The sequence below is a fragment of the Rhododendron vialii genome, chromosome 8a (genome assembly GCF_030253575.1).
Source record: "Rhododendron vialii isolate Sample 1 chromosome 8a, ASM3025357v1".
Lineage (NCBI taxonomy): Eukaryota > Viridiplantae > Streptophyta > Magnoliopsida > Ericales > Ericaceae > Rhododendron > Rhododendron vialii.
This window is the reverse complement of record NC_080564.1, coordinates 27,571,602-27,715,780: the sequence shown is the minus strand read 5'-3', so window position 1 is coordinate 27,715,780 and position 144,179 is coordinate 27,571,602. Positions and strand designations below refer to the sequence as shown.

Sequence of the window (144,179 nt, the reverse complement as noted above, 5' to 3'; positions counted from 1 at the left end):
ACATCATATGAGGATAGAGCATTTTTTGACACGGATACCGTATAAGGGTTGTGAAATCCAAGTAGGGAGGAGAAAGGAGAAGAAAAATAAATGTGATGGCTAAGGTTTCAGGAAAGGCTAGATCAAGTCATTAATGTTTGATCTTTGCACAAAAAATTGAATTAATAAATCAAGTCATTATCGATTGATATTCAATTGAATAGATCTTTTACATAGACCATAAGAAATAAACAAAATGAACTAGATAGATCATTAATGTCAGATTCCAAAATGAGTTTCACACAATCATACCATACGTACACCATCGTTACATAATGGCCTGTTGGTAGTACCCATAGAACTCGGGTAGATGGGGAGTATTTATACGATGAAAATGATATAGGTACCGATAGCTTTGTAGGGAAAACGTACCAACCGGCCGTGTTGGGCCGTCTTCGGCCACCAGACGGCCGATCCGAGCGGTCCAATAATTCTAAAAAAAAAACCGAGGGGCTTGCGTGGGAATCAATGGCATCCGATGTGTATAAGATTCTTGATCTAAACACCATATTTTTCGTATATAGATCAAGCAAGAAAAATATGGTGTTTAGATCAAGTACCTTACACACATCGGATGCCGTTAATTCTCACGTGAGCCCCCTCAGTTTTTTTTTTTAGAATTTTTGAAAGGCTTGGATCGGCCGTCCGGTGGCCGGAAACGGCCCGGCGCGGCCGGTCAGTACTTTTTTCCTACAAAGCCGTACTCTTTATACGAGTAGTACTCTTATCATTTTTTTTTTCTCTCAAACGTAAATTTAGTACTCTTATCATTTTTGTCAATTGTTCAACACTTTCCTTTCTCTGCAGCCTATATAGAGCATTATAAGCGATGGTACAATTACATTTATTACTACGACCATCTCTTGGATTCACTGTATTAGTACAGTACGGTTTACCCTCTGGCCATCTCTCTCTCTCTCTCTCTCTCTCTCTCTCTCTCTCTCACTCTCTCTCCCCTTCCTGCTGCTGCTGCTGTATGAACATGCAAGAAAAAGCATCATGATTCATGATGATGCGTCTGCGGGGCAATTAAATGGTAGAAGCCAAAAAGCTTGAAAATCTGTGGAGAGAAATGTTCAGACCAGGACCAAGCTAGCTGCATGTGATTAGACCAGTACTAATCCGAGCATGTACGGTAGGACTAATTCTAAAATATTACTCCTACTGGCTACTAGTATATGAACAGAACTACGGGCACCGGCAATGCACAGATCATTGGCATGTGGGTTCTATTTTTGGTGTACCATGCAAATAATCCGAGCTTGTATTAATTCAGAAATAAACACACGTACAGAGAGGACTTCGAGGCAATAGTGCCAATTCAAGGGAGACTCAATGTAGCTTCAAGGGTTGGTCCGGTTAGTTGGTAAGTTTGTTTTGTAATGTTGACTAGGGTTCGATTTTTTTGAGTCAGACCAGAAGAAATAAAATTCTTGTAAATCCCCTAATTCCGGCATAGATGACCTATTTTTGATCAGATCAAAAAATAAATTGGTCAAGGTGCACGTAAACCGATTCCAACACCTTATGCTTTGTTTGGTTTATGATTTGAGTAATGTTTTTGAAAAATGAGTGGAGAGAAAAATGAAAGTAATAATTTGAAAGAGAGGAAAAAAGTGGATAGAGATAGAGTGAGAAAAGAGAGTTAATTATTGAAAATTTAGAGAGAGAAATGAGAGTAATAATTAAATTGAGAAATATTTTTTGAATAGAATTGTGAAGTGAACAAGACATTAACCGTACGTGGAAACGAGAGAGAGAGAGAGAGAGAGAGAGAGAGAGAGTCCGTGCAATTGCATGTACATGCAGTGGCAATCAATATTTTTACCCACAAGACGTTAGAATATTTGCTGGTCTTCTTCCCCTGTTATGTGATGTCCCTTTCCATAACAAGTGTCCAAAAGTATACCTTAATGAGAGACAAATTTTTCAAAATGTTAGGAAGTCATCACAATTGTTCCACATCCATTTAGAACCCCAAATTCGCCAATTTGTCCGCACAACCATTTCCTTCGCGATAGCTATGCATCACCTCTGTTACTCCTAATTTTCGCAAGAGGTATCTGCAATCGTTCAACAGTGTACTAAGTTGATGGGTATCTTCACATGGTTTAGCAATTAAATTGACCATAACCATCGAAATCCGTCTCAATTTCAACATTCGATAGACTTAATCTATCCACCAGTTGAAGGCCGTTTCGTAATCCCCACAGCTCAGCCACCATACTAGTTGCAGCTCCAATGTTGTGACAATAACTAGCCACCCAGTTACCATATATGGTGGTCTCTAATAAGAATAAGGCCTCGCGAGGTAGCTTTAGTAGAATTCATTTTGGAAGCTCCATCCGAATTCAACTTAAAACCGTTAACCTTAGGAGGCCTCCACGCAGTATTTACTCCATACAACTGTGTGTGGGGGGGGGGGACCTAAACTCTACATGTGGCCTTGCTAGGCTAAATAATTCATTCTGGATTCTTTTTTGTCTTTATTCAAAGAAAAATTACAAAAAAAAAAAAAAATCACATTTGTTAGTTTTTCATCAATTTTTTGAAAACTATTGCTTTATCGTGACGGAAGAAATCTAAAAAGTAAAAAATTAAGATCAAAACTCAATTATTTTTAATAAAGATGAAAAAAAATGGCTTATTGGCCTAGTTTTATCTTTATTCAAAAGAATTGAATTTCGGTCATATTTTTTTGATTTTTAGATTTCTCTCGTCCTAACGAAGCAATAATCCACAAAAATTAACAAATGGAAAAAAATTCAAATAAGAACAAAAAAATAATCCATGGTGGCTTTTTTAGCCAAACAAGGAATGCATGTCTAGAATACCTACTCGGCTGCTTTCATATGCATCTGAACGCATGATATGCATTTCCTGAATTCATTTTAAATTCATCACACATTTGCAACACTTTCCTATACCGTAGCAATCCCCTTTGCAAAAACAAATCTTGATGTTCATCACAAAATTCGTAACATGAAGGCAAAAAGTCATAGTATAGCAATGTACGTTATGAATTCAAGGTTGATGTTAATCTTGTCGCCCACAAACGCTAATCTTGTGGCGTAATGGAGTTCCGCAGTAATGAGGTAGAGAGAGATAGAAGGTAGGTGGGTCGGTGACTCAGTGGGTTTCACTGTGTAAAAATGTGGCATAATAATGGAGTTCTTGGTTTTGCAGTTCATGGAGTGTCTGAAAAATGAGTTTTGATTCAGTGGTGCATATAAATAGGCTGCTGATTTTGCCACTCACTTTTTTGTTAACGCTACTCCCCCGCAAATGTATTTTTGGTGTAAAAATACACTTGCAGTGGAGTGGTGTTAACAAAAAAGGGAGTGGCAAAATCATTTCCCTATAAATAATGAGAGTTTTGATTCAGTGCATATACACTCAAAAAAACCTCCTATTTTGTTGCGTACAAAAGTAAACTTTCAACAAAGAAAATAGATAATAAAACACTTTAAAAAACAAAATTTTATTTTTAAAATTATTAAATTAATTATTTTATTAGTGAACTAAATTATTATTGCTTAATTGTGATAGAGTAATTAATTTAATTGAATTTTGAAATTATATATTTAATCTAATGAATAATCTAATTTGATGAAAATGGATAATAAAACATTTTAAAAAAAATGAAATTTTATCCCCCTCCATAAATATAATCCTCTCAAAACTTATCCCACATCCAATCAAGCCCTAAGTAACATATTTTCATCACTAGGCCAATCCTTTGGATTGTTTTAGCTCGCATATATTTGGTTCAGTTTATCTGTCCATCCAAGTAGAATGTATTCCATGACTAATTGACTATGATCAATACTTTTGTCCTAAGATCCGTACGTATCACCTCGGTGTAACTTGACTCGAGTTTTAATAAAAAGGTAAAAACAAAATCGAACGAAAAAAGAGATAATTTAGGTACTCAGTCATTCTTTTGGTTTTTAGATTGGCATATCCAATTTGGTTGAGCATTTATCAACCCATCGACAATGATTTATTGAAGCTAGCCTAAGTAAGCCTAATTAATAAGGTTCGAGACATTACGAAGTTCGCCTAGGTCGTGAACTGCTAGCTTGGCTCTAAAGTGGTTATATGCTCCTATGCATTAACCAGCAAAGCTGGTGTGCGCGCACGTCACACAAACTCTTGCGTGTCTTGCGTTATGGTGGGTTGTGTGGTTGCAATACTTTGACGGCTCAGGGCAACGCGGAACAGTGTATCTCTATATATCCTTTTTCAACCAGAAAAATAAAAAATGAGAAAATAGAGACTTAATTTAGGGCAATTTATAAGCTGCTAAGTCTTGTCATATGATTCTACATTAGACAAGTCTATGTATGGACGTGTATGCGAATGTGAAAGCGTCTTTCAAAAATATACCAACCTACTAAAATTCGCGAGAGTGATGATTGAAAGCACGAGCGCAGAACAAGAATTGAGAGCGTGAGCGGAGGATTAAGGTTGGAACCCTCGGTCTTTGTCCAAAATTCACCAAACATCATTAATTTGAAACCAAAAAAATAAAAATAAAATTCAAAGGAGGAGGACTTTTTGAGCATATAAATAAAAACGAGGCAAATGTGTAGACTACAAGGAGATTGGATCTGGTGGGCCTATGACCACGCCGGCCCAGTTTACACTATGGGAATTTCTTCTTCAAGCCTTATCACAAAATCAACTCTTCTTTAGAAAATGGAGCCTCTCTTATTTATGGGATCACTTTGCTAGGAATTGTAATTTCCATAAATATATATTTCCACACATTTTCCTGCTTCATATATGCAGCATGGCAAACAGATAATCAGATTGTCTCCCACTGTTAGACAATTGGATCATTGGCTCCACAAAATTTACATTTATAGTTCGTGAGTAGATTATAATGCATGATTTCGAGTTGGTTTTGAAGCTAGAACATTAAACACGAAGAAAAGGTTCCACATCGTGAATAAACGTGGAACAAACAAATGTATATCTTGTGGCATTGACACCAATTGCACCAAATCATCGATCAATACCTCGATCTAGGGAAACAAGAGTCACCGGTGCAACATAATCTTAGATTGTTTCTGAATCATGGATGTGACCAAGGATGTTTGGAGGAAAAGGAAAAAGGGAACATAAAATACTCCTAATTAAGACCCTGTTCTGCTAAGGATCTTATTCCTTAAATATTTATTTTTCGCTTTACGAGGCAAGTCATTCTATCACAATAAATCACATCTAATTCAAAAAATAAGAACTTGTTTTTCAAATAACTAAGTACAATACTTATTTCCCTTAGCGGAACGGGGCCTACATGATCTAACAGTTCCCAATTAATCTTTTCCTTGTGCCTTTCCTTGCCAAAATACCTACTCAAATCCATCACTCAAAAATAACGTAAGGTTTTTTGTATAGCAAGAAACTCCCTAAGTTCACATCTGGCTTAGTTCTGAAATAATATTCAAACAAAGATATGCTCAAGAAGATAATGAGCAAAAGATGCCTATCAACGTTCCAAACTTAGTTGAGTTGGTTTGCTCATGTGTCTCTCCAGTGGTGGCCAGCGTTCGAGCCCAATGGGAAGTATGTTTGGGGTTCAAGGCTATGGATAGCCTCCGAATCTCCGTTGACAAACATGCTAACCCCCTGCTTATGTAAAAACTATGGGAAAAGAAAAAAAAAAAAACTATGATTGCCCAAAACTTGGGACCAAAGTTTTCACTTGCATATTGGAATGCAACTGAGTAGGACATTAAACTCTTGTGGACAAAGCTCAAGCACTAGATGTTGAAGCCCAAGAGATTGGCCCAGTGGTCAAGGTCGATGACAAAAGATTTACTTCATCTATATGGAGTTTTGCTCTTTTAATTGGGCTTCTCGCAAGTGAGCCCTCGAAATTAGTGGAGTTACGCCTAAGCTAGTTTGGACGCCCGATCGAGTTATCACAAAAAAAGCTCACCTACTAGAAGTTAACACAGACCAACCTTTTGTGTGACTCTCACCATAGGCATTTATGATTTAACCATAGTAGTACTATACTTGGAGGAAAATCAAATTCCCCAGCCCAAAGTACACCTTTAATTAAGATGGCAATAATTTCAGAGGGGTGAAAGGTTTATACTTTAAGGTGAGGAGTGACCCACTGCCCTTTGGTAGTGAAAAAGATGTGTATGGGACCATGGTCAGATCTGGGGATGGAAGGACAAGTACATCTGAGCTGAATTAATTACAGTGGACTCGTTAGCTCTTTTGGTTCTTCAAACACAGGTTAGGAACTCAAAACCTAGCTAGATACTCCTATATTGTTTCTTCAGTAAAGTGGGCATGGCTTGGCGCAATCCGCATCCAACGCTTACAGCTAGAGTTGATAAAGAAGAGAGTTTGAGATGCTGTAAACCGTTCAATTCAAATGCACTAAAATCTTGAGATCTTCAAATTTCTTCACTTCTACTTCTTCATGGACAAAAAGGTCATATGATAATGTTACGAATTGCTAAAACATGCCTAGAGACAAATTGCGCTCGCAATAATAAATACTAATTAACATGGAACCAATATATGTGTTTGTGACAATAAAGCATCCACCATAACATTAGCAATATTCTTGATTAAAGCCCGTATCGGTACAGTGCAGCATATTCTTGAATTCTGTATGACAAGATTAAGTTCACATCATGCTTAGTTTTGGCATCAAAACTGCAACAGGGTTATGCTCAAGAAGATTAAGCAAAATTTCTTTGCCGATCAAACTCTGATTGCCCAAACTTTCATTCAAAGTTTTTCTCGTGCATATTGAAACGCTTACGCGCGTTTCATGGATCCTTCAAAGTTCATAAAGTACCTGTGTCAAACTCTTGACAATTGGGCAGTGGCGGTTTCAGAAATTTGTAGCAAGGTGTTCAGATATTACTTTAACTCTAATAGTTCGATTAACCAACAATATTATATGCATAAAACTCTATATACGAGTGTAAAACACATGTAGTACTCCATTCCAAACAATGATATACTATCATGCGAAGTGAGAACTAAAAACCATAAATCTTTGTTCGAAAATTTCAAAAAAAAATAAAAGGTTCTCGTTGGACTCTCTTTTGGGAATGGGGGAATGAGATTTTATGGTCTTCTGGACAAGCTAACAAGCGTATAATCAATTAATTCCCTTTTGAGAGAACTTGTGGCGAATATGTTTGAGACGAACCTTTTTGAAGACACGGTCTTCTTTAAAATGATGTGACAAGATTTTCTATGGGAGTCCAAAATCCGAAGGAAAATTGTTCAAGTTAACTAGTTTTGCAGCGTAGTTGAATTATTACTGTATTCTTTATTTGGTTTGTCATGTCCATAATTCTGTAAGCTAAAACAACAAAACAATTATGTAGTTAATGTCATGGATACAAAATTAGTACATTTATACCCTCGGAAAAGGACATGCATGGAGATTACACCAATATATTGTTCTCTTTCACTCATTTTTTCAAATTCTTGCATTATGAGTGTGAGGTTTGTTCGAGCTAATATCGTGTTCAGTGGCCATTGCTCTGGTCTCCATTTTTCTTGAACGATAAGTAATGTTATTTTTCATCCTCTGTTTTCTTTTTTGTTGTGTTCTGTTAGTTTATGGTAAATTTTGTTATGGGCTATAATTGGGTTGTGGACTGGGCATACAATTATTTTTGGGTTGGGTGTCAACTATTTATGAGTTTGGTGTTAAAACTATTAGGATTGGATGTTCAAAAAATAGTTAAATCAAAAAAGTACTACTTAAATTTTAATTTATTTTTTTGTTTTTGAAGGGCGTTCAAGTGACCGTCATTAGGTGGCTGTAGAGCTGCCGCCTCTGCAACTGGACAGCGGGATAGAATCCGTGTCCGCCAAGTAAATTTCTCACGAGCTGTGTAGAACTCTTATAATATGCATGAAAAGGTCTAAGACAATTATTAACACCATTATTAAGATAGAAAATAGTAATAACATAATAAGGATTTAAAATACTTCCGCATGTCGAATCTTGAAATGAAATTAGATGAATCCAATACTTATAGGCAGTTAGCTTCTTATAAGGGCGCCCTTATTTTAGTTAAGTAGCGGACGTCCCCTTTTCACCCCTTTTCCGACCAAATTTCGATGATCCGAGCTGCTTAATGTGTTCAAAACGTGATGTTAAGGATACTCGAGAGAAATCAGCAAAAAAAAGACCGGGAAGGGCTTCATCCGAGTAGTTTTTATTTGAACAGTTCGATAAAAAACAAATAAAAACTGCTCGGACGAAGCCCTTCCCGGTCTTTTTTTTTTTTTGCTGATTTCTCGCACGTGACCTTAAAATCATATTCTAAACACATTGAGCGGCTCGAATCATCGCAAATTGTTCGGAAAAGGGGCGTCCTCACTTTAATACGGTAAGGGCGCCCTTATAAGAAGTTTTATGCTTATATAGGACCGCCCCCACACCCAAAATTTATACCTGAGTCCATGTAACAAGGTGGGATGGTTTCCAATAGGGGGAGATTTGTATAATCAAGAATCTGTAAGGTAGGTACACATAATTGGTACATCAACTCTTGTGGGCCTCTTTTTCTTTAAAAAAAAAAAAACCCTCTTTGTGGGGAAAGCCCACCTCTATTGATAGTAAACAGTACAACTGGATACAATCATGTTGTGTACTTGGTGGCCACACTGAAAACCATACCATGGGAAATAGGAGATACTACCAAGCATTTCCGTGTAGACCGGTGTAGAGCGGCCCATCCGCCGCTCATATACTTAGTTTAGAGAGAGCTGCCGAGCAGCATACCTGGGTCCATACCCTAGGTCCATACCTTGGGCACCCATATGCATTTGTCTATTCTTAACTTTAAGGGCAATCAAACTCCTAAGTGCAAAGTACCATCAAGATGGCATTGCAGTAAGGCTGAAAGCTGTCCAGTTACCTTAAGTGAGGAGTGACCTACTGCCTTTCTTTGTTAAAGTAAAAGACAAGCATGGGGACCCTAATCAGATCTGGGGAATGGAAGGACAAGTACCTTTGAGCTGGAATTGGAGTGACCCATATGCTTAGGGGGGAAAAAAGGGTGGACCCCTAAGCTTTTTTGTTCTTAAATCTATCTGCAAAACTCTACTACCCCATAAACAATACCAAACTACTGGGATTCCCATAATTGCTCACCCAAGAAGAAAAGAATAGAACAGTCTCTGTTCATTTGTGTATTTTATTTGACATGGATTCATCTACTTCTGGGTTTGTAAATCGATCGATAAATACACCTGTACCGACAAAACATAAAAAGATTGGGCATGAACTTAATAGATTGCATAATGAAATGAAATAACAAGGAAAAACCGAGGATACAATCCAGTGCCTTCTGAACTAAAAATCAGCAACCATAAGAATAACTTTTTTCCAACTGATGGGTTCACTATGTAAAGAAGGGGTAAGCGATTAGTCTGACCGGGGTTAGGTGTTCAGAGCCTAGGCTCTTAAATGGACATGGTCCATGGAAAACTGCCATAGGACAATTATTTCTTGGAACATATGAAAATAATTAACCACGCACAAAAAAGGGGTACCGGTGAATACTGTCTCAATGTCCGCCCACCAAATTGACTATTATTAGATGACTGGCAAATAAGACCTACCAGCAACCTATAGTATTTGTCTACCAGTTTGGGGCGAAACCTGTCTTGCAGGGACTGGGATGTGGGTTTGTGTCAAAGGATTTCATCTCAAGAACACGACACACTAAAATATACTACATGTCTTCAATGTTCTAAAAGTCAGCCGCCTGGGCACTACACGGCCAACTAGTCGGTGCCTACGAGCTAGGCAGCCCTTTTCCGCCCGCACCTAGCCGCCTAGTGATTTCTTTATTTACTAGGATCAATGATGTTCATAATGCGGCTTACATCATTTTATGCATATATCTAATGTGGAGTGTCTTGACACTTCATCTATATATAGTATTTGGAAGAGTGCATGTAACATAAGATATAACTAAGACTAGTTGTCTAATCTTCATATAAAAAGAAAAAGAACAAAACAAAGAATTATGCTGTAGTGGTTTGGCAAATTTACATTTCTGCACATCAACAAAACCTGATTGCAATAAGCATTCATGTGCATTAGAAAATACTCAAGTCATTTACTAGCGGCAAATAGTAATCATGAACATTTTTCGGCAATCTTACTGTTAGTTTCTCATGTACTAAATCTTTATTCTACTTGGTTTTCCTTGGCAACATCCTACCAAAAACTCATCGATCATTGAATTATTGAACACAAATATACAGATATTTAACACCAAGAAATTTGTACAGCCATTTGAAAAATGCAATACAAAACAAATCAATGTGTTACAAGCATAATCCCACCCAGTTATTTCATTTTGCTCCCCATTACAAGGATCTAATGGACACACCAACAACCTATACTTCTTTCTTTTCAATTTGTTCTTTGCTTAAATAAAATTATCATATAGTACATTATCATACCTTAATGCCATCCTTGTTTACAGTATGAGGGTTGGCATCAAGGAGGTTCTCAAGTGATGTGGCTTTCCGGCTGCGGACCCTGCCTGCATCTTTTAATAACTCGGCCAACCTCTTCTTTTCATCATCTACATCAGGATTTGCTGTTCCAAGCTTTTCCTCTCTCATCCCAACCACATGTTCCAGTATCTCAATTGCATCATCCAACCTATATAAGAAACCAAAAGAAAAAAAAAGTTGAATGATACAGACTAAACAACTGGATAGAAAAATGAATTCATCATTTAGGCTAATAATTGGGTGCATAAGAAAGCTAACGTATATTATAAGTTAAATCTTAAGCCCATTAACTTCTAAGCTATCAGCGACCAGAAAATTCTCTACCTCGAACTGACCTTCCCAGCACCCTAGTGTTTTTCCTTTTTCTAAGATGATGAAATTTGTCAAGATATTGTTTTCGTGATTCGGCGGGCAAATTTAACCCCTTAAATAAGCTTTAGGTATTGCTTGATTCCAAAGGTGAAAAAACAAAGAAAAATGTTTAAAAACGAGCTATTAGCCATTTAGTCCAAAGGTGACATGAAAGAAAGAGAATAAAAAGAAATTCCAAGCCTCAAATAGTAAGTCCATATACTACTTGGCCAGTGAATCACAAGCCTATACAAATTGATAAAGCACTACGTTTCCAAGGTCATTCCACAAAAAGTAAAACAGATTCCACCTAAGGACGTAAAGGAAAATGACAATAGTAGATAAGCTGCAAAAAAAAGTTAAAGATGCATACCTCCCAACGGCATCATATGTGCCCGCAAGATTGCTATATACCCCAAGCGTGTCAGGGTGATAGGGTCCACATTCCGATTCCAGTATACTCCTAGCTTCTTCAAACAATTCCGCAGCCTCATTTATCTCATACCGCTGCACACAAGCAAGCCCCATCTGGTTAAGAGCAATCCCAAAGAAGGCAGATTTCTTCTCGCCACTCGCCCGAAGCTTCGACACAGCATCCTTAAAATAGGAATATGACTCAGAGTAGTTTCCCAACATGTAGTACATGACTCCCATCTGTGCCTCGATTCCAGCAATCGTGCTTTGCTGACCAGGCGCATCATTATATATCTTCAAAGCCTTTTGCAACAACTTGAGTGCCTGGTCAATCTCATTCATCGACTCATATATAGCAGAAACATCGGTTAGACCACTGGCAATCTCTTCTGGAGGAATCCCAGGAACGGGTTTTTCGTAAATATGAAGGGCGTTCTCACAATAGGATTTTGACTCTCTCAATTTGCCAGTTCTATTATACAAGTCAGCCAGACGGACAAAAACAGAAGCAACTGCCGGGTGATTTTCCCCTTTGGAAGACTTGAAAATTGTTAGTGCCTTCTGATATGCGAAAACCGCCTCATCATACCTAGTTAAGGATAAATATGTGTCTCCAATGCTGCAATCCACTGATGCCACCTCCGTTTCCTGCCCATTTGCCACCATGGCCATACTAGCCAAAACAAGATGCTCAAGAGCCGCCTCATGATCTCCTTTCGTTTCGCATATCAGACCCATGAGCCGCCTATCTGCCGCCTCTTCAAGTGAAGCGGGTGAACCATTCTCTTTATGGATGTTAAGTGCCATTTGACAGTATTTCTTTGCCTCATCGAATTGCAATGCTTGAACTTGAGCTTCAGCCAAATATCGACAAGTCTCACCCACTCTTGGATCAGTTTCACCCAAGATTTGCCTCTGTATTTCCAAACCTGTCATGTAGGATTCTATAGAGTTCTGAAGTCGGCCTAGCATTGCGTATGTATCGCCCAACTGCATATGACCAGCAAATTTAGCAAGGGCATGGTCTTGACCTTCCGCAAGAACTGGAATCTCAATTGAGTGCTCAAGAACTGGAATCGCCTCAGTATAGCGGCCTAAGTTACAGTATATTGCAGAAGTGACATGTAATGACATGACCAAATCTAAACTGGGCTTCCCATTTGCACATATCTCAAAGGACTTTGCCGCTCGAAGGGCTAATTCGAGGGCTTTTTGGGGATTATCCCCAGAAGAAATCAAATCCCTTGCCTGTTTAAGCAGAAATGGTCCAAGATCTGGGTTATCTAACCCGGATTCAGATGAGTCCTCAGTCCCATTCTGCAATTTCACCGCTCCCGCTGGCAAATTCCTTGGTTTCTTAGTCGAGATTCCTCCTGCTTTTGGTTTTCTCGAGTTCTTATCCGCAGGAGGCTTCTGTTGAGGACTTTTGCTCTTGAGATTTGATTTGGAGGAGGATTCTGATTCCAACTCCAACTGAGAAGCTTTCTTTGATTTTACTGAAGAAGGGGATTTCTTACCAGTAGACAAACTTATTTCCTTCTTAGAACCTGAATCGCTATGGCACTCATCTCCCCTCTTCTCCATATCTACTTCCTCTTCCATTATTTCCACTTCCCTCATCTCTCCACCGACGAGATGGCGCAACTCCGAATCAATTCTCGACTCTTCGCCTTCGGATCCGAAGCTAGCCCTAGAGGGTGACTGATCAGAACTCTGCATCTCACATACATTATCATAAAGCTGCTCAATTGATGGTTCCACCACTGCTCCATCAACAGGGGCTTCAAGTGGGGGACCTTGTGGCATTGGCACATTTTTAGGGGAGTTGTTTTCAACTGAATTCTCCTTCAATGGAGAAGAACTTCCATTTTCATTCACAACCCCATCTTCAACAATTTCATCCACGACAACTCCAGGCATTGCTCACAAGACCGGTATCGCGAAATTACTTAAAATTCACAATAAACTATCTGCAATGGTTGTTCCGAATACAAAAGTTAAGAGTTCCAATTACAAAAGTTACAGTTCCACTTTCATACCTTGCAACCTGAAAACCTACACCCCTCAATAATTCAATGGAAACCAGTTCAGATCCAAAGTAGAACGATATTTTGACATTAAATTTCAATAAATCAAAACCCAACAGAATCAATGAGACAATAGTTGTGGTATATTTCTAAGTCAGTAAATACCCAATTCTTTCCTAAAATAGATCTTTTCCTATTAACACTCATTGACTGAGCAATAATTGATCAAGAATTCAGACACCCTAACTATGAAACCAAAAGCACAAACCAAAGAAGCCAAACAAACCACAAACGGACATACAAATCAAGGGAAGGGAAAATAAAACAGAAACATAAGTCTACAGTCGACTTCACGAACTGATCCAATCATACGAGAAGGCTAAAAAAGGCACAGAGAACTGACAAGGAAAGAAACAGAAGAGCAGAAATGAGAAAAAAGACATACCTCAGAGACAACCCATTAAAGATGACACCAAAGTATGAGGGATTTTGTGTTCCTCTGGGTGTTATATACCACCAGATATGTAGAGAGAGAAATTATCTAACCTGGGTGTGTGTATATATTTTATACATATTACTATATACTCCATATAAAACAGGTTTGATGGGGCAGAGGATGAGAGGAAGGATAATAGTTGGGAAATTCAGAAAAGGGTTAGGGCAAAATGGGGTTGGAGTGGTATATATGGAGTAAAAGAAAGTTAAGGGGTGGGATTTGCAGAGGTGGAATGTCAGAGGAAAGAAGACGGCGACTCCTAGCCAAATTTATTACTGCAAGCGTCATTTTGTTTTCTGTTCCTTTGTCCTCTTTCTTGAAGTTGCCACGTGGCAGGTTAGGGTGACGGATTTGCCCTCAATGGCCTATTCGGTGGGCGAAGAGGGGAGGGGATAAATTAATCAGTAGATTCAGTACTGCTATGAGGATCGAAAACATACTGACAGCCGTGCCGGGCCGTCTCCGGCCACTGAACGGTCGATTTAAATTGTTCAAAAATTCTAAAAAGAAAAACCCGAGGGGGCCAACACGAGAATCAACGGCATTCGATGTGTTTAGGGTAAATAGGTTGTTTAGATCAAGCATCCTAAACACATCGAATGCCGTTGATTCTCGCGGAGCCCCCCTCGGTTTTTTTTTATAGAATTTTTGGATGACTTGGATCGGTTGTCCGGTGACAGGAGACGGCCCGGCGTGGCTGTCGGTAGGTTTCCCTACGGAAACCGTCGGTATCTATATCATTTTTGTAAATTAATCCGAGCCCACTCTTATCTGGTACATATTTGGTTCTCCCCTTTGCACACGGACTGCTCATCGAGGGATAAGCTAAGATTCCTTTAAGGGCCTGTTTGGATGCAGGATAAGAATTGAGGTATTACTTATGAAAAGGGATAAGATAGTAAAAGATATTATGTAAGTAGAATAGGCTCCCATTGATGTGACGGGAGATTAAATAGTACTTGATTTGGATGAGGAATAAAATAGGGGGATAAAGTTGTTTTGTAGTTGAAATTGGAAAAGATAAGGGTATTATGTAATAACACTCCAGAACCTCCCCATAAATAATCCCCGCGGGGATATTAAAGAGTGCAAGAGAATCTGGGACTTAGCTAATACCCCGTCAAAATGTGTTCTCAAACCATAACTTAACCATGGGCCCACGGTCTAGGGGGTATTACTAATACCCCTTCGGTAGCCCCATCCAAACAGGCCTTAAGGGTCCTAGCGAAATTCATCCCACCCATCACTAGTTTATCTAGGTTGGTGTAAGTATTGATGTGTCCCCGAATGATTTCCAAACCATTTTTCTGTTCTCATTATACGGGCAATTAATTAAGGATATGATGCTATGGTGTCCCCGGTCATTTTGAAGATACCGTAATTTTTGGCATAATTTTACCATTAGGAGCATAACTAAAATCAATTACAAGTATAATAGAACCCAAACAAGATATAACCAAGAAATATTCAAAAAACCAATCAAGGCGTAACTAAACCCAACCAAGGCATAACAAATAAGTCATGCCTTGCTATGGTTTTGGTTATGCTTTGCTATGGTTCTGTTATGCTTGTAATGAGTTTTGGTTATACTCATAATGATTTTGTTATGTCAAAAATTACGGTGTCCCCAAAATGATCGGGGACACCGAAATCATTCCCTTATTATCCACTCATTCTAGTCCATCCAAATCAATTACCAAACAAATTCAATCTTGATTAATCCCTTTTTAGTGGGCCGAATTCGACGAGGCAACGGGCCTGACGTCAGGGACAACCCGTTGTACTGGACTCATATGAGTCGGACGCTCGACCCAATCATCCCCTGAAGCCCATTTAGCCCTTGTTCGGTTGTGGGTATGAAAAATTTATAGATTTGATTTTTGGGTAATGAGTGAGTAGAGAAAATAGAGTAATAATTGGGGATAGAGGTAATGAGTAGAGAAAGAAATTAGATTAATGATTGGATATAGTGGTAATGAATAGAGAGAAGAAAGTAATGATTGAATATATAGGTAATGAGTGGATTTAGATTTTGAAATTTTTTTTCAAACCCATAAGTGAATCCAACATGGAAGTCCACGGGCCAGATGGACGTGTGGCGCCTTGGTGCCACGTACTAGACACGTATGTTCGGCAGGGCCGGCCAGGGGTAAGCCCCGCAAGCCAGCCGGCTCGGGCAACCCCCGGCAAGGGGCAACAAAAAAAAAAAATGTATGTATGCAAAAAAAAAAAAAAGAAATCCAGCAAAAAATATATTTATGGGCATCATCCAAAAAATTTTATACAAATTTTTTTAAAAAAGTAAATATGTATAGTTTCCACCTACTTTAAAAAATTATAATACTTGAGAAAATTAAGAGGGTAAAAGAGAGGTTTTTACATACCTGGGGTAAATAATAGATAAAAAAAATTAGGAGGGCAAATTATTAAGAGAGAAAATTAGGAGGGCTATCAGATAAGAAGAAAAAAAGAAAAGGGACGCTATAGCCAAAACGAGAAGGGACGGATGATGTAATTCAAACTAAATAGACAATATAATCTTGTTTTTGTCCCTTTTATTTGTTTGTTGCTTGTATGTCTTTTTTTTTTTTATACTTAACACTATTGGGCAACGAGTCCTGTTATTCGCAATAAAAATTTGCAGACAACCACATAAGGAAAAACTCGTTTGGACCCATTCGAGGTCCCACAAAAATTTAGAAAAATATCCATAAATTTTTTAATATTATTTTATGGGACCCTGTAAAAAATAAGCTCCAACGGACATCAGTAAGTGTTACTTTTGAATTTATATGGGCGAATTGAACAGTTTCGCCCCAACGAATCCAAAAGTAATACTTACCGATCGATATTCCTTGGAGCTGATTTTTTACAGGGTCCCATAAAATAATATTCAAAATTTTTTGGATATTTTTCTAGATTTTTGTGAGACTCGGAATGAGCCCAAATGCATTTTTCCTTGCATGGTTCCCTGCAAATCTTTATTGCGATTAGAATTTTAGAGTGAGCAACCAAGCGGAAGGTCAAGCTTGGGCAACCCAAATGTCGGGACCGGCACTGATGTTCGGCCATGTGTGCAACAAACGTGATACATGACGTTGCCTACCAAAAACTGTTACGATGATGTCACAGAGCTCGTGTCTTGCACGGAATTACTTTGAGAGCAAATACACTCACTCTATAAAACCTAAAGGGTAAGCCTTAGGGATACGTTGTTTCTAGAATATATGAGATTTGATATACTTTCTCCTTTCTCTTTTAGCATCTAACTTAGGCATCAAAGTGTCCTTCAATTGATTATGGCTAGATGATACTAACTGTTCCCTATTTTGGAGGTATTACGAGGGAAGGAATAAGCTACTAGAACGAGGGGTTCCCTGTTTTGCTTAATTCAAGTGAAGTTAAGAACAAACAATACAATCTCCGATCTTTTATATTTATGCGCAACCTGCTCTACAAAACAAGCTTATTTGTTGATCGCTTATTTTGAGTAAAGTTTTTTTTTTTTTTTTTATAATAGTGAACTAAAGAATTAGTGAAATCATTAGGATCTCCTTTTCTCATTTGCTTGTTTTCAAGAGCCAATGTTCAGATTTTAGTGACAAAAAAAGAAGAAAAAAAAACTCCACCGGCCAACAAACATATTTGGGTCATTATTAATTTTGAGCGACTGCACATAATATAAATAAGAAATCGAATCAAACAGTTTCTTAGGTTGAGACCAGGTCGTAAAGTATAGACTTTTCAAATCGGTATTTACTTAAAATTTCCTAAATAATACACTAATCTAAACCTAAACCATTGGCACGATGCTGACTTTCTTACAACTGTAATGGAGTAATGAACAAGTATCAATTTATTCCTTGATTAAATAGGAAATTAAAATAAATAAGAGAAAGATTTTGGTGGGATGTAGAAAACCAAATACATCCCAAAGTAACTGTCAAGAATATTACCGTGAATAATGCTTGTATCACACAAACTACTATTATATGAGTCGCGCGAGCAAATGAGACGTCGATGACGTATGTAAACTATGCGAATTTTATACAAACTACTACTATATGATCAATCAGAAATCCTATTGGTACCGACGGTACCCATAGGGAAAATGTACCGACGGCCACCGGACGGCCGTCTCCGGTCACCGGACGGCCGATCCGAGCCGTCCAAAAATTTTAAAAAATAAAACCGAGTGGCCTCACGCGAGAATCAATGGCATCCGAGGTGTGTAGGGTACTTGATCCGAGCACCCATTTTTCGTGTATATTTGTATATACGTGTATATACACGAAAAAGGGGTACTCGGATCAAGTACTCTACACACCTCGGATGCCATTGATTCTCGCGTAAGCCCACTCGATTTTATTTTTTAAAATTTTTGGACGGCTCGGATCGGCCGTCCGGTGACCGGAGACGGCCGTCCGGTGGCCGTCGGTGCATTTTCCCTATGGGTACCGTCGGTACCCATAGCAGTACTCTCTATGATCAATGGAGCTATTCAACATTGTAGCTGTTCAATTTTGCGGCTTTTTATCTTTTTTTTTTTCCTTTTCATTGAATGACAATTTGTATATGATTTTATCAATACAATTTGCGCTTTTTTTAATTAAAAAAAAAGGAACATGGTGAATAGACCCAGGAATCCTAAAGCAGTTTTGAGGCTTGGCCTCCCCATCTCTCTTTTGATCTGGTTCGGCAAGGCAGCAGCGGTGATAAGTGGTTGGTGGTGGCGATGTCCGAGGGTTATGGGCTTGAATAAAGGGGTTTGGAGTGGTTGGGATTTTTTCTGTTTGTCTGGTTTTTTGGTTTCTGTTCTTTCTGGTTTTGACCAAAGTTCCTTCAGCGGGTCTCCCCCGTCCGGATTTGTTTCCGGTCTGGGTTTTCCACAGATTCGATGGGAGTGGTGGTGGTTGAATAAGCCGCTGGTTTTCACTTCGGTGTGGTTGCGGTGTGGAGGATAACGGTCGAGGCATATATGGCCCTGGAGTCTTGTGTTGTCAGCCTTGGGGAGATGAAGACACAAAAGAGGTTTGCAGCAGACGGCGCTGTATGTCCCGTGTGAGCAGAGGTTTTGCCATAGCGTTCTTCTCGGTTCCTGTGCCCGGAGCCTGCTCATGCCAGCGGGGGCTTGTCGGAGATATTTATCTCCACCGCTTGTGATCGAGACCCGACAGGGCTTCTGTAGGCAGCGTTTTGACGATTTTCTCTTGGTCGAAGCTTGGCCGGTGTGCTAGTGCATTAGTCCATGTGTGTATTTTTGTTTTGTTTGCTTTCGCTCCTGTTTTCTTCGGTTTAGTTTCTGTCGGTCTTTGATTTGGTTGTTTGAACCAGGCCGAGGCTGGTGGATGGATGGATAGGTTGCTAGCTCCTCGTGAACGACTCTTAGAGACGGTGAGAAGAGAGCTACGGCTCATGCTTAGGACCTTTACTCTAGTGCCTCTTTGTCTCCTATATTACGTGTTTATCCTCTGAAAAGGGCTGGTTTAGTTTTCATATCGCTGTAATTGGAAGAAATCTCTGTAATTTGCCTTAATGGTCTTTAATGAAATAGGCTTCGGATCAAAAAATAAAAAGGACAACGGTTAAAAAAAAAGTGGAATGTCTGGAAAGGACAGCTCTCTCTCTCCCCATCCATCGGGCTACTTCTTTATAAATGCAGTATATAATTCTCTCTCTCTCTCTCTCTCTCTCTCTCTCTCTCTCCATCGGGCTACTTCTTTATAAATGCAGTATATAGTTCCTCCTCCTTCTCGTGAAGCTTCTTCAACAGCCACTGAGCCACATGCCATTTGCGTGCTATGCTGTAATGTATGAACAGTCCATTTATTGACATAGCATTGATTTACAGGGATAGCTCTAGGCCAGACATGCATTGCATTGCCCTATTTCTTCTTTGCACCAAATTAAAGAAATTGAAAAAATTATAATGGAAATACTTTATATTTTGATCTGAAAATTAGGTTGCTGATTTTGCCACTCTCTTTTTGTTAACGTCATTCCCCTGTAAGTGTATTTTTTGTACAAAAATACACTTGCAGATGAGTGACGTTAACAAAAAAATGAGTGTCAAATTCATTTCCCGAAAATTATTCAATTTTTTCGTAAGAAACACTAATATAGTGGGTATGAGATAAGCCAGCGGGAGTAGTTTATTTTATTTTTATAACCGGATCTTCAGGCCGGCTTGCGCTCATCTCGATTAATTCTGAGACCCTTAAATTAGTAACCGAGCAAACCTCTAGTTGTTCCAAGATTTAAAATGTTTGGCCTTCTTTGGAATAGAACATGTGATATCATGGAAAAGAACTTATTGATTTCGACTGATTTAGGATTTTCTGTTGTGATCGACATGATTTTTGAAAGAATTAATGTTATCGATGAGATCTAAAGTATGCACAAGCTTGAGAAGAGTCGGTGGTGGAGCCAGAGTTTTAGATCGAGAGGGCCCGACTTAAGGAAGCATTTTCATTCAGAAATATTCTCAACATATTGTACAGCTTTTGTAGTACAGTATTGTGTATGATTTTTGGTCGACAATTGCAACGCTTATTTGTGATTATTTTCGCTTATGAAAAAAATTGAAAATTTTTTACATGACAATGTAGAATAATTTCAATTTTTTACTACAATAAATCAAAATTATTTATTTTTTAGAAACTTGTAAACTAATTACAAAAATAGTAATTATACTCCTATTATACACTATAGTAAATTAGAAAATTGGGGGTGTGGCCGGGGCCCTCGGACCCTACATACCTCTGCCCATGAGAAGAGTTCAGAAGACTATCCAATCCCACGATCAAAAAATATATATAAAAGACTATCCAATCCCAAATCCTTTTCTGTAACTTTAAGTTTTTTATCCAAATTTTAAGTTTTTCATTCAAAATTTAGAATTTAAATTCTGAATGAAAATTTAAAAGATTAGATCAATCACTTAAGTTTATCTGATTGAGAGCCGAATTTTTGCAAGGTCACTTGTAAAAATATTTTACAATGAAGAAACGGTTCAGGTCGTTTACGTGGGATCCGTAGTGGGCCCTACACAATGATCTGTGCACAATCCGTGCGCATTTGATGTGTACGCATGGTCACACTGTTTTTTTTTTTTAATCAACAAGTCCTCTTCTGTAAAAAAAAAAAGGATGACACTTATATGAAGTGGAGTATAGTAGTTTTCAGAAACTTCTACCATTAAAGTTAAGTTATGGAAATGCTAAGCACACACATATATGCCACTAACGGCAATTTTCTAATTAAGCATTATTAAGGTACTGTAGTTTTCACGAGGAAGGACGAATTGGGTAAATACTATCATCAACAGGGCCAATTAATTAGTATAAAGTTAAGGGCACAGAACCCTAGTCAATACTCCTAAATTATGTCAGTGGGGATATTTTGGAGATTAATAAGTTAAAGTTGGATGACTTTCGATTGGTTTTTTATTGGGGTGAGTGAGTTTTGTTCTGCTCAATGTTGGACTCATTTTTGGTATCCAATGAATTTTGTACTCATTGCTGATTAAATTAAGTAATCAGGAAATTAACAAAAAAAAAAATTACAAAGCAAAAAAAAAAAAAAAAACCCAAATAAAAATGATCCTCCCTAGCGGTCGCATGGGAAATAGAATAAAGAAAAACAAAAATATTCCAATGATAATAGGTCACTTTTTGTTATTTGGCCTTCATTTGGCCACCTCATCTTCACGCATTTTTGTAAAACTCAGATATTCGGACCAACTTTCATATACCTTGACTAATTTTGGAAGCACAATCACATAGCCGCCCACTAGCTGAAAATCCAGTTAAAGCCATAATATATAACCCAAAAGGGTCCTCATCCATGTTTATATTGCCCTTCGGGCCTGTTTGGAAGCAGCAATGTAAAGGGGGATTGTGATATCCCCCTCCAGCCCTCCTAATACGTGGGCTCATGCATATGGCGTGGTTTGGAAGTCCAAAACTAGGGTGGATATCTTTACACGGCCTTCTCCATAACACCCCCCCCCCCCCCCCCCTAGGGATGGCAATTTGAACCGAACCGATAGGTACCCGAACTGATAACCGAAATTATCCCCGAACCATAACCGAAATTTTCCCCGTGGGTACGAGCATGGTTTGCACACAGGATAAACGAACGGGTTTCGGTTCGGTTGTGGTTCAGCTGATACCCGAACCCATACCCGAACCGAACCCGAACCCGAACCCGAACCCGAACTAGTAAATTACAAAATTACCCTTGCCTATATATATACACATACATGAGTTACTGAGCTAGGGTTTTCAGTCCTATTTTCATTTCTCATATAGCAGCCAGAGAGGCTCTCTCTCTGGTCTCTCTCTCTCTCTCTCTCTCTCTCTCTCTCTCTCGCACACACACATCAGTGAATATGAGAAGAATCAGAAGATCTTTCTCTGGTCTCTCTTTCTCTCACACCTCATCCCTCTCTGTCGCCTCCAATTACTAGAAGAATCAGTCCGATCGACCGATTTGAAGCTTGACAGTCCGATCATCTCTTGCCGTCTATCATCCTTAACCCTCTCACCGTCGCTCATCATGCCGTCAGTCATCATCACTCCTCTCGCAGGCGATGGCGATCTCCTCAACCAACCTCTCCTCGACGAAAGCAAAACCCAAGATCTCACCCAGTTGCAGTGGTTCTTCCAATTGTTGTCTGCTTCTGTCTCTACTAATTAAGTATGTACAAGTTTTAGATTATGGGTTCCTTATATCAGTTGAGAATGACGGATTTGTGGCAAAAATCTTTTGGTTTGTTCTAGATCGTGGTAGTTTTATGTGTTGATTTGCTTCGGGGTTTTATTTCTATTGATTTTTATGGAGTCCAAATTTGATCGAACCCTAGATCTGTATTTCTCTTGTTGTCTGCAAGACTGCAACTGCTAGTGTTTTTATTTCGGTTCGGTTCGGGGTGGGTACAACTTGGGTATACAGATTTTTTCATCCAATTCGGTTACCCAATCGGTTCGGGGATTACCCGAACCCCGATTAGTTCGGTTATGGTTCCTTCTTCCTCTCCCCGTTTGGGTATCGGGGCGGATATGGGTAGGTATTTAGTTTTGGGGATCGGGTACGAAAATCCCCATATCCGCCCCGAATGCCCCGAATGCCATCCCTACCACCACCCCCCCCCCCCCCCCAATACCCCCTAAGGGGGGCTTAAACATGGCTACGGTGGGAGGTGGCTATGTGGAATCCCCCCTTATAATCCCCCCTCTCTCTTCTATTTAACTACAAAACAACATTATCTCTCCATTTTATACCTCATCCAAACCAAGTATTATTTAATCCTCCCATCACATTAATGTGGATTCACCATTCTTACATAATATCTCATATTATCCAATCCCCCCCTTCTTACATAATACCTCCAAACCTAATACGTCATCTAAATGAGCCCTTCAGGCCATATACTCATATTAGGCTCAGTAAGTTATACTCTTTCAAACTCCAAGGTTTGATTTTGAGCGTCAGCATAAAAACCCCTTAAGACCATTAGATATTTGCCTGATTATTAACTCCGATATCCCTGAATTGACTAATGTGTAAGTAAACTAACCCAAATACCCAATTACAAAAATAGAAAACTTGTTCTCGCTTCCAAAAGTAGATTATGATCCGTACATACATGTATATATGCACGTATTCCACACGAAAATTCAAGTGAACGAGATTTGAACCAAGGAGCTCTAGCCACTAAGATTCTTAGTATTTTTTAAAAACTTATTTCTTGTTTTACGAGACATGTTATTCTTTTACAATATATCACTTTTAATTTAAAAAACAAGTTGTAACAAGGCTGCATATTGTTGTGCTCAGAAAACCCTTTCCAATGACATGTCCGGTCTGTGGATGTCAGTTTTACCCCCATGGGGTTTGCATCTCTCTGATGTTTAGCTCTGCCTATCAGAGGAATAAAATTCTTCTCACCTTTTGTCGAAAAAAAAAAAAACATCCTAAATCATACTTACCTCACTGGTAATTCCAGAATTTAAGGCGTGAATATTGGGGCTCAACAAGTGTACTTGAAGCCATTAAAAGAAACTTTTTTGGGGAGTAATTTTTGTTAAGAGAAACAAAAATGCTACTTGCACAACTGTTGTGTTGGTTGTGTATGTAATTTTAACCGTCCAGATGTATTTGGACGGTCTAGATTTTATAAAAACTCTTCAAAGGAAAAGATTAATTTTTATGAGAAAGAGTTTGAGCGAATCCTGACCATTTATTACAATAATGGACGGCTAGAAATTGATTGTGTGTTGTGTTTTACACAACCGTTGTGTGTATAGTACTTTTGTAAAAGAAACTTGTACACATCTCGATCACAAGGAGACAACCAACCGTTGCCAGAGTATTGGTTAGGTAATGTCTCCATTATTTTTTTATCCGCTGCTTACATATTTTTGGTGGGCATATTGATTTTCTCTTTTATGCTTTCCCCACTTGTGGGGCAATATTGTCCTTCAAATCAAATCATTGAAATCAAGAGTCTCCGAGGTTATTATTTTTGGTTCAAAATGGTAATAATAACTTCATCGATAGAAAACAAAAGTATAGAGATAATCTATATTATAAAACAGAACGGATTTCTATAAAAATGTCCAGGCATACAAACATATATATATCTACAGCCGTTCGATCGAACTTAATAATAAGGTTATAGCCGTTGAATCAAAAGAATAAAGCTCTCTCTCTCTCTCTCTCCATAAATTACTCTCATTAAGACATTGTATTCAAAACCACCTATTAAGACATTATTCAAATGAAAACCAAAATCATATATAACTTTTCTACAAAACAGAAATCAAAGTCAACATTATTTTTCCTATTCGAAAACTCTATGGATACCGACCCGAGCACACGGACCATGGCCACCGACGGTACACGGGGCTCACTCCGAGCCCTGCACGGATAATCTGACCCATTCAATAATTTAAAAAAACGAGTGAGCCCATGAAAAATTAGCCCCGACGGTACACGGGGCTCACTCTGAGCCCTGCATGGATGATCTGACCCGTTCAATAATTTAAAAAAACAACAACGAATGAGCCCATGAAAAATTAGCCCCATCTAATATGTGTAAGTGCTTGATCAAATCTTCCCATTTTTTAAAAACAGGAAAAAAATGGAAGATTGGATGAAAAATGAGAAGATTGGATCGAGCACTTATATATATATATTTGATGGAGCTGATTTTTCACAAACCCACTTAGTTTTTATTTTAAAATTATTGAACGGCTCGGATCATCCATGTGGGTCTGGAGTGGACCCCGCAAATGGTCGGTATGTACGATGTGTGCTTGGGTCAGTATCCGTAGCATCCTCCTTTCTTATTTCTAGGCTATCAAACTTATATCATGAAAATCACCGAAAATAGAAATTTCTATACATTGTTCATATGATTTTCACATTCTTCTTCTTTACTCTCTCTCTCTCTCTCTCTCTCTCTCTCTCTCCTGAGAAGTTCAATACCACCAAAATCTACTTCACCAAAACCACCTATGTGAGTTATTCCATTATTTTTTGTATATTAAATTGCAATCTATTTCCTTTTCATTAAAATTATGATATTTATCAATGGATATGTTGCGTTATTGTTTATAGCGTAGTTGAATTTGTTGGACACGGGTTGGTATATTGTACGCTAGTTCAGTATTAATTTACGTGTTGTGATAGTTTGAGCTGTATATTGCACGGGAGTTCAGTATTTATTTCCATGGGCTGATTGTTCGAGCAGGCACGGGCATACGTTAGTTATCTATAAGAAGCAACTGTCCTTAATCAAAGGATTATCCCATAAAGGAGGGTAACAGGTACAGACACCCTGATCCCTACTACGTCTCATAGCCACGGAATGGGCCATCCCACTGGCACTCATACCCACACACAAAAACTCACACCATCAAACATACAATTGAGGCAAGTCAAACCACCGATTTGATTCGTCATCGGGGCAGTACCACCCCCCATGGTTCTTCAAATGACCATCACCACCCTCATTGTCGAAACTTGAAATGGCATCCGATGATGAAGGAGAAGCCGAGAGAAATGAGCAAGAGAGAGAAACACTAAGAAACTCTCAAATTTGAGATCAAGTGAGAAAACCTTCACTATAAAGGAGAAATTATTGAATGTGAGAAAAGTGACGATAACTTGAGCGGAAGGGTTTACCTATCAAGGGTAAAGTCCTCCCCTCCCGTCACCACATTAGGGTGGTGAAAACCCTAGGAGGAGAAAGGGAAAGGAATAGAGAAGGCGGCTCGATCACAAATGATATTGTTGAGGTGATATGCCACTTCTATTTTTGGCCATGACAACCATAGAATTTTGAGTCTCCGGGGTTGGCTGATGCTATTTTCGAAAAGAATTTGTTAATTGGAGTAGTGTTTTTTTGGACAAACAAGCTCATCCCATTAAAACAACAAAGTTACATGCATCTCAAAGCAGCCTAAGCTTTATCATGGGTTACCTGTCCGGCGCATAAAATTAGGCCTTCAAAAAAATGCATTTGTTTCGTTAAAAAAAATTAATTTTTTTTTTCACAAATCAATAGATAGCAATAAGTTTTATTAGATTGTGAAAAAAAATTAATTTTTTAATAAAAAATATGAATGTTTCGTAAAGCCTAATTTTGCGCGCCGAACACCTACTTAGAGACGGAGGGAGTAACATTTACATCATCAAAGGAAGAACTTAAAAACCAAAAGTCCAAAATAACTGCTTGCAAAGCAGCATCGACTCCTTGAGGATTACATAAACCCTTGAGAGTTTTCGGTGGATGATTTTGATCCAAAAACTGTGTTGATAGTCACTTCAGGAACAGGAACAGAGTCATAGCTAGTAACTAACATCGGGAAAGGTATTTATCTGTCATGCAGTCCAAACTTTGAACATCACGCGAACATCTTATTGTTGGATGGGTTTGGGCTAGCTAGAGAGGCAATTTTAATGGCTTCTCTATACATTGATACCGCAATTGTTACAACTGTTTATGGAACTACCATGTGGGCAAAATATACTGGCTATATCGAATAATATCGACATTACTCTGAATTTTTACAACTGATCCCTATCTTGCTTTTTCTTACAAATTGAACATAGGCCAAAGTTGTGGATCCAAACACCCCGACATCCAGACCTATCGAAATTCTCTCCGCCACCAACAATTTCCGTCCGGATTCTGCCTGATCATTCATTGAGGACCTTTAAACTGATAACAGAGAGTGATGATTGAGAGCAATCAGGCAATGGTGATGAGGTTGTACCCAGAAATGAGAGTGCTGAGCGCCAAGGCAGCAAAAGCAAGCAAGGACATCGCTACGGACAGGGTAGCCATATATGTGAACTTGTCTTTGCCCCAGTTTGATACCCAATCGTCTATCCTGGTGGCTGCTGATGATGATGCCGATATAAGAAGATATGCCAGAATCTGCAACAAAGGTCAACCACTGAATCAAAATGTCATGTTTGGGGTGGCAATTACATGGAAAACAACATTCTAAAAACTATTAGTAGGTGAAATTATCTAATGCGCTACAGAATCCCAAAGGGAAGTAAATGGAACTACCAATTTAAAAATAAACCAAACCAACAACTCAAATAAACTATCCAACCTCCATGCCAAGCAATTTTAATCAACAATATAAGTAAAGAGCAATAAAGCTAAAGAACGCAAATGCCACGATATAGTGATATACGTGGAAACTACTTAGGGTCAACACACCGTAAGTATAAAGCATGGCCTAATCTACTCAAATTCCCATAAATCAAAAGGTTTAACAAAAAGACTACAAGTTAGGAATTACCAACTTTTACCCCAAGTCACACCTATTTCTGCTTCTTGACTAGCACCCTGTGCCCTGTCTTGACTCCATGGATTCCTTGAGCAATGCCAAAACCACCTCGATCTCCGGCCTAGAACAGCTCCGGTATCATCCGGCCATGTAGATTCATAGGCGTGAATGTATAGATTTAGAAAAGTGAAGATTTTTATGGAAACAAATCAACCTAGAGAGAATACATGGATTATTAGAGTATTTCTCTAGATTGAACTAAGATGATTGAACACAAGATTCAATACATCCAAATGCAAATGAGGCACAAGTGTAAAAGAGGTAATGCTTTCTCTCTCCAAAAGTGGGCTCATGTACTCTTGTAACCTAAAATGTAGAAAAATATGTTTTTATATCACCGAGGAAGGAAATATGCTCGAGTGCACTACTAGGCGCGTACAAGGGCCTTAGTATAGTAAGGCGCTACAAAGGCACTAGCTCTCTGAATCTAGAAAAAGGCTAGACAAACAAAACCTGCTGGAAAGGGCAAGCGCCCCACTAAGGCCCTATTAAGGCCCCAACTCTCTGAATCTAGGAAAAAGTCTAGACAACAAAGAGAATATGCCTTAGAAAATTTATCTTTTGCAAAACAAGGCAAGCCAAAAGAGCCTAATGCATTCATTAAAATTCTTCAAATATTTAGACATTAAAAAGCTTATGATGCATGGAAAAATGTTAACTAAATGCATATGACATGCATACACCAATCGAATTCCAAGCAATTTGCATGGCAAGGCTTTCTCGTCAACTCTTGAACCACCAGGCGGAGTATCTACACTAGACAAATATAAAAACCTCCCAAACCCAAATATAAAAAAGAATAATACAGACTCCAATGGTTTGTCATATCTGGAAAAAGAATCCAATTACTTTCCCGAGTTCAACTTAGTTAACGACGTGCCATGGCCTCATGGGTCATTCAAGTAAATTATACATTTATTTGGAACTAAACTAGACTACTAAATACTATACTTCATGAGCAAATGTCCGACAGACCCCAAGTAAGTGTCTGACGTGGGTACGTTATGCATTTTGAAGAGTCAATGTAACATCTATCCCAACTTGTATTAAAAACCAAAAATTGAAGCATCAGACATGGCAATAAACAACAGGGCTCACTTAAGCACTAGCAAAGCTACTTATGACAAACTAAAATTTTCTCACATGTTAGGGAGGTGTGGATAATCGACATAGAAAGTGGTAGACCAATGAATACGTACTGATTACAAAAAACTTGCCTGATCCATGGCAAAATTGAAGTGATAACGGAGGTGGTGAAAGATAACATGATTCCCAGTTATCAAATTGTAGGTTAGATTGCTTGCTTGAAACCCTGAATATGCAAAGCCAATTAAAGTCATGGCTACGCAATACCTGTACATGAATAAGGTCCATCATTGCATTAGTAAGAAACAAACAAAGCATCAGCTTAAAGCAAAAAGTTCTGATTAAAAAAAAAAGAAGTTGGAAAAAAAATTAAAAGAAAATGTTTATGATCTGCATGGAACGAGAAAAATCGTGGTTGCATTCAAAATAGCTCGAGCTCATGTCATTTGTAGTTTGAGTACTTAATTTGCCTGCCTTCAACAAATAAATTATGATATAGAATTCAGGCGAAGAGCTCTTAAAATCAGTTCACAAGGGGCAAAAGAAATGCCACAAGTGGCTTTCCCTTCTATTCAGAATCATCAAACTCCTGTGTGTGGGTATACATGCATATACACAAAAATATATGTAGCGGAGCAATCGATTATTGAAGCTTAATTTGAAAACTCATCAAGCTCCGACCCCAAGATATTATTACAGCAAGGGATGAACAAATATCCAGAGCTTTGATTCAGAATTCTCTTGATTCATCCCCTTGTGCATGCAGGCCCCAATTGCCACAACTGTAGTGGTTGTAGCTATAGGTATTTCGAGAATATACCTTAACCAGTTAACGCGCGATGGATTTAATGAATGGATTTGCTAGGATATATAGGCTATAACACAATCACCGTTTCAGTAAATGAAGTGGAGAAGCTATGCAAGGCAGGGTTTGGTTTTTCTGGGGTGATAGTGGAAAAGTTGGCCCTCATAAATCACCCTTACTGCTGCTCTACAAAATAGTACATGAGATTTTCATCCCTTTTACTCTAAATCATTCGTAGACATTCTTTTCGGAGGAATCTAATTCAGGCCCCAATCTCCCTAACGTCTAGACGAAAATCAAATTCAGACTTAAATTCCAAGTCCCACGTCTTCTATTTAGCTTTTTGTCATAATTTTTGGAATAATTATTTGTATCGACAAGAAAAATAAAAGAATATCTAAAAATGTCGTAATTTTTGGAATTAATTATTTGTAATAAAAATAAAAGAATATCTAAAAATGTAGACCTTTGTTGAAAAAAATTCATATATATGACGATATTATAGGGGAAAAAAAAGTTAGTTGAAGAGGTGATAGTAATATTCAAACCTGAATTCCGTGTATCTATAGTAGGAGTCTCCAGCCCATCCTCGAGACTTATCAGACATCATGACACAGAACGAAACCAAGCACAGAATCACCTCGCAAACCCTAAACCCTAACTCCGCCCTTTTCACCATCACCTCCCTCCTCCTCCTCCTCCTCAACCTCCGCCCTAACACCGCCGCCTCCTTACCGCCGCCAAAGCCTCCCTCCTTCGTCAACCCCGGGGGCGGCGGCAAATTCGGTACCGACGGCGTCTTTACGTTTTCCCGTTCGTCGTCCGATTGGAGGGCGGAGCGGAACGATTCGATGCGTGAATCGAGGTCCGACATTTGATCCTTCGCTGTTTTCTCGCCGTTTCCATGCTTTTTTCTCTTCGGCTGTATCTCTGTTTATATGAGTGATGAGTGTTTGGGAGGGAAGAAAAGGGCAAGGGAAAAGAGGGGGAGAGAACTTTTTCAAAAAGTGTACCAACATAATTTTATAACATATCTTCGGATGCAAATACGCCCACGACAGTTCGATGAGCTGTGTTACTTGTACAGACTGCTGTGCACGAATCATTTCTGCAGTTCGATGCACGTAGATCCATTTGCATTGACGCAATTGTTTTGTTTTGTGTTTTTTTTTTTGACAATATAAGAGATATCCCCACGTCTAAATGGGATGAGGCTAAGGCTCCGTTCCGGAACCGAAAATAAATACTTATTTTTTAAGAAAGTAATTTCAAGTTTAAAATTATAGACTTATTGAAATTCAAAAATATACAATATGGATTTTATTTGGAAGATCTCGATAAGATCTTTTATACGATACAAAAAAAATTAAAAAATTATTTTTCATTTACTTTATTTTTGAGTTTGAAAATATGAAATAAGCTGCTTAGTTGTTAAGAAAGTTTCTAGAACGGAGCCTAATGCACCTAGAGTCAGTCACAAAAAACCAACACTCACAGAAAACAGTGAAAAGCTGGGGGGATCATTGGACTCTCCTATAAGGATATTCACATGGATTTTCACCTTCTAACTGGTTGGCCTACCCCCCCAAGAATTGAACTCGCACCTCTAGGGTGGGAGCAAACCCCTTGACCTATGAAACAACACTAGTTGGGTGTTCGGAGTTGTGTTTTAAAGGTGTGTTGATAGAATTGTTTTTTTTTTTGTTTTATTTGGGTTTAGGTTTTCGCAGTCACTTTGTTGGAATTTGATTTGAGAGTTGGAAAAAAAGGAAGGGGGGAAAAGTTGTGATTTTGGAGAAGAGAGTGGATGGATGCTTTTCACTCGAGCAATTTTTTTATTTCTAATAAGATCACTCGAGCAACTTTTTATTTCTAAAGAAGTTTCCGAAAAGCTTCGACTTTTGGCTTTTGATTTGGGATTATGGAATAGAAAGTGATAAGTTGGGGAGGGGTTTGGGGTTGGGAGGATAGGATCATAGGACCAATAGCCTTTGTAGTGCGTGTGCTCAATCAAAATTAGTGCGCTCATCGTAATCTGAATTGTTTAGTTGTAGAGGTTTCTAAACACTACATGTATACCAAAAATCAAGTTAATCGGGTATTAAAGCATTGTGCAGCTTGTTTGGGAGAATAGTTTGGTACAACATCTCCAACGGAGTAATTCTTAAAGTGGATTAGATAGTTTGGTATGTTGAATATATTTCTAATTATACTAATTGTAAGATAAATAAATATAGTATGTCATTTTAAAGTGGGGAAATGAAATTAAGAAGGTTCTTATTTTTTGAATGGTTTTTCATATATTTGCAATAAAAAAAAAAACTGTCTCCAGTTTTAAAATTCGAATGAAGTGTGGTTGGAGGAGGGAGATTCATCAAAACGGAGATTCAAAGAACAAAAATGAAGATTTGAAACTTGATTAGAGATGCTCGTAATAGAGGGAGAAATAAAGTTCTGATTTCTTAGAGAGTGAAGAGGAAGCGGAGAGAGAAAGTGTGAAGTAATTTTTAACAAAAATAAAAAAAGAAGTCTTTATCGTTCGATTAATGAGGCAGCTTGTTATTGGCGGGGAGAGCTTCATTTATGGGATTTCCACCAGCTCACGTAGAATCTAATCTCTTCGATTAGTTCAATTTTTTTTTTTTTGGGAAAATTTTGATAGACCATGCCTCTGCGGCTCGTCCGTGTACCAAAAATAAAATAAAAAATCTCAATCGTCTGTCTCTGTGATTAATGGTCCAAATTTTAGTGTAAGATTTTCAATGTCATGTTTGTCGAAAACTTAATGCACCCTATTCCGCTGATTTTTGAAGCCACATGATTATGTGTTGAAATTCTTGCACTTGAAAAAAAATCTTTCATGAGAATCTGCTTGGAAATACACGGATTAAAAATAGAACATGATTTCGGTAAAAATTACCAAGGTCCATTAGCCACTATATATCAAGTCACATAAGTCACGTGCGTATGAATTAGCAGGAGCGCGAGTGTGAAAACGTTTTTGAATCACATCTGAAACTGCTAGAATATATGAGAGTGAGAGCAGAGGTACGAGATATTTTGAAGAATTATACGACTAAAGACACAACAATACGTGATTGTAGGAGCGCTGATTTGACAATTTTCTGAACAAAAAACCCATCTAGTGAAGGAAAAGTAAGCACTATGTTGTCTTGTCTGTTGAGCAATAATTTTGCTTTTAGGTTTCTTTGAATGTAAGCTTTCTCTTGCTTTAATACATGAACTTTACATATTCTATATATTCACCTACATCTCCAAATCAGCTTCGTCGTACATGGAACTGATAGCACCAACCAAACGATGGGCTATGACGTGCGTTTTCGCCGTCAATTATCGTACTGCGCTCGTATTTTCAATCTTTGCTCGTGGATTTTAGTAGTTTGGGATGTATTTCACAGACGCTTTTGTGCTCGCGCTTTCGCTCACACACGCGCACGCGAATTATGTAACTGAGGCCATGACTCATTGCCAACAACATACATCATACATGTCTTTCTACTTGCTTTCTACCTTTCTTCAAAAGCTCGTCTTATATACAGTAAGGCACTGTATCATTGGACAATGCAAAATGACATATCATTTATTGCCTAAAGATACAGTGTCACATCAGCATGTTGTGCATATTATTGTATAAAGTGTTATATTATTAGCATATCTCCTTCCAAAAAAAATTTGAACTTGACACGTTGCCAACATGATACATATGTTCCGACCTTTCTCCAAAAGCTTTGCTTGTCTATGTATAACCCATTGGTGAATTTCTACGGCTTCGAAATGCTCTTGGATAGTTATTCAATTGTTATGACAAAGCTACCCTGAAACTTCTAGTTCGGAGACGCTGCTGTGAGCCGAAACATTGGACTTTTTGTCAAAAACACTAAAAGGCCGCTGAATCGCCCTTGAGCCGTGTTTGGGCGCCGCGACTAGAGCAACACAAAAAAACACCTTGCACCGTTTTTGCCTTAATCTGCCCAATTGTACATCTTTTGTCATGATTAAGAGCATCTCCAACAGCCTCGGCATCTCCTCCCTTTGAAAGTTTTGCTGAGCTAACCTCCCAAAATCAGCTCCCAGCAGTCTTGCGGCGATTCTCGGCAGTTCCCAATTCGCTACAGTGACTCACCTCCCCAGCGAGTCATTGTAGCACTCGCCTCTCTCTCTCTCTCTCTACCTTGAGCCACCAGATCCAATAGTATCCACCGGTTGTGGAATTGATTTTGGTTTTCAATTTGAGAGAATGATTTTGGTTCAGTTTGAGATTAGATTTGTGGGTTCAGTCTGATTGTAAAGCCACCGTATTTGATTTTGGTGGCAATAATTTTAGTTTGACGGTGAAAGGCACCATGTCCGGGTGTGTTCAATTCGAGATTATGGGCAAAGGAAGAAACCGAGTCGGCAATTTTGGAGTAGCAACAGAGAAGAAAGTGTTCCTTTGTCTTGAACCGTGTGTGCGTGTGAGAGAGGGGGGGCGGGGGAACTGATTGTCGTCGAACGGAGATTTGGTCCGTTGGAATTGAAGTTTTGATCGGCATCGAGCAGAGCTTTGGCCAGAATCGATGTAAATCGTCATATGCCATGGTTGGAGAATCAGTGATGTGGGAATTTGCTTAGGAATCGCTTGAGTCTGTTGGAGATGCTCTTAAGGAGTCTTTAATTCAGCAACATTACCTAAGTAAAACCTCCAAAAATATTGGAGTTGATCCCCTGCAACCTCTTCTATTTCTTTCTTCAGTTTCTTCTTATTATATATTCAGCTTTGAACATCCCTAAAAGAACACTATTTTGTGGAAGGCATATAGAGGGAAAGTGAACAACAAATGAAAAAAAGAGAACCAACTAGAAGGACGCGTATGCTAGCTACAATATATGGTGAAACCACGGTCTCTGCTGACGATAAACAAGAAACATTTTCTCTTCATGAAGTTGCTATGAGCAAAGGGGAGTTAGATCAAACTAGTTACACGGGGCGACTCAGTTTGGTAGTTTCAATCTGTTGAATAGTACTAGGAAACTCTTCCCAGGTTCAAGATAAAGGAAACCGATATCTGCTCCTTCGACATATGGTCCCTACAATTTGGGAAAAGAAGTTAATCCTAAAACTTGGGCCAGAATCGAAAGGAAGGTTTTGCGTTTTTCAAAGCGTTCGCAATTCATTACCTTGCCACTGAGTTGGAGGAGTTCACCCTCAACCCACTTCGAATTTCGGAACCCATATTCTGCTACCATTCCTTGACCCTTATAGCTTGCAACCTGGAACAGAAGTCCACTTATTCAAAAAAAAAAAAAAAAAGCAGCAGCCTGGAACAGAAGGCCAACAAGAATATACCATTAAGTCAGCGAACTAAAGTTCAAGATCTGAGACTTAGAAACTCTACTATCATATGGAAGCACTTTTTCTACATGTCAGGACAGTGGAACATGAGTCCAAGGTAACCAAACGTACTCTCAGAAAACTATTAGCACAATTGCTGTAAATCCAGCACGGATATGAGCACAATATCTTTCCCATATCCTGATGCTTCTGCAAATGCCATGATGCATCTTTTCAATTGTATCATGATATCAAAGTTCTTCAAATTCAATCATTTATCATCTCCTATTTGCTGTGGTATTTTCTCGAACCAAGTTACTCATTTCCAAACCGTTACGGAATCCCAGCCCCCTTTTGTGCGACCACAGAAAATCACATGCACACATATAAATATCTGACGTATGCATGTTAGTTCATAGAAGGGATGCTACAAGTGTCAAGCTAGCAAACATTGACATGCGCAGCATGTCTGTTGTTGCATCGTGTGCATGTAGCGCACAAGTATAGGGTATGTGGTATTTTGAGGAGGCTACGATGGGCTATTATTTAGTACATAAGACGAAAGGAATGGTGACACAACATTTCAGCAAATGAACCAGCATATGTTATTGATGTTCAACAAATATTGGTAGACAAGCTATTCGATAATCCTTGATAAGATTTTGCCCGAGAAGATAAAGTATTTTAGAGCTTTGTCAGGGGAATTTGGCAAGAGAGGACACGAGGCATGATTCAGGAAAACTGGAAGTATGTCGACCACTCAATAATTCAAAATCATAGGAAGAACGTCCGCACACATCCGAGAGAGAGAGAGAAATGCAAACATAATTACCACTCCTAATTCATCCGGATACAACCGACGGTTGGGGATACGATTCTCTTTTACAATTTTGGCACGGAAGATAACCTGAACAAGTAGTTACATTGGTTAGCATACTAATAACGCCTTAAATAAAATACCTTGCTTAAGCAATTTACAGGTCGACCCGATCAAACCTAGATTTAAATTGGATAGAGTAGGAAAAAAACAAAATCAATTACACTTGTTAAGCTACTAATAAGTCGTAAACATAGAGCTAAAAGCAGCAAGACTGCAACCTAACAAAAGTTAGGCCGTTTGAACACATGAATGCATAATAAAGTGGGAGAGCATATACTATACAACCCGACAGAACAATAAATGACAGTTACCTGGCCAGCAGGAACATTTAGATCTCCTGTTAGCTTTACTGCCTCAACATACTCAAAAAACTCAATATCTGATGGCTTGTCAGCATCATCTTTCCTATTCCAACTACCATATTTACGTCTCAACTGAACTACTTCAGCACCAGAAGGACCGAAGGCACCAATATAAAGACCTACACTTCAACCAGCATATTTTGTGTATGAAAATAATAGTACCGCTTGAATTCATCACAGGCATGCGTGCACACAATGTGTGTGGAGAGAGAAAGAGAAGCTTACCATCAAAAGGATCGAAATGACCTTCAGCAAGAATAATTCGCCTAAAAGATGTATACTCAGATAACCTGAACCGCTTCTGATCCAGAGAAATAGCATGTTTGACGATTTCATGCACATCTTTAGACAACTGCGATGAACACAATAATCGATCAATATACTAAAGCCAAAAGCAACCTTACTTCCTGATGTGGCCATCAAAAAGCAACCAGGGATTACACAAAACAAAAGTAAAAAAAAAAGGGAGGGGCGGGGGGGTTGAGGGGGTGTTCCATTAAAGAAAAGGGACAGATTTATCTTCCACACTTTCCACAGTTGGAATTTGTTTTTACTAACTTTATGAAGCACAGACATCTTGGTATATCCTACTGGATACAATTCCGAAATTCCCTTCTAGCGAGGAACCATGATGATTTGGAAACAAAATTTTTGGAAAGACTGGTTAAATATTTAATCCAACATAAGCAGTGATGAAGAAACGGCATCCAGGAAGTTTTTCTCCTACAGAGAGAGAGAGAGAGAGAGAGAGAGAGAGAGAGAGAGAGAGAATTATGACCAAAGTTCACTTTTCCCATGGAATGTGTATAAAGTACCTAATGTAAAATTGAGAGTCCAAGTCTATTGTGTTTGGTGCTTGAAAAAAACTCGAATTAGTTCATTTACACATAAAACCGATTTAATTAGTTTCATCCAAAGTGAAACAATTTAAACTCACCTTTGAAGGTATCTCACCAGTAGGTCCAGAACCCCAAAATGCCTTGGCAACATCAGCAGGCATGAGTTCTGAAACAACTTTAGCTTCTATAGCTGATATACTTTCTTTGCTATCATGATCTTGACTTCTTGCAGGAATATGAAGCACGAAAGAATCTCTCTCCAGGTCTAAAATTTCAGCTGGCTGGCGGACATACTCATACTTAGTAGAACTATCCTCTTCATTATGTAAAACCCCTCCAATAAATACCTTCATAGCCATATTCGTTGCATCTTCTTTCGCTTGATTACCCTCTCCCATATCATCCACCTTACTCGTTTCACTATCAGAATCTTCACCATGCATTGCATTTTGATCACCTTCATGACTGAACTGCTTCACATCGTCCTCTATAACTTCTTCAGCGACATTAGTATTGCTCAATTCAAATTTCAATTGTGGAATTTTCTCTTTTAGAAAATTCAGCACACTTGTTAACCCTTCCTCAGTTTCTCCCTCAACCTTTATATTTCTACCCTCACTTTTCTCTTCTTTAGCTTCATCCCCATTTACATCAACAACAGACTCATCCTCAATCTCTGAAGTAGATGGCCCTTTTGTGGATGGCGAATTTGAGGTGTTCTTTGAACTTCCTTTGACTCGTTGCAAGAATACTACCTGACAATAAAAACACAATACCAGGCGTTCACGTGAAACTGCATGTGAGAGAGAGAGAGAGAGAGAGAGAGAGAGAGAGAGAGAGAGAGAGAGAGAGCCTGACATATCTAAGCGCAATAACCACTATTTTTAAGATATACTGACAGAAGTCTGGCTAGATCTCGTTTTTTGACAAACAATATGGCTAGATCATAGACTAGAATTTTGTGTCCTTTTCTATTTTTTGATTTGACTATATTTCATCGCTAAAACCCAAGACCATGTGCTTATTCGAAGGGGTGGTTATTTCAGTCAAAACTCAGTGTGCTTTCTTACTAGTAGGACCAAGTGAAAGTTTTGTTCTTCTTCTCACATAGTTCCCCTTTGTGTTATCTAAATACGCATAATGGATCATCTTTACAATCTTCTGTACTTTAGTCAATGACGCCTGTTATCATAGCAACTCTTTGCGAGTAGGTGTAGGTCCCCCAACCGGCATTTTTAACAAATTCCAGCAAACAATATCACTGATGTCCTCCCCATGCTCAATAACAATCTACTCACAGACAAGTACAACTCTGCTTCATATGAATTGCTGCCTGTAATGCATGAAAAGGGGATGCCAGCCAGGACAAGATCGGATACTAAGAATAGGATATTATCACCATGTTTGCTGCAAGTTAAGTGCTGCGGCTTAGGTTTTTGTGTCTCAAAAGTTGTGCCAATCTGTTTGACTTTGGCATACCTTCTGCTTTCGGCTTAAGGGGCAAAAACAACTTTTAATAAAATGAAAAGGGCTGATTTTTTAGAAGCTCCATTTGGACAGACTTATACATGCAAGTTATGCAACACACGCCCACGCTATGAACTATTAATTTCCTTCATGTAATTTCCTTTATTGGGCAAGGAAAGAAAACAAAGGCTTTGTGAATCACCTGCGAGGAATACGTCCCATCATCATTTTTTACCACAAACATTTCAAACACAGGAGTCCCAGGGGAAGCGGTGACCAACTGTCTGTAATAAACAACACACATTATTGTTTCCAACAAATCAGAGACTTGTCAAACGCAGGGCTTTACTTTTATTTTTTACTAGTTTATATTACCTCGGGCTATAAATCCTGCCAACATATCTGCCAACACCAGGAGTTATATGGATTAACTTGCCAAAGGGATCATCGGAATCCTTTGAACAACCTGCCCACCAACCGACCTGCATACAGGTGGGGACAAACAAAATTACAAAATGCCAAGAGAAAACCTGAAAAATTCTGTGCGTATTCAACTTATTAGAAACTATCCTCTTCCATCATCATGAGAAGTAAAGATTAGAAAAAGTTCAAGAAGATAGCGAACAGTAAACAATAACAATCACACAATGAGGAAAAAGCAGAGAGGCTGCCCAAGGAAATTTTAAAAAATGGATTTTAGTAATAGCTTGTAACGCCTAAAGAGTTACCAGCCCATGTCCTGCACATCTGGACAATTGTGAAGCATCATGATAACGCTCTTCGGCTATTGCATTCTGCAAAAGGAAACAGAAACATCAGATAAAGAGCCGAACTTTTTCTTTTTCCACTCGTCATTATACTTATGAGGAAAAAAAACTTGTCCAACCTTCATCTGAGACATTATGTCAGCAACACTGTCTTTTGATGTCGCCTCTGAAATTGCTTTCTTCAACTTTGCAGCTTCCTGGAAGTCTTCCCTCTCAACTGCATCTTCTAGTTGAAACTTTAAAGCACAGAAACCAATGCAAAATGTTTGATAAGAAAAATGACTAGTACTTTCCACGTTAACCTCCATGGCAGATAATTGTTCAATTTTCCCACCTTAGTTGCATAACCTCCTATAGGGTGGCGAATCCACCTCAGAATCTCGCTCCCAAGTTAGACTATCCTATGAATCTCACTTCCGTTGAGAAAGGAGCATGTTCCAAACTAGGACAGAACCTCCTAGGCAGGACACTAGAAAAATATTAACTTAAATTTGCTCAAGTACTAAAAAATAAGCATAATGTTTACTTACATTCAATGAAACTATACATATAGTTGCCACAAATTATGAATCACAATATATACACGTACAACATAATTGCATATATAAAATATTCCTAAACTTCCCTTGGTGCTCCCAAGCGAGGAGCTCCACCGCTCCCCAGCCAGCCATTCCCTGCTCCACTATAGACAACCATACAATGTGTATGGAGTGGGGGATTCCCTTTGTATGTGTTTAAACATGTCTAGCATAGCCTTTCCTGTTTTCTAGTGGTAGCAGGGGGTTAATCTTCCATTTTGCTCCTTGTATCATTTCTGTTTTCTGTTTTGATTCAGCTCGGTTGTGTTTTCCTAGTTGGCTTTTATTTCTTGTTGTATAGCTTGGAATTCCAATGTTATCCCCTTGATTCTTTGGGCTTGGTATTTTATAAAATCATCTTGTTCCAAAAAAAAGCCAAGATGAATTGATCCATGGTTATAGTGCAGATCGTGTCATGTGACCTCTATCCTATGTAGCACAGACACCGATACGGATATGGGACACGGAAATTCTAAGAAAATGGGGACATGGACACGGCGGGGGACACGGCAAAAATAAATAAATAACTATATAAATGTATCATAAATGTATCATAAATGTATGCAATAACAACTAATATATAGTGATATATACACTTCTTTTTTATATGTAATATATATACACTGGTATGTACTACTGTTATACCAGTACATACACACACATACATATATACTAGCGTCTTGCCCGTTCGATGCACATGAACGGAAAAAAAAATCAGTGAGAAGCAATGTTGTAAAAATTGCTAGGCGCTAGTCAGGCGGTAAATAGGCGCCTAGCGCCTAGGCACCGACTAGTTGGCCGCCTAGCTCCTAGGCAGCCAACTTTTAGAACACTGATGAGAAGTTTTTCCTTGTCCAGTCAATCAGTTGGTCGACATGTTTGGCTCTTGGAATTTTCCCTTTTTTCATGCAAAAAAAAGTAGGAAAATTCCACACCAACACATAAGAAAACAAAGATAGAAAGAAAGACAACATGTTTCATGCAAAATAAAGAATATATTTGTTATGCTATTGATTGAACTTAATTTCCTTTTCAAGCAAAATAAGTTATATATTTTACATTTCATAAAGAGTGTAGAATAATGAATAAAAAGATAATAAATGAGAAAATTCCATATAGGAGAGAGAGTCAAGGAGAGAGCTTCATTTTATTTTAGGCAACTAGTATAGATGTAAGATATACACATACACTTAGCGACAGAGATATATACATTGAATATATACCAGTACATACATACATACATACATATATACACACACACACACACACACACAGCGAGAGAGATACAAAGCGAGAGTTAGAATGACTCATCGAGAGAGAGATGAGAGAGACTGCTTCAAGGATGGTGAGGTTCGGTTATAGGTGCTGAAAAGCACCCATTTAACCTGTTTAACTCACGCTTTGTATGCCCAATTTCATTGTTATTTGACACACTTTGTGGTAGTATCGGTGTTAGCAGGCCTTCAGAGACCAATGGGAGCAAAAACACGCAAGTTGGAGGTTGTTTAAGGCAAAGGGTAGCTCGATGTGTGATTTGAGAGCAAAACCAAGCTTGCAGGATCGCTAGTCCGGTCGTGGTCCGGACCAGACAACCCAGAAAACCAAACTTTACCTTGCAGCATTGCTGGTCCGGATCTATGTTAGGAACGAGAACGGGAACGTGGTACGCACATGTCCGAATTTTTGGAACAACATGAGTAGGCTTCTATAGCTTACATTCTAAGAATCATCCAATAAAATGAAGTATTGTTTGTCTAACAATTCCTGAAAAACAAATTTCTATAAGCGTTAATGAGCAACTTTTCTTATATTTTGTCTTGCTAAAGCACTAATATCTCTTTTCTTCGTAGGAGAAATTTTGAGATCCCTTTGGATCGCTAAATTCATCGTATTGGAACACAGGTGTACCACATTCGGAACAATAGTTCCTAAACATAATTCGCTAGGGTAAAAGCGTTTCTCATAACATAGGTCTGGACAAGCGGCCCGGGAAGTGCAGACTTACAGCAACTCTGGTCCGAACAAGCCAAGCTCTGGTCCAGACGAGCAGGGCCGACAATCTCCATTTTTTAGCAATTTATTGGAATTTCTAGGTATTAGAATATAAATAGGAGTTTTAAACATTGTTAGTGGTTCCGACTTTTGTTTTAGAGGCAAGAGAAGAGAGAGAAACTCAATGGCCGGCTAAACACCATTCAAGGGGGAAGATGAAGCCACGATTCAAGTAACTTTGTTTATGTGTAGGAGTAGATTTATTTATTCGAATCGATTGAGTAACTAAGAACTCTTTTCGCCAATCAAAAAAAAAACAAAAAACTAAGAACTCTTTTCATTATGATTGAATGGAATGATTTTAATACTTTCAATATATAGACTATTTGTGTGTTAGCTCCTAAATACATAGTTTATCAATGGTTTTCTATGCTTGTGCTTGGGTAACAGAGATGGATTATGCTCGTAAGACGGATCGTGCTATTGGACAATCTGTGAAAGAAACAGGTTGTACTAGTAATTCTATGCTATGGGATAATCCATGCCCGTTAACAACTCAATATTCTCTTGACGATTATCGAAAGCATTTGCAAGCCCTAGCGATAATCCTTTATGATTTGAATAGTAAACCTAGCCTATACATAGACTAGTTACGTGGTCGGGGTGGATACAAAACCCTAGATCCTTCTCTCACTAGTTTTCAAACAACTTAATTATTTGTTTTCTTAATTCTAGTAGTTTCTCAAAACAATCAAAACAAACCACTCTCTTTACCTTCCGAATTGATCTAGAAATTAATCTAATTCAAAGTAACTTAGCCTCACTATCCATGTGGATCGATACTTGGACTTGGCCACTATTCTCATAGTAGTTTTCATACATTAATTTTTGATACGGTATGACACAATCATTCGGCTTTAAGGATGGTGGGGTTCCGTTCAATTGATGTCAACCTAGATTTTTAGGGTTTCCTGCTTTGATTGAGAGATAGATACTCCTTCGATCAATTTGTGTCTAATCAACCATTTAGGATTGTTTATATATGTTTGATTACACTAAAACCCATGTTTACCCCCCAAAAATGAAAAGACATTACACTTCTTCCCCTACCGTGTCCCCTACCGTGTCCCCCGTGTGGCCCCGTCCAAAAGTTAATCTAATATAAGGGACACACCATGTGATGTGTCACATATGTGGATATGGCGACCTCTAGGAGAGACAGTGCTTCATAGGTAGTTTTCAAGAAATCTTAGACCGTACCCATTTCCAATTCCCTTGTATGCCTAAACAAAACATAATGAACTAAATCAGCATTTTCTTCCAACACAAACACTGAAATCAACAACCAATACTGGATTTTCTCATTTTCCTATCTTTTCGTTACCTTTCTCCATACCAGGTATGAAAATCCAAAAAGCGCTTTACATTCCACTACCTATGTTTGCTAATGCTTACATTTCGTTCATTTATGAAATATTGTAACCAGCGTAATTTTTTAACTTTTTTAGAAGAGAGAGAGAGAGAGAGAGAGAGAGAGAGAGAGAGAGAGAGAGAGAGAGAGAACCTTGAGAAGAGAGGCGAAGCTTTCGGCCTGTTCGATTTCCGAGAAATGGCGGGTCCACCGATTCCAATCCCAATCCGAAGAAGCGAAATGGAAACTGGCACTGCAGCGGCGAGAAAGCTTTGAACTTGTACGGCGCCTGGAAAACTGCTTTCGAACCGCGCCCGAACCGAACCTCGTCTCGGCCGATTTCATCAAAATGCAATAAAAAGGAGGAGAAGTAGAAGAAGACGACAGGGGTGTGAATTGGGGCGCGGGGGCCGAACATCTCGCGCCCCACAGATTAGCTACCGCCATCTCTCTCTCTCTCTTCTAAGATGGAGTTGAAGCTCGGGTACGTGGATTATGGTGTAGACTTTTCCCACTGAATGGAATCGTAGTTCGTTCGCATGAGTGGGGGGAGGATAGTGTCTCTCGTTTGAACGCCAAGACCGTCGTATCCCCGTTCGATTTTGAGTTTGTGAGATTTTTTTAGGTTTTGTTTGGGAGTTGGTGAACAGAAAGGAAAATTTTAAAAAATTCTCCTCCCTTGTTTGGATTCCTATGGAAAGGTGAGGAAAAATCCTACTCTCCTATTTTCTCTTCAACTTTCCCTCTATTTTCTCTGGTAATTATTTTTCATTCCTTTCTCTCTCTTTTTCACAATTTTCAAACAGAGTCTTTAAGAGTAATAAATGGAGAAAAATAAATAGAAAAAATTTATTGAAGATCATGCCCCAGAGATTTTGAGATTCCAAAACGAACGAAGCTCGTTCTACGAGTATATTCAGTATGCATAGCAATTTTTGGCAAATTACACTTTTAGCTATTGTACTTAACTTTTTTGGGGTTTTTTTTTGGGAGGGGAGAGGGGGGTTGTCCTTATCAAAAAAAATTGCTTTTATTAGTTTTACGTCAAACTTTTATAAATTATTGATTCGTTTCGACGAGAGGAACCGGAAAAAGTGAATTTTTTTTTTATTATACTTTTGCCCTCATATTTTCAAATGGCTAATAGGCAGAGGGGTGTGAGTGATATGATCACAAAGTTAAGGGGGGTGAGAGTGATGTGTTTTAAACATGAGCGATACAACGTTATAGTTTAGGAGGTGTCTCCAAAATTAAGCCTACGCAATACGGTACATGCCATCACCGTCCAATAATAAGTCAATAAAATCCTCCGCAGTGAGGATCACTCATATGGTTTCTCATATGACACAAAATAAGACTTACCATGATTCTATTATTCGCGCCTTTTTTTTTTTCCGTAAGTGTCGATATTTTTATCATCCATGACAAAAAATAGTCAGCTCAAATATTGCCCACAAATTTTTACACCAAAACCAGTATATCGGCTGATTCGTCCTACAACAGCTTTGCAAATCACAACCTCCATTACACTTTCAAGCAGACTGATGTTCTGTGAGTGGATAAAAACTGGCCATTTGTCTTTCTGTTTCAGCACAAACCAGTCGACAAGCCTAGACGCGCAAATGCAAACAGAATACCCGAACCCACCGAAGTCATTATAACCAGATACAACGACTAACAAAACGGCTAATTGCATACAGAGCCTGGTTTCTCCAGAACTATTATATATGGTAATCTTGTTTAGGTTTCCATCTCTTTTGACTCCTCAAAGTTACTGGGTCCTTTTCATCTCTCTTTATAACTGCTAATCTTGTCCTGAATTGCCGCAGATAGACCTCCATTCTTCGGCAATTTCCAAAGCCACAGCGAAATCTTGATATAGGATCAAGTATGTGAAGTCCAAAGATCACGTATCTATTTCTGAACTTTTGTAGCTCAGAATCAGTAATAACGTACAGTCATGGTATTAAAAGAAAATCGAATTGCCCTTTGGGAGTTTTTGCAGATCAAAAAAAAAAATCGAACTTATATTGACAAATAGGTACGATTTCAGCTTATGTACAATACCCGAATCCCAATCACGTTTGTGTAAAACAGTGCAACTCCTTTTTCAATTACAGCTCGGAGGATTTAAACACTTGTATAAACCAGATGCAGGCTGCTTGTAAGTAGGTATACTACTTGGATCAACAAATCTGACCTCACCAGGACCAAAAGAGAGATCCCTATGCCTGTGAAATCAAGGATTTGCTGTTAGCTGCTTCAAACTGATGTTAACAAAAGCATAATATTCTATTGGTACTCTCCAATTACCTTCGGAGATCGAGTCCAAGTAAACCAGCTTGTAGGATTGTTAAGTTGTCAGAATCTGGCGAGACAATAACGACAGTGTCCTCGGAGTACTGGGTTTCAAGAATTGACATGAGTTGTATAACACGAACAAACACATCTGCCACGCTCTCGTTTGGTGTTCCGTCATCGATAGGGGGTGGCTTAATGTTCTGAGAAAGACTATCTGATGCATATACCTGAGACGTTTTCAATAAACCAAATATTTAATTCCAATGTTGTGTCGCTGCGCAACGATTGAATATTCGTCATAGAATGGTAATCTTACGACTATTCTTTGTCTATTTTGGCACACGATTTGAAGACTCTTTGATATACCGCTCAATATCAAGTACGGAAAAAGTGTGCCGCAGTAAACTTTTAAAGAACCAATATACATTACTGAGACAACTAATAGGAAAATATCTATCAATTTACAGGTTTATCCTTCTAAAGATTACACAGACTTAAAGAACGAAGAAGGTCTTTTAAGTTATTTGTGTGTGTGAATGAAGATAGAATCCTTACTTCAGAGACAGATTCTAAGCTCTTTCCTTCATAAGCTCCCAGACCGCGAGCATCCAAAAAGCTGTACTCAGGGACTATACAACTGCAACCAAAAGACGTTGGGAGTAATTACAACAAACACAAGCAATTAAATTGCAAAAGAAGGATGATTAGTTTCATTCAGCATAATACAACTGAGAATGACGAAACAGTATGGACATTCCCGTCGAGACAGAAATACAAAAAGCGTCATCTAATTGGAAAAACATTCGAACAGGAGCAGTGATGATATGCAGTAAAGGGCGCATAGAAATCACTTTGGATGAACACGATGAATGCTTTTCGCCAAATCTACTTTATTTGTTATACTATTATCAGGGAAGAAGTGATCCATCATTTTTCAGAAACTAGGATTTAGCTCTTTTCAGCATTTTGTCTCACAGAAGTTGCCTATACACTTATCAACTGTACTTATGGCACTTTCCCTACCATATACTGTAGCATTAGCCTAAAAGAAGCCCCTCTTCCCTTCCCTTCCCTTCCTTCCCCACCCCTTTAAAATTAAACCACTGCTGATAACAGTGACAAACAAGACAGCAAGGAAAGCTACAGATCTAGACTTTTCTTCTAGTTAGCTCTTTTGTCTACTGATTTACTTGGCATCTAGTCAATATCATCTCTATTTACTTCGCTATTATTAGTTTACCAGCTTACGACAAATAGTTAGCGGGGTACTTAAAAATTGATCCTTTCTCATCTAGTCACTTGTGTTCTCATCCTGGTCATTTTTGGGGTTAAGTTCTCATCCCTAAATTAAAAAAAAAAACAAAAACCCCCAACTTTTCCCTTATTGCGCTATATTACCTTTTTTTTAAACCCTATATATAGATAGAGAATTTTGGGACTAAAATATAATCTTGAAAGTCCCCCACTGAAATTTTGGATATATACTGGAAAGAAGCCCTCATTCTACGCTTATTGCACTTATCATTACAAACCATGTCAAAAGCCTAGCTTAAATCAAATCATTCTGTCGGGCATCCGTCGGCCATCACCGCCGCAAATCCGTCCCCATCCCCGCCGCGCATCCCTGTAGACATCATCCGCATCCCCGTCACCGTCCCTCACATCCCCGTCTCTGTATGCTGCATCCATGTCACCATCCTCCGCATCTCCGTCGCCCTCCTCCATCCCACCGTCCACCGGAAAAACATTAAAGGGCTACAAACAATTGTGCTGGTATGAAAACAGAGTTGTCATTGTTGGTATGAACAAAATTGCAATGATATTATTCAGATATGAACTGCTATAGGAGTTCATGTGTTGGATTTTGGCAATTTGGGTTTTAAATGCATTCATTGGTCAGTATGCTTTGAAAGAAATTGAATTCTAATTACGACAATTTTGACTTTTATTTTCTTCATGTTAGGAGAGATATACCATAGTTGTTTACGAAATCTACCATGAATATATTGATGCAACTTTTCGTAGGAATGGATTTTGTAATTTACCATGACTTATATGATTTGGTCGTAGGTCCCATAATTAACCATATTTCTGTATTGGTTTTAAAGTATATCTCATTCGTAGGTATGGATTGCATAATTTACCATCACTAATATGATAAATTCATCTTAGGTCCCATAATTAGCCGGCATGGCCCATGAACTTCTTAGCGATGAACGAAATTCATGGAGCTTGGATAAGCATTTGTAGGACCAAACTATTTCAGTCTAAACTTCCTCCCCACTTGATTATGACCCCCCGATTGATAAACATCCACTCAAATAGATGCTAGCACCACTTCCAATTGGCAATCGTAGCAACACACAAGATCATGCAAGAACAATAAACAGGTAACTCTCGCACTCACACTTCATTACTTAACCAAATCTGTCTATTTATTGAGTTAATGTTGTTGAGTGCTTATTGCTGCTACTTGGCTTCTCTAGACGCAAAGGGATATACACGCTTGCCAATTCAATAAAGCTAGCAAGCGAGAAATTCAGATTGTAGTGTACAAATTGCCAAGCAGTACGGGTGAATTGAGTGAGATAGACAATACAAATGCATCAATTAGTTTTTCATAGTGCCATAACTAATAAACTTCTTGCAATCTTCACAATCAATAATCTAAAATATCCAAGACTATACTCTAAGTCGCTGCCACTTAGGCAGTGTTTGGTTCACTAGAATGATTTTGAGAAGGAATGGCCTGGTTATTCCTCGGCCTCCCAATGGAAGGGTCCTTCACTTCCATTTGTAATGCTCATTCTGTTCTTTCAAGCAAACCAAACAGTGCACTAAGCATTGCAAGATAATTACCAGTCCATTCCAGCTTCACTCCAAAGAACCAAAAACTGCCTTAATCAAATGAAGCTACACACTTCAACTCCAAAAGCTCCATAACTCAATTATTTCTTGGGACAAAAAACCCAGAATTCCTTCTCCCCTTGTACATCAATAGATTTGTGTTAGTATGCAAAAAGGGTACCTGCGATTGACACCATTCACAGCAGCAATAACCTCAGCAGCCTGATAAGCTCTCTGGGTAATAGAAGGCCAAATCCAACAATTCTGGTCACAAGCCCCCATTGCCTTCAACTCCAAAGCCGCTTTCACAGTCTGCTTCTTCCCTTTCTCCGATAATCCGTTATCCATCGACGTTTTCGCAACTGGGTTGGTGTTAATTATCCCCATGCTCTCAAATTCAGACTCCCCTGCCCTAACCAAAAAGTACCTAGAACCCAACCAAAACAATCATCACACAATCCACATCTGATGATATAATAACCACAACACTTATAAACATGAATTATGTATGCAGAAATAATCCAGGTGATATCAGCTCTCATGCGTCAGTCTGTGGCGGCTTATGAGCACATCGACTAATCCTGGGACTGTAATTAAAGCCGGAGTTTAGCAAACTCCTAAGTAAGAACCAGGTCTTGACTACCAGTCAATTCTTTGGGATTAGTGAACGGTGGGATTGGGTGCCCGGGATTAATCGAGCTGTGGGTAAAATAGCCCGGACACTTAGTTATAAAAAAATGAATGTGATATTTTGTGTACGTACCGATTGCTGAGCCGAGGAGGGGGCATTTGGAAGAGGCCGCGAGCTTCGGTGATGGGTGTGGACAAGAAGGGGGCGGTGAGGGAGATGGCGAGTGAAGCAAGGAAGTGGCGGCGGTGGATGGGCGTGAAGGAATATTTGTGAACATTTTGGGGGGTTGTGGCCGCGGGTGATTGGAAAGAGAATTGGGGTGGAGAAATTGGTGTGTGGGAGGCCAATGTTCTTGACATTGGTCAACTCTTTTGGTGCCAGGAGATTGGAGAGTTCACTGGAGTTACGTATGAGGGTTGTGGCCGGGGTTGTGTTCTAAGAGCAAATCTACCCCTTCCCTTTCAAATGAGGGGAGCCAAGTCCCTGCAGCGAGGGGTGAGCACTGCAAATTGCAGCCATACAAAAACGTTGCCGTTTGCTCATGAGCCATTACACAGTTACACCCTTGTCAACTTGCAATGCACAAGGAGGTGGTTTTTTTGAATTCCAATGCTTTTAACTCATTCTATTTATTTAACCAGGTGACTCATGTGTTGACCTCTTTATTCATTATTATTTTTTTATTCTGAAAAGTTCACCTCTGAAAATATATAATGGCAAATATATATGCTAAATTCTGATTTTCCAAAAAATTTATACATAGATGTCCTATTAGGGATGAAATCGGTTCGGTTGGTTTTTTTCTCATTACATAGTTGACTACATACGATATAATTAGTTAGAGACACTATAGTTATTTTGTAAGTTCGCATGAAAAAGAAAAAATACTAATTTATCAACAAGACAATTATGAGTGATACTGTATTTATTATCATTTTTTCTTATGAGAATTTTTTTACCATTGTAATTAATGTGTTTTCGTTAATATAAGTTTTTGGATCCACACATCTAATAGGACAAATGTATTTATGCATAGAGATAAGTTATTAATGCACTGCTCAATATTCATCGCTCAACATCTCACTGTCTGTCTCGGTAATGGTGGGGAGAGCGGTGAATATTGAGCGGTGGGCTTAGACTTTTGGTTATTAATGTTTGTTTTCATGAACAAAATGTCTAGCAACACGAATTTTTTACACAACTCCGAACACAACTGCCTCTGAAATTGTTGAATAGATGTGGCCCCATGTGCATTCAAGGATTTTGGATACAGCTGTGTTCAAAGTTGTGTAAAAAATCTATGCATGTAGCATTCCTCTTTCGTATGTTTTCTTTAGGCACCTGATAATGCCACGACTAATTAGTTTAGTGCCACGAACCTTTTCTGTAGTCTCCCAATTATACCCTTAACTCCCCACTCTCTCTCTCTCTCTCTCTCTCTCTCTCTCTCTCTCTCTCTCTCTCTCTACCCCACTTCAATCTCTTCCCCCAACTCGACTTGTCTGCATATTTTCTCTCAATCCACACCCCTTCCTCTCTTTTCTTCACATCTGCTCCTCTTTTTATTCTCACCTAAATTTGCCCCATTCGTGGACAACCCATCAAGAAGAACGCTACTACAGTTCTCGGATAGACACTCGGTCATACGACTCATACCGTCGGTTGCACACAACCAGGTTGACGCCCTTTTCTGTTGTTGATGACTTAATTGTCGTTCATCTTTGAATTAACTGATGCATCATATCCATCATGTACTATTTCTATCCTGATCTAAACAAATGAAGGGGAAGATTTGCAACTTGTCAACGTCAAATGGACACACACACGCACTCACAAAATGTATTAGTGCTTTGTCTTAATTTGCTCTGTTTGCATGTGTAATTGTGAGTTTCAGAGAGAAGAATCGAAGGAGATTCAGTGGCATTGGAAGAGGGAGTGAAGGAAGGAGATGATCAGATGGATATATGAGATGCCGGGTTTTTTTCCCAGTTAATGGTGATGATAATTGAAAGCAAAGGGAAGAAGCGAGAGACAGAGGACATTTGGATTGCTCTGGATCTAATAACTAAAAAGTCAGGGAAGAAAAGAAGTAAGTAGCTTGACTTGCTTTGTTGTTGATGGGTAGAGAAGTCAATCAGATTAAAACATCGTGGCACTAAAAGATCCAGTCATGGCATTATCGGTACCCTTTCTTTATCAGATCCAATTAATGCATGTGTTCCTTTTTAAGACAAAAAATATTCAAGATACAAGGGGCCAAGGAGGTAACTGTGTAAGGGCTGATGAGCAAACAAGCTGCAATTTGCAGTGCCCATCCCTTGCTGCAGGGACTCGGCTCAAAGTAGGCCTGTCAATAGACTAGATTCGATCCGGATCCGATTCGAAAAATCCGATCCTGTTTCGAATCCGATAATGTCAATCCGAAATCCGAATCTGGTAATTCAAATACGGATCGGATCGGATTGGATTAAATTCGTTATCAATCCGAATCCGAACTTTATTTTTTTTTAAATTTTTTTTAAAAAACAGTAAATTTTTGATTTTGAAAAAAAAAAGTTTAAGAAGTTGCATTTTTATTTTTACTTTTTATTTTAATTTTTTTAAATTTTTTTTCTGAAAAATATATATATTTAAAATTTTTTTTTTTTTGCTAAAATTTTTGAAGTAAAAAAAGTTTTCGGATCGGATTCGGATCCGGATTACCACTATCGGATTTGGGTCTTATTGGATTCAGATCTGTCGGATCCAGCCCATTGACAGGCCTAGCTCAAAGGAGACCCATTCCACTAACAACTTTCAGAACTTTTACGGTTTTTTTTTGTTTTTGTTTTTATTCAAAAAAAATTAGTATTTATTAGTTTTGTAACAATTTTTTAGATTGTTGAATTGTGTCAACGAGAGAATGGAAAGTTGACTTTTATTTTGCTAAAAAATGTTATTTCTCCAGATATTTAGGTAAAAGTAAAAAATTTTACTTTTCCGGTTCGTCTCAAGAATCAATAATTCATAAAAAATTAGCGCCAGACTAGGAACACGTGAAAAAAAAATTGAATAAGGACAAGAAGTGCTAAAAATAAAGTGTTTAGCAGAACGGGGTCTTAGTCCTCCTGCGAAGCCGGTGTGATCCACTAGCCTTGGTGGGGAGTAATTACTATGGCTCTTAAGTTCTTTCCAAGACTCGCCTCGAGTCTGAAGTCTTATAGTCACATAACTCACATCTAGAAGAGGGTTGTTATGCCTAGATACTTCCTCCTCCACCCTTTGGCTTAGCATGGAATAAAAAAAAACCACCTCTGCCATTAAGGAGTGTTTTAAGTCTTTTGGAAATTTTTTTGTCCTTATTTTATATTTTTCTTATTTTCATTAATTTTTGATATAAATTTTTTGAATTATTAGTTCGTCTAGAAGAGAATTCAAAAGTAAAAAATATATATGAACTAAACTTAAAATTGTTCGAATAAAGAAAAAAATAATTCAGAAAATTATGTGTTTTTAGATTATTTTGTCTTCAGTGAATTTTTTAAAACATTTTAATCAGTAATTCACAAAATATTAACAAAAAATTTTGAATAAAGAAAAAAAAGGGGATAAAGTTCACTGACCTCCCCTGAAGTTTTTTATAAATGCAGAGACCTCCCGTGAGGTTTCTGAAATTACATTGTCCTCCTTTGCGTTTGAAACTATTATACAGATTCTCCCCTTTGTTAACTAACTTGTGTTTGGGCAAATAGTTTTGTTAGCCCAATTTTTTATATTAACTAACTTGTGTTTGGGAAAATAGTTTTGTTAGCCCAATTTTTTATAATTTGTTTGGTGGGTTTGGGTAGAAGTTTCTACACTTACTCTGTTTGGAACCTAAAGAAAAGAAAGGAAAGGAAAAGAAAATAAAGTAGGAGGAAAATAGGAAGGGAAATTTACTATTCACAAAACTTAAAATTATTATTTTCTTCTCTCTTTCTTTTTCCACCAAACAATAAGAGGAAAAAAAAAATTAGTTTTCCTTTCTTTTCCTCTTCTTTCCTCAAGTTCCAAACACAACCTTATTTTTTGGAGTACATGTCTAGCACATAACTTTGGTACCACTGGGCTTTATCTTTTGGTTTTCCTGGAAAAGAAAATCGACAAAGCTCACTGTGTGGGTGTGTATTTGTATTCTGAGTGGTGCTACTGGTACAGATATTAACCAGCGCGTACAAATGATTTTTTGGCCTCTTTTTGGTCTAAAAAAATGATCGGAATCGCTCATTTTGTTTAGAATACTTTGTTTATAACCCTTGCAAGCTCAATCCGATATCGGTAAGGACATTTACAAAATATCCAACTTTGTCACAAAATTTATGCATGAATTCTAAAGCAAAGTTGAATGTTTTTTAAACATCCTTACCAGTACCGTATTGAGCTTATTTTTTGCAAGGACCATAAACAAATTATTTTAAACAAAATGAGCGGCTCTGATCATTTTTTTTTTCACCCAAAATATGCCCAAAAAGGCGTTTGTACACACTGATACAGATCTATGTCTCTACCAGTATCATTTCTGTTGTATTCTCAGTGAAAAGGTCGGAGCAAGTGCTATCTCCAATTCCAAAAGCTTTAATCTTGGCAGCTTATTTCGGTTAATTTCGGACAGCCTTTGTTCTCAGTTTTGGGCTTCCATTTACAGCTACTTTCAAAGGTTTTGGTTCGTCCATTTTCGGTAAGGTCTTTCCTCTTTGTTGTTGAAATTTGTTGGATACGTTTAAGTGTGTTTGTGAGATCTTTGAATTTCTTGTAAACTTTGTAAAACCTTTATCGATAGTAGAATCAAACTCCAATCCCGTGAATGTACCTCAAATTTGGAGCAACCTCGTAAATTGCTTGTGTCGCTTGTGCCTCGCTTGCTTGTGATTTTGCTTATTTTGGAATTTATTTTTATATTATTTCCTTTGTGTTTTACTTGTGAAAAATTCCGTCTTTTTTTTCCCAACAAGTCTGAACCTCACTCCCTCTCTCTCGATTGACAAATCCAGAGGTATTTTGCAATCTAAATCACAGTTTTTTTTTTTTAAATCGAACACGATTTCTAAACTAATTTCGACATAGATAGTTCAAATCTGGAAATTTGGAAACCTAATTTTGACACGGATAGTTCATGTTCCTTACTACATACGATTGATTTCGAAACCTAATTTCGGCATAGATACGAACTCGGTACAGAAATTTCCGCTGACTTGACGCCTCAGTTTACGTACGATTGATGTCTATTTTTCTTTTAAACCCTAATTTCAACAATCTCTCTGAATTTCTTTTAATCACTACAAGAAATCGTGTTGTTTGCGACCAACAAGAAGGTTGCAAAAAGACATCCTTTTGGTCGCAAATTGATACAGCGACCAAAAAGTGTGGTCATCAAGCTGGTCGCAACAAGCTAGTCGTATTAGGTATTTCTTGACCAAACTACGATGTGGTCGCAGTATGTTCCACAGTAGGCGACCAATTGGATCCGGTCACAATAAGGTTTTAATTTTGTGACCAACTGCTGGTCACAAAAAGAGGGAAAATCTGGTCGCCAAATACAAGCTCTGGTCGTGAAAAGTGTCCATTAGACTTCAGAAAAACATGTTTTGGAGACTCAAAAGCGGGTCGCGGAATATATTTTCTGTTGTCGCAAAAATGATCCTTGGACTTCACATCTACCAGTTTTGACAACTAGAGAGTTTGGTCGCAAAAACACTTTTTTTTTTTTAAACAATGGATTGCATTGGTCACAAAATTAATTATGCCGCAAATTTTTTTTTAACAATGTATTGTGTTGATCATAAAATTAATTCTGCTATAAATATCTTTTGTCACTACAACTAGCTTGTATTTCAAAAACATCAAGAACTAACTACGTAGTCACAAGATACACCATTAACAATAAAATTCTTGACAACATTAATAACCACATAATATATATGTTTCTCAAAAGCAACAGTCATCAACCATCCCTAAAAACTACAAATTCCACAACGTACTTGTTTTCCAATATGTGTTTAGTAACACCACATCCAAAACTATAAATACTAGGTAAAGTCTAACAAAAAGTGGACTTCATACTCCAAGCTGTAACTAAGTCCAAGTTAGTTCTGAACAACTGCAAAAAGTGACTCCATGCTCCATTCTGCCAAAAAGTGATATCATAGTTCATCTGCAAAGTTCAAAACATGGTTAGAGTACAAAATGGTTAAAGTCAATTGGAGTTGCAAGGTAATAAAAGTAGCGAGCCACTTTTGAAGGAACCCAAATGCAGTAATAGTCCAATGTCATAATATTATCCACGAAATGCCATAAGTTCAATGTCATAATCTATGAAGCACGGATACTCTATTTTGGCCTCCGTATCATGTATCGTATCCGTATCGGATACCGATACTCTCCGGATATGTATCCGATATGCTTTTTAAAGTATCATACTTTTAGAATTATTTTTTGGTATCCCGATACGTTTCGGATACGCTTCGGATACTCTCGGATACGCTTCGGATACGTACTCAATTCAGACGAGCCAATAGAATTGGAAATACAAAGATAAAAGCAAGAAGCCAATACACAGATGCCTTCACCCATCTTTGATAGACCTCACCCATCTTTTTCCCACCATCAAACATACCAATTAAGTATAACATACGGATTGAGACAAATTTTTTGCAAGAAAAGGGATTATCTTTATCCTCATAGTGCAAACAGACCATTTTCTTTGAGTTTTTTGGGCTCCTTTTCTCCAAGTCTAATATGCATATCAAAACTATTCATTTGTACAACTCTTTGCTACCCTCAACCATGCCGAAAATCATGTTCCATAACACTTTCTTTAAAAAAAGTATTTATTTCACATTTTTAAACTTAAAAATAATGTAAATGATTTTTTTTTATTTTTTTGTACCACTCAAAAGATCTTAATGAAATTTATCAAACCAGATCTATATTGTTAGAAAAATTATTTGCATAAATAAATTATTTTTTAGTTCAAAATTATCTTCTTAAAAAATAAAGTATTTAAAATGGGTTCTGAAACACACTCTAAGTCACAAAACAAAAAAATAATTAAGCCTCAAAAAGTTATGCTATAGCATTTAGTGACTCACAATTGGTCACTAAATAATAAAGATTTTGTGACCAGAGCACCCTAGTCGCTTAAACATTTAATACAGAGATATAATGTAACCAGCTTCTTCTTGGTCGCAAAATAGTCACATGCTGATCACAATACTTATTCATTCAACTCTTTTACGTGACAAAATTCATTCTGGTCGTTAAATGAATTAGAGTTTGGTCGCTAAAAGTTTTCCCGCCAGCGGTAAAGTTTCGCGCCAAAGAATAGGAGACTGGCATTTACCGACCAACACATTGGGTCGCTTGCGGGATCAACTTTCCTCTTTTTGCGACCAAGGAAGCTCTTGGTCGCAAGTGCCATATCAAAAGAGACCCAAATTTTGTTAGTCGCTAAAAGTTGGTCGCAAAGAACACAATTTGTTGTAGTGTTTAATCCCTAAGTTCAGAACCTCGTTACTTCATCTGCAATTGAAGCTCACCCATAGTTTTAAATATCGGCCGATACGAACCGTATCGGCCGATTCGTACCGGTATTTGAGAGTTCCGGTTCGGATATAGGCCGGTATAACGGGGAGATTGAAATTCGCAGGTGAACCGGCCGATTCCCGATACGTATCGGTATGTAACCAATTTGTGGACCGGTTCGGCCAAAAAAAAAAAAAAACAGAGCTCCGCAACTCCTTCCACTTTTCATAGCTTTTTCCCTAAAATTTTGGATCTCACCAGCATTCATATAGTGGGAGCTCTTCATATGGTAGTAATCCTACGGTCAGAGAACCATCAACACATGGGTATTCACAACAACAATCCGATAGTAGCGGAACCACCAATAATTTTGAGCACTGTAATTTCACCAACAACTTCTACGGATATCTATTTGGAGCTGTTGGGCAAAATAGTCATGGTGATGATCAATTTAATGAGAAATATGTAGATCCTCCGGTACCTCCACGCCATTCATTTTGGCATTGAAGTTGTATTAGCAAAATTATGTATGACTTAAAAGCTATGAGCTTGAAACTAGTTGTGGCTAGCGATTATGTAATGTAAAACCTCTATGGTGTGTTTATTTTAATGTCTTCATCTTATTTTTGCTATTTATGTCAATTATATCGAAACTCATAATGTTGCATTTTTCTCATATTTGTAAAATCTTATTGACTTGCGGGTTTTGATAAATTATCGGATATTTCACATGAAGAGAATGGGCTATTACATGTCTTAAATTAATTAAAATATGATTATTTAAGCCAATGTCGGGGGCAAAAGCCGCAAAAGTATATTTTTCAAGTTTTATACATGTTGCTGATGATTTTTAAAAATTCACGACCGTGACACCCGATTCCCGCGACGTATCACTGATATGTTCCGATACCGATATACCGCGACCAATACCGCGACGGCGACTGATATCGAGATTTAAAACTATGAGCTCACCCCAAAGCATTTGCTTCTCGTTTGTCAAGAATTTCAAGTTTGAAGCGCTATAGGTTCGTTGAGTCAGAACTTCTCTATCTGATCACCATGGGATTAGAGATGTACAAGATTCTTCGAGCACTTCCTGCAGGTTAGTTCGAGCTTTCCATCGTTCAAATGTTTGACTTGCTCAAAGAATGAGATCGTATGTAATTTTTGTGCTAATGGCGGCTACTTCCAATTCTTACATGTGTGATTTGCTCAATGTTTGATTTGTTTGTTTATTTTTGTGCAATTTGAAGTCAAGTTGTTTGATATTGTGATGCTTGGTTTTTCGTGTGCAAACAAAAAAAAAAAGTTGACATACACAAATAGGTAAAGGGTGGATAAGTTTCCTAGGTTGCATCTAGCATACATTCGAGAAGTGAAGGATTTTGTAAAGTATGTATGTGGTATCAGTCTAAGTCGAATGAAATCATGTGTCCCTGTAAGAAGTGCAGGAATGTCAAATTAGTAAAAAGGAGGTACTAGGTTAACATTTAATGATGGATAGGTTTCTACCTAGTTACGTCTGTTGGATCTTTCATGGCTAATTTGTAGCATCTCATGTAGCTCATACTGAGGATAAAGGGCAGAGTGACTCCTATGAGGGTGATGAAATGCATGAATTGCTTTATGATGCCTTTGGAATTCTGCCACTGGTTCCTCCTACAGATGCCAAGATGGCATGACAGGTTCTAGTAGTAACTATGGTTCAGATGAGAAAACAAAAAAATTCTTTAGTTTTTGGAAGGAAGCTAAAAGAGAGTTGTATCCAGGGTGTTCAAAATTTTCAACCTTGTCATTCATTGTTCTGCTTCTCCATATGAAGACCCTTTCAACAGCGAATTGCCCCTTTTAGGTGATGAAATATGCATCAAATTTAACAACTCAACAAGGGTATCAACAGTGGAGATTACATTGGTTGTGAAGGTGTAGACTTATGTGGAGTAGGCCCTCCCCAGTTCCCCAATTGAGACTCCAATTGAGACTCCAAATGATCCATCCTTGTTTGCTAGCTTGTGCTTGAATTCTAGCCGCGCATAGCCTCCATTTGTGTCTCCATCATCTCCGTCATTTGTGTTTCGAATTGCGCCCGATACAACTCAAATTGCTCTTATAGTTGTGTGGTCATCAAAAAGCACCCCATATGTGGGGCCTTTTTCAGCAATGAGGACAGATTTTTATCGGAAGGTAATACTAAGACATTCTAATTCTTTTATTTTCTTAAGAAAATCCATTTATTTTGTTGTTGTTTTATGTTGATAGATTATATGCTCTTTTTTTTGGTTTAGGGGGTGTATATGGGCCCATCTGGTTATAAAGTGAAAAAAATCCTGCCAACCATGGTGCGTTGATTGTTGGTTTTGGGTTAACTTATTAAGAAGGGAGGTGACCTGTATTACTAGATCCAGAATTCTTACGGGCCTAGATTGGGTTATAATGGTTGGGAGGATCCATTCTTGCTTGTTCACCCATTTTGCATATCCCCTTGATCCCCATGTGAAAGAATATCCCACAACAGCCAACACCAACAAGAGGAAGGGAAGATGTAGGGTAAAAAAATATTTTTTTTGTAAATTTGAAAAGATTTTGTAGGGAGAGAGAGGAAAAAAAAGTGTAGGGGGGGTGTGTGTGACATTGTTGCTTTTGTTTTCATTTTTTGAACTATCCAATCATTATGGGGATCAGAGGGATACACAAAATGGGTGAACAAGCAAAAATGAATCCTCCCATATCCCCCTTATTACTACTTAATCCAGGCCCGTAAGAGTTCTGAATCTTGTAATAGAGGTCACCTCCTTTCTTCATAAATCCATAACCAACAATCAACGCACCATGGTTGGCCGGATTGTTTACATCACTCTTGACCTTTCTCTTTATAACCAGACAGGCCCATGTACACCCCCCTAAACCAAAAAAAATTCATATAATCTATCAACATAAAACAACAAAAAATAAATGGATTTTCTTAAAAAATAAAAGAATTTGAATGTTTTAGTATTACCTTCTTATAAAAGTCAATGTTATCATTCTGCTTTTTGATGACCTCACAACTACAAGAGCAGTTTTAGTTGCATCATTATGAGACACAAATGGAGGCTATGTGTACACAAATGGCAGCTACTATTCAAGCATAAAAGTTAGCAAACAAGGATGAAGCATTTGGAGTCTCATTTGGGGACATTAGAGGGCCTGCTGCACATAGCAATCTTAGTAGGTTACTTTCTTTTCAATTTGATCAATAGGTAATTTATTATGACCTCTATTCACTTAGGAGTCAAACTTTTTTTTCATTTTTTTAAAAAAAATGCTAGATTCAAGATGCTTCTTGTACCCATCAGATATAGCTTGGGGTCACCACCCAATGTCATGACTGCAACAAAACTCGCACGAATTTGCCTCCTCGCCGAGTTGCCAAAAGGTGAGTGAACAGTTATGCATTTAGGTGAACGCTCCGATTTCCATGAGGGATCCCGGATTTTTGTGTTTGTGCCGGACTCCCATCTTAGCTGTTGGATCTAATCCAATGGCCCACGTTTTAAAATGCATCTCGCGGATCCTAGGGCGGCCGGGCACGGGTAAAGTAGTTCCCGGGTCACACAAACGGGTTTTACTCTTTCCCTCGTTGACTCCAGAAACATAGAAGAGAGAGAAGAAGAAGAAGAGGCAATTTCGAATTGAAGAAAGAGAAACGAAGACCAGAGATGAACAACGAAGGGGTGGACAAGAAGGTATCTTTCTCTCTCTAGATCGTTCTCTATCTCCCCATGTAAGGCAAGAAGGTATCTTTCTCTATTGTTCTCTAATCAAGAGAGATAGATTGATAGATACCTTCTTGTCTAGCCCTTCTTCTCCAGCCTTCGTTTCTCTTTCTTCGATTCGAAATCGCCTCTTCTTCTTTCTCTCTCTCTCTCTCTCTTCTGTGTTTCTGGGGTCGACGAGTGAGAAGGGAAAGAGAAAAACTGTTGGGAAAAATTTCGGCACAACATATAATTCTAGAGAATAATTTCATTAACAACGATACAATTACAAGATTGAATCAAGTTACAAAATACAATAACAGTAGACAGAATATAAAGACGAGATACAAACTGAATTTTCAGAAAATCAAACCTAGTCCTGTGTGATACCACAGTCTCCTTAAGAAAGATTCGCTGCCTACCGTTGGTGTTGTAGGATCTTGTTCGGCGTCTTCCTCCCAAGGTTGGCTCAGCTATACCGCAAGCCGTCGGAATACCACCGTCGACCGCCTTGGCGAACTCACTATTGCCTATCTCTCTCTCACATAAAAACGAATTTCGGAGCTGTTGAAGTTGTGAATTTGCTGGTGCAGAATGAAAAGAGGACTGCCCCTTTTATACTGCTCAGGAGCCTTTGAAATCAGCCAGAAATTGAATATGGGAATTAAATTCTCAGCCTTGAACAGGGGAGAATCAATACACGAAACTGCCTGTTGGTCCAAATAGCAACCCAAGAGGGGGGGTGAATTGGGTTTCTCACTGACTATTCGCAAATTAAAAAACTAATTGCTAGGTGAAACAAAAACAACGATGTAGCACAATATTTGAGTCGACTCAACTAGTAAGTACACCAGCAAGCTTAATAGATTGAACTAGCTCAAAGATTAGAAACACAACAGATGCATATAACAACTCAACAGATTCTATGATTGCAATATAAGCACGAAATCAACAAATTATGCAAGCTTTTCTACCCCAAGTGTGATTTCAGAATTATACCAATTTTCTTATGCGATAATGATAAGCAAAACTGAAAGTAAAAGAGTAAGGGATAGAGAAAATTAACACGAGGATTTTATAGTGGTTCGGTCCGCAACTTCACGGCCTACTCCACTCCCCAAGTGTCCTACTCAGGAATTGCTGCACTATCTCCAATAGTCGTTACAAACCTCTAGCTTCGCGGGTGCTAAAAAACCTTACAACGAGTGATTACTCCAAATCCACTTCCAACTAGCTAAGATTCCGGCGCTAGTCACACCTAAACCCAAATGATTTTTCTACCAAAAAATCACTCAGAAAAAATAGTCTCAATCTCAGACGAGGGTGTGAAAAACCCTTTTACAATATGGTTCAAAGATAACACTCAACCTAGTGTAGAATAATCAAGATGAAGAACAAAGTTAACTGATAGAATTTCAAGTAATAGCTCACTGGGATTTTTGCTCAAGAGATCTGTGTTTTTTCGACCTTGCTCCTGCTTTTCTTTTTAACGTGGAAAACCCAATTGAACGTTGGAATTTCTTCTCCTAGCCGTTGCAAGAAATCAGCCACAATCTTACCTTATTTGCTCCTTAATTCAATCTTTGTATTCCCAGCAGATTTCTTCTTTCCTTGCAAAGCTTTTCCAACCGTTAAAAATTAGGAGGAGATCGATTTTCCTTCATCTCTCTCCTTCTTCAATTTACTTGTCTATTGGAGATAGCAATTTGATGGAGAATATCCCTTCAATTTGAATCCTTGATTGATCCGAAAAAAACCTTTGATTCTTCATCCGCCGAAAATCTCTTCCCTTTGATAGTTTCCATTGCCGTTCTTATTTTTATCGAAGAAGCCTAGGTCAGGAAAGTTATTCACTGTATCAATCTCACAGCTTGTACAACTTATACAAAAGGGAATTGCTCATAAGTCCCTATAAAAATAAGTAATGGCAGAATTAGTTCGATTAAAACATATTATTCCAATTAAGCCCAATAGGCTAATTTAATCCCAATTAGGATGTGTTTGTTATCATCAAAATCTAATTAAACCATGGGCCTAACACTGCCGAAATGAATGGCAGGTGCAAATGCCAGCATTAACCTCTATTCATGGGCATTATTCTGCCAAGAAAAAACTGCTGGAAAATTATCATTCATTAATTCTGAAAATTTTCCAACAAAAACTTGTTTGAGTGACCTGGGAACTCTTTTACCCATGCCCGGCCGCCCTAGAATCCGCATGCATTTTAAAACATGGGCCATTGGATTAGATCCAACTGACGAATCTGAAGCACATTTCATTAACAATAACAACTTTTCTGATGAGTTACCAATCAATACCCTTGTTCAACCGTTGAATTTGATGCATATTTCATCAGCCCAAAGGGGGAATCCCACATGAGCTGATGTGTATTGCCAATCACTTAGGAACTTAATTCTTTATTTCAATTTCTCGAGTGTTACAATCCCAGCTAGTTTGAGCAATTGCACCAATTTAGGTGAATAAAAAAGCTTCCTAAACTGGCAATTCTTATTTGTGTGTAGGTTCATCCATCAAAGACAGAGCCAGAGCAAAATGAAGCATCATATATAAACTAGCGACATGCTACTTTTTTTTTTTTTTTTTTGTAAATTGGTCTAGGAGACATTTGAGTTTGAGAGGAATTGTAATAACAGAGATTTAGGTGGGTCATGCTTGGATGGTATTTGGGCTTTTGCTAGTTACCGAATACTCTTATAGAGTCGCTGCTCTCCACCATTCTCTGTCTCAACCTCTCTCTAAGCTTCTACACCTGCTGACTTCATTGCTACTTGGCCTCGTTTCTCCATTGTGGTGGTTGATTGCGGATTTTTCCGTTGGGGTCTCTAGTTTTGTGCCTAACGGCTAGATTGATCTCTACGGCTTGCGGGGGCGAGGCTGGCACTTCTCCACCGGTTATTTCTCCTTGGTTTGATTGGTCCTTGGCCTGGCGGTTGTTGGTCCTCTATTGGTGGTGGTGGTGGATCTTGGCTTGCCGTTTTATAGTGGTGGTTGGCGGTGCTGCGGCGGTTTTGTGCAGAGGTTGCGGTTGTGGGTGGCGGGTGGCGGCTATGTAGTTGGTGTTAGGGTTAGGCTATTTTTTGGGCTTCATTTGTTGGGCTTGTCCTATTTTATTTGGGCTTTCAGGCCTTTTAGGAGTTTTGGACTGCATCCCAATTACTTTAATAGTTTTATTTGGGCTTTAAGGCCTTTTAGGTGTTGGGCTTGTTCTTTGGAGTGTCTTCTAAGTTGGTATCTTGCCAATCTAGGGATTCAGGAGTTTCGGATTGGACATTTTGTTGCCTCTCCTTGCTCCTGTTAATATTTGTAACATCTTCGAAGATTAAATAAAAAAAATTCACCGTTAAAAAAAAAAAACCTTTACCCGTGCGTAGCCGCCCTAGGATCCGCGAGTTGCATTAATTTAAAGCGTGGGCCGTTGGATTAGATCCAACGGCTAAGATGGGAGTCTCGCACAAAAACAAAAATCCAGGATCCCTGGTGAGAACCGGAGTGTTTAGGTGAATATGGAAGCTTGCTAAACTGACGAATCTGAAGCACATTTCATTAGCAATAACAACTTTTCTGGGAGAACCAATCAATACCCTTGTTCTGCTGTTGAATTTGATGCATATTTCATCAGCTCAAAGGGGTAATCCCACAGGAGCTGATGTATTGCCAATACTTAAGAACTTAATTCCTGATTTCAATTTCTTGAGTGTTACAATCCCAGCTAGTTTGAGCAATTGCACCAATTTAGGTAAATATAAAAGCTTCCTAAACTAGCAATTCTTATTTGTGTGTAGGTTCATCCATCAAAGACAAAGAGCAAGAGCAAAAAGAAGCATCATATATAAACCGGCGACACGCTACCTTTACTTGCTCTTGTTAATCTTTATAATTGTAGGGGGCCGAAATATCCGAAGGTTCATAAGGTTCAGAAAGGGGGATAAAGATCCACGTTATTTGACCCGCCGTCCAGCTGTCTCAGTTCATTTGTAAATGGGGATGAGCTTCGGCCCGTTGCATCAACTAGTCATCCGAAGGATAGACGGACTCCGTGGTTCTTGCCGAACGTTGTGTGCCTTATCCGAACGTAAAAATATTTGAGTTCGCTCGGTAATCTATCCCTAACGCTCGGTGTGCCCACTTGTTCGGCTGTGTTGTTCTGCGGAGAGAACACCGGGTGCTCGGAGCCTCATCTTGTGTCAGAAGTGGGCTCCACCGAATACAGGCAATTACGGAACCTTCCAGAAATATCTTTTGATAAATAAGCTGTCCTTTCTGATATTCGAAGTGACATCTCTGAACGATGTGACCTTTCTGATATCGACCCATGTGCCTTTGTAAAACTAGGGAAATGGTATACATTAAATGGCCCTGCTGCAGGACGCCATCCGAACATTAAGCGACACGTGGAAAGTAGGGCCAACTTGCTCAGCACTCTACCCCTTTCGCCTATAAGTAGAAGAGCAACACCACTAAGAAATGGGCTCTGAACTCTTGAACAACTGCACTCTCTTCCCTCTACTAGCATATTTTCTCACTAAAACTTCTTCTCTTCTCCACTTATTGACAAGTTCGTCGGAGCTTCCTCCGGGAGGAACATCCCCCTCCGGTTCTGCAGGTACACCAAGACCGGTGTCATCACTCACGGCTCCACACACGAAGACAGCTATACAGGAGGGATCACAAAGAAATCCTCCCCCACAATTGGCGACTCTGCTGGGGAGAATACAACTTTTGGGGTGTTCTTTGTGTTCTTCGTGTTCTTAACCAGTTGAGGGCCTGATACGATCTTCATCTCGAATTCTGTTTGTTCCTCGCGTTTAAACGGAACAAATGGCTCAACACCTCTCACCTCCGGGTCCAGAGAACTTTACCCTTGGGTTGGAGGGCTACGGGTTTATCAACCTCGAGCCCTGTCAAACGGCTAGGACGGTTCCCCACGTGGCCCGCCAACTTTCTTTTCCACCCACCGAGTTGGATATAGCCTTGGCCGAATAGAAGCGTCAAGCGGCGGTTATTGCCATGCTACAACAACGGCTGGAGGAGCGGGACGGCGGGATGACCACAACTTCTGTACTCGGGCATCCAGCCGAGCCCAGTCGACCGAAGAAACCTCGCAAAAGAAGCAGACCGTCTTGTCCAGCCCAAACGGCCGAACCCGCCGTTTCCGAGTGACGAACTGTCTTTGAGCATCTTGACCAGGGAGTTCCAAGACCTCGGCTGACGAGCGTTATTCGTACTGAGAATTCACGATCCTCGGCTACAGGCTCCACTGCTGGCACCAATAAGGGGGGCGTGTCAGCCCGAGCACAATTCCGTTCCGAACGACAAATGAGTCCAAGAAGTGGGAAGAGGCCCATGGATTTAAACTATCCACCTCGGCGCACATGCATCGGCAGCAACCGGGAATATTCGGTACGATCCCGACACGTATCTGAATGCCATGACGGGCGGCGTTCGGTTAACTCTGGCAGTCGCCACCAAACAGACAGCAAAGGAAACCGTTCGAAACACAATAATTCGATTATCTTGTACGATCAGTTCACGGGTTTGCCGACCGTGTACCAACCCGTCGACCCAGATTTTCAGCCTCGGCATGCTCACTTGGCGGGCTCGAGAGGAGCGGTGTGTGCACCTTCGGTTTTAGCCACTCGGCTACCGAAGGAGAAAGAAAAGCATCACTGGAACCATCGACGTGAACGAAGAAAGACTCTAGAGCCGCGTGCTGAGGTTCCTCTCCTTATTATTCCGCAAACTCCAGTTCAAGAGGATAATTCGAAGCTCGGGAAGGCAAAGGCTTCCCCCTTCGTGGATGCTATCCAACAGGAGCGGCCACCGGACAGGTTCGTTATGCCGAAGCTGAAACGTTACGAGGCTAAAGAGGACGCAGTCGCGTTTGTTTGTCGCTTTAGACAAACTATGAGCCTCCACAACTTTTCTGACGCCCTTATGTGCAAGATCTTCCCACTCACTCTCAGCGAGCCGATCATGTTATGGTACAACCAGTTGAAACCCAAATCTATCACTTGCTTCAACGAGCTGGAGTTGGAGTTTAGTAAACGCTTTGTAACCAGCAACATTCAACCGAAGACGTTGTCTATGCTGGTAAACATGCGGAGGGCGGCCGGAGAGACCTTACGGCTTTATACCGAGCGCTACTGGGAAGTCTATAATCTTATTCCCGATTGTGATCAAGGAGTTGCGGCAGAGTCTTTTATGAACGGGTTGGATCCAACCTCGGCAATGTTCCGTGATCTCTCATGTAATCCACCTAAGACGATGGGAGAGCTCATGACCATAATCGAGAAGGATTGCGTTCATGAAGAAGCCATGGCTGAGCGATACATACCAAAGGCTCCAGAACCTGTGAAAACAACAGGGGCGAAGAAACAAGTATCAAACGTTCGCCAGGGGCAAGGCGGCCAAGGCGGTTCAGGCCAAGCAACCAACAAGCCGAACAACAAAGGTCGACCTCCGCAGCACCCGCAGCCACAATCGTGGCCACAAACGAAAAGGGAGCCATGGCCAGACGAGTACGTGGCCGAGCATACTGCATTCACCGAACCTATCTACAAACTCCTCAACATCATCGGCAAATTGCCATCTTTGTTTGGCCAACGGTACTCTTAGGCACCGTCGGTAGCGGACCAGGGATGTGCACGTATCACAAGGAGCGCGGCCACTACACTACGCAATGCCCACCTTTCAAACGATATCTAGAGGAGCTAGCGGCAGTTGGACATCTGAATCAGTGGATCGACGTTCGGCGAAATCCACTTCCACCACCTCCCCCTATTATCGGCAATCTTGTAAGCGTTATACAAGGGTTGGTTTCCGAAGGAAGGGCGGCCGAGCTTCGTTCAAAAATTGACAGAGCCGTCGCCTCTTTATCCGTTTGCAATGTTAGTGCTTTGGTCAAGCGAAAATGGGAGGATCCGAGCTTCGGCAGCACTATTACTTTTTCATCTGACGACTTGAAAAGTGTGCAACTCCCTCATACGGACGCCCTCGTTGTCACTATTGCTATTGAAACGTCAACCGTTCAACGGGTATTGATAGACCAAGGAAGCTTGGCAGACGTATTGTTTTATTCAACGTTTCAGAGCCTCGGATTATCTCCCGCTCAACTTCGAACAGCGTCTACTCCCCTCGTCAGTTTTACTGGAGCCCCGGTTTGGCCGCTCGGCTTGATCACTCTCCTTGTGCGAGCTGGATCACGGGTTCTTGACATCGAATATTGTGGTGGTCGCTTCTCCCAGTCCATACACTCGGCCGAACTTGGTTGCACGAGATGAAAGCAGTCGCTTCAACCTTTCACCAGGTGGTGAAGTTTGTCGAATGGAATGGACGTCAAGAGAGTCTTCGAGGAGATCAAGTCTAGTCCAAAAAATGTTACATCAGCATCGTAACGAACAAACAGAGCTGTCTGGAGGTACAATGCGTGGAAGCCACTCCCGTTCCTGTAATAGAAGACATTGGAGTGCCGGCCGAACGAAGATCTACCGAGGAGTTAAAACGCTTCTCAATCCCTGGGGGCGAGGAAAGATATTTTTTAATTGGGAGTTCTCTGAGCGTGGCCGAACGAGAGGAGATGTATGACTTCCTGATGCGGAACATAGAAGTTTTTGCTTGGACTCCACAAGACATGCCGGGTGTGGATCCTTCGTTCGCCATGCACTCATTGAATGTCGATCCAAGTAGGCGGCCGGTGGTGCAGAAAGTTTGACGCTCGTCAGCCACACATATCGAAGCTGTAATGATAGAAGTGGATCAACTGTTGGGGGTAGGCGTCATTCGGAAAGTCTTATATCCCTCTTGGCTTGCCAATCCAGTGGTCGTACCGAAGAAAAATGGGAAACTAAGGGTTTGTATTGACTACACAAACCTCAACGATGCCTGTCCTATGGATAGATTTCCCTTTCCTCGGATTGAGCAAATGGTGGACGCAACATCAGGGTGCGAACGTTTGAGCTTTATGGATGCCTATCGTGGCTATCACCAAATAGCGTTGGATCCGGAAGATCAAGAGAAGATGGCTTTTATTTCTCCTCGAGGCACTTACTGCTACAAGGTCGTTCCGTTCGGCCTGAAGAATGCCGGAGCAACCTTCCAACACTCCATCACAAAGATGTTTCCCGGAATGCTCGGCAAAACAGTAGAAGCTTATATCGATGATCTGGTTTGCAGAAGCACTTTCGCTCGGGACCACCTTCGGGACTTGGGCGAGGTCTTTGCTGTTATAAAACAACGAAAGCTTCGTCTCAATGCCGAGAAATGTGCGTTCGGGATAAGCTCGGGAAAATTTCTTGGTTACATGGTAAGTCGCCGAGGAATCGAAGCTGATCCCAAACAGATCCAAGCCGTGCAGAATCTCCGAGCTCCAACTACAATAAAAGAGGTACAGCGACTTACAGGAATGGTGGCTGCCCTGAACCGTTTCATCAGACGTTCGGGTGATCTTTGCCGTCCATTTTTCCAAGCAATTACTACTAGCCGACGCAGATTCGTATGGACCGAAGAATGCGAGCAGGCTTTGCAATCCTTAAAGCAATACCTGTCTCACGCTCCTCTGCTCGTCAAGCCCCTACCCGATGAGGATTTGTATCTTTATCTTGCTATTTCGGATCACGCTACGAGCGCGGTTCTTGTTCGGAAAGAAGGGATGGAACATCAACCAATTTTCTACTCCAGCAAAACGATGATGGACTCTCAGACGAGGTATCTGCCTATGGAGAAATTGGCATTGGCTCTCGTTTCAGCTAAAACGAGACTCTTGCCTTATTTTCAATCCCATAGGATTGTGGTCCTCACTGAGTTTCCTCTCAAAGCGGTCCTTTGGAAGACGGAAGCGTCAAGCCGGATCCTGAAATTCTCTCAAGACTTGGCTAACTTCTGTGGGCAGCGTGCCCTTCGGAATTTTCGGATTCCAAAACGCAATGGGGCCCGGGTCGAGGGAGCGCGAGCGGGGAAGCAAGCGCTCGCAAAATACAGAGTCGCCACTCGGGTTTGAAGGTCCGACACCCAAGGAACCGTATTTCGAAGCACTTGCCGCGCTGATTGATTTGAAAAAGTTAAGGAACCAGTCCGTCATAACCATATCTGGGTTCGGGAGCCAGGTTACGAGAGGGGAAGGGTTTTATGGCACCCCTCTCTCCCAATCCGGAGATCGGTCTCTACTTAGGCATTTGCGAAAGATGTTTGTTTACGATTTTGTTTGATTAATCAATTTTTAGCCATTTAGGGCGGGGGAACAGTTTAAGGGATTAAAACTGTAACAGTTTGCAAGATGTGATATATAGCATGGATGAGCGAGATGACGAGTAATAAACAGAACGAAGTTCAAAACATCGATCATACATCAAGACAGCGCTGTGTATGATTTTGGCACGAAGAAACAGCCAGCTTGCATGCGTGAGTTCATCCGCATGCAAGCAAACCGTCGCGCGACATTCCCATACACTCGCGCGAGTATTCATGTTTCACCAATGGTTTGAACTTCATTCCCTTCTGGGCTCTGGAAGGACCAGTGCTCACCCAGGTGCAAACCAAGCAGTTTATGGGTACTTGAAAGTAAACAATATTACAGCCAATAGATAAAAATATTATGAAAATGCAACCCCTAAACAGTGGGGGTGTCTAAACAGATGCCAAGGCCAGGTTGCTCATGCAAGGGCAGTACCTGGGAAACAGAGAACCCTCGCGCGACAGTATGAAACAGCCGCGCGATTGTTCTGACTGGACTTCCAGGAATTGCTTTGCATACTTAGGGCTCTGAGACATGTTCAAGAGCATCCCAAGAGCATTCCAAACCAAGAGGTGTTATAAACTAAGCCTAACAATGATTTTCAACATGTAAAACAGCAAAGCAGTGAGCTAAAGCTCCTTGAAAGACTTTTAAAAGACTACAAGCACAATAATAAACTTAAAGACCAGGGTCCCTTCCCCACGTGGTCCATTCTCACGCAGACCGAATTGTCGCGCGAGCATACGGGACCATCGCGCGAGGGTTTCCCTGCTAACGGCTCTTGAAACTCTGCCAGCTTTAGGGCCAGAACTGGTATCAATTACCAGCCTTGACCCTGCCAGCCCCCCTCAGGGGTTCGAACAGTGAGCAGAAAGATATTATACCTTTGCTTTGAGTGCCTTGGAAATGGCTTGAATGATGAGATGGTAAGATTTGGAGGGTGATTATGTGGGAGTGAGTGGTGTGAGATGTTTGTGCTTGAGTTTTCCTTCTTCTTTCTTGGAGAGAGCTTTTTTTGTAACCCTTTGCAAGGAAGCATAAGGGGGGGGTATTTATAGGAGAAGGGGGTTAGTGGATGGCTAACCAAGGCCTTGTAACCAGCCAACAATGCTGGTTACAAATGCTTGGTGGAGGAGTGGGTGGCAAAGGTGATGGAAGAATGGGGGGTAAGGTGGTGCAAGGGGAGCCCCCCCAGAACGCTGTTCAGCCGAGAAAACGGGGTCACATAGGCCTGTAGCCCCCTGACCACCACGCAATCTGGGTGAAAATGACAGGTGTTGACCATCGCACGATGGAGTGAGACCATCGCGCGAGGGTCCAGCCAGCCCCGCGATGGTCAATGGTCAAAGCTTTGACTTTGACCACCACCTGGCAGATGAACCATCGCGCGAGGGTTCTAGATTGTCGCGCGACATTCAGACCAAGGTCCAGGTTCTGATTCAAGGGTTTAAGGGTTAAGGATGGGTTCCACACATGCCAAACTCAAGCCATTCCAAGTTCTCGGGACTGTTTCGACCTGACTCATCATCGGGGAATCAAGAAACCGACGAACAAAGTAAAACGATCGGGAAGTCAGATTGGGGTGTCTACAACTTCGACATCCAGTTTGAGCCTCAGACAGCTAACAAAGGTCAAGCCTTGGCCAACTTCTTTGCTGACCTCACTCCTGGCTTGCAAGACGAGGCCAATGCCTTAGCCACCGCCGCTGAAGAAGCTCCGATTCAGGAAGAAGAGGTTTTGGAAGGACCATCCAGCCGTCCTGCGGAGCCACTCCGTGCTCGGTACTCCTTCGAACGAAAGAAACCCAAGCGGCAATGGAAGCTCTTCTCCGGCGACGCTTGGCTACTGACCGTCGATGGAGCTTCTAATGTTCACGGGGCTGGTGCGGGCATCGTCCTTGTGTCACCAAGCGGGACTGTGCATGAAAGCATGGTCTCGATTGGGTACACGGCAATGAACAACGAGGCGGAGTATGAAGCTTTAATTGCAGGCCTCCAACTTGCTCTTCGGCTGGATGCCGATTCGATTCATGTCTTTTGTGACTCTCAGCTCATTGTGGGTCATTTAAACGACGATTATCAAGCCAAAGATCAACGTATGAATGCTTACGTGAGCCACGTATTGGCCCTGTTCGGAAGATTTGGCCGAGTAGAAGTGGAATGGATCGCTCGGGAGCATAACGCACATGTTGACGCCCTGGCAGGTCTTGCTTCGGTTTACAAGACCTCGGGCAGTTGCACCATCACCTTTGACGAGGTCCCCAAACCGAGCTTCGAATAGCCGTGTGAACAGGTCATGGCAATCTCCCTTGGTCCGAGTCAACTGGATCCAGTGGTTGATTACTTGAAGAACCAGGTGTTACCACCGAACAAACGCGAAGCATACAAACTCCGTTGCCGAGCGGCCAATTTTTTCCTGGATCCGAACGACAACCTTTACCGACGAACTTTCACTGGCCCCGATCTGCGTGTCATCCACGACGACCTTGTGCAAGCCGTTTTGGAGGAACTCCATTCGGGAAGCTGCGGGGCGCATTCAGGAGGACGATCCCTTGCACAGCGTGCTCTGACGCAAGGCTATTGGTGGCCGAAGATGGTTAAGCAGTCCGAAGAATTTGTGAAGCAGTGTGTTCGGTGCCAAAAGCAAGCATCCTTCATCCACCAGCCTGCCTTTCCCCTTAAAATGATCACTAGTCCGTGGCCGTTCGCGGTTTGGGCTTTGACATAGTAGGCAAGATGCCGAAGGCGCCTGGAGGATTTGAGTATATGCTCACTGCCACAGATTTGTTCACCAAGTGGGTTGAAGCTTCCCCCATGATCAAGACCACCGCAGCCGACGTGGAACGTTTTATTTGGAAGCACATCATCTCGAGGTTCGGCGTACCGTACGCCATCCTTTCTGACAATGGCTCCCAGTTTGTCGCGTCCGCCCTCAAAGCTTTTTATGCAAAGCGCCACATCATGATCCATAATTCCTCGATGGCCTATCCTTAAGGTAATGGACAAGCCGAAGCATCTAACAAGACCATCACTCGGGGGCTGAAGCGCCGTCTGGATCGAAAACTTGGTAAGTGGGTAGAAGAGCTTCCACACGTCTTATGGGACTACCGTACCACCCCTCGGCGGTCTAGCGGCCGTACTCCATTTGCTATGGCCTATGGTATGGAAGCTGTCCTCACTTTGTCTACTATGATCCCTACAACCCGCACGGAGCATTTTAACCCTATAGACAATAATGCGCTTGTGGGTGCCGAGTTAGACCTCGCCGAAGAACTACGTGACAATGCTAACCTTTGGCACGCCGCGTATCAACAAGAAGTTGCAAGGGGCTACAACCGCAATGTTCGCGCTCGTCAGTTTAACGTCGGGGACTTAGTCCTTCGGATGGTTACCGAAGCGTCAAAGCTGACCAAGCTGAAGGATCCCTATGAAGGACCTTACCGAGTGGTGGAGAAGCTAGGACATGGTGTCTACAAGCTTGCTGAAATGGATGGAAAGCCAATTGCCAATCCATGGAATGCTCAAAAACTTAGAAAATTCCATGGCTAGTATTGTCGTCCTTCACCTTTTTATTTTTCTTCTCTTGTATTTACATTTTTGTTTGGCAAATACGCTTCTGCGCGTCCTGTACTTAATACAAGTTTGATTTCGTTATTCAGTTGTTTTTCTATTTTGTTCTTGTAACTGGGGTATCTCATCTAGCCCCGAGTTCATGGCCGTAGGATGCTGGCATTTCATCCCCATGATCGGTACGTTCGATATGCACTTCCTTTGTTCGGGTGAAAATCTCGAAGCCCATGATGATTCACTTGTTCGGGTGAAAATCTCGAAGCCCATGACGGTTTGTTTGTTCGGGTGAAAATCTCGAAGCCCATGACGGTTTGTTCCTTCGGATAAAAAACCTCGTAGCCATTGATGTTTTGTTCGGTGAACGCTTTTCTTCGGATGACTACTCTCGCCTTCGGTGCTGTTTCCTCATTATTTGTGTACCCAATCGTTTGCCTTACTGGATTCTCATTTTTTCACTAACCATCCACTAAGACAGGGGGCTTATACTTGGCTACACAATTAACTTAATCCGAACAAAAAGACTTGGCAAATTCTTATACTTGAATACACAATGACTCTGATCCGAACGAAAAGACTTGTAAAACAAACAAATTTTTGCAAGTTTGTTAAAACAAAGAACAAAGATTGTTAATCATTAACCAAGGGATCTTACAACCTGTTTTAGTTACATCCAATGGTTTGGCAAGGTTCCAATTGTTCGGAGCCAAACATATTCAAAAAAAAAAAAAACGAAAACAGAAACGAAAAAGCCAATTTAATTTGTTGGAGCATCGGCAGGGGCTGGTACTGCGGTCGAGTTGGCAGCGTCAGCTGTTGTCTCTTCTGCTGCAGCTTCGGCAGGGGCGAGGGGTGGTACTTCCACCAGATTCCTCCTCTCATCGTCATTCTTCCTCTCATCGTCAGGCTCAACGCCTGCATCGTCAAAACCCCTGTTGTATCCCAGCATGAAGCTCTCTTTGTGTTGACCCTCCTTGATCTCAGCTTGGACTTCGATAATTTGATCGGCCACGTCTTCCTCGGCCTGGGCGTACCCCTTGTCGTACCCCTTATTCTGCTGCTCCTGCAATTCCTTCTCAATCTCCCTCTCCATCTCCTTCTTCATTTCCTCTCGGCCGAAGGATCTCCCCTCAGCCAGGCCCTCCTCCTTTCCCTCGGCCCTTGTACGCTCGGCTGCGTCCTCGAGTCCCTTTATCAGGTCATTCAGATTTGCAATCTGAATTTCCTGGCCTTGTCGCATAAGCTCGGATTGCTCCAGGCCCTTCTTGTACTCCTCGGCGACGCCCTTGTTATACTCTACCGATTGCTTCAGCAGCTTTGACTTCTTGTCATGTTCGGAGAGATAAAGTTGGGCACTCATTATGGATTGGGTGGCCTGCAGACAAAACAGAATGAAAGTTATTCCGACGAAATAGAGCGAATCAACAAATAATCATTACAAGTATGACAAGCTTACTTACTCTTCCAGCGTGATAGTAGTACTCGCTCAGGGCTGCTTTCAAAGACGGGGGACTCTATATATCCCTCGGTAAAGCCAGCCCCAAGTGGAGGGTAAAAGCCAGAGAGAGATCCTTCTTGAGGCTGTCTGATTTTAGAATTTATTTTTTGCTGGGGGTAACGAAGTTCAGCACCTATGGGGTGTCAAGTTCTGAAGCCAGCTCCATTCTCTTTCTCTCTCTGTCTGCGCTCCCTTCGGAAGCTCAACCTCCTGGCTCTTCCCCTTCGGAGCCGCCTTTGTCTTTTTGCTGGCAAGAGGTTCCTTCGGAGAAGAAGGGGCGCTCAGTGGTTGTTTTTTGGAGGGGGGGGTGGGGTTTTCTTGCTTGGAGCCGAGCCCGAAGCGCCCGGGGCCCCAGCCTTCCGAAGCTGGGCCTTCTCTTTCTCTTTTTCCTCCAGTTTTTTCTGGAGAACTTCCTTGATGTTCCTTGGAGGCATGTCTTCTTGTTTGCCGGAGGGTTCTTCCTCGGTAGGTAATCGGATCGTCCCTCGGAGAGGTTTGTCGACGCTCGGCCGAAGCTCTTCTGGGATGTCCTCGGATCTAACGTCAAAAGACTGCTCAGGCTCTTCGGTCACCTTTCTTCGGATCCGACCTCCGTAGGTAGCTTTGTACTTGAGGATAGTTGGGGCGTCTCTCTCCTCTGCTGGAACGGTGAGAAGGGAAGCAGCGAGACCACAACTTCTCGCCGCCCTTAAAAGTACCTTGTTGAGCTTGGTAGTATCTGCCGAAGAAAAGAACAAAAAATTCAGATAAATGTAATAAAAACAACAGAAGGAATGACATTGAAATAATAGTTAACCATTCTTACTCGGCGTTCCCCTTCGTGTGGCGATTTCGAATTGGCCGTATTCTGGCTCGGGGAATTGGAAATTCCCCCGAATCTCGACGTAGTCGGAGGTCCATTTCTCCGAGTCATACATGCCCTCCGGAATGATTTTTTGCATCTTCTTGCGGGAGCAGAGATAATATCGAGAATACCGAACGTTTCTCGACATCATGTAATTCTCGAAAAAATGGTATGCCTCAAGTCGGAACATTTTTACCTCGCCCAGCTTGATTACTGAATGTATAATGCGGTAGGAATTCACGCTCAACTGGCATGGAGTTAGACCGAAGCGGTGAAGGATCTTTCTCAAGACCTTGTGCATTGGGAACCGAAGGCCCCCTTCTGTGATCGCCATCAAGGGGACGGTGATGTGTTCATCACTGTATCTTATACGGGGACCTTGGACCGGCGTGATAATGACGTCGTCGGGGACGTCATAAACGGCTCGGAAGAGGCTCAAGCTCTTCTTGTCTTGGAAGCACTCCAAGTAAGGGCAGGGGTCCCTTCCCGTTTGGTCGGGAATTACGTCGGGGTCTAGTTGGACGATTTTCCTCTTCGCCTTCGTGGGTTGCGACGAGGATTCCCCGACAGCACCTGCTCCCTCATTCGTTCGGCTTGACGAAGCGATTGGGGTCTCTTGTTCCGACTCAGCTTCATCAGCTCCCTCGGCTTCTTCCCCCTCTTCAACTTCGTCGTGAGGAGGCTCCCTATCGGACGAATCTTCATCTATGTCTATTATGTTGGGGTCTGGCCCCATCGTTCGGAGAGGAACCACTCGGGCGGGGTAGTCGATTCCTTCGACTCCCTCGGGAACCCTGCCACTCGACCCCGTTCGGTAGGTCCGGGCGAAATCTCTTATAGCTTCGGTTAACTCTGGATCAGCTCTACCAAAATTCGAAGCTCCGGAATCCACCGACCGATAAGATTCAGCCGAAGAGGTTGACTTCGAAGACTCCATACCTAGAAACAAATTAGTGCATGGGATGAGACCGTTAGCGATTTGCATGGCCAGTAGTCTAAGTGCCTATGTTCGGTGTTTTATGTTGTTCTGAGAGACCTCAGGTTTGCTCGGTTACTTCCCGAACGAACACTTTTCGGGGGAAACTCCGAAGAAGGGATTCCTACCGTTCAGGGACAAGTTTGGGAGCCCTAAGTTTCTCCAATGGAGATACAATGATTAAGAAGCTTAATACGAATCGCTAAACTTCTTAAATGAATATTCCTTTGGGAAAAGCTCCTACTTAAAGGTACAATCGTGTTCGGAAGAACACGATTTGAAGGTGTTCATGTGTTCAGAAGAACACATGAACGCCTGGGGATCCAGGCGATTGTTTCAATCGAAACAAAAGGGAAAAAACCAACTTAGAGGGGGTAAAAACATTCAAAAATAATCGAAATGCATCAAGAAATAGAAGAACTCGAGCAATACCTGAAAAATCGACAGCAATCTGTGGTAAAATCCTTGAAATCTGCGGATTTCTGGCGATTTTTGATTTCGGATGGCGCTTGAATAGAGAAAACGATTGAGAATGGGAGAGAGTGATCTTCTCTCTCCTTCCCTTGCCCCTTTTATACTAAGTACAGAATTCGAAGCGGCCGGCCTTGAACCCTGGCCGTTGGATTTGAGCGGGAGATTGATGTGACGCTCGATGAAGGACACGTGGCGAGAATGAAGCGTGCCGTATCGCCACCCAATGAAGTTGTGACAACGGGCAACGTTTCAAATCGGCGGTTGCAGGAGCATTAAATGAAAACTGCAAGCACGTGTCAGAAAGGTTCCAAGCCTTTTCTGTTCAAACTTCAACGATTCATCTGGTCATTAGTTCTTCGGATCTACTTTCTTGTTCGGCCAACTTCTATTCAACTCTTTCTTCTCGTCCGAGCAAGAAAAGCAGGAGTTGATGGGCTATTGTAGGGGGCCGAAATATCCGAAGGTTCAGAAAGGGGGATAAAGTTCCACGTTATTTGACCCGCCGTCCAGCTGTCTCAGTTCATCTGTAAATGGGGATGAGCTTCGGCCCGTTGCGTCAACTAGTCATCCGAAGGATAGACGGACTTCATGGTTCTTACCGAACGTTGTGTGCTTTATCCGAACGTAAAAATATTTGAGTTTGCTCGGTAATCTATCCCTAACGCTCGGTGTGCCCACTTGTTCGGCTGTGTTGTTCTGCGGAGAGAACACCGGGTGCTCGGAGCCTCATCTTGTGTCAGAAGTGGGCTCCACCGAATACAGGCAATTACGGAACCTTCCAGAAATATCTTTTGATAAGTAAGCTGTCCTTTTTGATATTTGAAGTGACATCTCTGAACGATGTGACCTTTCTGACATCGACCCATGTGCCTCTGTAAAACTAGGGAAATGGTATACATTAAATGGCCCTGCTACAGGACGCCATCCGAACATTAAGCGACACGTGGAAAGTAGGGTCAACTTGCTCAGCACTCTACCCCTTTCGCCTATAAATAGAAGAGCAACACCACTAAGAAATGGGCTCTGAACTCTTGAACAACTGCACTCTCTTCTTTCTACTAGCATATTTTCTCACTAAAACTTCTTCTCTTCTCCACTTACTGACAAGTTCGTCGGAGCTTCCTCCTGGAGGAACATCCCCCTCCGGTTCTGCAGGTACACCAAGACCGGCGTCATCACTCATGGCTCCACACACGAAGACAGCTATACAGGAAGGATCACAAAGAAATCCTCCCCCACAGTAACATCTTCGAAGATTAATAAAAAAAATTTGCCGTTAAAAAAAAAAAAAATCTTTGTTAGCATTTGGAAAGTTAGGAGTAAAAAGGAAAACACATCATTTCAGTTGAAGTAGTTTGGTTTTCTTAGTTTTTTTGGGTTCTAGCATTTGCTTGAAGCTTTTAGAATGGGAGTTCTAATTTCAAAAATTTGAGAGTTGGAATTGATGGGTAATAATGTACTGGGCTAATAATGGAGTTCTAACATTGTTTGGGAGCATGACATCGGGCCTAGATTTTGTGGGCTTTAAAAAATTTGGTTCCGGCGTTTTGTGAGAAAATCTTGGCAGAACATGTCATAATGACGTTATTGTAACGGGATGGACGGAAAATGTAAACAGTTCAACCTTTGAATGGCGTTTTTAAAAGCGCCGGCAAAATCTATATCCCGATGTTTTACAAACACCAGAAACATAATGCGTCACCAACGTGTGGTAAGAAACACTGTTGAACTTATGGCGGTGTACTATCCCTTAGGCCCTGTTTGGATGGGGTATTGCAAAGGGGGATTGTGGAATCCCCCCGTTTAGTACCTGGGCCCCACCTGAATACCTCGTTTGGCAAGTCAAAAGGCAGGAGGGATTTCTCTTCACCCCCTCTTCCACAACACCGGCTAATACCGGTTGAGGGGGTCTTACTGATGGGTAGGGTTGAACCTGTTGTTCTGGAATACCCCCTAATCCCCCTCCATTTGGGACGATTGTACCCCTTCTAATCCCCTTTCCCAACCCCGAAGTACCCATTTCCTACAGCTACTCTTGCCCGTACTGGTTGTTTGAAGCAACAAGGGTTTGTGGCGATTTGGGTGCATTTTGGGTCGATTTCTTCTGGATTTCAGTGAGGTATGGTTTGAATTTTTGGGGCTTTTTTTTCTCTTCTATTCCTGCTCGCGTTTCTGTTACTGTGTTGATTCCATGGCTGTTTTAGGGTTCGATTTATTTAGCATGGGTTTCGACTGTATCATGGGTTTTGATTCCACAGTATTTCGATTTCAAATTTTTTTATGGAGTGTTTTGTGGGTTTTCGATTCGAAGGCTGTTTAGGATTTGATTTTTTTTTTTTGCTGTGAATTTCGACTGTATGCATGGCTATGTTGGTGGCTATGATGTTAATTTTCTGAGCCTAATGTTTGTATCACTTAACTGCACTTGCACTCTATTCATGAGCATTAATGGTGGCGATGATGAAATTGTTCTGAGCCAATGGCAGCCATTCATAGTTCTGCATACTTGGGGCTTGTTTGGATGGGGTATTGTTAAGGGGGATTGTGTGTGTGTGTGTTTGTGTTAGTGCAGTGCAGTTGTATGTGTTGCTGTTTGTGAGAGATCAGGTGGTTTTGGACCACATCAGTTTGTACACAGCAGTTTCGACAGTGTAGTGCCAGGAGCACTTCATTAATTTGTATAAATCTGTTTGGTTTTGTGATTTAGAACTGCAGTTTTGTTGGCTAAGGCAATAATGAATCAATTAATTAAGGTCGATACCTTGGCGGGGTAACATTTGTTGCAGCCAAGGTATTGACCTTATTATCTGAGCCCATCCAAATCCAAACAGGTTTTGCAGGCCTCTGCGAGCATGTGTGTGTGTGGGCTCTATGTTGCCATGCTTTGGCATAGGTTTTGCTGGCCACTTGGGCATGTACAATGACTATTTGTTTTTTGCAATTTTGTGGGTTGTTATGTTTCTGTTTTGTGGGCTGTTTTCTGAGGTTTTTCACTTAATGGCTATGATGAATGGTTTTTGAGCCCAAATGTCATCAACTACTCTGTCTAAATTGCTGTGTCCAAACTACTTTGTCTGAACTGCAGTTTGTTTTGGGTTACTGCTATGCTCAAACAGGTGTTGCTGCTGCTGCTTTTGGTTCATTCTCATTTCTCTGTGTGTGTGTGTGTGTGTGTGGGGGGGGTTGGGGAATGCTTGCAAGTGTGTGTATGGACAGTTAGTTAGTAACGTCTGCTATTTTTTTAGGTAGTTAATAATGTCTATGATGAAATTTCTCTGAGACACATGGCATTACTTATAATGATGGTTTAAAGGTTGCTAACTATGTTCAGTACTGTTTGGATGGGGTATTGTGAAGGGTGAATTAAAGTGCAGTTTTGTGCACCATAATTACAAGTGCAGATCAGTGTGTACGTGAGTGGAAAAGTGCAGTGTTGTGTTACATAATGTGCAGGTCCAAATGAGTGAGTTTGTGAGTTAAAAGTGCAGTTTTGTGCCTCATAATGTGTAAGTGCAGAACAATGTATTTATGAGTTAAAAGTGCAGTTTTGTGCCTCAATATGTGCAGGTGCATATCAGTGTGTGTGTGTGAGTTACAAGTGCAGCTTTTGAGCCATACTATAGTGCAGCTATTTTTCTGTTTTGTGCAGTTTCCTAGCACAAGATTAACAAGTTTTGTTGACTGTTTTGCCATCCCATACTGCAGAATGTGTGTGTGAGTTAAAATGGTGGTTTAGTAGACTGTTTTTTGGGTAGTGCAGTGTGTTGCCTGCTTTGTGGGCTGTGGAAATGTGTTTTATGGGCTGTCTTTTTCAGGTTCTTAGGTAGTGGCAATGATGAAATAAGTCTGAGCCAAATAGGGTGTTTATGAGCAGTGTGTGTGAGTGTTACAAGGGCAGTTTTCCCCACCATTTTTCTGGGTTGACATGTTTATGTGTTTGACATGTTTATGCAGTTTTCCCCATCATTTCTATTTCCCCACATATTGCTGAGAAATTGCAGTCCAATGAATGTTTTGAGGGTTTTTGAATTGCTGCTACTATTTTGAGGCCGTTTGGTTGACCAATGGGAACGGTTATATGTAGGCCATGATGATATAAAAGGAGACATTTGTAGGCGAGTCACTTATCTTGGCGGGACAAGTTATGAGGGCCAACGGTTCAATCACTGTTCAGCAACATAACTTGTAGCCAAGTAGTGCACTATGTGCCGGTCAAATATATCTGAGCCTTATTTATTTGTAAGCATACTCGTTTACAGTCTTACTATTGTTGCACATTTAAATATCGTAATTGTTGTATCCAAATAGATTTTCAATGGAAAGTCAAGATAAAGATAAGTATTGGGTGGTTTTCGTTGGACGTAAATCGGGAATATATACAAGTTGGGCAACCGCGGAACTGCAAGTTAATAGATACACAGAAAACTTGAAGAAAAAGTACAACACACTAGATGAAGCGAAAGAAGCATTGTTGGCATTTCATGAGGAAAGATACCGCCTCATTCAAGACATGCAGTTGGCCGAAACTAAACATCAATCAAGTGACAGTACTTCGACATCCACAAGTGTTTTGGAAGTTCAACATCAAATTAGTCTAACAACATACTTTGTTGTAATTTTTTTGTTAGGTTTCATATGTTGTATTTTATTGGCACATCTGTTCGATTCGGAATGAAGTTGTAAGTTTTATTTTAAGAATTTGGGCAAATTAGGTTGGGAAGACTATTGTAGTATGTTGACATGTTTTTGTTGCTGTTTTGTGAGCTATTTTGGAAATGAAGACTATATTATTTTGACAACCAGTACTAATGTCAAATAAAAGTAAATACTTGAGATACATTAGGTAGGCTACAAATTTATTCATCAATATATTTATTATCACAACTTCAATTTATTCTTCTAATGCCCGCCTTAAACTTCGAACTTCTAGTTTTGCTGAGAAACAAAGCAATAGGCCCATCGATTAAAATAGGGAAATTGTCTATCCCGGAAATGTCTCAGATGTCGATAATCCTACATATAAATTTTAGGAAAACATTAACAAAATTTACAAAACAATACTTTATACAACATTGAAAACAAATTTAAGAGTACTTACTTGAACAAATGCATCCCAAACTTCATTTTCCACCAATAATTTGTTTTCATTTTGATTCCACCCGAACCCAGGACGCCTAAGTATAGCGTCTAGTATGTGATAATCACTCTTCCATTTCTTGATCCTTCCTTCAATATGAATTTCGTTTATACCTGCTTGAGGGAATGAAACTCACATATCATTTTTAAGAACTCCCAAGTAGGAAGGGCGAAACCCTCCGTTGTCGGTTCGCCAAACCCCCGAATTTACAAGGCTCGTAAGGTTTGTTAACAACGTATTCTCCTCCTCCTCGCTCCAAGGCCGGCGTGCCATTGAAATGATGAAAAAAACAAATTTACAAAATTAGGAAATGAAGATGAGATGACGGATGAGATATGAAAATGAGTGCTATTTATAGAAAAAAATTTATAAATGATGAAAAAAAAAATTACAAAATTAGGAAATGAAGATGAGATGACGGATGAGATATGAAAATGAGTGCTATTTATAGAAAAAAATTTATATAAAAAATTTGTTGAACCTACTCCTCACATGATTTCAACTAACACCCACATGTTTCCAACCACCATCTACTCCCCATTCATTTTATAAATTTCGGTTTCTTCAACAATTAAAAAAAATTCAGTATTATTAAACATTATAAAATTTCACAATTTTAAAAAATATATCTCATAAATATAATAAAGCACTTAAAAATGAATTGTTAATATTTTATTTATTAACTATAATTATTATATTAGTTAGGCACTTTTTCACCAAAAAAATATGTTGGCCACATGGGAATTCACCTAACAAAATTGTTGGACATATTTTCAACTACTAAACAATGTATTTTTCCAACAAAATGAAAATAAATATAACTTTAAAAAAAATGAATTTTATAAAATTAAAACTGACTTTTTCATTTTTTAATATTATTAACTTAATACATTTATTAGTAAAATTAAATATTACGGCTTAAAGTGTGGAAGATTAATTATATTTGTAATTATATATATAACGTAATCCATAATTAAGTTTGGGATTGCACAAGGGCAAAAGGGTCATTTGATAGCTTTTTACATCATCCATCTTTCCTTATACCCCCTACTAATCCTCCATCCAAACAAAGTCTTATTTAATCCCCTTCTCTAATACCCCATCCAAACGAGCCCTTATAGTGTAAACTTGCCCAAACCCTTGGGCTATTCTCCCTCTTTATATGACTTGCTGTTATAGCAGCACTCAAAGCATCCACATCAGGATTGCTACTTTACCTTCAAAACTAAAGTAACGAGCAAAACCAAAAAAGTGGCGCTGCATCAGACCGCGTTGTTTGCTCTTTATTCTAAAGATTGGGTAACTTTGCTACACATTCCGTTCGGCTAAATAAGTTACTTGACTTATTTTTTTGTCTTTATTCAAATTTTTTTTTCACATTTGTTAGTTTTTTGTCAATTTCTTGGGGATTATTGCTTCTTCATGACGAGGAATCTAAAGAGTAAAAAATTATGACCGAAATCCAATTTTTTTTGAATAAAGATGAAAAAGTTGGCTTATTGGCTTATTTTTGTTTTTATTAAAAAAAATTTAGGTTTCAATCGTAATTTTTTACTTTTTAGATTCCTCTCGACATGATGAAGCAATAATTCCCAAAAAATTGACGAAAAACTAACAAATGCAATTTTTTTTTGAATAAAGACAAAAAAAATAAGCCAAGTGGCTTATTTCCACGAGGCACCGTTCACCCTTTATTCAATAGTTTATTGTTGTAACTATTACCTTGACCCTTTTCTTGGAGAAGATAGGGCCTGATGCCAGACAAAAAATTGATGATTTTTTCATTTTTGCGGGATACATTACGGATCCTATAAAAATGATTCAAATAGTAAGTCATTTTTAAAATATTTTTTTATGGGTTCTTAGAAAAAAATTTGCTCAATTTACTACTGGTAAAGGCTGTTTCAGAATTCATTCAAAATTCGTAGGGTGCCATACGAATTCTGAAACGACTCTATCGATATTGGATTGAGCTAATTTTTTAAAGAACCCATAACAAAATATTTTAAGAATAACTTGTGGTTTGAATCATCTTTGGAGGACCCGAAATGAGTCCCGCAAAAATAAAAATAAAAATAAAAATAAAGGTTTTCTTGCCCAAACAGAAATAGTTTCAAAAAGTAAAAAAGTAGAAGTAGAAAAAATGAATAGTTTTAGTTAGAATAGAGAGTCCAATTCTACGTAATTTTGAAAAAATGACTAGCTAAAGTAGAAAAGTGGTTTTTAGGATTAATTTGATCCAAAATTTTGTGAGGCTGATACGGATGCTTTCATAATTGCACTCATTGTCAAGCTGTAAGAGCATGCTGTGTCTGGAGTGGGAATGGGCTTATTCTACGGTTCCTTTTCCCCAGAATAGTCCTAAAAGAATTGTTGTTATTGACATATGAAATGCTTGGCAGCATCTCCCCTTTCGTTCATTTCTGGGTATGTCTTGGAACACACATTACATAATTGACCCAAGTATATCTTTAGGTTTGACCAGAAAATCATGGTTATTGCTTTTATGGCAACTTGGAATGGTTCTCTCAACTTTGACAAGCAAAAGTTATTAAAGTTGCATGTAGTGGCAGTAGCACTACTGCACGCCATAGACATATCACTTGTCACTGACTTAAAGGTTATTAAAATTGTTGATAAGGTTGTTCAGCTTGGGTCCCCAGCGCCTTCAATGCTTTTCATTGCACCCTTCAACCACGGACAAGGTTAATAATTCGTACAGTGTGGACAACAGGAGATGTATAGTTCAAAATTGGAGTAATTTTTTTTATACCCGTCCGTAGGTATGGACAGAGTGGTGGATGAGCCCGAACGATTGTTCTACTCGTGTTTGAAATTTTAGCAGGATTGTAGTAGTTTATTTTCTCAAATTAATACTTAAGAAATTTACAAGTTTGTCTGCCCGGCCAACATCGTTTTCAATAATTCAACACCGCCCAACCAGTATTGCATGGGTAAATGATGTGATTTTTAGCAATCCTTTTATTTTTTGTGAACTGATTATACATGTATTCTTAATTAAAATACTATTTTTAATTTATTGTCTTTTACAAAAGGTTAGGGCTTCGGGCCCGGCCCGATTTTTTTGCCGTCCCGAGCCCAAACATTTAAGGGTCGGGCTGGGCCGGGCCAAATTTACACCCTTATTGATGGGTAATGAGGGGAGCTCATTCCGAGAGGGAGGCTTCGTAACAAGTTTTTCTTTATCTTTCTGTTTTTGGTGGTGTGTGTCGAACTTGCATGCTGGCCTAGTTGGTTGGCTAAGTTCATGAAGGGTTATGGCTTCGACGCTTAACTACCACTAACTCCGTAAAATATTAGTATTGTGTAAACAAACTTTTCTTTAGGAAACAAATAAGTGTTTTACACTGTTCAGAACTTTAGATGCAATGCATTTTTCACGAATGCACATGCGCCATATATCTTTTATTTTTTTGGTCTAGCGGAAAATAATGCGCCATATATCCATTAGCAGAGTTTAAAAGAAAATGAAGAAGCAGCATATCTAGGTTCACAGAAAATTATTTTCTTGCGGCTCAACTCCAATAATCGAAACATGATCAATTATGAGAAAACAAACCCACTAATTAATCGGAATAAACATTGGACTTAGGTTTGTAAATGTTCTAGTATTTGCAGTCATACAGAAAGCACTTCAAAACCGCTTCATTTTTGTCTCGTTACGATCTGCTGCGGTATGTCGACTTCGCATTGGAATCTATTTCTATTTGAAAGTGGCCTGTTCTGACTCTTGTTTTATCGCGCAATTTTTGTTCAGTGGGAAAAGAAGTGCACGCACCACTTAAAGGGATTAGAAATATTTCACCGCAAGAGAAACTTTTTATGAACAACAAAATAGGGATACCAGGGGTGGTGGTATCTCCTCTGGTCCGTTTCTACTTTTTCGGTCATTTTCTGATCACACTTGGATGATCGACTTCGTTTATTTTGTAGAGTTTGATCAGAGCCTTAATCATACCAAAAATCGTGTTCATCGAACTTTAATAGGTACATGATCGGCACACGTGTAAATTGTAAAAAAAAAAGGGTTCCGATTCAGTGTATTTTTTTAATCCAGTAGTTTTGTGTTTTCTTCAATTTTCATGTGTGCCGATCATATATCTACTAAAATCCGATCAACACGATTTTTGGTACAATTATGGTTCTCATCATACTCTACAAAATGAACGAAGCCGATCATCAAAATGTGATCGAAAAATGACTAAAAAATACAAACGAACTAGAAGGAATACAACCACCCATAGTATCCCGTTATACATAAAAGTTTCTCGCACGCCCTTGCTCCTTGGTTTCTTAGGCCCCCACAAGATTCTTAATGGTAATTTGACCTCTTCCATGTTTAATTGAATGAAAACAAGATATGCAGCCTCTTCAAGGTCGACAAGAAAATCCCTAGTGTGTGTGAAATTGTCCTCTCACTTTTGGTAGGGTGAGCTTTTAAGGCCTTTGGTGTTGTATGAGCCGTTTATTATTTTATCTAGGCGCTTTAAATCTTCAGGTGTTTGTATTGCGTTTATTGAGTTTGTATTGAGTTTTGTTTCTCTGTTATATTTTTCAATTTTTGAATGAAATTTCTGTTAAATTTCTTGGAGGGTTCTAATCTAAAACCAATAGGCTATCGGTAGAGTAGCCTCTAGAATTTATTAACCAAGCTTGGATGGAATAGATGAGCGATGTGGGACAAGTTTAACAATTTCTTCTAATAAAATGTTACTTTTGCCGATAAAAAAATAAATATTGAAAGAGGAACTAGGAAAATTGATCTATTAGTTGTGTAGTTGTAATTGGCTGTAGTTATGTGAGATGTTGTGTGAGTTATTGTATTTAGATTGTTGTGTAAGTAGCCTTTTTCAATATTTAAACGCTCAAATCCAACCACGCTTCTTTATGAAGTTATTACTTTTTGCTGCTTCTTATCTACGTACACCATATAATTGCCTCGAATGTTTACCAAACAAGTAATTACAGTAATACTCCTACCGGTGGGTGGTGGAATTGAGCTTTAGAAATAGTTAATATGAGCGTAAATTGACCCAGAAATCTGAGTTATCGAAAGAAACAAGTAATGCTATATTGAATATAAAAGCAGCCGAGATTTGCTTACCTGTTCTATTGAACTTAACTTAAATCTGATAATTTTGTTCTTATTTACCTTATTTTTTTGCATTTATTAGTTTTGCGCCAAATTTCTTTGGGTTATTGATTCGTCTCGACAAGAGGAATCGGAAAAGTAATTTTTTTTACTTTTACCCAAATATTTTGAAAATAACCACTTTTTAGCAAAAATAATGACATGTTAGCGCTAAAAAAATAGTTATTTCTTAAAATATTTGGATAAAAGTAAAAAATTTTTACTTTTCTAATTCCTCTCGTCGAGACGGATCAATAACTCATAAAAGTTTGGTACAAAATTAACCAATGCGAAAAAAATTTAAATTAGGATAAAAATTTCAATTTTAAATTAAGTTTAAGTTAATTTCAAAAGAACAAGGGATGTAATGCCATAGAATTTTTTTGCATAAATGCAAACATTAAGGTCCCGTTCCGCAACGTAAAATAAGTACTTATTTTTTAAGAAGGTAATTTCAAGCTTAAAAATAATGTGTTTACGCAAATAATTTTCCTACGAATATGGATCTTGTTTAATAAATCTCATCAAGATCTTTAATACGGTGCAAAAAAAATTAAAAAATTATTTTTCATTTATATTATTTTTGAGTTTGAAAATGTGAAATAAGCTGCTTATTTTTTAAGAAGGTTTCTGGAACGGAGCCTAAGGCTGCAACTGCAAAGTACTGTAGAATAAAGAAGTTCTGCCCTTTGATGTCAAGTATACATCATTTACTTCTTCCCAAGACACCATTTTGTACTCTCCAACAAAATTCCACTTCTACAAAGAGATAAACACAAACTGCTGAAATCCACAGTAATAAAAATGGAGAGAAGAATCACTCTCGTATCTCACATTCCCTTCCTCTTGTTCTTATTCCTCTCACTTTCCACTGTAAGATCTCTCTCTCTCTCTCTTTCTCTCTCTCTCTCTCCAACTTTCGTTTTTGGCCTATAGTGAACTTTGGTCTTCCTACATTAATCCCATTTCTTTCTTTTGTTTGCAGGTTTCACTATCCGTGACAAGTGAAAACCCGTTTACAGCCAGAGCCTCAGTCATCAGGTACTGGAACAACCACGTCTCCAACTCCAGACAGCCCCTAAAGCCCCCCCCTGATTTCCTTTTATCAAAAGCATCCCCTCTATCCGCCGTGGAAACGGCGTTTTTTGCCAAACTCGCCGCCCAGAAAGCGCTGTCGTCCCACCTCTCCGCCTTCTGCTCCGCCGCCAACTTGTTCTGCCTCTTCGACGACGCCCCAATGACGACGACGTCGGACAAACCAAATGCCGACGCGGACTTCGCGTTGTACAACAACAAGAAGTTTTCCAACTACGGAACGTCGCGGGTCGCGGGCGCCGACGTGTTCAAGAACTACTCCGACGGTACTCTTTTGTTTCATTTGTAAAAAATCCTGTGACAAAATTTGAAACGCCGACGTGTTCAAGAACTACTCCGACGGTACTCTTTTGTTTCATTTGTAAAAAATCCTGTGCCAAAATTTGAAACCTTCACGTACGACCCATAATTATTATTCTCATTAAAATGGTGTTGTAGTTTCGTTTGCTAGTACTTATAATTTAATTTTTTTTATAGACATTATAATTTAGCTTTTTAGTTTATACCTTTTAAATTTTTTACTTAAACAAATTAAAATAAATTATAAAAGTGTTTGTTATAGCTTTTTATAAATTGTAAAAATAGTATAACTTAACCTGTTTGCGTAAATAAGCTTTCAAATAGCTCTTCATAAGAGATTGTCCTAAAACTTGAATAAGAATAACTTATTAACTTTACTATTTTTTTGTTCATTCATATTCTAACCGCTTACAATAAGAAAAAAAAAAAAAATCAAATCGGAGCTTCAAATATTCTAATTTTTTTTGGATAAAAAAAGCTAGTAAAGCCAAATATAAGTGATTATTCATAATTGGTAACAAACACCATTTATTAGTTTTTTAAAGCAAATAAGCTGATTATATAAGTTGAATTATAAGTGTTAGAAAATGGGCCCAGTGTCTAATTGGACAATCTAAGTTTATATCTCATTTGGTGCACATTCTCTATTACTACTATATGGGCAGTTGCATATATATATATATATATAATTCCTTCATGAAAAAGAACTATTGGGTTATTCTTTTGAAGAAAAATTCAAAAGAAACTTCAACATTTTATTGGATATCAATGAATTCTTTAAATTTATGAAGAAATTTTGAACCTTTCCTTGAAAAAAATACTATTATTTTTAAATTCTCGTTTTGCGTTCAAATTTTGAAACCGAGTAACTAATGGAGGCTTGTATGGATAAAAATAGCCTGACCAATAAACATGGTTATATATTCATTCATATGAAATAATTGCACTAACAATGCATACCAAAAAAAAAGATAATTTTATTATTATCAAATGAATGTTTATCATGTGATTTACTACCAACTTTGAGTTATAAGATTTGTTTTGTCAAAAGAATTTGCATTGCGTTGTCTTAATTTTGGGTTCGGCTCCAGTCCAAAACGTTAATATTCATTTTGGTCCATTGAATAGCTGGGATCAACTCTGTTGCATCCAAAGCTCCACAGCATGCCATGTCATGTTCTCACATTTGCCTCTTAAAAGAAACGGAGATTGGTTAACGGAAAGACCAGCCAAAGTAACTGCAAAATCCAAATCAAACTCCACCCCAGTTTAGATTAAAAAAAAAACCCACTCCAGCTAGCTAAACTAATATTTAATAAAAAAATCAATCTTTTTGTTACCATAAAACTTCAATTGTCAACGAGAAAAGTTTGTCTACTTCAAGAACTCTTTTTATTTTTTTTCCAGACGTCCAGCTAAGCAATTGATTTTAATTTTTTAGATTTATTTTAAAAATATAATGAAAAAATTAAGTGCTCTAATTTTTAATCGGTTTGAACCAGTGCGAAAATCTTATTTTTCTGATCATTTTTTTCGTAAACAGTTATAATTAATTTTTATCTCTAGGGCTTTTATAATAAAGTATCTGCTTTACATGGTCTCAAATAATGACCAGATACTTAATTATAAGAGTCCTAGAGACAAAAATTAATTATGATTTTTTAAGATAAAATAATTAAAAAATAAGATCTTCGCGCCAATTCAAACGAATTGAAAATTGGAGCACTTAATTTTTTCACTATATTTTTAATATATGAATAGTCTAAAAAATTTAAGTGCTCCAATTTTCAATGCATTTGAACTGGTGCGAAGATCTTATTTTTATGATCATTTTATCTTAAAAAATTATAATTAAATTTTGACTCATAATTAAATATCTGCTCTATAAAGTCTCAAATAATGAACAGATACTTAATTATGGGAGTTATAGAGACACAAATTAAGTGGCTCGATCATTAGCGAGAGACTCCAAAGTGAGTAATAAGTATGACACAATTCTGTTCATATTTGTTGTACATCAAAATATAATGTACTCATAGTTTTATTGCAAGAAATATCTGCTGAATAATGGCACAAGCGTTAAAAATAGGGAAATGATATTGTCACTTTCTTTTTTGTTAACGTCACTTCCATACAAAAAATACACTTGCAGGAGCGTGGAGTTAAAAAAAAAACGTAGTAGTAAAATTAACAGCTTAAAAATATGAACCCACTTTTGCATTAATGAGGGCAAGTGCCAAGTAAAATCTGAGGCGACACGTGGAGTGGAGTTTGCTTTGGATTTTGCAAAGTTATTTTGGCTGAACTTTCCGTTAACTATTTTCCGTTTCTTTTGAGAGGCAAATGTGAGAACATGACATGGCAAGTTGTGAAGCTTTGGATGCAACAGCGTTGATCCCAGCCATTCAATGGACCAAAATGGATATTAACGTACTGGAGCCGAACCCCTTAATTTTGCATCAGAAATTGCTGGTCAATCAACCTAAATAGTTGGTCAAATGATCATGTAGCTAGAATAGTCTGACACCCGAGAAATTTTTTAGTGCTAAGTGGATATATTTTTTGTGATGTCCGTTTGGCACTCCTGAGCCATTTGATATACTTTTGGACGGTTCAGATTGAAACATTCTCTCTCCTCTCACTCCTGTTATTTCTACCTATTATTTTTTCTCTAAATTTGAGCTAACCAAAATCAAAATGGACGGTCCGGATGCACCGAACGGACAAGCACAGTAAAATTTCTCGTCGGCACCCTATAGTAGTACAGTAGTAATTTATAGTGCTTGTCAATCTTTTCAAGTCCTGAATCGCTTTTATTTTGAGATGTCCTACTGTCTCAAAAGTTTTTAGAAAAAATAAAAAGTAATTGTACTAATTTTTTTGTTAAAAATTTTGATTTCGGCACTATAATTTTTGATAATAACACAATATAATTGTATTTTATTATTCAAAATACAGATAACATGAACACTGAAAGTTAAACAAATAACTAAGTGTGATTATTAAATTTTAAAGTGCTAAAATCAAATTTATTTTTTTAAAAGAAGAAGCTATCCCTTGACTGCACACATGGTAAAGTTGTTGGGACTGCAATTCAATTTGCAGCTCGTACATGTAAAGTGGTTGAAACAGTGGAGCATTCAATAATTCAAGTACCCAAAAAATATATCACGAGAAGACAAATTAATAATACAGATTCACTTTAAAGTAAATCGATACTATTTATGTATCTTTTCAAAATATGTTTCTGCGTACTAAATCGATACTATTTATGTATCTTTTCAAAATATGTTTCTGCGTACTTAGCCTTGCTCGTGCAGTATTTGTGTTTCAATTATGAGATTTTTACGTACAAAAAAGTGAAACTTAATTTCCATTAAGAAAAGATAAAATACTTAATTACCACTAGGTTCACTTTTACAAAATATATTTACCATTAATGAAAATGTCACCAAAAACTCTAGTATCATTGGATACCCTAAAATCTTAAGGTACCCTAAGATTTTTGGGTTTTAGGGTACCCTAGAATTTTAGGGTTTAAGACATCCAAGGGTTTAGGGTACCCTATGATTTAGTTTTAGGCGCTTTCATAAAACCTTAGGCTCCGTTCAGTTGTCGAGAAAGTTGTGTGGGAAATTGGTTCCCAGAAAAAGTGAAGTGAGGTGAAGTAAAATAAAAAGAAAATTATTTTCCTGTGAGTGTTCATTTGACAAAAGAATTTTGCAAGAATAATTAAGATTTAGTTGTTCATTTGTCAGGAAAAAGAAACTTTCGAGAAAATTTTGTAAGTGTTCATTCATTTTCCTTTTCCCGCGACGCAAAATCCTGTGTTTTTTGCAGGATCACTTTTGCAGGAAAGTAATTCCTGCAGGAAAATTTAAAAAAATGTTTCCTACTACTTTCCTGCCAACTGAACAGTACAAAAATAATGGAAAAGTTGATTTTCCCATCATTTCCTGTACTTTCCTGGCAACTGAACAGGGCCTTAGTGTTTAGATACTTTCATAGGAATTTTAGAGTGTACTTTCCTATTATAGGGTTTTAACGATTTATACATTTTCATATGATACCTTAGAGGTTTAGGCATTTTTATAGGGTACCTAGGGTTTAAGAACTTTCATAGGATGCTTTAGGGATTAGGCACTTTCAAGATTTAGAATTTTAGACACTTTCGTAAAATTTCCGTATTTCATTAATTAAAAGAGACTGGAAATTAATATAATTTTTATTTTCTGGATCTAGAGCCTTTCAATTATCACATGGTATTGTCATGCCGTGTACCCGCCTGATTCAACTACTGTACGAGGAGAAATTTCAATTTTCGCTTACGTACGAATTTTTTTTCGCAGGAATCAATTTCGCAACCGGCTCCTTCACCCGCTACAGCCGCAGCTCCACCGGCCACGGCGAGGGGTTCACGACCTACGCCGACGACGGCAACGTCGCCAACGCCAACTTCACGTCCTACGGTTCTGCCGCCACGGGCGGGGCCGGGGAGTTCTCGAACTACCACCCGCGAGTCAACGTCCCCAACCTCCGGTTCGCTTCCTACGACTCCGATTCGAACGGTCACAAGCTGTCGTTCTCGAGCTACACTCAGGATACCAATTCGGGAAGTGAAGGGTTTGCGAGCTACGGAAAGAATGGCAATGGGGTGCCCGTTGAGTTTGGCAGCTACGGTAATGATGCAAATCTAGCTATCAAATTTGTTTAGGGAGTTTTTTATGCTTTTATCTTCTGACCTATACGCGTTTTGTCTACTTTGTTCCTAGACTATTAAAATTACTTATTTGATCACTCAACTTCCTGATTGCGACTCCATTTGGTTCGATTGTTAACGCCATCTCAGTTTTTGGATGGAAAGTTGGGGCTTATATACCTTTTTGCTCTTCAAAATATTAGCGAATTTTCAATTTAATTCCCAATCTAGACATTTGTCCGAATTTCACCATCCAATGCGCGTTTTTTTTTCAAAACTTCTAAGTTTATTGTATAATTTTTTACCATCCATTGCTTGTTTACTTCAAATTTTTCAATCCGTAAAAAAAATATGGACAGAAATTCTTGCAACCAAGAATACCCCTTTTTTAACGGAAATTCATGCAATCAAGAATATATTCATTATTGCAATCAAGAATGCCCCCATTTTGCAGAAACAAATAAGGGCGTCATGGCTGGAGACCATTTTGACTCACATTTTAAACACTAGGGAAAGTTGGACAAATGTCTGGATTGTGGACCAAGTTGACATTTCACTAATATTTCAGGGGCAAAAAAGGTAAATACGCCCCGGTTTTCCGTCCAAAAATTGGAATGCCGTTGACGATCAGACACTCACATTTTAAACACTAGGGAAATTTGGATAAATGTCTGGATTGTGGACCAAATTGACAGTTCACTAATATTTCGGGGGCAAAAAAGGTAAATACGCCTTGATTTTCCACCCAAAAATTGGAATGCCGTTGACAATCGGACTAAGAGGGTTACAACTAGAAATTCATAAAAGGAAGTAAGTGGTTTTAATAGTTTAAGGACGAAGTAGGCAAAACGTGTATAGTTTAAGGAATAAAAGCATAAACAAAAACTTTTGTTAAGAAATGGGTCCTCTCTTGTCCTCATTTTATCTAAATCTCGATCGTTTATCTCGAAAATTAAATTCAATAGCAGCACATTGAATTTGTTGACAGTGTTCTATCAATGAGACTAAATTGCAGCCGATAAAAAAAAAAGAGAGACTAAATTGCAATTATTGACCATTGAATCCCGGGATATAAGATCGAAATTTGGACTATTTGGTCAAGCCTAAAATAAGGATGGGGCATTTACCAATGATTTTGGAACATATGTGTTCCATGTAAGATAAATAACACTCATACCGGTATATGTAGCGGAAATAGAATCAAACTATTCTCTAACAATTGTTTTTTAAGTTTGAACACTAAACACACACACACATACTAGATTTAGGTATCTTTCAACCTATGCATGACCTGTGCCTAGATTGATGGAGATCATAGGCTTATAATATGTTAGGTTATGGATATCCTTAATCTTCCTCAAGAAACCTTATAGTTTCTCTCAATCATGGAAACTTAAACTTACAAATAATGGAGATAGTGGAAAGCTAAGAGCTTTGAAACCACAACTACAAACATAATGTAAGTTGGCAATCCCTTAATCACCCATGCGACTACGTGGGCCTTAAAAATATTTCTTACATTCTCCCACTAGCCCACGAAACACATGTTTGCATTTGAAGGTGATAAATACTTTAAAGGGCCATACAACTGAAATTGCCCATAACTTAAAATTTTTGAAAACCTTTTACTCCATTAAAAAAAAAATCAAACTTGAATCATAGCAGTAGTGCCGTAACTAATAGACATTCCCTTCCATGTATTACAATGTGTGACACTTCCCAACGAGTACCGGATAAGACCGAATTAGATATACTTTATAAATGACTAATTAATAGTCATTTAGGGTCCTCTTTATTTATCTCAACGGATAACCTTTATACGTACTTCTTACCTTATGGGTACATGTATGTTTTTATTCTTTAAGAACACTTATAGCGTGACAACTTAAATTGAGCAACATACAAGAGAAAATCATCATAAAATGAGCTAACAAGCTATGTATTCATTACATGACATAAATTGTTTGCCGGCAGAAATTAGCTCAATTCTTTATACTCAATAGTCACAAATTTTGTTTATGAATTCTCTCCTTCCTAATGAGGCACTTTATATGGATATACGTTATTCGGGTTTTATCTTTATCTTAGAGAAAACCGTAACCGAAATAAACTTCGTGATTGTCTCAATATAATATCGACAACCTTAGACCTTTTATTACATGCTAATGCTTTGTAGTATCGTGCATAGCTTCCACTAATTTATGCATTCGTAGAAAATAACTTGAGACATGATTAATGGGATGCATGTAATTCAACCTAAAATTCTTGGTTCTTAATAAGTACCTCATAACCTTTATTTGTAGCCTTCTAATGCTTCATATCATGGTCATTTGAATATTGACCTGGTAGACCCTTGATCAATATCCATGTAGCCCATAAAAATATTTGCTCCCTCTCCTTAAGTAGCATTCTTTTTCTCTACTTATAATCAAAATGATTGTCTTTTCGCAAGTTTCTTCTGGATGCTAGCAAAAACTTTATTTGATCTTCTGAAAATGAAATGCAGGTTAACTTTTAACGGCAGAGATGGAACTCCAAATACTCTTTCTTTGAGCATTAAGCTTTAGAGACTAACTTTTCCCACTATTAATGTTCAAACTTTCATCTAGTGCAAAACCTTGATCCATGCATACCAGACTAGAATACTTTCTAGGCAATCAATAAAAATTTTCACAACTGATAGTGGAATACAAGAAACAACTTTAAGAAACAATTTGAATGGCTACAATAACCAAGAAATAATGACTCTCAATTTATTTGTAAATTCTAACCTTCCTGTGTGTAGAGATGCTTCACATATGAATTTACGTAACACTAGCTTTATGAATAAGATAAATGATCAAAACAAGGAAACCAAATTCTCTGTACTTGGGGCATAGGAAAAGTTTATTCTTGACTTTCAAAAGATTATCTTAATTACTCAACTCAAACCACAAAAATAACAACCTCCTCGCAGGATTAAGTTTTTTTTATATTAATTTTCATGAATCAACTGAAACTTTAATCTCAAATCTTAACTGAAATAAAGTAAATTCAAACCTCCATGTGGGCAAAAGCTGCAACATGCACTAAATTTACTTCATTACAACAACAAGAAGACTCACCAATTTCGAACATCACATGAAACATATAATCTATTTACACAATTTCTGTTTTGGTGTTGAATCCACTAAAATGTCCCAAACAAATTAACAAAACTAATTATTTCCTTGTGGGCAAAATAATTAATTTTACTAATTCAACCTCAATGGTAGATGCCATGAAATACAAACACATATAATCCAATCACTACTCCATATGTGACTCTACTAATATCAAACATCATAATATCTCAAGATGATGTGGCTAATCTCAAGATATTATTATAACGTTCAAGTCATTTAAAAAGGGATCAACCAAAGTTTAATGGGACGACAACTACCACATATTCACTGTATAGTCTCACAATCGTGAGTGAGTGTCTAGATCATGTTGAAATAGTAAGCATGATTCCCACGTTTGGGAACTGTTCTTTTGGAGGCTTGGTACTGATAAGCTTCAAAGCAAGTAGAAGGATTTAGTCAAAGATTAGATGAAGACATTTGCCATTACGTATTTGATTTTGTGAGTGTTTCAATAAATATAAACTTATCAATTAAGTGTGTAGCTTTGCCTAAAAATAGGCTTATAATATGTATTGTAAAAGTATGCGAGTTGAGTGAGAGAAAGAAAGAGAGACGTGAATGAGAGCTTTGTAATTGTTTGGGTGATTTATCAATAAAAGTGTGCTTACTATTGTGTGTGAGAAATCTCCTCCTTCGATCAGTGATACCTATCTCTTCCTCTTTCCAACAGATCAAAGTTTCAACAGAAATTGCAAGCATACATAGGAAGCGAAATTGGTTTAAAACAAGTCAAACTCCACTGGTCATGCATATATGAAGACTTATTGGATCTAACAGCCAGTTACTAAAATTAAACCTTTAAACTCTCAGATAGATAGGCAAAAGCCTACAGACAACTCCAAAAATTGTTTCTGTAAATGCTCCTAAACTCGAGCACGGAATTGATGACTCTATGCATCAGTATCAAACAAAATGAGTCCCAACAGTAATGGAATATGAATTGTCCGTATACTAAACAAAATGAGTCAAACTCCCCCTGGCCTTTTTTTAATGATGGGAAGTTGGCCGGTGATTAGACAAAAATAGACTCTCGACTTTCCAAGATAAATCGAAACTATCAAAGACTTTGGAGTTTTGTGACAAGTGGCCGGACACTCACTAGCTAGATTCTGTAAGGGAGTGGCATGTAAAAGATGTACATATAGGGAAATAAGCATTATATATAGTATATCTCAAAAATGAAATATGCGACCAAGGCGTGATCTCGGGCTGACATGACACCTCAGTTAATTAGTATCAGAGAAATGAAATTACTAATGTCCTCCTGAATTTATGTGTGAATAACAATCTGTATACTAAACAACATGATCTAGAGGGATTGCTTTGATACCACATGTAAGATAAAAAATACTCATACTGGTATACTCAACGAAAATGGGATCGAACTATCCTCTAGCTAGTCATTGTTGTTCAAATTTGAACACCGACCATACACGCACTAGATTTAGGTGTCTTGCAACCTATGCTTGACCTAAGAGTGTCTAAATTTAATGGAGATCATTGGCTTAGAAAATGCTAGGTTAAGGACCCTTAATCTTCCTCGAGAAACCTTATAGTTTCCCTCTATTATGGAAACTTAAATTTACAAATAATGGAGATAGTGGAAAACCAGAAATTTTGAAACCACAACTACAAACATAATGAAAGTGGATAATTCCTTAATCGCCCATGTAACTAGGTGAGGCCTTAAAAATATTTCTTACTCCAATCATGTAGCCACTGTTATCCAAAGTATCCTATGCTGTTTTGCATGTTGGTATTACTACAGTCAAAGTAATGTTCTCAGGCACGATGAGGCTAATAGTCTTCGTTTCACAAAGGTTTTTTATTTTGTAAATACTTATTTTTCATTTTACGAAACATGTCATTTTTTCACAATACATTTCCTTTAATTTCCCAACAGGTGATACATCCAACGTAATGAGTTCGACTTTCACGGCCTACGGGGAGATGGGTAATGGTGCAAATGATTCGTTTACGGCTTATACTTCAAATGCAAACAACCCCGATAACAATTTCAAGAGCTACGGTGTGAATGGAAATTCTGCCACAGATAGCTTCTCGAGCTACCGACAGGGAGCCAATGCTGGTGGCGATTCGTTTCAGTCTTACGGTAGAAATTCGAACTCCGACAGAGTAAATTTCGTGAATTACGGGAAAACACATAGTGGAGGGACTGATACGTTCAGAGAATATGGAAAAGGATCGGTGGGACCTGTGGTCGGATTCAAAGCTTATGGCGTCAACAACAATTTCAAAGACTATGCTAAAAAAGGAGTCACATTTGCTCAATATGCCAATTTGAGTTCGAATTCTAATAAAGGTGCAACGGAGGGCAATGGTGTTTCCGTAAATAAGTGGGTAGAGCCGGGAAAGTTCTTCCGGGAGTATTTGTTGAAAGAGGGAACCGTCATGAAAATACCCGATATTCGGGACAAAATGCCGAATAGGTCGTTTCTACCCAGGGTGATCTCATCGAAATTACCATTTTCTACCGGGGGACTACTTGAGTTGAAGCGAATCTTCCATGCACATAACGAATCCTCTGCGGAACGGGTGTTGGTGCACGCGTTGTCGGAGTGCGAGCGGAACCCTAGCATCGGAGAGACCAAGCGGTGTGTGGGGTCCATCGAGGACATGATAGACTTCGCCGTGTCGGTTTTGGGCCACAATGCCACGGTGAGGACGACGGCAAACGTTAACGGGTCGAATAAGAACGTGATGATCGGGAAAGTCAAGGGGATCGACGGCGGAGAAGTTACCAAATTGGTGTCGTGTCATCAGAGCTTGTACCCCTACTTGCTGTATTACTGCCACTCTGTCCCAAAGGTTAGGGTCTACGTGTCGGACATCGTTGACGTGGAGAGTAAGGTTAAGATTAATGAAGGCATCGCCATTTGTCATATCGACACGTCGGCGTGGAGCCCGGGCCACGGGGCATTTGTGGCACTGGGGTCAGGCCCTGGGCTCATTGAGGTCTGCCACTGGATTTTTGAGAATGACATGACTTGGACCATTTCTGATTAAACACACACGACTAATGCCAAGGCCATTCAAAACTTTATTGGTGTGATGTCTGGAAAATTGCAACGCTGTCTCCATTAATTTAGGATGTTTTTGACCATTTGGAATTTGAAAGAATAAAGGGTTGGAAAGATTGGCAAGTTCACACTCTGCTGGAACGAAGTGCATGTGAAAAGATCGAGTGAGTTGTAGCCAGATAGATGCGACCCAGCCGTATTTTTTTTTGATCTTCCGACCAACCCGTATTTGGTTGTGCATTCTGTGAATCTGTCTTCTCATGCTATAACTTGATATCTGGATCAACTTACGCGCTTATAAAATTTTAAAGTAAATGACCAAACAAATTTTCAGTTACTTTGAAGACTTTTTACTGGTGGTGAGATTGGAAGTTTTAGGGAATAAGCTCTTCTTTCCCTGATTCAATGTGAATCAGCAGCCTACTTTAAGGAGAGAATCTAGCCACTTTAATGTTGCTTATACCTTCGGTGAATGTTTTTTTTTTTTTTTTCCCCGGGTCAATCAATCGGAACGGGACACTACATCATTGGAGTGGAAGTTTACGAGCTAATCAAGCCCAACAACTCAATCAACAGAAGAAATAAATCCATCACAGGAAAGAAACAAACGAAGAAAAAAAGCAATGCTCTAAGGGGAGAAATTATTGGACACCTTGACCTCTCAATTAGGAGTTTACATGAATGGTCAACTGAGCTGGACCAAATTGATTACCTTTCTCCAAACTGTTTTTTAATCCTCGAAAGTACTGTTCTATACCCAAATAGTAGATGCTTTTACAGTTGAATTGCTCCTAAGATTCATTTTTAGACGCAGTACTTTATCCTTTGTAATCCAAGTACAAAATATGGATCAAAAGAGGAGAAAGTTGGAGAGAGAGTTGGGGCAGGTGGGTTCCTCCGCCACCACCCCCCACCCCCCCCTTCTTTCCCCCTTCCTCCTTCCCCCTTGGTCTCTGATCTCTTCCTTCTCCCTCACCCCTTTGTCCCCCTTCTGCCTCAGCTCTCTCTCGCCTCTTCTTCAGCCTCCATGGTTGCGAGTAGGGTGAGATTCCTTCCTTTGGTAGGGAGTTTTTCTCTCTCCCCATTATATTTGGATGTGGGAGGTCCAAATCTAAGGTTCTAGTTCTAGGTCTTCGGAACCAGTTCAACAGCGGCAACAGTGGCGGCATTTGGCAGCGGCTTCGGCCTGGAATCCTGCGGCGGGCATGTGCTCAACTGGTGCGGTGGGTCTATCTCGAGAGTTACTCTTCTCATACCTGGCCACTCCCTTGACCAATCCACCCACTCCCACGGGTGTGATCGATGGGTCCGGGTCCGGCGTTTTTGTTCCTTGCGGCTTTTTTGGTTTTTTTTTTTTTTTTTCTGTTGTAATTTTTTATTTATTTGTTGTTTTGGTTTGTAATTTGTACTTCGGACTGATAGTGTCTTTTTATTTATATATATATGCTATGTTTCTGCTTTGATAAAAAAGAAAAAAGTACAAAAGACGTAGTATTTTACATATGCTATGTATACTCATCGGGTGTTGCAATTTGTAATTGTCCATATAAATTGATCATATCACTTGGATCCGTAAATAGATAACAAAAGTCCGATGATTTTCTTTTGTAGCACAAAATTGGCCAAAACTTGTGAAAAGTGGTTAAAGAAAAAAAAGGATCCGTACGAAACAAGGTCGTGGTATTTACTAGCAGCACTGATTAGTAAGTCCTATTATTTAAGTTAAGTTCAAAAGAACAGGACCTTAGTCAATCTGATTATTTTTGGAATCTTTATATGGATTTGACTTTTCTTAAGTCTGATTTTAAACGGCAGAGAGTAGTAGTACTGTTGGGAGTACCATACATTCTCAATCGGTCACAAGTGTTTTTCATGGTTCATATTTTTGAAAATACTCTTCCCGATAGAAGTCGTTAAAAACTCTAATGTAGACACCAAATTTGAACCTCCGAATAATCTTTAAGTTTTCCGACGATGAAATAAATGAATAAATACCTTGCAAGCTTGAAATGTGAACCTTTCGAACCCAAAAGCCCAAAATACCCCTGTCAGGATCCAAATGCCGCCCGGCGTTATCGTTTCGCCGTGCGGTGTATCTTGTTCAAAACACTATGCGGTATTTCTCATTACGCCACATGGTATTTCGGAAAATCTCTGACAGTTGTAGAAAAATTGACGGTCACGCTCGATGGTGTAGCAACCGAAGACGGCTCGGCAGAGAATCACGATGATTATTCTCGGTCAAGAGCCGACTCTACACTATACCATCATTGTCTTGACTGAATTTTTTCAGTCATTTGACACCTTTGAGCTCACTGAGAAATACCTCTCATCACAGAGCACTCTCATTGCAAAAAACCCATCTTCCTCTAAAAAAATACTCTGAAATTTCTCTCAAAAACTCAGTACTCCTACTGATTTTTGAACCCCTTAGCTCAAATCACCCTCCTTCTCCATCTTTCAAACACATTCAAGCTCAAAAAGGTATAACGAAATTCCTTTGGCCAAAATCATACATTGGTCCTGAGGGGAGGCTATAGAGGCCTTTTCCCAGTTTGCCCATACTGGGTTAAAGCCTCGAACAAGTTGTATATTCAAAAAGTAACAAAAAAACTAGCAACTGAAAAAACTAGCAACTGCACTAGATACACTACACCGTGCGGTGTTCTACTACACCACGGCGCGTAATGTAGTCCACCATACGGTATTTTTATTTAGTGCATATTCTTTTTGTTTGCTGTTCTATATCCAGCAAATTAAAGGTTGTTGGAAGAAGGCTGAGAGCTAGCGTACTATATATAGACTTGAGTGTAGGAGATTAGGCCTCAGTTACACATAATTAGTTAAAAGTGATTAAGCTGTAATCATGTTCTTGATGTACTTATATATAGTTAAGTAATGTTGATTAGTTTGTTAATTGGTCGGTAATGTAAATAAGTGGGAACTCCGCTTTCTGTAATTCAATGAGAATCATGATCAGTTTGTTCTTGTCTCAAATCTCTGATGAAAAGTCCAATGAAATGAAGTCTGTGTCTGCTGGGAAAAAAACAAAACTGTAGACCTGTTTACACCATAATTTAGTATTTAGTATATTATAATCGATTGGGTCAGAATGTTACACGTGTCAACGCATTTTAGACCGATTGATATAATGCAAATGCAATATGAAGCCTGTTAAGGAAAATGGACTGATCAAACGGTTGATATTCGACTGGACACGTGTCAGAATTTTGTATCACATGCGGATCGTGAGTCAGACGGTTAATGCAAGCAGGCAGTTGAAATAATTACAACGTTGGAAACATGTGAGATCATGGAGAAGTAACCGCCTCATGCAGATAGTGGAGCAAGAATAGGGAGCATGGAGCCAACTAATTCAAATCGAAGGAGGGAAGTCCGTATGATTTGAATTTCAAGTCGACAACAGCCTATAAATACAAGAAAGGAAGATATTTAGAGCCCCCAATCAATCGCCCAAAGGCTTCTACTTTTATCTGTACTTTACATTTCTTGCTCTAGGAGTAGCTTGTAATTTAACCGTCTGTTCGATTGTGTTCTCATAGTCGATTTGACTTCTACACCGAGGGATAATAAAGTCCATTTTGTTGTTCTTCTTCCATCTCCATTCACTTCATTAAGTTTGCTTCCAGAGAAGTCCTGAAATACGGCAAGGAACAAAACTCCACCACCACAAACACCCACATTTCCAGCACACTTAGCAATCTCTAGTCGATTAGTCGACTATCAGTAAAATAGACAAACAATTTTGGCGCTAGAAGGAGGGCATCATTACTAATTTGGAAGTAATGGCACCAGCGACAAGGAAACAAGGCGACCGACCTGCAGAGCCTCAGAATGAAGGCCTAGAAAGCCAAACTGACGTGGCGCATCCTGAACAAAGGGTGCCAGAAAATAGCCAAGGAAATGGCTTGAGCGCACCAACAAATATACAGGGCCTTTCCAGGCAGTTGGCACAAGTTTTGTCTAACCCAGAAGACGAAGCGGCACAGGAATTGATTACCCTATTGAGAAGGGTAGTTACGCCCCCATCTGTCATAGATGTGGATGCACATGGTGTAGTACATGAGCAACTGCAAACTGGAGATCTGCCTAGACAGTCACCTCAACAGGTATATACAAATCCAGCATTCGATTCAAATATGAATGTGCACAGTCGACCGTTTGTTGAAGCAACTGCTCTACGGTCCACAATCAAGCCAACTAGTTTTTACCAGAGTGTCCCATCTATATATGAAGTTGGTAACAGTAGTGGAAATGGTCAGAATCATGGTTTAAATTCTAGTCAAAGTCCTCAGGCTGGTTTCACAGGAGTCCGTGTCATGAATAATGGTCAACACATATACAATGCCGCACAAACTCTGCCAAATCATGGCAGTTATACTTATCATACTATGCCAGTAGGACCGAATAATGGAAATAGTGGTCAGTACGTTCACAATGTGCCAAACATTGGCAATGGGAACGGTCAGAATGGCCCTCTTGCACAACCTTATGTACCAAATGTCCTTAGAGCCCCAGATCCCATGAATATTAATAGGGCACAAATATTAGAAGTCATCCAAGATGTGTACGGACCAGGGCTACGCAGGGTGGAAAAACCCATGTTTAGAAAGCCTTACCCACATTGGGTTGACAATGTTCCTTTGCCAAGAGGGTATAAATTGCCTGAGCTTTCACTTTTTAGTGGTACAGAAAATCAGTCGACAATTGAACATGTAGGACGGTTTTGTCTACAGTTAGGAGAACTTGGCTCTGATGATGTTTTTAAGTTAAAATTATTCCCACATTCATTAACTAAAACAGCATTCACATGGTTCATAAGCCTGCCTGCAAATTCTATCCATACGTGGCAAGATATGGAAGAACAATTTCATGCTCAATATTTTAGACATGAACCATAGGTCTCAATTGCCGACTTGGCTAAGTTAAAGCAGAAGCCAAATGAAACGGCAGAACAGTTTTTAACTAGATTTAAGAGATTAAGAAACCAATGTCATTGTAATGTGCCAGAGACCGAGATAGTTCGAATAGCTCAAGATGGTCTCGAGTTTAATTTTAAAAAGCAGTTTAATGGATCTAATTTCAAAGATCTGTTTGAGCTCTCCATGAGGGCATCTCAGTTTGAAGCTATTTTACAAGAAGAAGAGCTTTTGAGGAACACGTCTCTAGGAACATATTACCAAGATGTGGAAGGTGATATTGAGATTGATGTAGCGCAAGTCATTGGAAAGACCCCTATAATTTGTGACACTTTGGTTAAAACAGAAAAACCAATGAATATGCCTTCATCTCAACCCAATAGGCGTGGGGGGCAAGCAAATTATAGACAATATTCGTTTGATTTGGCACAAGCTGACCAAATATTTGATGAATTGTTGAAACAAAAATTTGTTACTTTGAGTCCTGGGCATATTATTCCTTCTGATAAGGATAGAAAAGGAAAAGAATATTGTAAATGGCACAATTCATTTAGGCATAATACTAACAACTGTGTTACATTCCGAAATTGTGTGCAGGACTTGATCCAGAAGGGACTGTTGCAGTATGCTAAAGGCGACAAGGATCCCATGGGAATTGAATCCAATCCTTTTCCCAAGATTGAAGTGAACATGGTGACGGCCGGCCTAGCCAAAAGGCTAGGTTCCAATGTGACGAAACAAAAGCAGGGGGAGGAGGATCACATGCAGACTGAAGAAGAGTCAGCAAAGTCTCATACCTCTAGATTCCCAAACGACTACCTCTGCATTAGGTGTGGGCATGAAGTCCAGTATGGGGAAGCAATTATAGCAGAAAAAGATCAGAGAAGTGCATTCTCCAAGTCCGGACTGAGGTTCAACACAATGGGAGGAAACGACCTTCAAATTTATGTGGGAGCCAAACTGATTTATGAAGGTATAGATCCGGGGCTCTTTAACAGAATAGAGTCAGAGCATTGCTATGGGCCAGATGATGGACCATTTTTATTCAGGGGACATCCAGTCGTGCCTGCAAGGCCTGGGGTGCCTTCTTGCCAAGATCTTGAGGCGGCGGGGTACCAATTTCCTAATCAGAGGAGATACCCTAGTCAAAGGGGTGTTGGTTTCAGAAGAGATACTGGACCACGAGGTAGAGGACCTTATGGACGTGGATGGCACCAACCTAGGATGGTAATGCCACCCAATAATGATCACGAGGAATGGAGCACGCTTAGCCATCCAAAGTTCCCAGCAGAGGGTTGGTACACTAAGGTATCCAGTTCACAGAAAAGAAGGCTTCAAAGGAAGTTTGCAGCCAGGGCTTATGGTGACCCATGGGACCATGTGTTCGAACCAAGAGAGAGATTGGAACCATCAAAGGTTCCAAACATGGTATGGACCCGGGATCAAGGAGAAACTAGTGGCCCAAAGCAGATAATTCAAAAGCATGGGGGGCAAGAGAGTAGTGCTACAGATCCTCCCCAGTCGACTGCCCAACTGAAGGGTAAAAAAGAATTGAAGCAGAGCTTAAAGAAGAAAATGGAGGAATTCCAGAAGCTCATGGAGGCAGATGATGATGATGATCTCTTTGACGAAGGGTCAGAACAGGAAGACCTGATCAAAGATGCGTCACCGTCTCCACAGAGATCTGCAACATTTGGAGAAAGCCTGGCCGCAATCCAATTCGGGTCAGTACCTATAAACTACCAGTGTAATATGATTTTAGTTCTGCCTAAGCAGTTTAAGGCAAAACCAAATCAGCCAATGAATTTGGCAGGCGATGTTGAGGATAATACCCAATCGATTGTAAAAATAATGGACAAAGAGAAGCATCCTCAGTCACAGCCCATTAATGTTGAGACGGATAAACATGGAAACAGTGTTGTAGTTCTTAGAACACCTGATGATGCCTCAATAAGGCATTTAAGACCACTGTATATTAAACTGCATATGAATGGCCAACCTATCTCGAAAGTGTTGGTCGACAATGGGGCAGTAGTTAATATTTTACCTGCTCGAATGCTCAAAGTTTTGAACAAAACCAATGATGACCTGATCCCAACAGAGGTTACAGTTGGCAATTTCGCTGGAGGGTGTTCTCCTGCTAAGGGGGTCGTATCCTTACAACTACAGATTGGAAATAGGAAGATGAATGCAACGTTTTTCGTAATCGATTCTTCATCTAATTACAATGCCTTACTAGGCAGAGATTGGATCCATATAAATAGTTGTGTGCCGTCTTCTTTGCATCAGGCCTTGATCTTTCTAAAGCAAGAAGAAGCAGCGGGAATGGAGGTCTTTTGGGCAGACCGACATCCATTCAAAGCAGAGACTAACAACGTAGAAGCAGATCTCTACAACGAACATTTGTGGCCAACAAGAATAGAAGACTCAGAAGTCAGATCTAATCAAGTTGGAGTAACTGAGAGCCAATTCCTCAAATACATCAAGGAAGGGTTCCAGGAGCTGAGCAAAGATTTTATCAGGCCTAACATTATTTCAAGGCCTGCCAAGATTGATCAACAAGTTTTTAATGTTTAGAAACCTATTGAACACAGGGTGTGAAGATTTGGCTACTGTGAAAGCCACTTTTAAAAGGTTGTTTTCTTTTCTTGTTGACAGAAAATTGCAGGCAGATGAGCCTATTTCTTGTAATTGGGCTGAGTGTGTTTTTGATGATAGCCCTCTAAACATGAAAGAGTTAGGATTAGCAGACCTGAAACCAGCACCAGCTAAGCTAGATGATGACGGGGCCCAAGTAAAGGATCCCACAGAAGAAGTCAACTTGGGAACTCCAGAAGATCCTAAGATCACATATGTAAATGCTGCTTTGCCTATTGAAATAAAGGAAAAGTTTAAGTACTTGTTGCGTAAATTTAAAGATTGTTTTGCTTGGAGTTATGATGAAATGCCAGGTTTAGATAGGTCTTTAGTTGAACACAAAATACCTATAAAGGAGAACTACGTACCTTTTAAACAGGCACCAAGGAGAATGAAGGATGATGTCTTACCTCAAGTCAAAAAAGAAATGGAACGTTTATTTGAGGCAAAGTTTATTCGACCGGTCAAGTATGTTGAATGGGTCTCAAATGTTGTCCCAGTATTAAAGAAAAATGGGAAAGTTAGAGTATGCGTTGATTTTAGAGATCTTAATACCGCATCACCAAAGGATCAATATCCAATGCCTGTTGCTGATTTGCTAGTCGATGCAACAGTAGGGTACCAAATGCTGTCCTTCATGGATGGTAATGCTGGTTATAATCAAATATATATAGCTGAAGAAGATACGCATAAAACAGCGTTTAGATGTCCTGGATACATAGGGACGTTTGAATGGGTGGTCATGGCTTTCGGATTGAAAAATGCAGGTGCAACTTATCAAAGAGTTATGAATTTAATTTTCCATGATTTTTTGCATAAATTCTTGGAAGTTTATATAGACGATGTAGTTGTAAAATCAAATTCAGTTGACGAGCACCTACATCATCTTGAACAGACTCTGGAAAGGATGAGGCGTTACAATCTGAAAATGAATCCTTTGAAATGTGCATTTGGTGTCACCGCAGGAAACTTTTTAGGATTCTTGGTGCATCAAAAAGGGATTGAGATTGATAAAACTAAAGCTGATGCTATTTTGAAAGCACAGGCACCAACCAATAAAGAAGAACTTCAGCAGTTCTTGGGAAAGATTAATTTCCTTCGAAGATTTATTGCCAATCTATCTGGAAAGACAATGGCATTCTCCCCATTATTAAAATTGAGGTCAGAAAAAGATTTCAGATGGGAACAAGAGCATCAGAAAGCTTTTGATACTTTAAAGCAATCTTTGGTGACACCTCCTGTTCTGATGCCTCCAATAAATGGAAAACCATTGAAGTTGTACATATCAGCAACGCACCATTCGATTGCAAGTCTGTTAGCTCAGGATAATGAACAAGGCCGAGAGCAATCAATTTACTACCTAAGTAGAAGGTTAAATGATTGTGAAAGTAGGTATTCATGTGTGGAAAAGATTTGTTTGGCATTATATTTTTCAGCAATTAAATTAAGGCATTACCTTTTGCCAGCTAGAGTAATGATCATTTCCCAAACAGATATAATAAAATATATCCTGTCTAGACCCATTTTGAGAGGGAGACAGGGGAAATGGATTTTAGCGCTAGTAGAGTATGACTTTGAATATGTGCCTCAAAAGGCAGTAAAAGGACAAGCTTTGGCAGATTTCTTAGCTGAGCATCCAAATCTACCTTTGGAAGAGGATACTTTTGAGGTACATCTTTTGGAGCTTAAACCTTGGCAACTGTCTTTTGATGGTTCAAAAACAGATAATGGAGTTGGGGCAGGTGTTGTTCTGACATCTCCAAAAGGAGAAATGTTTCAATTTTCTTTTCAACTCGATGAAAGTAGAATACTAACAAATAATCAAGCAGAGTATGAGGCCTTGATCATAGGCTTGGAAATAGCAAAAGATTTGAATATACGATATTTGAAAGTTTCTGGGGACTCACAATTGGTCATCCGACAAATTACAGGACATTATAAGTGCAATCACCCCTTATTGAGCCTGCAACTAGAAAAGGTTCAGTGTCTTGTCCAAAACTTTGATGAAATATGCTTTCAGCACATCTTGAGACTTCAAAATAGCGAGGCCAATCAAATGGCTCAGACAGCTTCAGGAGTTAAGATTCCTGAAGGAGACACGGAGAAAATAATTAGAATCCAAAAACGATATCTACCTTTTTCATTGGAAAGGGAAAAAGATCGATTGGATGTGTTTGTAATCGATATTTCAGACGATTGGATGATTCCAATAAAGAATTACCTTCTAAATCCTAATGAAAAGGTGGAAAGGACTGTCAAGTGCAGGTCCATCAATTATGTTTTATTAGAGCAGGATTTGTATAGAAAAACGTCTGATGGTCTATTATTGTTGTGCGTTGACAAGGACCAATCAATGAGAATTATGGGAGAAGTCCATGAAGGGACTTGTGGTGCTCATCAAGCTGGTGATAAAATGAGGTGGTTAATTAAAAGACACGGATATTATTGGCCAAATATTCGAGCTGACTGTATTCAGTATGCTAAAGGTTGCCAGCAATGCCAAAAGCATGGACCAATCCAAAGGATACCTGCTCATCAGTTGCAGTCGATTGTTAAACCTTGGCCGTTCAGAGGTTGGGCAATCGATATGATAGGGGAAATTCACCCAGCATCTTCGTTACAGCACCAATTTGTTATAGTGGCGACTGATTATTTTACAAAATGGACGGAGGCAATACCTTTGAAAGGTGTTTCACAGAAACAAGTGATTGATTTTATTGAGGAATATCTTTTATGTAGATTTGGAATTCCTGAAACCATCACTGTTGATCAGGCGTCTATATTCAATGGTAGAGAAGTTGTCCAGTATGCACAAAAATATGGAATACAGATTTTGAATTCAACTCCATATTATGCCCAAGCAAACGGGCAAGTCGAATCGACTAACAAAATTATAAAGAATACCTTGGCAAAGGTAATCAATGATAACCCAAGAGAGTGGCATGATCTGTTGCCCAGAGTTTTATGGGCATATAGAACATCACAAAGGGAGAGTACTAAGGTAACACCATTCGAGTTAGTTTACGGGCACGCAGCGGTATTGCCAGTCGAAATTAACGTTCAATCTTTAAGGGTGACACGTCATTACGACCCAGATTTACAGTACGAAGAAGCAATGTTTTTGGATATCGATGGGCTAGAAGGGAAAAGATTACACGCCCTGAATCAGATTCAAGCCCAAAAGAAAAGAGTTGAAAGGGCTTATAACAAAAGAGTAAAACAAAAGTCTTTTGCAGTTGGAGACTTAGTGTGGAAAACAATCCTCCCAATCGATTCAAGAAAGAAGAAAGGGAAATTTGGAAAATGGTCTCCAAACTGGGAAGGTCCTTTCCGTATTGCCCAGATTTTACGAGGGGGTGCATATCATTTGACATCAATCGAAGGGGTTCTACACGAAAGAACCATTAATGGTAAATATTTGAAACATTATTTTCCGTCTATGTGGGAGAGCATTAGTTAAGACTAACTTTCTTTTCATTTCATAGTCAAGGGCTGCCCATGGGTAGGACAGCATTACAAAAGGCCAGTCAGACAAAAACAAAAGATCCCAAGAAGGATCTGACAAAAAGAAAACAAAAGGGAACTCAAAGCGGGAACCCAAAAGAAAAAAAAACCTACAAAGAAAAAGATCCCAAGTGAGATCTAAAAAGAAAAAAACACACATCAGAACCCCCACAAAGAGAAGGCTATTTTTTAGGCCATTCTCTCCACTGGCCAGATGTGCCAGCCATGGAGGACCTGATGTCAGCAGGGTCGACCGGAGAAGACTTGTAGTCGATGGTGTCCCAGTTGGCCACCACAAGTTTGAGAGCGGACTCCATCTTCTCCAGCCGAAGCGCCATGCCCTCCACTCGATCGTGGATGGCCTGGATCCTCCGTTTACACTCATTTTGATCCTCCATGAGGGCCCAGGAAAGCTCAGTGGCCAGTTGTTTTATGTGAGCAGGAGTGATTTGTGTGGAGAGGGGAGTAGAAGAAATATTGGAAGCCATAATGTAGAAACACAGGTGTTTGAACTTCTACTCAGTGGTGATATTTATAGACCCAGGAAAATCTAAAGACGTGGGTCGTGGACAGTTATCCCGAGGTGAATTAAGAGACGTGACAGCTAATGGGGTTAGTGGGCTCTCAATGGCCGTTTCCCAAGTAAGGCGGCTGAATTTCTGCAGAACGGCATCATGTGTTGTACCTAAACCGTCAGTAATTACTGTGCGGATTCCCAAAAAGTGGAAGGGAAGCGTCATCATGATTATGACGTAGTTCTGCCATAATTATAGGCGCCCACAGTCCGGATAAATAGGGATCAAGGGTTTTGATCCTGTGGCATCACGTGGTTAAAGTAAGGTGTTAGCCAATTATGTGAAGTTTTTACTCAGCTTGGGCATGTATGTGAATCTGGTACATGTGAGTAAAATTTGCATAAAGGTTAAAGAAATGGTTCCAAACAAAGAATTTGGAGTTTTCTAACAGGGAATGTGAGAAAGGCCATGAAAGGTCTAATTTTCATTCTAATTGCCATTCTCATTTCTGGCATACCACCTGTTGATAAAAACAATCAACAAACAAAAATACTTATAGTTTGTACTAACAGGATTAGTCAATTGGCTATAAAACTGAAGTCAACCAAAATCATTCATGAAAGAAGGCAGACTTAAAAGCCTCCCACTTAACGACAAGTTCATCACATTTAACTCTGTTTCTCTGCAAATCTTCACGAGCAGCAGAGACATGAACTGAGACTCCTTTGCCTTCCTCTGCTAGGTGTTTGAAATCTTTATCGAGTTGGTTCGCTGTTACCAGAAGGTTTTTCTTTTCAGCCTGCAGTTGACCCAATCGATATACCAACTCCTTCTCTTCTTGATCAATTGCCAAAAGCCTCGACTTCAAAGTCGAAGCGTCAGCATGCATAGTCGATAGCTTCACTGTTAAGTTGGAAAGGTTACCAATTAAATCCTGCTTCTGACTTATTTCTTGTTGGTAATATCGGAAGAGACTAATGTTGTCATTCAGAGATGATGCATAGTTTTCCAAGATAATTTGCTCTCTAAGGGGGAAAACATGCTTTTGAGATAAGGATTCAACGCAAGCACTGAACTCCGTAGACTTCACTGTCATCAATTCCTCAAAAGGAAGCTTTAGGAAGTCAAAGAAGACTTGAATTTCTTTCTGAGTCTCCGCACTGAGTTGAAGAAAGAAGAAAGAACTGTTGGATTCTGAAATCTCAGTAAGGGAACGAAAGATTTGGGAAGTCGATTTTATCTCTTCCATTAAATGGTCTAAAGAATCACTTGAGGACTTGACATGAGCAGAATCCTCAACACCCACAGGATTTGTTGTAGTCTTGTTCACTGAACGAGGAGATGTAGTTAAGGCAAGAGCCCTCGAAATGTTTGCAGGGGTCACACTTGTTGGAAATAAGACTTGGTTCCCAGAGGGATTACCAGAAGGGCTAGAGGCAACATCCTCTGCGCCTTGCCCACCTTCTTGAGTAGGACCAATTTGGACAACAGGTTGGACAACAGGGGCAATCTGAGCTGGATCCTCTGTTGGTCCCTTCTTTTCCATTGTCTTTTCATTCATTGATGGGGAAACCTCTAGAGAAGGCACGTCCGCCATCTGAGGGGAAGCTGTTTCTTCCCTACCATCACTTTGTTGATTCAGATCGATCTTCTGAATTATTGGAGCAACAGTGACGTCCTTCATTGGCACAGCTTTGACTGAGTCTGATGCAATTTGATTTGTTGTAGTATCAAGTTGTCGAATGGCTGGTACACCAAGTTCAACACCATCTGGCCTCAGAGCTGAACCCTCACCAACCTGCACAAGAGGACTGTCATCCTGCAGTAAAGGGTTTTCTTGATACAGCAATTGCTCCTGAAATCCTGGCAACCAATCAGCTTGATCCAAAGGATCTGATACTGCTGTGGACTCGTATTGATCGATTGTCAATTCAGTATCGACTGTCTCTCCTACTGAGAAGGAGGATTTTTGAATTTGTGAAGATTGTGAGGAATTTTCTTCTTCCTCTTCAAAAGCATCTACAATTCTGGTCTCTTTACCCTTCTGTAAAAGACAGCAAATGGGAAAATGAGAATAGAAAGACTCGTGAAAAGTACGAACGAAATCAATAAGGGTAACAAAGATAAGAGTGTACCTTCAAAGCCAACCCTTTGTCACTAGAACTTTGCTTTTTGGTGAGCTTTCTTGTTGGTTGCTTTGTGGGAGTAGATGTTTCACTGACCTGTTTCTTAGGTCTACCAGTGGAAGGACTTCTGGAAACCTTTTGGCTCACACCTGATGTGATCTTGAGAGTTCGTGTCCGTGGCCTGGTTTCAGAGTCCTTAATCGATTCAGCTTTCCTTTTCCTGGTATTCCTACTGGGCACAGAGGATATGGGAACTGCTCCTGCATGAGGCACAATGGCCTTGGAGGGTTCATCAGGCAATCGAGCTGTTATCTCTGCTAAAGAAACAATATGATAAAGATTAGTAAAGTATGACTAATTGAACTAAAAACCAATGAATAAGCTGTGCTTACCAGCCTTATCTTGAAGGAATTTGTATTCAGGATCAAGCCTGTATAGGCAGTCTGAAAGTGAAGCACTGAAATAGAGGGCCCTCATAGTTGACCACCATTCATCAAAAGCAGGCAGGGTCGCTTTATTGATCTTGAAGTCAATAAACTGAAAGGCTTTGACACGTTGTTGAAAGTTGCTAACCATCAGAGATATCATCTGTGAGTCTTTGGCCTTAATGGTTGGCCTACTGGAGGCCATCTCAATGATGTTTGGGTGAACAAAAGGCATTGGAATGCCTTGTGCGAGGCCAAACTGCCTAGCATATTGACAAGGAGAGTAATTCTCGAAACCACAATTCCCAAAAGGAGTGTTATTCAGGGCAAAGCCCACTGGGATAAGTCTTGGAAGAAGAATGCTGGCCCAAAATAAACGTTTGGACTGAGTCATTTTCTCTACAAGTTGGGGAGAAGCTGGTGGAATGTCCTCAAAGCATGGCTTCAGTCTTTCTGATGCAAATTCGAATTTATCGAATGGACAGAACATAGGCCAATTCTTTTGGTTATTTTCATAAAAAAAGGTGAAATACCTTTGAAAGGAGGATTCCTCTGTTTGAGTGTGGAAGCCTAACAAATATTCAGCATAACTACGGCATGTTTGCAATACCTCATCTGACCGAAGGGGGTTCTCCAGTTTAGGTTTTATTTGAGGGAAGTATGCATATAACCAAGCTTGAAAGATCCAGAAAGGACCACCACAAGAGTCCGCTATCTTTTTATCAACAAAGGTAAAAAGGCCTTTATACAGAGATCCTAAAACAAAAGGGGCAAGGGCCAACCTCTTTACTTGGGCCATACAAACGGCTAGGTTAAGGTATTCTTTGGTAACCCTAAGCCCAGGGACTGCCATAAGAAATCGACAAATCCAGAAAAGGTAAAATGCAACCTTCTCATGAAAGCAAGGCGCTGAAGCTTTGGCTTTAAAGTGAGTCTTAAGCCATTTCGAATAGCTAACCCCAGACGATGGAACAACAAATGGGGGATCATATGGATCAGGAGAAAGCAGAGCATTTACCTCACGGCCTAACGAAGGAAGGCCAGTTAAATGAGAGATATCCAGGACTGTCGGAGATAGCAAGCCACAATGAAGAATTAGGGTATTGGATGATTTGGACCAAAAACACGCTGCAGCAGCCAAGAGTTCAGAATTCATGTCCAAGGGATATTGTGAGAGCTCAATTGTCTCACGGATTCCCATTGTTTTCCAATCCTCGAAAAGGAACTTCATCATGCGCCTTACCCAATCTACCCATCCCATTTCAACGGTGTAAGGCCAAGAACGAAGGCAGGTGCTCTTACCCCAGCCTAACCATTCCAGCGACGGAAGCTGAAGGAGAAGTGGATCACGTTCCCCCACTGGGTAGACTTCTGGAAAGCCATCCGGGAGAACTGATGAAAAAATTGGACCCAATATGCAGTGAGAACTGACATTATCGTCAGGAATCAGAACTTGAGTCTTCTGGTTTTGGCCAATCCCGTTTCGGTACGATTCAGGGAATCGGAAGGAATCCTCCGTCACTGACTCGGTGGCCGGATCTTCAACTGGGTCGCTGACGATCTGTAGTTTGGATTTCGGTGCCATTTGGGTTCGGAAGCTGTTCTAGGGTTCGAGAGCTGTTTCAACGTTCTGTGAGAAAAAGCACGATTCGTGCCCTAAATTTGAAGTACTCTGCCTTATATAGGTGGTGATTTGCTAAGCGAAATATTTACCAAAGTTAATATTTAACTCAGGTAAATAGGGGGGCATTGTTTACACCATAATTTAGTATTTAGTATATTATAATCGATTGGGTCAGAATGTTACACGTGTCAACGCATTTTAGACCGATTGATATAATGCAAATGCAATATGAAGCCTGTTAAGGAAAATGGACTGATCAAACGGTTGATATTCGACTGGACACGTGTCAGAATTTTGTATCACATGCGGATCGTGAGTCAGACGGTTAATGCAAGCAGGCAGTTGAAATAATTACAACGTTGGAAACATGTGAGATCATGGAGAAGTAACCGCCTCATGCAGATAGTGGAGCAAGAATAGGGAGCATGGAGCCAACTAATTCAAATCGAAGGAGGGAAGTCCGTATGATTTGAATTTCAAGTCGACAACAGCCTATAAATACAAGAAAGGAAGATATTTAGAGCCCCCAATCAATCGCCCAAAGGCTTCTACTTTTATCTGTACTTTACATTTCTTGCTCTAGGAGTAGCTTGTAATTTAACCGTCTGTTCGATTGTGTTCTCATAGTCGATTTGACTTCTACACCGAGGGATAATAAAGTCCATTTTGTTGTTCTTCTTCCATCTCCATTCACTTCATTAAGTTTGCTTCCAGAGAAGTCCTGAAATACGGCAAGGAACCAAACTCCACCACCACAAACACCCACATTTCCAGCACACTTAGCAATCTCTAGTCGATTAGTCGACTATCAGTAAAATAGACAAACAAGACCCTTAAAAATGGACAAACCTGATCAGGATTGATTCCCCTTTCCTATGATCTGCTTTTCTATTTCTCTCACCGTAAAACAACGACTACACTCTGGAGAATGTTGACTGACAGACCGACACCTATCGACCGACACCTATCGTGTGCAGGAATTCATTCATGCTATTATTATTCGCGTATTCACATTATCCTTTAAAATGGTCTTTGATCTCGTTCTCAATTACTATCTCTTTGTGCGCTTTTACGCACTCATACCTGCACCAGCCCACGCATTATGTATGTAACTTTGAATTTATTGGTAAAGGTCTCCCGTAAACTCTTCGATCAAAATCCCTACTATTTTTAAGGTACTTTTAATTAAATGTCCAACTAGTATACGTTTGCCACTTTTCACATACATACATACCCTTTTATTGTTTTAAGAATCCAATTCTGCTTCTTCTTCTGCGTCTGTACGTTCATGTGTAGATAAGTCGTGTTGTATCTATCTATAAATAACGACTACACTCTGGAGAATGTTCACTGACAGGCCGACACCTTTCGTGTGCTGGAATTCATTCATGCTATTATTATTCGCTTATTCACATTATCCTTTAAAATGGTCTTTGATCTCGTTCTCAATTACTCTCTCTTTGTGCGCTTTTACGCACTCATACCCTCACTAGCCCACACATTATGTATGTAACTTTGAATTTATTGGTAAAAGTCTCCCGTAAATTCTTCAATCAAAATCCCTACTATTTTTAAGGTACTTTTAATTAAATGTCCAACTAGTATACGTTTGCCACTTTTCACATACATACATGCATACCCTTTTATTGTTTTAAGAATCCAATTCTACTTCTGCTTCTGCGTCCGTATGTTCATGTGTAGATAGGTCGTGTTGTATCTATCTATAAATACGGTCTCGCTAGCCTCCGTCTAGTAGGTGGATGATAATACACAAATAATTTTAAACAAAATCGGATATCAATACATATTTTATGGATATTAGTACAATTTTCACACGTATTAATACATTTTTCACGAATATCAATACACCTTTTACCTATTATCCACCATCCGGAGGTTAGCATTTTCCTTATAAATAAACTTGGGAGCAAGTGGGTAGGCATCCAAACTCTTAAATCAACATTTCTTCTGAATAGATATCTCCCTTGATTTCTTACACTTGCTTTGGGGTAATGAAGAAGGGGTATAGTATTGCTCATGAAAAACTTGATCGGAAGATAGTAGAGAGGAATAGGAGAATCCACATGAAAGATCTCTGCTTCAAGCTCACTTCTCTCATCCCTCCCCACCATCTCAACTCCTCTCAGGTTCTCTCTCTCTCTCTCCAACACACACTCCATACATCATAGAATGCTAAAGAGATTAACTTAATTACTATCTTTGTGAATTTCTTTTTTTTTTTCTTTTGAATGACAGAGAAAATTTCATTATCATCCTTTGTGAATTTCAACTTTTAGTTGATATGGATAATATGGTTTGAGTGTTGTGAGACGGAGACGCAACAGTTTAAAACTAGGGTTTACTGTGAGTTTCAATCTTTTCCCATCTCATACACATACTGTCTTGTTTTTTAATGATCAACAGTTCTCCTAGTTTTTCTAAGTTGATATTTAAAAAACCTCCAAGTGATGAAGCCAAGGGCGTAAGGTTTCATATTGATTCCTCCATTGCCCTCGAAATCAAAATTAAATCCTGCAGAATAGGCAACCAACTGCATCCTCATGCGAAATCTATAATCTCATTCTTGACTTTCTGAAAGTTTAAAATGTATAGGTAACTCGATTTCTTCTCAAAATACCTTTAGGCTTTGTTTGGAACTTAGGAAAAGTGAGAGAAAAGAAAGGAAAGTTAAAAAAATTTCCTTCCAATTGTTTGGATTGGAGAGAAAATAAAGAATTCAAGTTTTGTGAATCGTGAAAATTTTCTCTCATTTTCATCTCCCTCACTTTTCCTAAGTTCCAAACAAAGCCTTTTCTTTGGCTTTTATGCCTAATTGCTGGGGATGTTGAGGTGTCACCCCCTGTCTTGGGGATAATGTGCGCCGTGGAATTTCACCGTAAAAAGATATAAAAAGTAACCATAAGAACTAAGAAGGCTCGCGTACTAAAAAATCGCGAATGGCATGACAAAATTCACAAAATGGCGTAACAAAATAATACCATAAAATGGTATAACATTTAGCAAAAGAAGGCATAACATTTTTTTCCTCATCATGCATATTAGTATTTTTCAAAATAGAATAATAGTTTCAAAATCACTTTATCAATATTCACCACAAAATGTTATATCATTTGCCATGGAAAAAGGCATACGTAACTATGTTATGGTTCACCATGAGAGGGGAATAATTCAGAATTCCCTACTATGGCCTTAATAACAGTTTTTGCCTCCCTTTTTTTCACATCTTCGGCGTATTTTCTTCAGTACTAACTGGGCTAATACCAACCATTGTGAGTTTACTAGATGAAAACAATTGTTTTCTTTGTTTGAACGGCAAAGAAATTTTATTAATCTTTGAAAATGTATTACAAAGATTAAGGGGAATAAGAATATAATGGCACCACAACCTGAAAGCAGATATCCCAACAAGGTTGACACGTAAGCCTCAGGACAATCATTTTCGTACTGAAAATGAGTTGAATGTCAAGTTGTTCAAACTTTGTTAAGAACTTCACAATTTGTACACTATATATCACCCTTGATAATTGTTTCTTTAAGCTAATCACAAGTAGCTTGGTTGGTCTTATGATTTTAAAGAGTAACATAATTAAGCTTATTGAGCTGAATTTGAGAGGAGCTTAATAATATTGCATCCATTTGGTCCTTGTCCTTTGTTTCTATTCTAGTCAAATAGACGTATAATTCCAATTCCAAGCCATAATATTTCTCCTCAAAACGACACAAATTCTCAGGGCATGCAATCGCGACAGCATCAGCTCGACGAGGCAGGAACGTACATTAAGCTATTGGAAAAAAAAGTGGAGGAACTGAAGGCAAGGAGGGCAGCACTGGCAATGGGCAACCACAACGGCACAGATAACGACGGTAATACCAGCATAAGAATCGAATTGCCGGTGGTCGAGTTGAGAGAATGTTTAGGTTCAAGTTTAGAAGTTGTTTTGATAACTGGGTTGAACAAGAACTTCACGATTTCTCAAGCCATTGGTGTGTTTGAGGATGAAGGAGTTGAGGTGGTGAGTGCTAGCTTTTCCACTGTGGGTGATAAGGTTTTTCATACTCTCCATGCTCAGGTGATCACTAATTTCCATATTCTGTAGCTCCCATTTCATGAATCTTCTTTTTTTGCTAGTGTCAGCGGCGAAGGTAATAAGGGGCGGGACGGGCCGAGAACCCCTACTTTTTCTTTCGTTTTTTCGAAGGAAAAAAAAATTGCAAATAGCTAGCTAGAAGAAAAAAGTAAGAGTACCGTAGGGGAACGAAATGTTTTCAACTTTTCTTCCAAACAGAAACCATTTCAAGTCTTAGAGCCTCTGCATTCGAAGAAGAAACGCATGCCTTGGACAATCGAATTGGAACCGAACGTCTTTAGGATCTCGACTCATTCTGCACACACCAAGATTGGCATGACGATTTAGACAAATATGTCTATGTCTATAACGCACACACCAAGATAAGAAAATGAAATAATATTGTGCAGCTAGTGGTGTTCACTCTTGGGTAGGATCTCTCCTTCGATCAAGCTTCCCCTTTTCTTTCCTTGGTTTCTGCAAGAGAAGTGATGCAGCGAAATTCACGAAAGAGATTAGTTTGCATACTAATCCAAAAGAATAAGCACTCGAATATACGAGCAGTTCTTGAATTTATAAGAAAAGAGATAAACTCAAAAAATATTATTGATAAAAGTTGAATAACTGAATTAATAACCCTTAGGCCTACAGCCCTGTTTATACTAGTAGGAAAATCCTATTATAGATAGGAACCGAATAAGACAATTTTTTGCTAGTCAATAAATTATAAAGAAGACAAAAATTAAAAGAAATAACAAAATTAAAAGCTCTACCTAAAACGGTAATAAAATCATGCCAAAACAAGTGGCATTAAAGCTCTTATACCACTTGACGCAATTGAATTCACGAAGAGATTAGTTAGTATACTAATCCAAATGATATAAACACTCGAATCCATGAACAACTTTGCGCACAAGAAAAATAAGAGAGAAATTTTGAATATTATTGATGAAAAGTTGAATAATTGAATTAATGACCCTTAGGCCAACACCCTTATTTATACTAATAGAAAAATCATATTTTAAGTTGGAACCTAATAAGAAACTTTCTTGCTAGTCAAGAAGTTATAAAGAAGAAATAAAAATAAATTAAAAAATTAAAAGCTCTACCTAAAACGGTAATAAAATCATGCCAAAACAAGTGACATTAAAGAAAAAAAAATTCCTAAAAAAAATTCTAGTTCTTGTATACTAATAATTATTTATTCCTAAAGAAATAGAAAAATATAATTAACTCAAATAAAGTAACATGATATTTTTAAAGCTAAAAAGAAAATTTCTATTCAAGATCTCATTCTAAAATCAAAAAAATATGAACATAAAATCTTCTAGAATTTTGTCCTACATCAGAAACAACGGCCAATTAGTGCCTCGTTGGGCTGAAGGTGGTCAGAAGGCACTCTGATGACTAAATTTGGGTTTGCCTGAGAGAAAACACAGAGCTTAGACAGGGATGTTGGGGAATTATCGACTCCACCCACAACGAAAGCGCGACACAAAATAAATAAACACGGGCACAAAAAGAACACACAATATTTGCATAGTTTGGTCCCAATGCCTACTCCATGGGATAGAGATTCCACTTTATAAAAAATAGAGAGAATTACAATGTGAGATAAAAAAAACCCTCATCGAGCTCCTAATAAACCATGTCTCTTATTACAATATTTTTCCCTCACCCACACATCTCTATTTTTCCGTCACATCTGCTACATACTCTCCTCTCACCTCATGGCCGACTTAGCGATGGCTGCCCTCTCACTATTTTTCCTTTAAATCACTCGGCCACCTGAACCCATGTAAAGGCAACATTTTACAATGCACGAAGAAATTCAGTGGTGCCTCTAGAAATTTTTAGTAGGGTGTTCAGAAAATTACCTTAGCTCTACTAGCTGATCTATAACTAACAATATATGCACAAATTTCATATAATATTATGAATCGTGTGGTCTTAAAAACATAACCTCTATTCTTAGAAAATTAATTATCTACTAGACTACTACGCAAAATGAAAACTTATATATATATATATATATATATATATATATATATATATATATATATATATATATATATATACACACACACACACACACACACACTGATATACATACATATATATATGTAAATGTATTTATAAAAAATAAATTTATTTTTTTCTAAAGTTCTTGTATTATTGCATAGTGGATAGTGTTTTGAGGATGGAGGGAGTAGGATTTTAATTCTGTCCTATACGAGTTATCATATTTGTGCAAAGTGCAAACGTTAAACCGACGTCTTAATCCATAATACCCCTTTGAAAGAAATTGTGGATAATAGGTTGGGGCCAGCCTCTTTACAAGCATGCTGTTTAAGAATGATATGATGTGATTTTCTATCATAGTCTTGAATTTGAAGGAATATTGTTTAAGTTAATTGGGTTTTGCATTGTAGTTGATTTTTTTAAGCTGTCCTTAATTTTATAAGCTAAGCTTACCAAACCGAAAAAAAGAGAGAGTAGTTAATGTCATGAACAAGAAATTAACACATTTAGACTATCCGCAATATATAAAGAGTAGTGCTATAGGTACATGTATTCACGAAAAAAAGGTGCTCGGATCAAGCACCTTACACATCTCGGATGCCATTGAATCTCGTGTGGGCCGCCTCGTTTTTTTTTTATAGAATTTTTGGACGGCTCGGATCGGCCGTCCGGTGGCCGGAGAGGGCCCGACCAGGCAGTCCCTACGATTTCGGTACCGACTCCGTTGGTACCAATATCATTTTCGATATATAAATATGGAGAGTATTTTGTACTGTCTCTGGTAATTTATTTTCCTCTTGATGTACCCCTTTCGAATTTATATAAAATGTTTCGTTTGCCGAACAAAAAAAAAAAATATAAACATGGAGAGAGAAAGCAGAGTATGATACTTACACGTACCGATGTATTCTTCCTTTTCTTTTCATTTTTCTTTTTCAATTTTTTACTATGATTGTGAGCTTTATATGAGGTAATGCATCAAGTGTTCAAATATGAATTACTTGGATTATTGGGCTGTAATTGAATTGTGGCTCAGTGTTCAATTATTTTAGATCTAGGTGTTCAAGACTATTAAAATTAGGTGTTCAAAAAATAACTAAACCAAAGTGACCATGCATCCATGGCTGTAGAGCCGCCTCTGGCGGAAGGATCCGTTTCAAAAAAATGCACGAAGGATGTTCTCGAGATGAACATAAAATCCCATTCACACTTCTCAGTGCCATTAAATTCTCATTTTCTTTTTCAAGAGCGTTAATATCACATGGGGAAAAACCCTACAATGTGCTATTTATAGGAGTGCCTTTTCTTTGGAGGCCAATTAGGTCACCGACAACCATTTTCTTGTCTGAATGATCCCCCGAACGTGGGACTAGACAGGCCGGCCAACGTGCTGTTTGGTGCCACGTGACTTGATGTCACCATCAATTACTGAGCACGATAACATCGTACGGTAAGGGACCACGCCATGTGGCCAGACCGTTCTGTTACCGAGCACTATATGGCAAGACCGTACTGTTACTAGTGCCGCGTGGCCGGACCGAATCGCTTTGTACTGGCATATCTCTTATCCCACTGCAATTTAAGCTTGTGACCCAGTGGCGGAGTTAGGATTTGAAGTTGGAAGGGGCCGAAATATTAAAGAAATTTTGGTTCAATGACTTTTTCAAGACTAATTAAATCCATTCGTTCCAGTTTCCATGGGACGATTTTGATAAATTGAAGGATTATTCTCAAATATTGTTGTTATCATATCAACACATTATCATTATTTGCCGATAAAAAAAAAAAAAAACACATTATCATAATTGCACAGTATCATTCACCATAATTTAGTGTTCTCGAAATGAAAATGGTTCTTACTTTTAATTATGTTTGTAAGTTTAATAATTTTTTTTATCAATATTTAAAAAAATAAGTAAAATATACTCCAAAATATGAAATTGGGTGGGGCCGGGGTCACCCCCGGCCTCTACATACCTCCGCCCTTGCGTTACCCGACCTGGCACCTTGACCTACCCATACAATCATGGGTGGAGCGGCCCAACGAGCCCTCCGTGTTCTTTGTTGTCGATTTGGTCCGTTCTGGGTCAATTCAGGCGGTACGAATTGAGGACCCGACCTTCCGCCCACCAACAATTATTAATCAATTAAGCTTCACTGCAAACCCCACAAATGGTAACGGTACTGTACGAATTAAGTTTATTTGTTAGATAGATAATTTTGGACAGAAGTTAACGTTGGTTAATTTCATGAGTTTCCATATTTCTTTTTCTTTGCAGGTGAAAGTTTGTAGAGTGGGTGTGGATACTGCGAAGGTATGTCAGAGACTGAAGGAATTGATTTGCTGATTCATTTTTCTTCCTCCTCCTCTTCTTCATCTTCAGGAGGAGGATTCCTTCTTCTTTTGGTTCTTCCATTTTTTATTTTTTATTTTTTTCTGTTTTTTACTTTGGGAGAGGAAGATTTTTCTATAGCCACACCATTCCGGAAGAATACTAAAAGGTGCTATAAGAGACACATTTGTACCATTCGATTCCAAGAGTGTAATCTTTTTTTGTTTGAACGGCAAAGAAGATTTTCATTTATCACAACCGAATTAAGTTTGTAATCTTACAATGAATTGGCTTATACGTTATCACAATGATATTCCTTCTTCTTCTTTTTTCTTTTTTTTTTATCGGCAAAAGATATTTTGTTAATCCTAAAAATAAAGTTACAAAGATTAAAAGGAAACGGCATCACAATTAAAAACCTACATCTCAAATATATTGGCACATATAGGTTAAGGACAATCATATGCCATCCGTTGCCGGGGGATATCACGATGATATTCTTCTGAAGTGAAAGAATTAGGACTCAATTAAACAATTTCTGTTTTTATGTGTGTGTGGAGTTTTGAGAAGTAATTATGTCCCATCTTGTTGAACAGAGCTTCAAGCCACCCTTTAAGCAGTACCAAACAATTACTAACGTTGATGTCAAGATTAGATTAGATCCTATCATCAGACCAGTCGTAAGACGTATAATATTAAGATAAATAAAGTATTTTCATGTATAAATTTTCTAATTTCTCTATACTGTATTAATGATCTCAATTAATTAGTTGTTTAATTTAGTACACATTTAAAACAGTATGCAAAGAAGTACTTTTATTTTTTTTAATCCAAAAAATTGCAAGTGAGTACTTCATTTAATCTATGATGATAGTGCACTTTCATTTACTTTAGTACGATTCATACACTTGCAACTTGAAATTTATGCAATGGATTTAAAGAGAGACTATAGGGCGTCACATTCTTAGATTTATCCCTGAATCTAGTCGAGCACCGTAACTTTGGAAACAAGAAGAAATAGTTGGGTGATACTAGGATTTTTAGCTTTGATTGCTCAATCTGTTAGTCTTGACAATATTGGTTTCTTGATCAAAACAATGGTCATTGGATAATTTTATTTTTAGGAGGGCTTTTGATATATGCTTCTCATTTCTGAATAATTTTTTTTTTTCTAAACAAAAAGAACTTACTAAATCTTTACAAAGGATTACAAAGATTAAAAGATCAATAACACACTGGCAAAAAGCTACCTGAGACCTAAAAGAATGCAAGACACCAACTGAGCATCAAAACATCCACAAAACCTAACCTAAAACATCCAGACACCAGAACGAGCCTCAGACCCTATATAGAAACCTCCAGCATCAATCAGACGAAAAGCCAAAGAGCCAACATGTCACTTCATCTCACGATTGAGTCACAATCAGCTTCATCTCATGTACTTTGTGCGAATTGCAAAGACACCAAATGAACTATTTTTTTTAAACACTTTTTTTTTGTTCGGCAAACGAAACTTTTATATCACACTCGAAGGGATACATCATGGGGGCTCAACCACAGTAAGCACACAAAGCTTACGCGATCAAGCAAAGGATAGGAAATTAGAACATACACCTTACAATGTTTTCCAACAGAACATCGGATGAATACACACCTTACCTAAAATCACAAGCACGACTTACAACTTTAACAGCCAAATCCCATCCAAAAAGACTTAAAACTCCTCCACCGTATACACCTTAATGTCGAACTTTGCCAAAAGAAACAATGAGAGAGCTAGAGAGAGAGAAAGAGAGAGAGAGAGAGAGAGGGAGTTTGAGTCTGGAAGGATTGACCCTGGCGGTTGGGTTCTAGTAATTAGAAACCACCGACGCCATGTTGGTGGAGGGACAGAGGTAAAGGACACCTTTACTCTGTTCATTGACAACATTCCTGAGGAAAGGGATCAAAAATGGCTCTCAAGGACTTTCAATAAATTTGGTGTGGTCAAGGATGCATTCATTCCAATGAAGAAGAGTAAGCGCACGGGTGGGAAGTTCGGTTTCGTTAGGTATGGCTGCTATGTGTCAGCTGCCATGGCAGTGGCCAAAATGAATGGAGCATGGGTGGATGATAAGAGATTATTTGTCAAGGAGGCTTGTTTTGACCAGAGGAAAGAGATCTTGAAGCCCAAACTGCCTAGTTTTACCAACGACAGGGTTCTTGGACCTGGTCAGAGGTTTAACACCACCATTAACAGAGGTGGTGGGCTACATACCATTAATGGGGGTGGGGAATCTTTATGGAAGAGGAAATCCTCTGGGGGCTCTTTTGCTCAAGTGTTGTGAGGTGAAACCTTTAACCCAGGACCCTCTCACGAAAAGGAGATCATTATTAAGTCTGATGGAGCTGGTAGTGGTTGGCTCCATAGAAGTGCAGTGGCTACCATGAACAGGGTGGTCTCCGTGAAGACTCTGAAGGAGAGTTTCAAGGAGGAGTTTGAGCAGGATGTCCAGTTTTGAACAATGGGAGGAAGATATGTCCTCATTACATTTCCAAACAGTGAAGTCCGGGACGAGCTCATTAAAAGGAAATGGATGGAAAGATGGTTTATTATGGTGAAACCATGGCAAGGTGAGCCGGCGAGTTTTGAACGGTTTGTTTGGCTAAATTGTTTCGGTATGCCTCTTAATTCTTGGAATTCTGAATCATTCAAGAGTATGGGGGAGATTTGGGGTAAGTTCATTATGGTGGATGATGAAACTCTGAGAGACTTGTCGTTTGCATTTGGAAGAATCCTCATAGCTACTGAGGAACCCTCAAAGATTGACAGATGGATTCAAATGGAGGTGAATGGGGTGCGGTACGAACTGTTGGTGAAAGAAGAAACCTCTTATGTCCATCCAATTGAGATTGGCTCGGAGGTGCGACCTCCACAGTTTTCAAGAGATTTGTAGAGGGGAGGTGCTAAGGGGCCGAAAATGTTGAGAAGGGAGATTGAAGAAGATGATGATGTGGAAAGCTGCTGCCCAAAATCCACCAATGACAGAAGGGGGTAGGTGAACAAGTCAGAATAAACAGTGCTACACAGATGATAGATGGACAAAGGGTAGAGTCGTGTCAGGTCAAAGTTCAAGGCTCTAAGCAAAGGGATGTTGACATGCATTTAATGCAACTCAGTGATGGATTTATAGCTTTTGAAGGAGATTTTGAATCTGTAGTGGAGGAATCGGCTGGAGTGGGGGCCTCGAATGGGCTAAAAGTGGGGGCTCAGAATGGGCCACTTCCAAGCCCAAATGTGGGCCTAGATAATGAGAAGAGTTTAGGCCCAGCCCCGTCTGTGGGTGAGGTGAACATGCATTTATCGCAGGCCCAAAGAATCTTAAAGAGGCCCCTACCTTTAGTGCCCATTCCAAAACCTACGGCACAGGTAGGGCTGCAAACGATCTGAGCCGCTCGCGAGCGGCTCGGAGCTCGGCTCAATAACGGCTCGGCTCGGCTCGGTTCGAGACACAAACGAACGAGCTCGAGCTCGAGTCCTGGGCTCGTTTCATGAACAAGCCGAGCTCGAGCTAGTCGAAACTCGGCTCGAATTGGCTCGCGAGCTCGATTATATTATATATATTTATATTTACATATTTATATTTATTTATATATATATATTTATATATATTTGTTTCATAAACGAGCCGAGCAAGCCGAGCTCGAGCTCCGTAAATACATCTTGAGCCGAGCTCGAGCTCGAGTCCTGCAGCTCGTCACGAGCTTGAGCCAACTAAATTTTTGGTGAGCCGAGCTCGAACACTCTAAAACTCGGCTCGGCTCGGCTCGTTTGCAGCCCTAGGCACAGGTCACTGAACTCCCTGTGGGTTCGAATGCTGGTCAGTCATCTCAGCTGGGGGATGGAGCACCACTCACTGGGATTAAGCTCATGGCGGACCTCTCTAATGCTGGATACAGAAGAAGACGTCGCAGGAAGCTATCCAACCTCATTCAAATCCAAGAGGAGCTATCTGGTGAATCGGAAGAGGACGAGATTGAAGCTTCTCCAGACCCAATTCATAGCTCTCAGCAAATCATTGACGAGGTACGAGCAACTATGGCTATTGGGGCTGCACTAAATGTTAATTTTCTCCCTAATGATGATAGGATCTTAAAGAAAATGATAGAGATTGAGGCTAAGGAGGCTGCCATTCTCCGTGAAAGGGAGAATGGAACTTAGGGCAGCCCAATCTCTTCCTTTCGGTGTTAGCTTTGGTTCAAGTTAATTTTATGCTGATTTTGTCATGGAATATTAGAGGGTTGGGGAGTGTTACAAAGAAAAGATTTTTATCTAAGTTGATTAAAAAGAAACGACCAGGTATGATATTTATCCAAGAAACAAAATTAGAATCTGTGGAGCGCTTAGCAATTCAACTAATCTGTGGTGGTATTGATGTGGATTATGCTTGCTCGAACTCTGAGGGTGCATCAGGGGGCCTTTTAACTATTTGGAATAATTCTTTTTTTAAACCAGCTAGTGTGATGGTCAATAGATCATTCATTTTGTTACAAGGGGCCATCGATGACTTCCCATGTACCTTCTTGAATGTCTATGGTCCTAACGACACTATTGCCCGCCGTGATCTCTGGGATGAAATTCTGGCATGTAAAGCTAATTTTCCGAATCCGTGGTGTATTGGGGGTGACTTCAATGAAATAAGAGAGGTGTCTGAAAAGGTGGGGTGCTTGAGAATCGATGGGGGGATGAAGGACTTTTTGGATTTTTGTAATCACATGGAAGTTCTGGATATCCTATGCAGGGAAGGTGTTTCACGTGGACCAACTATCAAAACAATGCCATCCACAGCCGGCTAGACAGACTTCTGATGTCCCAACTCTTCCTTGATAGGTTTAAGGTTTTGCAATGGGGTTTGCCTCGGCCAATTTCAGACCACTGCCTTATTATGTTACTGAATGATAATAGGGACTGGGGTCCAAAGCCTTTTAGATTCCTGGACATTTGGCTCTCGAGTCCTAAATGTATGAAGGTGGCCAAAGATGCTTGGAAGGAGGCACAGGTGCAAGGATGGGCTGGTTTCATTATCGTTCAGAAATTGCGGGCAATGAAGGATAGACTGAAACTTTGGAATAAACAAGACTTTCGGGATATCAATTGTGCTCTTCAAGATACCGAAGCCAAACTTCATCATCTTGATACCCTATCTGAAACTAGGCAGCTGAATGAAGAGGAAAAAGCAATTCGGTGCTCCCTAAAGTCTGAGTTTTGGAGGCTCTCTAACTTGACGGAGTCACTTTGGAAGCAAAAATCCCGTATTAAGTGGCTAAAGCTCGGGGATAGAAACACTAGGTTTTTCCAAATCTCAGCAAATAACTGTTTCAAGAGGAACTTGGTAGGTTCGGTATGGGTAAATGGAAGTCTGCTGGTGGATCCAGTCCAGATCAAAGAAGTAGCAACTGAATACTTTCGAACAAACTTTACAGAAGAAAGAAGAATCAGGCCGGACCTGGGCGGTCTTTTTTCCAGAAAAGTCGATCAGGAGAAAGCATTTCAGCTTGAGAAACCTTTTGAGGAAAGGGAAATCCTGGCAGCCCTTCAAGATTGTAGCAACTTCAAAGCCCCGGGTCCCGATGGCTTTAATTTTTCTTTTGTTAAGCAAGGCTGGGTCTTCATGAAGGAGGATGTCATCAAATTTTTTTCCGAGTTCCACTCAAATGGGAAGCTTACCAAAGGTATCAACTCCACTTTTGTTTCTCTTATTCCTAAAGTAGCATGCCCTGCTGTTTTTAAGGAATATCGTCCCATTAGTATGGTGGGGTGGGTCTATAAACTTTTATCCAAAGTTTTAGCGAATAGAATTAAGGGTCAGATGCGATCGGTTATCGGGGAGACTCAAGCTGCCTTTGTCTATGGGAAACAAATTCTGGATGGAGTCCTTATAGCAAATGAGGCTATCCACAGTTGGAAAACCAGGGAGCATGGGGGCCTCATCTTAAAATTAGACTTTGAAAGAGCATACGATTGCGTCAATTGGAGCTTTCTCAATAGTATGCTATCTAGATTGGGCTTTGGGGACAAATGGAGGGATTGGATTTTAGAGTGTTGCTCTTCGGTTTCAATGTCTATCTTGATCAATGGATCACCGTCTCCGGAATTTTATACTCAAAAAGGGTTGAGACAAGGCGATCCCTTATCTCCATTCCTCTTTAATATTGTTGCGGAGGCGCTCAACATAATGCTAGAACGAGCAAAGGATCGAAATATCATTAATGGAACCAAAGTGGGGCGTAATGGAGTCAATATCTCTCATCTACAATTTGTAGACGATACGATTCTCTTTTGCAATAATGATCCAGTTGAGATGGCAAATATTAAAAGAATTCTGAGATGTTTTCAATTGATGTCTGGCCTGAGAATTAATTTCTCAAAGAGTTCCCTCTGTGGAGTGAACATTCCACCTCAAGCAACTTCATCCTTGGCCCAGATCATGGATTGTAAAGTGGAGCAGCTTCCGATCAAGTATCTCGGCTTGCCTTTAGGTGCTAATCCAGGAAGGATCAAAACATGGGATCCTGTAATTGAAAGGATAGAGAAAATGTTGAGTATTTGGCGTAATCGATGTATTTCTACCGGGGGAAGGTTGTCTCTTATTAACTCCAATACTGCAAACGTCCCCGTATATATTATGTCTTTGTTTAAAATGCCAGCAGCTGTTGCGAGGAAATTGGAGAAACTACAGAGAAATTTTTTTTGTGGTGACTCGAATGACAAAAACAAAATGCATGTGGTGAAGTGGGATGAGATTACTCGGAAGAAATCTAATGGAGGATTGGGGATCAAAAAAATAGTCCAACAGAACCTAGCTCTTTTGACAATATGGTGGTGGAGATTTGGCAAGGATAGAGAAGCTTTATGGGTGAAAGTGATTCAAGGAAAATATGATTTGAATACTAACTGTTGGCTGCCCTATGCTCTCAGTCCCGGCTCAACATCAAGAATTTGGTCAGATATTTGCTCTTTGGAAAACCCATCATCCCAATTGGGTTTCTCCATTCGAGACAGCTTTCGAGTCCAGGTAAACTCCGAAGATGCTACTGCTTTTTGGGAACATGTTTGGTTAGGTGAAGCCTCATTGAAACAAGATTATCCTAGACTGTTTTCTTTATCTACCCAAAAAGAGATGTTGATCTGTAACTTGAGGACCGAGGGGTCCTGGGATTTAATGTTTAGGCGAGACATGCTTGGTCGAGAGAAGCAAGAGATGGATAACTTGAAACAGAGACTTGAACGAGTTATTCTAAATCCCTCGAAGCCTGATACATTGCAGTGGAGGTGGTCTGGTGATGGAATATTTTCTGTCAAGTCAGCTTATGGGCATTGGGAACAGCAAACCCATTCAAGCAATCAATTGCTGGGTTCTTTATGGAAGAATTTGGGCCCTCCCAAGGTAGAAATCTTTGCGTGGATGGCTGTTAAGGAAAGGGCAGTTACCAAGTCAGTCCTTCTTAGTAGAAACCTGATCAATGAGATTCAATTAGCTTTGTGCCCCCTATGCTCTTTGAGCCTTGAAACCCATCAGCACTTGTTTCTCCATTGTCACTTCTCGTGGAGTGTATGGTCGATAATTTTAGATTGGTGGAACATCAAATGGGTTTGTCCAAGATCGGTTCCTGATTCAGCTAATTGGTGGTTTGATAATGGATTTTACAACCTGGAGAAACATGTATGGGAAGCTTGTTTCTTTGCAACACTATGGTCTCTATGGTTGGTAAGGAATGACAATATCTTCAATAACTCTTCGAAACAAGCTTGGGAGGTGGGGGATCTAGTCAAAACTAGAGTTGCAATGTGGATGAAGGCGAAGTTTGACATCAAGGTCTACACTGTTGAGGAGTTCAAGTTCTTCTTAGATGGTATCCGAAAATTAAAATTGTAACATAGTTTAAGGTGGACATCCAATTGTCGGTTGGATGTGGTTGTATTTTTTACTTTTTCCTCGATGTACCCCGGTCGAGTTTTATAAGTTATTTCATTTGCCGAGCAAAAAAATAAAAAATGTCGAACTTTGCCTTTACCCACATAGCGACTCTATATTTTACCTTTTCAACCACTTCCCGAATTGTCATTGTTACGTTGTTAAACACAACCTCGTTTCGCACCAGCCATAATGACCACAAGGTCGTGAAGAAAGTAGCTTCCCATAATCTTCTCTCCAAGTTTCTAAATCTATTATCCATCCACCACTGGAGATGATTATGTAGAGATTCGGGACATACCCATTGAACACGCCACCATTCTAGAATCTGCGACCAAACACCCCACGAAAAAGGACGGTGCAAAAAAAAGTGTTACGGAGTTTCCAAGACCAAAGAGCAAAGAGGGCACAAAGAAGATTGTCCCTCCAAAATCAAATTTCTACCCAAAAGCACCGATCTCGTGGCTACCTTAGATTGAATAGCCATCCAAGTGAAAATTTCCGCCTTAGGGGGGCTAATGTTCTTCCATAAGGCTTCCAACCCCAGACTTTCGGAATGCCTACTATTTTCCCACTGACTGTACACCGATTTAACCGAGAATCTATTATCAGAGGTCCATCTCCAATTCAATGCATCACGACTGTCCGTATCCAGAAAAACTGGTTGTAGCCTCTGCTTTAATTCCTCCCTTTGATCAATTTCCCATTCGTGTAGCTCTCGATTAAAGGTTAGGTTCCATCTATCATCTCCCAAACCACTCCAGAATGCATTGACAACCGCCTCTTTTTGAGTAGAGATCAGGTATAGCCGTGGATAGTCCTCTCTAAGTGTCGTGTCCCCCAACCATGGCTGATTCCAAAAAGAAATCTCCAATCCAGAACGAACCTGGATTTTGAATCCCTCCTGGATTATATTTCCAATGCACGAAGAAACTTCACCAAGAGAGCAAATATCCTTCCATACAGTCGAGGCTTTACCCGACATCGGCATACAAGGAAGCCAGCAATTGAGTCCTAAATTAATCATGCTTTCCTTTAATTACTTTTACCCACAACGAGTCTGGCTCCTTGTTGAACCTCCACCACCATTTGGCAAGGAGGGACGGACTTTGAATCATCAGATTCTTCACATCAAGGCCCCCATTCTCCTTTTTCCTACAAATCACCTCCCATTTGATTAGATGGAGTTTTCACTTGTCAGTCGTATCACCCCCAAAAAAAATTCTTTGAATTTTCTCCATCCCCTTCGCTACTGACACTGGCATTCTGAAAATCGACATGAAGTAGATCGGTTGGTTGGCAAGAGAAGAATTAATTAAGGTAAGTTTGCCCCCCGAAGAGTTGTATCGCCCCCGCCACACTTAAACGCTTCTCCATCTTTTCAATCACCGGATCCCACGTCTTTAGCCTTTTGGGATTGGCACCCAGAGGCAAACCCAAATATTTAATAAGTAGATGCTCAACCTTACACCCCATAACTTGCGCTAATGAAATCACAACCTGATGGGGAATTTTAATACCGCATAAAGAACTCTTGGAAAAATTAATTCTGAGCCCAGACATAAGTTGAAAGTATCTAAGGATTATCTTGATGTTAGACATCTCTTCCGGATCATTATTGCAAAATATAACGGTGTCATCCGCAAATTGAAGGTGCGTTACCGTCACTCCATTGACCCCTATTCTTGCTCCTTTTATGATGTTTCTATCCTTAGCTCACTCCAGTAAAATGTTTAGCCCTTCAACGACAATATTAAAGAGGAAAAGGGATAATAGATCACCTTGTCTGATGCCTCTCTCAATCAGAAATTCCTTGGATGGTGAGCCATTGATCAGCATCGACATGGAGACCGAAGAGATACATTCCTTAATCCATCCACACCATTTCTCTCCGAATCCCATTTTCGCAAGAAGATCTAGTATTTCTATTTGAAAGTGGCCTGCTCTGACTCTTGTTTTATCGCGCAAGTCTTGTTCAGTGGGAAAAGAAGTGCACGCACCACTTGAAGGGATTAGAAATATTTCACCGCAAGAGAAACTTTTTATGAACAAAATAGGGATACCAGGGGTGGTTGTATCCCCTTTTGTTCGTTTCTACTTTTTCGGTCATTTTCTGATCACACTTGGATGATCGACTTCGTTCATTTTATAGAGTTTGATGAGAACTTTAATCATACCAAAAATCGTGTTCATTGAACTTTAGTAGGTACATGATTGGCACACGTGTAAATTGCAAAAAAAAAAAAAAAAGGGTTCCGATTCAGTGAATTTTTTTAATCCAGTTTTGTGTTTTCTTCAATTTTCATGTGTGCCGATCATATATCTAATAAAGTTCGATCAACACGATTTTTGGTACAATTATGGTTCTCATCATACTCTACAACACAAACGGAGCCGATCATCTAAATGTGATCGAAAAAATGACTAAAAAATACAAACGAACCAGAAAGGATACTACCACCCATGATTTCCCCGTTATACATAAAAGTTTCTCACACGCCCTTTGCTCCTTGGTTTCTTAGGCCCCCACAAGATTCTTAATGGTAATTTGACCTCTTCCATGTTTAATTGAATGAAAACAAGATATGCAGCCTCTTCTAGGTCGACAAGAAAATCCCCAGTTTGTGTGAAATTGTCCTTTCACTTTTGGTAGGGTGGGCTTTTAAGGCCTTTGGTGTTGTATGAGCAGTTTATTATTTTATCTAGACACTTTAGACCTCCAGGTGTTGTATTGAGCTTTATTTTTTGGCTATATTTTTCAACTTTTGAATTGAATTCCTTCCATTTTCTCAAATAAAATGTTATTTTTACCGATAAAAAAATAAATATTGAAAGAGGAACTAGGAAAATTGATCTATTAGTTGTGTAGTTGTAATTGGCTGCAGTTATGTGAGTTATTGTGTATAAATTATTGTATGAGTAGCATCGTTCAAGATTTAAACACTCAAATCCAACCACGCTTCTTTATGAAGTTATATTACTATTTGCTGCTTCTTATCTACGTACACCATGATTGCCTCAATGTTTATCAAACAAGTAATACTCCTACTACATATATTGGGAGAGCAAGTGGATGGTGGAATTGGGCTTTAGAAATAGTCGACGTGAGCGTAAATTGACCCAGAAAATTTGAGTTATTGAAAGAAACAAGTAATGCTATATTGAATATAAAAGCAGCCAAGATTTGCTTACCCATTCTATTGAACTTAACTTAAATCTAAGAATTTTGTTATTATTTACTTTTTTTTGCATTTGTTAATTTTGCATCAAACTTCTGTAGGTTATTGATTCGTCTCGACAAAAAGAATCGAAGAAGTAATTTTTTTTTTTACTTTTACCCAAATATTTTGAAAATAACCACTTTTTAGCAAAAATATTGACATTTTAGAGCTAAAAAAGTGGTTATTTCTCAAAATACTTAGGTAAAAGTAAAAAAATTTCACTTTTCCGGTTCCTCTCTTGAGACAAATCAATAATCCATAAAAGTTTGGTACAAGACTAACAAATGCGAAAAAAATTTAATTAAGGATAAAAATTACAATTTTAAGTTTAGTTAATTTCAAAAGAACAAGGGATTTAATGCCATAGAATTTTTTTTGCATAAATGCAAACATAAAGGCTGCACCTGCAAAGTAGAATAAAGAAGTTCTCCCCTTTGATGTCAAGTATACATCATTTACTTCTTCCCAAGACACCATTTTGTACTCTCCAACAAAATTCCACTTCTACAAAGAGATAAACACAAACTGCTGAAATCCACAGTACTAAAAATGGAGAGAAGAATCACTCTCGTATCTCACATTCCCTTCCTCTTGTTCTTATTCCTCTCACTTTCCACTGTAAGATCTCTCTCTCTCTCTCTCTCTCTCTCTCTCTCTCTCTCCAACATTCGTTTTTGGCCTATAGTGAACTTTGGTCTTCCTGCATTAATCCCATTTCTTTCTTTTGTTCGCAGGTTTCACGATCCGTGACAAGCGAAAACCCGTTTACAGCCAGAGCCTCAGTCATCAGGTACTGGAACAACCACGTCTCCAACTCCAAACAGCCCCTAAAGCCACCCCCTAATTTCCTTTTATCAAAAGCATCCCCTCTCTCCGCCGTGGAAACGGCGTTTTTCGCAAGACTCGCCGCCCAGAAAGCACTGTCGTCCCACCTCTCCGCCTTCTGCTCCGCCGCCAACTTGTTCTGCCTCTTCGACGACGCCCCAATGACGACGACGTTGGACAAACCAAATGCCGACGCCGACTTCGCGTTGTACAACAACAAGAAGTTTTCCAACTACGGAACGTCGCGGGTCGCGCGCGCCGACGTGTTCAAGAACTACTCCGACGGTACTCTTTTGTTTCATTTGTAAAAAATCCTGTGCCAAAATTTGAATCCTTCGCGTACGTACGACCCATAATTACTATTCTCATTAAAATGGAGTTGTAACTCTGTTTGCTAGTACTTATAATTTAATTTTTTTTTATGGACATTATAATTTAGCTTTTTAGTTTATACCTTTTAAATTTTTTGCTTAAACAAATTAAAATAAGTTATAAAAGTGTTTGTTATAGCTTTTTATAAATTGTAAAAATAGTATAACTTAACCTATTTGCGTAAATAAGCTTTCAAATGGTAGCTCTTCATAAGAGATTGTCCTTAAAACTTGAATAAGAATAACTTATTAACTTTACTATTTTTTTGTTCATTCATATTCTAACAGCTTACAATAAGAGAAATAAAATAAAATAAAATTGGAGCTTCAAATATTCTAGTTTTTTTTGGATAAAAAAAGCTAGTAAAGCCAAATATAAGTGATTATTCATAATTGGTAACAAACACCATTTATTAGTTTTTTAAAGCAAATAAGATGATTATATAAGTTGGATTATAAGTGTTAGAAAATGGGCCCAGTGTCTAATTGGACAATCTAAGTTTATATCTCATTTGGTGCACATTCTCTATTACTACTATATGGGCAGTTGCATATATATTATTCCTTCATGAAAAAGAACTATTGGGTTATTCTTTTGAAGAAAAATTCAAAAGAAACTTCAACATTTTATTGGATATCAATGAATTCTTTAAATTTATGAAGAAATTTTGAACCTTTCCTTGAAAAAAATACTATTGTTTTTAAATTTTCGTTTTGCGCGCGTTCGAAACATGCATTTTGAAACCGAGTAACTAATGGAGGCTTGTATGGATAAAAATAGCCTGACCAATAAACATGGTTATGTATTCATTCATATGAAATAATTGCACTAACAATGCATACCAAAAAAAAGATAATTTTATTATTATCAAATGAATGTTTATCATGTGATTTACTACCAACTTTGAGTTATAAGATGTGTTTTGTCAAAAGAATTTGCATTGCGTTGTCTTAATTTTGCATCATAAATTGCTGGTCAAATGATCATGTAGCCAGAATAGTCTGACACCCGAGAAATTTTTTTGTGCGAAGCGGATATATCTCTTGTGGTGTCCGCTTGGCACTCCTGAGCCATTTGATACACTTTTGGACCGCTCAGATTGAAACATTCTTTCTCCTCTCACCCCTGTTATTTCTACCTATTATTTTTTCTCCAAATTCAAGCTGTCCAAAATTAAAATAGACGGTCCGGATGCACCAAACGGACAAGTACTGTAAAATTTCTCGTCGGCACCCTATAGTAGTACAGTAGTAATTTATACTGCTTGTCAATCTTTTCAAGTCCTGAATCGCTTTTATTTTGAGATGTCCTACTGTCTCAAAAGTTTTTAGAAAAAATAAAAAGTAATAATACTAATTTTTTTGTTAAAAAATTTGATTTCGGCACTATAATTTTTGATAATAACACACTATAATTGTATTTTATTATTCAAAATACAGATAACATAAACACTGAAAGTTAAACAAATAACTAAGTGTGATTATTAAATTTTAAATTGCTAAAATCATTTTTTTTTTTAAAAGAAGAAGCTATCCCCTGACTGCACACATGGTAAAGTTGTTGGGACTGCAATTCAATTTGCAGCTCGTACGAGAAATTATTGGTTGCCCCAAGGGCAACACGTCAGGTGGTGCCCCCATCAATAAAAATTTGTCTTGTGGCAGTCAGAAAGTCTAGAGCCGTTTGAGCATTAAATCCCACTGACAGGTTCTTCTCTCTCTCCACTAGATACAGCATTCTCTCTAAAATTAACTCAAAAAGTGTTTCAAATTTCAATCCGTTTGAATGGGTGAGAAAATTTTATTTTTTTTATCATTTAATTCGCAAATCTAGCTATCAAATTTGTTTAGGGAGTTTTTTATGCTTTTATCTTCTGACCTATACACGTTTTGTCTACTTTGTTCCTAGACTATTAAAATTACTTATTTGATCACTCAACTTCCTGATTGAGACTCCATTTGGTTCGATTGTTAACGACATCCCAGTTTTTGGACGGAAAGTTGGGGCTTATATACGATTCTCCAAAATATTAGCGAATTGTCAATTTAGTTCCCAATCTAGACATTTGTCCGAATTTCACCATCCCATGCGCGTTTTTATTTCAAAACTTCTAAGTTTATAATATAATTTTTTACCATCCATTGCGTGTTTACTTCAAAATTTTCAATCCATAAAAAAATATGGACAGAAATTCTTGCAATCAAGAACACCCCTGTTTTAACGGAAATTCATGCAATCAAGAATACATTCATTATTGCAATCAAGAATGCCCCCATTTTGCAGAAACAAATAAGGGCGTCATGGCTGGAGACCATTTTGACTCACATTTTAAACACTAAAGAAATTTGGACAAATGTCTGGATTGTGGACCAAATTGGCAGTTCACTAATATTTCAGGGGCAAGAAAGGTAAATACGCCCCGATTTTCCGTCCAAAAATTGGAATGCCGTTGATGATCGGAGTAAGTGGGTTACAACCAGAAATTCATAAAAGGTAGTAAGTGGTTTTAATAGTTTAAGGACGAAGTAGGCAAAACGTGTATAGTTTAAGGGACAAAAGCATAAAAAAAAAAACTCTTTAAGAAATGGGTCCTCTCTAGTTCTCATTTTGTCTAAATCTCGACCGTTTATCTCGAAAATTAAATTCAATAGCAGCACATTGAATTTGTTGACAGTGTTCTATCAGTGAGACTAAATTGCAATTTTTGACCATTGATTCCCGGGATATAAGGTCGAAATTTTGACTATTTGGTCAAGCCCAAAATAAGGACGGGGCATTTACCAATGATTTTGGAACGGATGTGTTCCATGTAAGATAAATAATACTCATATTGGTATATGTACCAGAAATAGAATCGAACTATTCTCTAGTCGTTGTTTTTCAAGTTTGAACACCGAACACACACACACAAACACTAGATTTAGGTGTCTTCCAACTTATACATGACCTGAGAGTGCCTAGATTTGATGGAGATCATAGGCTTATAAAATGTTAGGTTATGAACCCTTAATCTTCCTCAAGAAACCTTATAGTTTCCCTCAATCATGGAAACTTAAACTTACAAATAATGGAGATAGTGGGAAGTCAAGAGCTTTGAAACCACAACTACAAACATAATGTAAGTGGGCAATCTCTTAATCACCCATGTGACTAAGTGGGCCTTAAATATATTTCTTACATTCTTCCACTGGCCCACGAAACACATGTTTGCATTTTAAGGTGATAAATACTTTAAATGGCCATACAACTGAAATTGCCCATAACTTAAAATTTTTGAAAACCTTTTACTCCATTAAAAAAATATATATCAAACATGAATCATAGCGGTAGTGCCGTAACTAATAGGCATTCCCTTTCATGTATTACAATGTGTGACACTTCCCAACGAGTACCAGATAAGACCAAATAAGATATACTTTATAAATGAATAATTAATAGTCATTTAGGGTCCTCTTTTTTTATCTCAACGGATAACCTTTATACGTACTTCTTACCTTATTGGTACATGTATGTTTTTATTTTTTAAGAACACTTATAGCGTGACACAACTTAAATTGAGCAACATACAAGAGAAAATCATCATAAAATGAGCTAACAAGCCATGTATTCACTACATGACATAAACTGTTTGCCGGCAGAAATTAGCTCAATTCTTTATACTCAATAGTCACAAATTTTGTTTATAAATTCTTTCCTTCCTAGTGAGGCACTTTATATCGATATACGTTATTCGGGTTTTATCTTTATCTTAGAGAAAACCGTAATTGAAATAAACTTCGTGATGGTCTCAATATAATATCGACAACCTAAGACCTTTTATTACATGCTAATGCTATGTAGTTTCGTGAATAGCTCCTACTAATTTCTGCATTCGTAGAACATAACTTGAGACATGATTAATGGGATGCATGTAAATCAACCTAAAATTCTTGGTTCTTTATAAGTACCTCATAACCTTTATTTGTAGCCTTCTAATGCATCATATCATGGTCATTTGAATATTGACCTGGTAAACCCTTGATCAATATCCATATAGCCCATAAAAATATATTTGCTCCCACTCCTTAAGGAGCATTCTTTTTCTCTACTTATAATCAAAATGACTGTCTTTTCTCAAATTTCTTCTGGATGCTAGCCAAAACCTTATTGGATCTTCTGAAAATGAAATGTTAACTGTTAACGGCAGAGATGGAACTCCAAATTAATACTCTTTCTTTGAATATTAAGCTTAAGAGACTAAACTTCTCCTACTATTAATGTTCAAACTTTCATCTAGTGCAAAACCTTGATCCATGCATACCAGACTAGAATACTTTCTAGGCAATCAATAAAAATTTACACAACTGGTAGTGGAATACAAGAAACAACTTTAAGAAACAACTTGAATGGCTACAATAACTAAGAAATTACGACTCTCAATTATTTGTAAATTCTAACCTTCCTATGGGTAGAGATGCTTTACGCATGAATTTATGTAACCCTAGCTTTATGAATAAGATAAATGATCAAAACAATGAGAACAAATTCTCCGTACCTTGAGGCATAGGAAAAGTTTATTATCGACTTTCAAAAGATTATCTTAATTACTCAACTCAAATCACAAAAATAACAACCTCCTCGTAGGACTAAGTTTTTTTTTTTTATTAATTTTCATGAATCAATTAACTAAAACTTTAATCTCAAACCTTAATTGAAATAAAGTAAATTCAAACATCACTGTGGGTAAAGAAGACTCACCAATTTATTTCATTACAACAGCAAGAAGACTCACCAATTTCGAACATCACATGAAACATATAATCTATTTACACAATTTCTATTTTGGTGTTGAATCCACTAAAATGTCCCAAACAAATTAACAAAACTAATTATTTCCTTGTGGGCAAATAATTAATTTTACTAATTCAACCTCAATGGTAGATGCCATGTAATACAAACACATATAATCCAATCACTACTCCATATGTGACTCTCCTAATATCAAACATCATAATATCTCAAGATGATGTGGCTAATCTCCAGATATTATTATAACGTTCAAGTCATCTAAAAAGGCATCAACCAAAATTTAATGGGACGACAACTACCACATATTCACTGTATAGTCTCACAATCGTGAGTTGGCTTCTAGATCATGTTGAAATAGTAACCATGATTCCCACGTTTGGGAATTGTTCTTTTGGAGGCTTGGTATTGATAAGCTTCAAAGCAAGTAGAAGGATTTAGTCAAAGATCAGATGAAGACATTTGCCATTACGTATTTGATTTTGTGAGTGTTTCAATAAATATAGGCTTATCAATTAAGTGTGTAGCTATGAAAAATAGGCTTATAATCTGTATTGTAAAAGTATGCGAGTTGAGTAAGAGAAAGAAAGAGAGAAGTGAATGAGAGCTTTGTAATTGTTTGTGTGCTTTATCAATAAAAAGTGTGCTTACTATTGTGTGAGAAATCTCCTCTTTCGATCAGTGATACCTATCGCTTCCGCTTTCCAACAGATCAAAGTTTCAACAGAAATTGCAAGCATACATAGGAAGACTTATTGGATCTAACAGCCAGTTTCTAAAATTAAAACTTTGAACTCTCAGATATACAGGCAAAAGCCTACAAACAACTCCAAAAATTGTTTCTGTAAATGCTCCTAAACTCGAGCACGGAATTGATGACTCTATGCATCAGTATCAAACAAAATGAGTCCCAACAGTAATGGAATATGAATTGTCCGTATACGAAACAAAATGAGTCAAACTCCCCTTTTTTTTTTTAATGATGGGAAGTTGGCCGGTGATTAGACAAAAATAGACTCTCTACTTTCCAAGATAAATCGAAGACTTTGGAGTTTTGGCAAAGGCTATGATGCTCCCAAGTGGTATGGGAGCATCATACTCCCAATGAATTATAGACAACACTTACCATTCACTAAGGCAACACTTACCATTCACTAAGGCAGAACTTACCACACAAGTGTGGTAAGTTCTGCCTTAGTGAATGGTAAGTGTTGCCTTAGTGAATGGTAAGTGTTGTCTGTTCTGTGGTAAGTAATCCTCCGTTTTTTAGATCAAAACAACCTCATTTTTAACAAAACCACCCCATTTTTAGTTTTTGATTTTGATCTAAGGGCTGTGATTTATCTATTTTCAATCCAAAGGCTGTAATTCATTGGGAGTATGATGCTCCCATACCACTTGGGAGCATCACAGAAGTTTTGTGGAGTTTTGTGACAAGTGGCCGGACACTGACTAGCTAGATTCTGTACGGGAGTGGCATGTGAAACATGTACATATAGGGAAATAAGCATTATATATAGTACATCTCAAAAATGAAATATGCGACCAAGGCGTGATCTCGGGCGATGACACCGCAGTATCAGAGAAATGAAATTACTAATGTTCTCCTGAATTTATGTGTGAATAACAATCTGTATGGTAAACAACATGATCTAGAGGGATTTACCCAAAAAAAAAAACATGATCTAGAGGGGTTGCTCTGATACCACATGCAAGATAAAAATATACTCATACCGGTATATACAGAGGAAACATGATCGAACTATCCTCTAGCTAGTCATTGTTGTTCAAATTTGAATGCCGAAAATACACACACTAGATTTAGGTGTCTTCTAAATTCTAACCTATGCATGACCAGAGAGTGTCTAAATTTGATGGAGATCATTGGCTTATAAAATGCTAGGTTATGGACCCTTAATCTTCCTCAAGAAACGGTATAGTTTCCCTCCATTATGAAAACTTAAATTTACAAATAATGGAGATAGTTGAAAGCCAGGAGTTTTAAAACCACAACTACAAATATAATGTAAGTGGGTAATCTCTTAATCACCCATGTAACTAAGTGGGGCCTTAAAAATATTTTTAACTCCAATCATGTAGCCACTGTTATCCAAAGTTTCCTATGCTGCTATGCATGTTGGTATTACTACACTCAAAGTAACGTTCTCAGGCCCGATGAGGCTAATAGACTCCGTTTCACTAAGGTTTTTTTTATTTTGTAAGTACTTATTTTTCGTTTTACACGACATGTCATTTTTTCACAATATATCTCATTTAATTTCCCAACAGGTGATACATCCAACGTAATGAGTTCGACTTTCACGGCCTACGGGGAGATGGGTAATGGTGCAAATGATTTGTTTACGACTTATACTTCAAATGCAAACAACCCCGATAACAATTTCAAGAGCTACGGTGTGAATGGAAATTCTGCCACTGCTTTCTCGAGCTACCAACAGGGAGCCAATGCTGGTGGCGATTCGTTTCAGTCTTACGGTAGAAATTCGAACTCCGACAGATTAAATTTCGTGAATTACGGGAAAACACATAGCGGAGGGACCGATACATTCAGAGAATATGGGAAAGAATCGGTGGGACCCGCAGTCGGATTCAAAGCTTATGGCGTCAACAACGAGTTCAAAGACTATGCTAAAAATGGAGTCACATTTGCTCAATATGCCAATTTGAGTTTGAATTCTAATAGAGGAGGAACGAAGGGCAATGGCGTTTCGGTAAATAAGTGGGTAGAGCCGGGAAAGTTCTTCCGGGAGTATTTGTTGAAAGAGGGAACCGTCATGAAAATACCCGATATTCAGGACAAAATGCCGAATAGGTTGTTTTTACCCAGGGTGATCTCGTCGAAATTACCATTTTCTACTGGGAGACTACTTGAGTTGAAGCGAATCTTCCATGCACAGAACGAATCTGTGGGGCTCCATTCCAATTGATGTACTCTTTTTGTCCTTGGGTTTGGGATCCGCTCCTAGCCTTCCTCGTCGCCCTGTAAAACGAAGCACGACTAAAGACCACACCGGAGGTTCTCCGGGATGGTCCTCCGGTGCAAGAGTCAATTCACTTGCAGAGAGAAATCAGGAATCAACAGCTAGGGTTTTTTCTGTGCGCACCTTTTCCAGAAAGGCACAATGGGGTATCTATAGAGATTCCCAAGCTTGTACCAATGCTCGACACGCGTCGGCTGATGTCACCCTCACGTCATGTTTAGGGTTTTGTAATCGTTTGTTAGGATGAGCTGGCACCTTCACGTGCCCCTATCCTTATCCTGATAACCGCTTGGATGACGTC

The 144,179-nt window shown here is 39.2% G+C and overlaps 10 protein-coding genes and 1 pseudogene across 10 annotated transcripts; 7 read left to right on the top strand and 4 right to left on the bottom strand.

Moving 5' to 3' along the window:
- Positions 1-10,271: 10,271 nt before the first annotated feature.
- Positions 10,272-14,139, bottom strand: LOC131336225 (protein KINESIN LIGHT CHAIN-RELATED 3-like). Its single transcript, XM_058371981.1, has 3 exons — positions 13,813-14,139; positions 11,300-13,310; positions 10,272-10,723 (listed from the first exon to the last, which is right to left on the bottom strand). The coding sequence occupies exons 2-3, from the start codon at positions 13,258-13,260 to the stop codon at positions 10,513-10,515; spliced, it is 2,172 nt and encodes a 723-aa protein (XP_058227964.1). The 5' UTR covers positions 13,261-13,310; positions 13,813-14,139; the 3' UTR covers positions 10,272-10,512.
- A 12,607-nt stretch (positions 14,140-26,746) lies between these two features.
- LOC131298469 (CASP-like protein 4A3) lies at positions 26,747-30,679 on the bottom strand. Its single transcript, XM_058323949.1, has 3 exons — positions 30,177-30,679; positions 28,955-29,090; positions 26,747-27,313 (listed from the first exon to the last, which is right to left on the bottom strand). The coding sequence occupies exons 1-3, from the start codon at positions 30,500-30,502 to the stop codon at positions 27,125-27,127; spliced, it is 651 nt and encodes a 216-aa protein (XP_058179932.1). The 5' UTR covers positions 30,503-30,679; the 3' UTR covers positions 26,747-27,124.
- A 3,788-nt stretch (positions 30,680-34,467) lies between these two features.
- On the bottom strand, positions 34,468-43,855 carry LOC131336454 (protein EXECUTER 2, chloroplastic). The gene is made up of 11 exons (XM_058372308.1): positions 43,410-43,855; positions 39,395-39,511; positions 39,237-39,302; positions 38,884-38,990; positions 38,711-38,792; positions 37,140-37,796; positions 36,428-36,554; positions 36,152-36,321; positions 35,793-35,867; positions 34,807-34,899; positions 34,468-34,716 (listed from the first exon to the last, which is right to left on the bottom strand). Exons 1-11 carry the CDS (start codon positions 43,701-43,703, stop codon positions 34,621-34,623), a joined length of 1,884 nt encoding a protein of 627 aa, XP_058228291.1. The 5' UTR covers positions 43,704-43,855; the 3' UTR covers positions 34,468-34,620.
- Positions 43,856-45,252: 1,397 nt separating this feature from the next.
- On the bottom strand, positions 45,253-49,519 carry LOC131298084 (uncharacterized). The gene is made up of 5 exons (XM_058323374.1): positions 49,168-49,519; positions 48,586-48,831; positions 46,113-46,194; positions 45,570-45,784; positions 45,253-45,487 (listed from the first exon to the last, which is right to left on the bottom strand). The coding sequence occupies exons 1-5, from the start codon at positions 49,392-49,394 to the stop codon at positions 45,367-45,369; spliced, it is 891 nt and encodes a 296-aa protein (XP_058179357.1). The 5' UTR covers positions 49,395-49,519; the 3' UTR covers positions 45,253-45,366.
- Positions 49,520-66,967: 17,448 nt separating this feature from the next.
- Positions 66,968-67,609, top strand: LOC131298726 (uncharacterized). Its single transcript, XM_058324201.1, has one exon. The coding sequence runs from the start codon at positions 66,968-66,970 to the stop codon at positions 67,607-67,609; it is 642 nt and encodes a 213-aa protein (XP_058180184.1).
- Positions 67,610-87,885: 20,276 nt separating this feature from the next.
- On the top strand, positions 87,886-99,841 carry LOC131297969 (polygalacturonase 1 beta-like protein 3). Its single transcript, XM_058323206.1, has 4 exons — positions 87,886-88,078; positions 88,191-88,566; positions 92,950-93,279; positions 98,367-99,841. The coding sequence occupies exons 1-4, from the start codon at positions 88,010-88,012 to the stop codon at positions 99,488-99,490; spliced, it is 1,899 nt and encodes a 632-aa protein (XP_058179189.1). The 5' UTR covers positions 87,886-88,009; the 3' UTR covers positions 99,491-99,841.
- Positions 99,842-103,310: 3,469 nt separating this feature from the next.
- On the top strand, positions 103,311-107,337 carry LOC131298725 (uncharacterized). The gene is made up of 3 exons (XM_058324200.1): positions 103,311-104,285; positions 104,427-106,168; positions 106,734-107,337. Exons 1-3 carry the CDS (start codon positions 103,311-103,313, stop codon positions 106,738-106,740), a joined length of 2,724 nt encoding a protein of 907 aa, XP_058180183.1. The 3' UTR covers positions 106,741-107,337.
- On the top strand, positions 107,173-110,541 carry LOC131298724 (uncharacterized). The gene is made up of 8 exons (XM_058324199.1): positions 107,173-107,333; positions 107,379-107,725; positions 107,912-108,126; positions 108,211-108,391; positions 108,548-108,793; positions 108,911-109,697; positions 109,821-109,886; positions 110,058-110,541. Exons 1-8 carry the CDS (start codon positions 107,173-107,175, stop codon positions 110,539-110,541), a joined length of 2,487 nt encoding a protein of 828 aa, XP_058180182.1.
- Positions 110,542-117,287: 6,746 nt separating this feature from the next.
- Positions 117,288-124,229, top strand: LOC131298723 (transcription factor bHLH162-like). The gene is made up of 4 exons (XM_058324198.1): positions 117,288-117,422; positions 119,028-119,366; positions 123,665-123,700; positions 124,167-124,229. Exons 1-4 carry the CDS (start codon positions 117,288-117,290, stop codon positions 124,227-124,229), a joined length of 573 nt encoding a protein of 190 aa, XP_058180181.1.
- Positions 124,230-135,283: 11,054 nt separating this feature from the next.
- Positions 135,284-136,147, top strand: LOC131297970 (polygalacturonase 1 beta-like protein 2). Its single transcript, XM_058323207.1, has 2 exons — positions 135,284-135,512; positions 135,629-136,147. Exons 1-2 carry the CDS (start codon positions 135,444-135,446, stop codon positions 136,025-136,027), a joined length of 468 nt encoding a protein of 155 aa, XP_058179190.1. The 5' UTR covers positions 135,284-135,443; the 3' UTR covers positions 136,028-136,147.
- A 6,294-nt stretch (positions 136,148-142,441) lies between these two features.
- The window catches only part of LOC131298721 (polygalacturonase 1 beta-like protein 3), a 14,792-nt pseudogene continuing 13,054 nt past the window's right edge, over positions 142,442-144,179 (top strand).

Coding starts and splice junctions, on each gene's coding strand:
- LOC131336225 (XM_058371981.1), bottom strand. CDS start 13,260: ATGCCTGGAGTTGTCGTGGATGAAATTGTTGAAGATGGGGTTGTGAAT. Junction 10,724..11,299: donor ACATATGATGCCGTTGGGAG/GTATGCATCTTT, acceptor TTTCTTATATAG/GTTGGATGATGCAATTGAGA.
- LOC131298723 (XM_058324198.1), top strand. CDS start 117,288: ATGAAGAAGGGGTATAGTATTGCTCATGAAAAACTTGATCGGAAGATA. Junction 119,367..123,664: donor TTCATACTCTCCATGCTCAG/GTGATCACTAAT, acceptor TTTTCTTTGCAG/GTGAAAGTTTGTAGAGTGGG. Junction 123,701..124,166: donor TGGGTGTGGATACTGCGAAG/GTATGTCAGAGA, acceptor TGGCACATATAG/GTTAAGGACAATCATATGCC.
- LOC131336454 (XM_058372308.1), bottom strand. CDS start 43,703: ATGGCGGTAGCTAATCTGTGGGGCGCGAGATGTTCGGCCCCCGCGCCC. Junction 36,555..37,139: donor CTGGTGAGATACCTTCAAAG/GTGAGTTTAAAT, acceptor TGTTCATCGCAG/TTGTCTAAAGATGTGCATGA. Junction 36,322..36,427: donor TCATTTCGATCCTTTTGATG/GTAAGCTTCTCT, acceptor GTTGAAGTGTAG/GTCTTTATATTGGTGCCTTC.
- LOC131298726 (XM_058324201.1), top strand. CDS start 66,968: ATGTGCACGTATCACAAGGAGCGCGGCCACTACACTACGCAATGCCCA.
- LOC131297970 (XM_058323207.1), top strand. CDS start 135,444: ATGGAGAGAAGAATCACTCTCGTATCTCACATTCCCTTCCTCTTGTTC. Junction 135,513..135,628: donor TATTCCTCTCACTTTCCACT/GTAAGATCTCTC, acceptor TTTTGTTCGCAG/GTTTCACGATCCGTGACAAG.
- LOC131298725 (XM_058324200.1), top strand. CDS start 103,311: ATGGCACCAGCGACAAGGAAACAAGGCGACCGACCTGCAGAGCCTCAG. Junction 104,286..104,426: donor GAGAACTTGGCTCTGATGAT/GTTTTTAAGTTA, acceptor CATGAACCATAG/GTCTCAATTGCCGACTTGGC.
- LOC131298084 (XM_058323374.1), bottom strand. CDS start 49,394: ATGTCAAGAACATTGGCCTCCCACACACCAATTTCTCCACCCCAATTC. Junction 48,832..49,167: donor CCTCCTCGGCTCAGCAATCG/GTACGTACACAA, acceptor GTTGGGTTCTAG/GTACTTTTTGGTTAGGGCAG. Junction 46,195..48,585: donor GTGAATGGTGTCAATCGCAG/GTACCCTTTTTG, acceptor TTTTGGTTGCAG/TTGTATAGTCCCTGAGTACA.
- LOC131297969 (XM_058323206.1), top strand. CDS start 88,010: ATGGAGAGAAGAATCACTCTCGTATCTCACATTCCCTTCCTCTTGTTC. Junction 88,567..92,949: donor GTTCAAGAACTACTCCGACG/GTACTCTTTTGT, acceptor TTTTTTTCGCAG/GAATCAATTTCGCAACCGGC. Junction 93,280..98,366: donor CGTTGAGTTTGGCAGCTACG/GTAATGATGCAA, acceptor ATTTCCCAACAG/GTGATACATCCAACGTAATG.
- LOC131298469 (XM_058323949.1), bottom strand. CDS start 30,502: ATGTCGGACCTCGATTCACGCATCGAATCGTTCCGCTCCGCCCTCCAA. Junction 29,091..30,176: donor TATAGATACACGGAATTCAG/GTTTGAATATTA, acceptor ATTCATGTACAG/GTATTGCGTAGCCATGACTT. Junction 27,314..28,954: donor TCAATTTTGCCATGGATCAG/GCAAGTTTTTTG, acceptor CCTTTGTTGCAG/ATTCTGGCATATCTTCTTAT.
- LOC131298724 (XM_058324199.1), top strand. CDS start 107,173: ATGAAAGAGTTAGGATTAGCAGACCTGAAACCAGCACCAGCTAAGCTA. Junction 108,392..108,547: donor AACGCACCATTCGATTGCAA/GTCTGTTAGCTC, acceptor ACCTTTTGCCAG/CTAGAGTAATGATCATTTCC. Junction 108,794..108,910: donor TTGGCAACTGTCTTTTGATG/GTTCAAAAACAG, acceptor ATAATCAAGCAG/AGTATGAGGCCTTGATCATA.